Here is a 141,114-nt window from a genome sequence, read left to right on the forward strand (position 1 = left end):
GGGGGGCCGTGCAGGGGGAGGGGGGCCGTGCAGGGGGAGGGGGGCCGTGCAGGCGGAAGGGGGGGCCGTGCAGGCGGAGGGGAGGCCGTGCAGGGGGAAGGGGGGCCGTGCAGGGGGAGGGGGGCCGTGCAGGGGGAGGGGTGGCCGTGCAGGGGGAGGGGAGGGTCCGTGCAGGGGGAAGGGGGGCCGTGCAGGGGGAGGGGGGCCTTGCCGGGGGAGGGGGGCCGCGCAGGGGGAGGGGGGCCTTGCAGGGGGAAGGGGGGCCGTGCAGGGGGAGGGGGGCCGTGCAGGGGGAGGGGTGGCCGTGCAGGGGGAGGGGAGGGTCCGTGCAGGGGGAAGGGGGGCCGTGCAGGGGGAGGGGGGCCTTGCCGGGGGAGGGGGGCCGCGCAGGCGGAAGGGGGGCCGTGCAGGGGCAGGAGGGGCCGTGCAGGGGGAGGGGGGCCGTGCAGGGGGAGGGGGGCCGTGCAGGGGGAGGGGGGCCTTGCAGGGGGAGGGGGGCCGCGCAGGCGGAAGGGGGGGCCGTGCAGTCGGAGGGGAGGCCGTGCAGGGGGAGGGGGGCCGTGCAGGGGGAGGGGGGGCCTTGCAGGGGAAGGGGAGCCGTGCAGGGGGAGGGGGGGCCTTGCAGGGGAAGGGGAGCCGTGCAGGGGGAAGGGGGGCCGTGCAGGGGGAGGGGTGGCCGTGCAGGGGGAGGGGAGGGTCCGTGCAGGGGGAAGGGGGGGTCCGTGCAGGCGGAGGGGGGCCGTGCAGCGGGAGGGGGGGCCGTGCAGGGGGAGAGGGGGCCGTGCAGGCGGAGGGGAGGGTCCGTGCAGGGGGAGAGGGGGCCGTGCAGGGGAAGGGGGACCGTGCAGGGGGAGGGGGGCCGTGCAGGGGGAAGGGGGGGCCGTGCAGGCGGAGGCGGGGGCCGTGCAGGGGGAGGGGGGCCGTGCAGGGGGAAGGGGGGGCCGTGCAGGCGGAGGGGGGGCATAGAGGGGGAGGGGGTTCGTGCAGGGGGAGGGGAAGCCGTCCTGCGCCTTTTCCAGCTGGCTGCAGAGAAGGGGCCAGCTCCCTCCTGGGGACCCGGAGCCGCGGTACAGGTGTGATTGCTTCTCTTGGAGGAGGCTGAGCTGACATCCCCGGGGCTGATAAAGAATGGGCTCCTCCTCCTGGGCCCAGCCGGCTCCTGGGACCCTCCGTCCGTCCCGCCCTCCCAGTCCCGGCAGCAGGGAAGACTTGAGCTCATCTAGCTGGTGTTGGCTTAGGGTCTGGGAGGAAGGGCTTCTGGGAAGATGTAAATAAGAACAAAATCTGCAGCCACCTGGGAAGACTGGCCTCAGTGTGGAAGAGAAGGCAGCAGGGTTATTACAGAACCTCGTGAAACCAACGCGGGCAGCCGCCAGGAGCTGCAGACCCAGAGGATCTCCTCCTTTCTTGCGGCCCAAGGAGACCAGGGCCTTTCATTCTGGGCTCAAGATCAACAATTCGAATTCCGAACTCCCCCTGCGTGTGGGGCTCAAGGTGGGTTTGCAGTTTGGAGTTTGCTGAAGTTTGTCTCCTCTTCTCCAGGAGGCCGGGGCTTCTTCCCTTCCTCTGTGTCCCATTTCTTTTTTTTTTTGAGACAGAGTCTCACTCTGTCACCCAGGCTGGAGTGCGGTGGTGTGATCTTGGCTCACTACAGACCCCGCCTCCCGGGTTCAAGCGATTCTCGTGCCTCAGCCTCCTGAGTAGCTGGGATTACAGGCGTGCGCTACCACGGCTGGCTACTTTTAATACTTATAGTAGAAATGGGGGTTTCACCATGTTGGCCAGGCTGGTCTCGAACCCCTGAGCTCTGGTGATCCACCCGCCTCAGCCTCCCAAAGTGATGGGATTACAGGCGTGAGCCACGGTGCCCGGCCCCTCAGGAAACATTCCTCAGAAGTGAAACTGTCAACAGGCTGATTTCTGGGCTCAAGATCAACAATTCTAATTGATTTGATTAAATCTAATGATTTTAATCTAATCAATTTTAATCTAAATGATTAAAAATCTTAAATACATTGCCGGGCGTGGTGGCGGACGCCTGTAATCGCAGCTACTCTGGAGGCTGAGGCAGGAAAATTGCTTGAACCTGGGAGGCGGAGGTTGCAGTGAGCCGAGATCGCATCATTGCACTCCAGCCTAGGTAACAAGAGTGAAATTCTGTCTTTAAAAAAAAAAAAAAAAGTACATACAGCTGGGCACTGTGGCTCACGCCTGTAATCCCAGCACTTTGGGAGGCCGAGGCGGGCGGATCACCTGAGGTCAGGAGTTCAAGACTAGCCTGACCAACATAGTGAAACCCCGTCTCTACCAAAAATACAAAAATTAGCGAGGTGTGGTGATGGGCACCTGTAATCCCAGCTACTCTGGAGGCTGAGGCAGGAGAATCGCTTGAACCCGGGAGGCGGAGGTTGCAGTGAGCCGAGATCGCGCCATTGCACTCCAGCCTGGGCAACGAGAACGAAACTCTGTCAAAACAAAACAAAACAAAACAACCAACCAAAAAAGTTATATACAGTTCAGAGGCAGAGAAAGAATTTACAAGTTGTCTAAAATGCAGTTATAAAAAGGGTCTCTTCCCTTATTTTCAACAGTATATTATATATATGTATACTGATATATGCATATATACTGTTGTTTATATGTATATGTTATATATGTATATATTATATATGTATATGTTATATATGTATATATTATATATGTATATATTATATGTATATATGTTATATAGGTGTATATTATGTGAGTATATATGTATATATTCTGTTATATATATGTGTGTGTGTGTGTGTGTATATATATATATAAATTTTTTTTTTTTTTGAGGTAGAGTATTGCTCTGTCGCCCAGGCTGTAGTGCAGTGGTGATACGGCTCCGATGAGTGGAGGAACACCAGGTTCTTCCTCTCGAGTCGAATTAAATAAGGCGACACGGACACACGTGGAGTGCTTTTAAGGAGCGGAGAGTTTAATAGGCAAGAAGGGAGGGCGGGGCGGTGGCTCACTCCTGTAATCCCAGCACCGCGGAGGTTGCGGTGAGCCGAGATCGCGCCATTTCACTGCAGCCTAGGCAACAAGAGCGAAACTCTGTCTCAAAACAACAACAACAACAACAAACAAACCGAAAGAAGTGGCTCCCGAGGACTGAGACAGAGGGACGGGGGCTCCAAACCCCAGGTGGGAGACCAGCCAGTGTTACGCGGTGCCTGGAGGAGGCCTGACTGATTTGCATAGCGGTCAGGGGATTGGTCTGACCAGGCCTGTCATTCACGGAGCCCGCGAAAAACCTGGCCCGCCCACCCCAGCTGCGTAATATGCAAATGCAAGGCGCCATGATGTTCCACACGCCCGGGGGTAGTGGGGGCGGCCATGATGTCAGGCCCAGGTGGGGGCGGCCGTGGTGTCAGGCGCAGGTGGGGGCGGCCGTGGTGTCAGGAGCAGGTGGGGGCGGCCGTGATGTCAGGCCCAGGTGGGGGCGGCCGTGATGTCAGGAGCAGGTGGGGGCGGCCGTGGTGTCAGGCCCAGGTGGGGGCGGCCGTGATGTCAGGAGCAGGTGGGGGCGGCCGTGGTGTCAGGCGCAGGTGGGGGCGGCCGTGGTGTCAGGCCCAGGTGGGGGCGGCCGTGGTGTCAGGCGCAGGTGGGGGCGGCCGTGGTGTCAGGCGCAGGTGGGGGCGGCCGTGGTGTCAGGAGCAGGTGGGGGCGGCCGTGATGTCAGGAGCAGGTGGGGGCGGCCGTGGTGTCAGGCCCAGGTGGGGGCGGCCGTGATGTCAGGCGCAGGTGGGGGCGGCCGTGGTGTCAGGCGCAGGTGGGGGCGGCCGTGGTGTCAGGCGCAGGTGGAGGCGAGGGCAAGAAGGCAACGGTGGGAATCGCCATGTAGGCTGGACCCAGCTAAGGGCTCGCATTTGCATATTAAAGGTTGCCAAGCCGGGTCTAAGAGCAAGGGCTTTCACGCTACACAAGAAACAGTTCTTGGAGCTGCAAAAAAAGCTTCCAAGGACCCCTTTTCCTCTCTCTCTCTTTTTTTTTTTTTTTTTTGAGATGGAGTTTCACTCTTGTTGCCCAGGCTGGAGTGCAGTGGCGGGATCTCGGCTCACCACAACCTCCGCCTCCCCGGTGCAAGCGATTCTCCTGCCTCAGCCTCCCGAGTAGCTGGGATTACAGGTGCCCTAACCACCATGCCCAGCTAATTTTTGTATTTTTAGTAGAGATGGGGTTTTGCCAAATTGGCCAGGCTGGCCGAACTCCTGACCCGAAGTCACCATAAAAAACCTCTTTTCCTCTTCTTCCTCAGGTTGCCCAGGGCTCACCTCTGATGGGCGGGCAGGTGAGCGCTTCCAACAGCTTCTCGAGGCTGCGCTGCAGAAATGCCAACGAGGACTGGATGTCGGCACTGTGTCCTCGGCTCTGGGATGTGCCCCTCCACCACCTCTCCATCCCAGGTGAGGGTGGGGTGGGGTGGGACGGGGGCCGTTGCCTCTATCCCAGGTGAGGGCGGGGTGGGGCGGGAGCTGTCGCGTCTGCATTCCCCAGTGGGGACGCTGGCTGTAGGAGCAATCCTGGGTGTAGGGAAATCCTAGAAAGCACACTGATGTGGACACACACAGTGCACACGTGTGTGCATACACATATGTACATAGTCATGGACAGGCACAGACGTGCACACACATGCACACGTGCACACGTACACACAGGCGTATATGCACACATGCACACAGGTACACGTATACACACATGCACACACATGCACATATGCACACGTACGCATGTGCATACTGTGTTGGTCTGTTCTCACGCCGCTAACAAAGACGTACCCGAGACTGCGTAATTTATAAAAGAAAGAGATTTAATGGACTCACAGGTCCACCTGGCTGGGGAGGCCTCACAATCAGGGCAGAAGGGGAATAAGGAGTGAAGTCACGTGTTACATGGTGGCAGGCAAGAGAGCGTGTGCCGGAGAACTGCCCTTTGTAAAACCATCAGCTCTCGTGAGACTTATTCATGATCACGAGAACAGCATGGGAAAGACCTGCCCTGTGATTCGGTGACCTCCCACCAGGTCCCTCACATGACACATGGGAATTATGGGAGCTACAATTCAAGATGAGATTTGGGTGGGGACACAGACGAGCCATATCACATACAGAGGTGCACATAGGTACACATGCAGGCACACACACATACATATACACACATGCACACACACAAATACATGCACACATGTACATCCCCACACATGCACATGGAAGCATACATGCACACACGCACATAGATGTACACACATGCAGGCACACGTATACATGGATGTAGGCACATACTCATGAACACATGTATATATGCACATAGGCTCATACATACACATGGATGCATACATACATGCACATGTGCGGATGTGCACACATATGCACATGCACACACCTGTACACATACACATGCACAAATGTATACATATTTGCACCTATGCACACATATACACATGGAGATATGTGCACGTGTACACATGCACAGACACAAGCACACGTGTACACTTGCACCTATGCACACAGACACGTGTACACACGTACATGCATGCACATACACATGCACCCATGTATACACACATTTGCACCTGTGTACATAGACATACATGCACATATACACACATGTACACATGTACATACGTGTACGCTGGCACACATGCACATGCACACGTGTGTACACACATACGTGCACACGGGAGCACATGCACACGTGCACGGGCACACACCTGCACACATACACACATGTCCATGCACACAGGAACACAGGCACACACGTTTAAACACAGGCATACACACGCACACATATATAGTCATGCTGACACACATACACATGCACACAGATACATATTGTCAACCTAAAGAAAGAAACTTAGACAAAATTAATATGAGTAGGGGCTTTCCTTGAGCCACATTTGAGGACTGCAGCCCAGGAAACCCTCCAACTCGCCTTAGGAAGTGGCTGTGGAGAACAACGTCGAGACAGGAGCTTCTAACGAGAAAACACATCAGGAGAGGGGATGATGATGAAAGCTGTTTTTCAGGAATTCGTGTGGGTTGCAGAAGTGGCATTGAGCACTGATCGCGTTCTTCCTTGAAATGTAGGGAATGAGTTATGGTGCCCCAGTGTGACATCCTGAGGTTAATTTTTTTTTTTTGAGAAAGAGTTTTGCTCTTGTAGCCCAGGCTGGAGTGCAATGGGTCCATCTCGGCTCATTGCAACCTCTGCCTCCCGGGTTCAAGCGATTCTCCTGCCTCAGCCTCCCGAGTAGCTGGGATTACAGGCACGCTCCACTATGCCTGGCTGATTTTTGTATTTTTAGTAGAGATGGGGTTTCTCCATGTTAGTCAGGCTGGTCTCGAACTCCCTACCTCAGGCGATCTGCCCGCCTCGGCCTCCCAAAGTGCTGGCATTGCAGACATGAGCTACTGCACCTGATGTCTTAAGTTAATTTGTAGAGATGCGGGGCATCCGTCAGTCTAGAGCTGACCTAGTAAGTAGCTTCCAGGGGTGATACTGTAACAGGAGCAGCCGCAGACAAAACTCCTCAGACACCAGATTAAAGAAGGAAGAGGTTTCTTTGGCCGGGAGCGTCGGCATACTCGCATCTTAAGAGCCGAGCTCCCTGAAAAAGAAATTCTTGGCCTTTGTAAAGGCTTACAACTCTAAGGGGTCCACGTGAAAGGGTCGTGATAAATCGAGCAAGTGTGGGGAACGTGACTGGGGGCTACATGCATCAGATAACAGAACAAAGTTTTGTAATGCTTTTTCATACAATGTCTGGCATTTACAGATAACATAAGTGGTTTAGGTCAGGGGTTAATGTTATTATTGTTTTAACTCCTAGGGCCGGGTGGTGGTGCCAAGGTTGTCTGGCTATTTATCTTCTGTTTCTTTCCAACTTTTTGCTTTCTCCTGTCTTATAAACTAGGCAGGGTGGGGGCAGGAGGGCAGCAGGAGAAGTACTGGTCTCCTTCCGTAATACCTTAGCTCAAGATTGGGGGAGCAGGTGACTGTGGCTTCATTCCAATGCCTCTCTGGGTCTGGGGACTTAAAGGGGGTCCACGTTCCTCAGAGGATGTAAAGGGGCTTCACGTTCCTCAGAGGATTGAAAGGAGGCCCAGAGTCCTCAGGGGATTTAAAGGAGGAAGGCCGGGCGTGGTGGCTCACGCACGCCTATAATCCCAGCACTTTGGGAAGCCAAGGCAGGAGGATCGCTTGAGTTTAGGAGTTTGAGAGCAGCCTGGGCAACATAGTGAGGCCCCATCTCTGCAAATATACATATGTACATACACACAGACACACACACATTTATATATAAATTATAAATATACATATTTATATTTGAAAATATATAAATGTATAATATAAAAATACATATTTATATAGTATATATTATATATTATATATTATATATAATATATTTATATATTATATATAACATATAAATATATTTATACATTATATATTATATATAATGTATAAATATATTTATATATTATGTATTATAAATATATAATATAAAAATATATATTATACTTATATAAATACATATAATATATACAAATATATTTATATATGTATAAATACATATTTATGCAAATAAGCATTTATGTAAATATATACTATATATTTACATATATTTACATATAAATATATACATATATTTATATGTAAATATATGTCATATATATCTTAAATATATATTTATATATATATAAAACTACATGTCATAGGCAGGAAATGCAAACATCAGCCATCAGTCAGACTCCACAAAGGTCTGTATTTCTTGCAGCTACCGTAACAAGTGACCACACGTCAGGAGGCAGCAAAGAACAGAAATTTACTCTCTCCTAGTTCTAGACACAGAAATCTGAAATCAAGATATAGGCAGGACCACATGTCCTCCTGAGGCTCTAGGGGAGGGTCCTTCCTGCCTCTCCCAGCTCCTGGGGGCTCCAGGCGTCCCTTGGTTTGTGGCCACATCACTCCAGTCTCTGCCTCCGTCTTCACGTGGCCTTCTCCTCTGGGTCTGTGTCTCCTAAGGACACCTGTCATTGCATTTAGGGCCCACCACAAAGCCAAGGTGATTTCATCTTGAGCATTTTGAGAGCATGTGTAAAGACCCTATTTCCAAACAGGATCCCATTCACAGGTTCTGGGTGGGGGGTTAGGACTTGAACAGCTCTTTTGGGGATCACTAGTCAAGTCATTGAAATTGTATTCAGTTCCTTCTAGAGGCTCTAGAGTGGGGGATCCTTCCAGCCTCTCCCAGCTCCTGGGGGCTCCAGGCATCCCTGGGCTTGTGGCCGCATCACTCCAGTCTCTGCCTCCGTCTCCACGAGGCCTTCTCCTCTGTGTCTGTGTCTCCTCCTCTTGTCTCTTAGATGGACCCCCCTGTCACTGGATTTGGGGGCCCGCCCTACTCCAGGATGATCTCATTTCAACTTAATGATATCTGCAGAGACCGTGTTTCAACACGGGTCCTGTTCCCAGGTTCCGGGGACGTGAGTTTTGGGGGTCAGCTTCCACCCCTCCCGCCATGCCTGTGCCTGTGCTGTAGGCGGGCTACGGAGAGACTCACAGCAGGTGGCGGGGACGGACTGATGGTGACATGTGCGCGTGTGCTTTGCTCTCAGGGAGCCACGACACGATGACCTACTGCCTGAACAAGAAGTCCCCCATTTCGCACGAGGAGTCCCGGCTGCTGCAGCTGCTGAACAAGGCCTTCCCCTGCATCACGCGCCCCGTCGTGCTGAAATGGTCCGTCACCCAGGTAGGGTCCGCGCCCCCTGATGGTGACCTGGCCCGTCACCCAGGTGGGGTCTGCGCCTCGTGCTGCTGACGTGGCCCGTCACCCAGGTGGGGTCTGAGTGGTGCCCTGTGGCCTCAGGAGGCAGACGGCGACTTCAGCTTTGCAGCACAACACAGTTCCTATCCCAGCCACGGACACGGGATTAAAAACAAAACCTGCTGCGCACCCAGACCCCCCTCCCCAAAGGCGGAAGAGAGGGGAACAGTGTTTTTATTTATTTATGTTTTATTTTTTGAGACAGAGTCTCACTCTTCTTGCCCAGGCTGGAGTGCAGTGGCGTGATCTCGGCTCACTGCGACCTCCGCTGCCGGGTTCAAGCGATTTTCCTGCCTCATCTTCCTAAGTCCCTGGGTCTACAGCCGCTCACCACCACGCCTGGCTAATTTTTTGTATTTTTAGTAGAGACGGGGTTTCACCATGTTAGTCAGGATGGTCTCGGTCTCCTGACCTCATGATCCGCCCGCCCTGGCCTCTCAAAGTCCTGGGATTACAGGCATGAGCCACCGCACCCAGCCCAGCATTTTATTAAATGGCATAAACTTAATGCCGTGAGCATCGCAGGCCGCCACTGAGAGCTGCAGAGGGAGAGGGTTTTGCCCTGTTGCATCGCACAAGAGACAACCCCTTTCTTTTTCTTTTTTTTTTTTTGAGACGGAGTCTCGCTCTGTCGCCCAGGCTGGAGTGCAGTGGTGCGATCTCGGCTCACTGCAAGCTCCGCCTCCCCGGGTTGACGCCATTCTCCTGCCTCAGCCTCCTGAGTAGCTGGGATTACAGGCACCTGCCACCACGCCCGGCTAATTTTTTGTATTTTTAGTAGAGATGGGGTTTCACCATGTTGGCCAGGATGGTCTCGATCTCCTGACCTCAAATGATCCACCCACCTCGACTTCCCAAAGTGCTGGGATTACAGGTGTGAGCCACCGCACCCGGCCTGCTTTTATTTTTTTTTGAGATAGGGCCTTGTTCTGTTGTCCAGGCTGGAGTGCAGTGGTGCAATCGGACCTCAGTGCAGCCTCCACCTTCCAGGTTCAAGCGATCCTCCTGCCTCAGCCTCCTGAGTAGCTGGGATTACGGGCACGTGCCACCATGCCTGGCTAGGTTTCTTTAATTTTCAATTTTTTTTTTGTAAAGATGGGGTTTTGCTCTGTTACTCAGGCTCATCTGCAACTCCTGACATCAGGTGATCCTCCTATCTCGGCCTCCCAAAGTGCTGGGATTCCAGACGTGAGCCATGGCACCCAGCCAATTTTGGCTTTTTAAATTAATATTTTGTGTAGAGGGTATAGCACCTTCACCTTTTCATGGTAATAATTTTGCCCTTCCTGGCCAGCGGTGGTGGCTCATGTCTCTGATCCCAGCACTTGGGGAGGCCGAGGCAGGCAGATCACCTGAGGTCAGGAGTTGGAGACCATCCTGGCCAACATAGTGAAACCCTGTTTCTACAAAAAATACAAAAATTAGCTGGGCACGGTGGCTCACGTCTGTCATCCCAGCACTTTGGGAGGCCGAGGGGGGTGGATCACGAGGTCAGGAGATCGAGACCATCCTGGCTAACATGGTGAAACCCCATCTCTACTAAAAATACAAAACAAAATTAGCCGGGCATGGTGGTGGGCACCTGTGGTCCCAGCTACTCGTGAGGCTGAGGCAGGAGAATGGTGTGAACCTGGGAGGCAGAGGTTGCAGTGAGCCAAGATTGCATCAGCCTGGGTGACAGAGCGAGACTCCGTCTCAAAAAAAAAAAGAAAGAGGCCAGGTCCCTGGAGATCAGGTTTTCCAAATGCAGGTCCCCGTGGCTGCAGAGCTCCCAGCACATACAACAGCTGTTGTTACGACATCCACGTCCCGGTGTACAGCAGGACGTGTGGCTGGGCTAACCCCGCAGCCTGTTCCTGAGCCCCCCAGACGCGGCGCTCAGCCAGGCAGACAGGACAGCAGCCTCTGTCCACAGGCGCTGGACGTCACGGAGCAGCTGGACGCCGGGGTGCGGTACCTGGACCTGCGGATCGCTCACATGCTGGAGGGCTCGGAGAAGAACCTGCACTTTGTCCATATGGTGTACACAACGGCGCTGGTGGAGGTGCGGCCGGGCTGAGGTGGGATGCAAGGGGGACAGCGGGAGGTGGCCGGGTGCTGGTGCAGGTGTGGCCGGGCTGAGGTGGGACTCAAGGGAGAGAGTGGGAGGTGGCCAAGTTCTCGTGCGGATGAAACGGCCACGTGCGATCTGGACAGGAGACACCCAGCCTTTAATGGGATGGTAACGTCACCCGTACACCAGACAGGAGATGCTGACCCCGGCAATCTGTTACGGGAATTTCTTTTTTGTTTGTTTGTTTGTTTTTTTTTTGGAGATGGAGTCTCGCTCTGTCGCCCAGGCTGGAATGCAATGGTGCAATCTCAGCTCACTGCAACCTCCGCCTCCCGGGTTCAAGCGATTCTCCTGCCTCAGCCTCCCGAATAGCTGGGATTACAGGTGCCCGCCATCACACCCGGCTAATTTTTGTATTTTTAGTAGAGACGGGGTTTCGCCATGTTGGCCAGGCTGGTCTTGAACTCCTGACCTCAGGTGATCCGCCCACCTCGGCCTCCCAAAGTGCTGGGATGACAGGCGTGAGCCGCAACACCCGGCCTTCCCTGTGTTGTTGGAGTTGTGTAGGACTCAGCCCCGCACCCCCCTCCCCAGGACACGCTCACGGAAATCTCGGAGTGGCTGGAGCAGCACCCGCGCGAGGTGGTCATCCTGGCCTGCAGGAACTTCGAGGGGCTGAGCGAGGACCTGCACGAGTACCTGGTCGCCTGTATCAAGAACATCTTCGGGGACATGCTGTGTCCTCGTGGGGTGAGGAGGGGAAGGATATCCCGTCTCTCCCGGGGCAGGGGCATCGTCAGCCTGAGACTCCGTTTGCTGTACCCTGGGTGTGGGTGCTGCCATGATTCCTGTAGCAGGTGAAGCCGTCAAACAGGGGCTGCCTGCTCTCCCGCAGTGTGGGGGGCCCTGGCTGACCTGGCGGGGCGGCTCTTGGTGAGATCTGCTTCCCGTGATGGGTTTAGAAATGTGTGCAGTGTCAGCAGGGTGCGGTAGCTCATGCCTGTCATCCCAGCACTTTGGGAGGTGGAGGCGGGCGGATCACGAGCTCAGGAGATCGAGACCAACCTGGCCAACATGGTGAAACCTGTCTCTACTAAAAATACAACAATTAGGCTGTGTGCGGTGGCTCACGCCTGTAATCCCAGCACTTTGGGAGGCCAAGACGGGCGGATCACGAGGTCAGGAGATCGAGACCATCCTGGCTAACACGGTGAAACCCCATCTCTACTAAAACAAAATACAAAAAATTAGCTGGGCGCGGTGGTGGGCGCCTGTAGTCCCAGCTACTCGGGAGGCTGAGGCAGGAGAATGGTGTGAACCCGGGAGGCGGAGGTTGCAGTGAGCGAGATCGCGCCACTGCACTCCAGCCTGGGAGACAGAGCGAGATCTGTCTTAAAAAAAATAAATAAATATAAATAAATAAAAATAGAGACAGGGTCACCCTATGCAGCCCAGGCTCGAATTCCTGGCCTCAAGCGATCCTCCCACCGTGTCCTTCCAAAGTACTGGGATTACAGGCATGAGCCACTGCACCTGGCCATACTTTATTTATTTATTTATTAGAGAGGGAGTCTCGCTCTGTCTCCCAGGCTGGAGTGCAATAGCGAAACCTCAGCTCACTGCAACCTCCGCCTCCCAGGTTCAAACGATTCTCCTACCTCAGCCTTCCGAGTAGCCAGGATGACAGGTGCGCACCACCACGCCCGGCTAATTTTTGTATTTTCAGTAGAGACGGAGTTTCACCATGTTGGCCAGGCTGGTCTTGAACTCCTGACCTCAGGTGATCCGACCGCCTCTGCCTCCCAAAGTACTGGGAGTACAGGAGTGACCTGCCGTGCCCGGCTAATTTTTGTATTTTTAGTAGAGACGGGGTTTCACCATGTTGCCCAGGCTGGTGTCAAACTCCTGACTTCAGGTGATCCACCTGCCTCAGCCTCCCAGAGTGCTGGGATGACAGGTGTGAGCCACCGCGCCCAGCCAGAATTTCATTTTTGGTTTATACTCATGTGTTGCACCGTGTCCCGAATTCCCGGCCTTCCTCTCTCCCAGGTGCCCCCCGTGTCCCCGGCTCTCCTCTCTCCCCTGCACCCCTTAACTCTGGCCTTTGCAGGAGGTGCCGACGCTGCGGCAGCTGTGGTCCCGGGGCCAGCAGGTCATCGTCTCCTATGAGGACGAGAGCTCCTTGGGCCGGCACCACGAGCTGTGGCCAGGAGTCCCCTACTGGTGGGGAAACAGGGTGAAGACCGAGGCCCTCATCCGATACCTGGAGACCATGAAGAGCTGCGGCCGCCCAGGTACCAGGTCGCCCCTCATGGGGGTGGATCCCACACAGCCTCCCGTGACGCCTGCGGCAGGCCGGGTCCACATGGACTTGCCTTCACTTTTACGTGAAAACAATTTAAAAGGAATGCATGAGCCAGGCGTGGTTAACCCTGCACCTGTCATCCCAGCACTTTGGGAGGCCGAGGCGGGCAGATCACCTGAGGTTGGGAGTTTGAGACCAGCCTGACCAACATAGTGAGACCCCATCTTTACTACAAATAAAATTTAGCAGCCGGGCGCAGTAGTTCATGCCTGTAATCCCAGCACTTTGGGAGGCTGAGGCGGGCCAATCACCTGAGGTCGGGAGTTTGAGACCAGCCTGGGCAACATAGTGAGACCCCATCTTTACTACAAATAAAATTTAGCGGCCAGGCGCAGTGGTTCATGCCTGTCATCCTAGCACTTTGGGAGGCCGAGGTGGGTGGATCACCTGAGGTCAGGAGTTGGACACCAGCCTGGCCAACATGGTGAAACCTCTTCTCTAGTAAAAATACAAAAATTAGCGGGCACAGGCCGGGCGCGGTGGCTCATGCCTGTAATCCCAGCACTTTGGGAGGCCGAGGCGGGCGGATCACTTGAGGTCAGGAGATCGAGACCATCCTGGCTAACACGGTGAAACCCCGTCTCTACTAAAAGTACAAAACAAAATTAGCCGGGCGTGGTGGCGGGCACCTGTAGTCCCAGCTCCTTGGGAGGCTGAGGTAGGAGAATGGTGTGAACCCGGGAGGCGGAGCTTGCAGTGAGCTGAGATTGCACCACTGAACTCCAGCCTGGGCGACAGAGCAGAACTCTGTCTCAAAAAAAAAAAAAATTAGGCACCTGTAATCCCATCTACTCGGGAGGCTGAGGCAGGAGACATGCTGGAATCCAGGAGGTGGAGGTTGCCATGATTGCACCACTGCACTCCAGCCTGGGCAACAAGAGCAAGACTCCATCTCAAAACAAAAGAAAAAAGAGAAAAATTAGCCAGGCATGGTGATGCACGCCTGTAATCCCAGCTACTCGGGAAGCTGAGGCAGGGGAATCGCTTGAACCAGGGAGGTGGAGCCTGCAGTTAGCCGAGAAGCACCAGTGTACTCCAGCCTGGGCGACAGAGCGAGACTGTGTCTCAAAACAAGACAAAATCAAACTTCTGGGGTCAAGCGATCTGCTTGAACCACCATTCCTAGCCGAGTTGTGCAATTTAAAATCGTGAATTTCGGGGCAGTGGCTCACACCTGTAATCCCAGCACTTTGGGAGGCCGAGGCAGATGGATCACTTGAGATCAGGAGTTTGCGACCAGTCTGGCGAAACCCCATCTCTAGTAAAAATACAAAAGAAAAAAATTTAGCTGGGCGTGGTTGTGTGCACCTGTAATCCCAGCTCCTCGGGAGGCTGAGGCAGGAGAATTGCTTGAACCTGGGGGGTGGAGGCTGCAGTGAACCGAGATCGCGCCACTGCACTCCAGCCCGGGCGACAGAGCGAGACTCCATCTTGGAAAAAAAAAAGGTAACTTTATTGTATGTGAATTTCACCACAATTTTTGTAAAAACCCACTGAGTGGCTGTGAGGTGCAGGCAGCATCGGCAGCCACTGCCCCGTGTCCTCCGGAGGCAGGAGCCTGAGGGAGGGAGGGAGGAAGGTCCTCCCCACGGGGATGGTGGCAGGTGGGGCCGTCTCGGTCCTGCAGCCTGGGGCTGGGTTCTCTCAAGGTGATTGTCACGGCCGCGAGGGCTGCATCCCACAGGGGCAGCGTAAAACCCAGTCACAGGCCGGGCAAAGAAGCAGGCTTTCGTCAACTTGTTCTCTCGCCCTCACACAGGAACGAGGTTAGAGACTTCAGAAATGTCTTTTTTTTTTTTTTTTTTTTTTGAGATGGAGTCTCGCTCTGTCACCCAGGCTGGAGTACAATGGCGCAATCTCGGCTCACGGCCACCTCCGCCTCCCGGGTTCAAGCCATTCTCCTGCCTCAGCCACCCGAGTAGCTTGGATTACAGGGATGCGCCACCACGCCTGGCTAATTTTTTTTGTATTTTTAGTAGAGACAGGGTTTCACCATGTTGGTCAGGCTGGTCTTGAACTGCTGACTTTGTGATCCACCCATCTTGGTCTCCCAAAGTGCTGGGATGACAGGCGTGAGCCACGGTGCTAGGCAGAAAATTTTGTTTGTTTGTGTGTTTGTTTTTTGAGACAGAGTTTTGCTCTTGTTGCCCAGGCTGGAGTGCAATGGTGCAATCTCGGCTCACCGCAACCTCCGCCTCCCGGGTTCAAGCGATTCTCCTGCCTCAGTCTCCCACCACGCCTGGCTAATTTTTTTTATTTTTAGTAGAGACGGGGTTTCTCCATGTTGGTCAGGCTGGTCTCGAACTCCCTACCTCAGGTGATCCACCTGCCTCAGCCTCCCAAAGTGCTGGGATTACAGGCGTGAGCCACCACACCCGGCATTTGTTTTTTTTTTTTTTTTTTGAGACAGAGTCTCGCTCTGTCACCCAGGCTGGAGTGCAGTGGCGCGATCTCGGCTCACTGCAACCTCCGCCTCCCGGGTTCAAGCGATTTCCCCTGCCTCAGCCTCCCGAGTAGCTGGGACTACAGGCATGCACTACCACGCTGAGCTAATTTTTGGATGTGTTTTTACTAGAGAAAGGGTTTCAGCGTGTTGGTCAGGCTGGTCTTGAACTCCTGACCTCAGATGACCCACTGGCCTCAACCTGCCAAAGTGCTGGGATGACAGGCATGAGCCACCGTGCCCAGCCTAGAAATACGTGTTAAAAACCACCGAGAGAACTTGGCCATAAACGTCTGTGGACTTTGCCGTCTCTGGCCGCGGAGTCAGTCCAGCTGGTCCACACAGGGGCACTGGAACGTCCCTCTGGGGGAGCTTCTTTGCAGACCGCATCCCTCTGCCCCCACAGAGATTCCAGCTCAGCAGATCTAGGTGGAGCCCCCAAATTTGCATTTGTAATTATTGCAGGGACCCCACTTTGAGAATCGCTGGTCAACGTCAACTCTCTCTATAAGCCTCATAAGAGATGGCACAGACTTAGTGCCTAAGACGACAGCATTCTTCCCTGTTTATCGCGTGGGGGATAAGAATGTAGACATCTTTGGGGCCATTATTCTGTGTCCCACATGGGGATTAGGATGTGGACGTCTTGGGGGTTGTTATTTTGTCTACCACACGGTGTTACGACGTGAGCATCTTTGAGGTTGGCCACCCACCCCATGTTTTTTTTTTTGGAGCGGGGGATGGAGTTTCGCTCTTGTCCCCCAGGCTGGAGTGCAGTGGCGTAATCTCGGCTCACCGCAGCCTCCGCCTCCCGGGTTCAAGTGATTCTCCTGCCTCAGCCTCCGGAGTAGCTGGGATTACAGGTGTGCACCACCACGCCAGGCTAATTTTGTATTTTTAGTAGAGGCAGGGTTTCTCCATGTTGGTCAGGCTGGTCTCCAACTCCCAACCTCAGGTGATCCGCCCGCCTCGACCTCCCGAAGTGCTGGGATTACAGGCGTGAGCCACCCACCACGCGTTATAACCAAAGTTCACCTGATTACCTTGTTGGACATGGTGCTTTCAACTCTTGATTCCTGAGATGTGAACCTCTAACAACGTGACTAGGAGGGATAAACAGACGGGTGAGGCCCGTGACCGTGTAACCTCTCCCCACCCTCACCGTTGCAGGAGGGTTGTTCGTGGCCGGCATCAACCTCACGGAGAACCTGCAGTACGTTCTGGCGCACCCGTCCGAGTCCCTGGAGAAGATGACGCTGCCCAACCTTCCGCGGCTGAGCGCGTGGGTCCGAGAGCAGCGCCCGGGGCCGGGTTCACGGTGCACCAACATCATCGCGGGGGACTTCATCGGCGCAGACAGCTTCGTCAGTGACGTCATCGCGCTCAACCAGAAGCTGCTGTGGTGCTGACGGGACCCTTGTGAAGTTCGGGACGCGGCGGCTGCAGTTTCACCCCCGACTTTCCAAGTATTGTGACTTTGTTTGGGCCAAATATTAGTGATCATAGGACCGATGATAATACGTTTTCTTTTTAATAGAGATGGGGTGGCCGGGCATGGTGACTCACGCCTGTCATCCCAGCACTTTGGGAGGTCGAGGGGGGTGGATCACGACGTCAGGAGTTCCAGACCATCCTGACCAACATGGTGAAACCCCGTCTTTACTAAAAGTACAAAAATTAGCTGGGTGTGTGGCGGGCGCCTGTAGTCCCAGCTACTCCGGAGGCTGAGGCAGAACTGCTTGAACCCAGGAGGTGGAGATTGCACAGAGCTGAGATCGTGCCATTGCACTCCAATCTGAGTGACAGACCGAGACTCCATCTCAAAAAAAAAAAAAAAAGCCAGGCGCAGTGACTCACGCCTGTCATCCCAGCACTTTGGGAGGTCGAGGGGGGTGGATCACGAGGTCAGGAGTTCGAGACCATCCTGACCAACATGGTGAAACCCCGTCTCTACTAAAAATACAAAAATTAGCTGGGTGTGGTGGCGGGCACCTGTAGTCCCAGTTACTCAGGAGGCTGAGGCAGGAGAATCGCTTGAACCCGGGAGGCGGAGGTTGCATTGAGCTGAGATCACGCCATTGTACTCCAGCCTGGATGACAGACAGAGACTCCATCTCAAAAAAAAAAAAAAGGATGAGGTCTATGTTGGCCAGGTTGGTCTTGAACTCCTGGCCTCAAGTGATCCTCCCACCTCAGCCTCCCAAAGTGCTGGGTTTCTCCGTGTTCATCAGGCTGGCCTCAAACTTCCGACCTCAGGTGATCCACCCACCTGGACCTCCCAAAGTGCTGGGATTACAGGCGTGAGCCACTGTGCCTGGCCGCCGATATTTCTTTAAATTATTTTTAGGGACAGGGTCTTGCTCTGTCATCCAGGCCGGAGGGCAGTGGTACCGTCATAGCTCACTGCAGCCTCAACCTCCTGGGCTCAAGTGATCCTCTCAGCTCAGCCTCCCGAGTAGCTGGGACTCCAGGGACACACCCCCACTCCCGGCTAATTTTTGTATTTTTGGTAGAGACGGGGTTTCACCACGTTGCACAGTCTAGTCTCAAATTCCTGGGCTCCAGTGATCCTCCCACTTTAGCATCCAAAGTAGCCAGGATCACAGGCATGCACCACTATGCCCAGGTAATTTTATTTTTTTGTAGAGACATGGTCTGGCTATGTTGTGCAGGGTGGTCTCAAACTCCTGGGCTCAACTGATCCTCCCACCTCAACCTCTGCCATAGCCAGGACCTCAGGTGTCAGCCACCACACCGAGCTAATTATTTTTTTTTGTAGAGATGGGGTCTGGCTCTTTTTCTCAGGCTGGTGTGTAGTAGGGGCACAGTCATAGGTCAGTGTAACCTTCAACGCCTGGGTTGAAGGAATCCTCCCGCCTCAGTTTCCCAAGTAACTGGGACTATAGGTGTACACCACCATGCTCAGCTAATTATTATTATTAGTAGTCGTAGAAGTATTATGTCTGAGATGGAGTCTCGCTCTGTCGCCCAGGCTGGAGTGCAGTGGCGCCATCTCGGCTCACTGCAAGCTCCGCCTCCCGGGTTCAAGCGATTCTCCTGCCTCAGCCTCCCGAGTAGCTGGGATGACAGGCACCCACCACCACGCCCGGCTAATTTTTGTATTTTTAGTAGAGATGGGGTTTCACCATGTTGCCCAGACTGATGTTGAACTCTTGATCTCAGGTGATCCATCCGCATTGGCCTCCCAAGGTGCTGGGATCACAGGTGTGAGCCACCATGCCCGGCCTCAAGCCAGTATTTCCCTGGCCCTAAATCATTCCTGGCTGAGTCCCAGCCCAATAGAGCCTGCCCCACAGCCCAGAGTCCAGCTGAAGTGTTCAAAACTTGTCAACCCTCAGCCGTTCCTCAGTCGTGTTGCCCCGTTCTGCGGAAGCCCCTTGAAGGCTGTGGCCTGGGCTGTTTCCTCGTTCATTCCTGCCTCCCGAGCCAAACCCAGGAATCCCCTTGTACCTCTGCGTGGTGTGGCAGCCTCTTCTCTCCGGAAGGGTCAGGAGTAATTTCTTCTTTCAGTGGCCTCTCTGTGCTAGTCCCAGTCACCTCCGTGAATTAAAGTCCTATAGGTACACGGGAGACCACCCCACGGAAGGTGCCCCTGGTCTGTGTGGGAGATTCACACACAGGTTTTCTGCACAGGTTTCTTTCTGCCTCTGAAGCGTGAACGGTCCTAGTTTCAGACACAGATCCTGCAAATACCTTTTTTTTTTTTTTGAGATGGATTTTCCCTCTTGTTGTTCAGGCTGGAGTGCAATGGCACGATCTCAGCTCACTGCAACCTCTGCCTCCCGGGTTCAAGTGATTCTCCTGCTTCAGCCTCCCGAGGAGCTGAGATTACAGGCACATGCCACCATGCCTGGTTAATTTTGTATTTTTATTTATTTTTGAGACGGAGTTTCGCTCTCGTTGCCGAAGCTGGAGTGTAGTGGTGTGATCTCGGCTCACTGCAACATCCACCTCCCGGGTTCCAGCAATTCTCCTGCCTCAGCCTCCTGAGTAGCTGGGATTACAGGCACCTGCCACCACGCCCGGCTAATTTTTAATATTTTTAGCAGAGACGGGGTTTCACCATGTTGGCCAGGCTGGTCTCAAACTGCTGACCTCAGGTGATCCGCCCACCTCGGCCTCCCAAAGTGCTGGGATGACAGGCATGAGCCATTGCGCCCGGCCTGTACCTCATTTTCTACATTCCACTTGTTGGAGCCGGTGGTTCAAGTTCCCAGCCAGCCAATGGATGCCAGCGCCATTTTTACTCCCCTTTCCCAAGCAAATCCTGCATTTCTTTGTCGAACGAGAGACATCAGTTTCTCAGGATGGTCCTCAAGAGGGTTATCAAGTCCACGTTGGAATAGGTTCTCTTTGGGACCTAATGACTCATTTTCCAAAAATCCGCTTCTACTTTTGGTACCCAGTTGCCACGGTGAAATGAAGGTGCCCCACATCCAGAAAGACGCACTCCTGCCACAACCGCGGCTACCTCAGCCCCACGGTTCTGCCGATCAGGGCCCGGGCAGGCCCCGCGGAGATGAAGGAAGAATTTGCAGGGAGCCTCCCTGACTTCCGTCTGCTGTGAATCCTTGTCTGTCAGGAGCGTATCCACAAAATCACCGAATTCATACAGATCGTTTAAATAAATGAACATCATTAAAGTCAAATATGTGTATGAATTTTACTACCACCAATGCAGCCAAGACACCTCTGGCGGCTTTCAGGATAGCAGGCTGGAGGCATCTTTAGAAAATGTTAATTCAGGAGGCCGGGCACGGTGGCTCACGCCTGTAATCCCAGCACTTTGGGAGGCCGAGGTGGGTGGATCACAAGGTCAAGAGTTCGAGACCAGCCTGGCCAACATGGTGAAAATACAAAAAATTACTAAATATACAAAAATATATAAAATAATATATAAATTATAAATATATAAATATATAAAAAATACTAAAAATATAAAAAATTAGCCAGGTGTGGTGGCGGGGGCCTGTAGTCCCAGCTACTCGGGAGGCTGAGGCAGGAAAATGGCGTGAACCCGGGAGGCGGAGGTTGCAGTGCGTCGAGATCGCGCCACTGCACTCCAGCCTGGCGACAGAGCGAAACTCCATGTCAAAAAAAAAAAAAGATTAATTCAGGCCGGGCACACACAGTGGCTCACACCTGTAATCCCAGCACTTTGGGAGGCCGAGTCGGGTGGATCACCTGAGGTCAGGAGTTCGAGACCAGCCTGACCGACATGGTGAAACCCCATCTCTACTAAAAATACAAAAAATTAGCCAGGCGTGGTGGCGGGCACCTGTAGTCCCAGCTACTCGGGAGGCTGAGGCAGGAGAATGGCGTGAACCCGGGAGGCAGAGCGGGCACTGAGCTGAGATTGCGCCACTGCACTCCAGCCTGGGCGACAGAGCGAGACTCCATCTCAAAAAGAAAAACAAACCAGACCATGATGTGTCACAGACCATCCGCTAAGAGATGCAGAGAGAGAAGTTCACCTGCGTGTGGCCAGGCTGTACAGCTGTTACACGCACATTAGCCGTCTCCATCCACGGGAAAACAAAATGCCTCGTACGTATTTTTTTTTTGAGACAGAATCTCGCTCTGTCGCCCAGGCTGGAGTGCAGTGGTGCGATCTCAGCTCACTGCAACCTCCGCCTCCCGAGTTCAAACAGTTCTCCTGCCTCAACCTCCCGAGTAGCTGGGATTACAGGCGCCTGCCACCACATCCGGTTAATTTTTGTTTTTTTAGTAAAGACGGGGTTTCACTATACTGGTCAGGCTGGTCTCGAACTCCTGACCTCAGGTAGATCCGCCCGCCTCAGCTCCCCAAAGTGCTGGGATTACAGGCGTGAGCCACCGCACCTGGCCTCACAACTTGATTTTTTTAAACCTCCATGACCTCAAAAAGGTACCCAGTGAATTAACTTTTTTTTTTTGACATGGAGTCTTGAACTGTTTCCCATGCTGGAATGCAATGGCAAGATCTCGGCTCACTGCAACCTCCGCCTCCTGGGTTCAAGCGATTTCCCCTGCCTCAGCCTCCTGAGTAGCTGGGATTACAGGCGCCTGCCATCACGCCCGGTTAATTTTTTGTATTTTCACCGTGTTAGCCAGGATGGTCTCGATCTCCTGACCTCGTGATCCACCCACCTCGGCCTCCCAAAGTGCTGGGATGACAAGCATGAGCCACCGCGCCCGGCCTCACGGTCAGGTTTGAAGCTGCTTCTTTAGTAAAACTATTTGCTTTCCCTTCTACTTTTGTGGAAGGGTTCTCTGTGCTGCTGGGAAACCTGATTTTTCGTCATTTCCCCGACACCACCATGGGAAACGAGACCATCTGTGAACACAGACAGCCGGGCGGAGGGGCCGTCGGTGCCCACCAGGGCCACGGCTCACGGCAGGTGCAGGAGGTACTGGAAATGCTGCTCACGGAAGTAAAAACAAAGGTTTAATGTCCTGCTACCGAAACATTCCGAGGGAAAGCAGTTCACAGCAGGCATCGAGGGCCCACTGGAATTGTGTGGACGCTCAGGCTTGGAGTGGACGCTCGGGTGGCCCGCTTTGGGGCAGGTGCGGCCGTGTCACCGGCCTGCACGGTCATCCCAGCAAATGGCTGGGAACGAGACGGGCGCACAACCAGACAAGGAGGACCCTGCTGCACCTGACACCAGGCTGCCCCCAACACAGTGGTAACGCCTCAGCTCCCCAGGCAGCAATGCCCCCACTCCCCAGGCCTCTGTGGGCGTCCGTTCATCCTGGAAAGAGCTTCCGGAATTTGCCGTAGGCTGAGTCGCTGATGATAACCCTCACGTCGGCCGCCCCGTCCTCAGGGATCACGTCCACCTCCTGAACTGTGGCCTCCTTATGCAGCCAGCTGGGCACAGACGCGCGTTGTATGGAGACAAGCAGAACCCGTAAGTATTTGGTTAGTTTCATGATAAATAATTGTGCTAAAAAGAGCTTAGCTCAAACTATTCATTCATCAGACTGTCCTGTTTACTCTTTTTGTTTTTTTTTGAGCCGGAGTCTTCCTCTGTCACCCAGGCTGGAGTGCAGTGTCGCGATCTCAGCTCACTGCAACCTCGGCCTCCTGGGTTCCAGCAACTCTCTGGCCTTAGCCTCCTGAGTAGCTGGGATGAAAGGCATCCACCACCAGGCCTGGCTAATTTTTGTATTTTTAGTGGAGACGGGGTTTCACATTGTTGGCCAGGCTGGTTTTCCGAACTCCTGGCCTCAACTGATCTGCCTGTATCAGCCTCCCAAAGTGTTGGGATTACAGGTGTGAGCCACTGCGCCTGGCGTAATTTTTTATTCTTTTATTCTTTTTTTTTTTTTTTGAGACGGAGCCTCACTGTGTCACCCAGGCTGGAGTGCAGTGGTGCAATTTCGGCTCACTGCAAGCTCCGCCTCCTGGGTTCACGCCATTCTCCTGCCTCAGCCTCCCGAGTAGCTGGGACTACAGGCGCCTGTCACTGCGCCTGGCTAATTTTTTGTATTTTCAGTAGAGACAGGGTTTCACCATGTTAGCCAGGATGGTCTCGATCTCCTGACCTCGTGATCCACCCTCCTCGGCCTCCCAACGTGTCGGGATTACAGGCGTGAGCTACCGCACCTGGGGTAATTTTTTATTCTTTGTAGAGATGGGGTCTCACTATGTTGTCCAGCCTGGCCTCAAACTCCTCTCAGCTCAGGCAATCCTCCTGCCTCGGCCTCCCAAAGTCTTGGGGTTACAGGCCTGTGCCACGGCATCTGGCTGGAGCTTGCTTTCTTATTGGTAGGGAGACCTGTACCCCTTGACTGTCAGCACAGATTAGGCACCTGTTGTATGCACAGTCAGAAATGTACATTTTGACTGTCAGCACAGATTAGGCACCTGTTGTATGCGCAGTCAGAAATGTACATTTGATGCAAACCCATTCATCTCGTCTGTACATCCTAAAGCTCTCAGGGATCCCACAGCTCCTTCTGCACCCACGAAGAGCCCGTTTCAGAGCCAGAGACCGGCATCCAGAGCACCATCCCGTCTCCTGCCCCTGCAGGCCGCTCACCTGAGCTGTGCCCCTGCGAGCCTCACGCGGAGAGTGAGGATCTGTCTCCCGGTCGCCTTCAAAACCGCCGCATCGAGCTCAGCTTTCAGCTCCTGGAGCCCATGGCCCCGCAGGGCAGACACAGGCACGACGTTGGGTTCCGTGGGGCTGTACCTGCGAGGGTGGGGATGCCACAGGCCCCGCTCAGCCTTGGAGTGGCTGGAAGAAATCAGGGTCCCCAGGAGTCCGCTGCCCACGGGGCACAGCCCGGGGCCACTCCCTGCATCCTGGCTGCCACCGCTGCGGTTCACACAAGGAGACACGGCATCTCCCCACCCGGCTGCAGCACGTGCAGGGGAAGGAGACGCTTGCGGGCCCCAGGGCCGGACTCACCCAGGCACGAGGTCCACCTTGTTGTGAATCTCCACCATGGAGTCCAGGAGCGGGGCGGGCAGCTGCAGGCCGCGCAGTGTGGACAGAACGCTGCATTTCTGGAGCTCCGCCTCGGGGTGGCTGATGTCCCTCACGTGCAGGATGAGATCCTGTGGGCCAGGCCGTGCGGTCAGAGCTGCGGAGCCTCTGGTCCCCGACCCCAAGCTTGCAGACAGGCCTAGGAGAGGGGCTCACACGAGCTCCCAACGACAGGCTGGACGTGGGAGGTACGCCTGTGTGCAGGCCCCTCGGACACCCCGGGACGGGGGCTCCTGGACTAACGGTGGACGCGGGGCCACCCAGCTGCACTTACCCAACCTTCCAAGCCACAGGCGGCAGCTCTGCACCCCCAGACCCACGCGCAAGGGGGTGCCGTATATGAGCACCCAACCACCACCTGCTCACCCAGTGGGTCTTCATTCAAAGCTTTGGGCGGCTTCATCCTCCTGTGAAATCTTTTTTAACAGCAGAATTATTTCCTCTTTAAAGGATGTTTTTTCTCGCGTTTTAAAAAAATCTTACAGGCAGGTTCCTTACGTAAAATTTGAAAAACACGGGGAAAAAAAGCCGTGTGTAATTCTCCGACTTATACTACCGGGGTATCCACGTCTACTTTTTGTTTGTTTGGATGTACTTAATACAAATAAAAGAATATTTTTCCTGTAACTGAGGCACTTTGGGAGGTGGCTTGAGCCCAGAAGTTTGAGACCAGCCTGGGCAAGAGAGCGAGACCGTTTCTACAGAAAGAACAAAATTTAGCCATGGCCTGGTTGTGCGTGTTTGGGGCCCCAGCTACTCAGGAGGCTGAGGTAGGAGGATCACTTGAGCCCAGGAGGTCGAGGCTGCAGTGAGCTGAGATCATGCCACTGCACTCCAGGTGACAGAGCGAGACCCTGTCTCTAAAAAAGAAAAATAAAAACACAAAAAATAATTTCATCCCGGGAAAGTTTTAGACTTTTTGTTTGTTTTCTTTTTTTTTTTTTGAGATGAGTCTCACTCTGTTGCCCAGGCTGGAGTGCAGTGGTGCGATCTCGGCTCGCTGCAAGCTCCGCCTCCTGGGTTCAGCCATTCTCCTGCCTCAGCCTCTCCGAGTAGCTGGGACTACAGGCACGTGTCACCATGCCCGGCTAATTTTTTATATTTTTAGTAGAGACGGGATTTCACCGTGGTCTCGATCTCCTGACCTCGTGATCCGCCCGCCTCGGCCTCCCAAAGTGCTGGGATTACAAGCGTGAGCCTGTTTGTTTTCTTAAGACGGAGTCCTACTCTGTCACGCAGGCTGGAGTGCGATGGTGCCATCTCAGCTCACTGCAACCTCCGCCTCCCAGGTTCAAGCGATTCTCCTGCCTCAGCCTCCTGAGTATCTCAGATTACAGGAACCTACCACCATGCTGGGCTAAATTTTTGTATTTTTAGTAGAGACGGGGTTTCACCATGTTGGCCAGGCTGGTCTCGAACTCCTGACCTGAAGTGATCCACCCGCCTCGACCGCCCAAAGTGCTGGCATTACAGGCGTGAGCCACCGCGCCTGGTCCATAATTTATTGTCAGGAGGAGTCAAAAGCGGAGCCCAGGCTCCAGGTGGGATTCAGTTCCATCTCCTCGAGGAGGTGGCAGCTGTGTTCGTTCTTTGGGACATTTGCTGCTTCTCCTTCAGGGCAAAAAACAAAGCTGTAGCCTGAACGTCACAATCTCACACCTCGTTTTCCTGCCTTGTTGCTTGACAATATTTCCCCGTGCTCTTCATGAACTTGGAAAGTCTACGGTACGGACGGAGTGGGCAGCTCACTCAGCTCCCTAGGGCCAGGGGCAGTTCCGGAGCCGAACAGCACCCCGCCCCAAAATCCACATCCACCAGCAGCCTCAGAATGGGACCCTACCCAGAATTAAGATGTCTGCGGATGCAGCTGGTGAAGATGAGGTCGAGGTGGAGCCGAGTGGGCCCTAAATCCAACGACTGACCGGTATGTTTATGCGAGAAAGAGAGAGATGTGGGGCAGACACAGAAGAGAAGGGGACCTTGCTTGGAAATGGAGTTTTTGCAGATGTAGTTAAGATGAGGTGACCTTGGGTTTATCCAGGTGGCCCCTAAATGCAATGACAGGTATCCTAGGAGATGCAGACACAGAGGAGGAGGCCACGTGGAGACGGAGGCAGAGACTGGAGTGATGCGGCCACAAGCCCAGGGATGCCTGGAGCCCCCAGGAGCTGGGAGAGGCAGGAAGGATCCTCTCCTAGAGCCTCCAGAAGGAAGTGGATACAGTTGAAATGGGTTGAACCATAGTCTCCCCGAAAAGCTCTGTCTACATCCTAACTCCCTCAACCCATGAATGGGACCTTATTCGGATATAAGGTCTTTAGAGATGTAACTAAGTCAAGGATTTTGAGATGAGATGATCCTGGATTAGGTGAGTCGTAAATCCAATGATGGGTGTCCCTGTAAAGACAGCAGAGGAGACACAGACGCAGAGGAGGAGGCCACGTGGAGACGGAGGCCGAGACTGGAGTGATGCGGCGACAAGCCCAGGGACACCTGGAGCCCTCAGGAGCTGGGAGAGGCAGGAAGGATCCTCCCCTAGAGCCTCCAGAAGGAACTGGATCCAACTGAAGTGAAATGAACTGTGACACCCCCAAGAGACCTGTCCATGTATTGATCATCTGGAACCTGTGAATGGGACATTATTTGGAAACGGTCTCTGCAGATGTGATTAACTAGAAGATCTGGAGATGAGACCATCCTAGATTAGGATGGACCATAAATCTAATAACTACTGTCCTCCTAAGAGACAGAAGAGGAGACACAGACACAGAGGAGAAGGCCACAGACAGAGGCAGAGACTGGAGTGATGCGGCCACAAGCCCAGGGACGCCGGGAGCCCCCAGGAGCTGGGAGAGGCAGGAAGGACCCTCCCCTAGACTCTGTGGTCAGCTCCCGCTTTCTGGAACTGTGGTGGAGTTGCTTCCTGTGGTTTCCAGCCCCCGTCTGTGGCCCCTTTTGCAGTAACAGCCTCAGGACCCCACAGGTGTTTCCAGGGTCTCAGTGTTCACCGATCGTCAGGCGTCACCGTGCTGTGTCCGCCCCTGCCCGCACGTCTGTGACACGCACGGTCACTCTCACTGTCTGTCGGGTCTGTGACATGGAGCAGGTGCGCCCGGGAACACGCTTACGTGTTCGGGCATTTAAGCCGGGAGAGGACTGACAGCCGACTTCCTGTTTCTACATGGGCTCACGGCGGCAAGAACACGGTCCTGAGTGTTGGTGAGGCTGGGGCAACCGCTCAGCCTCTCGCCCGGGGACATGGGAGGCTTGGGGGACACTAAGTCTGAACCCCAGGAGGCAGCTGTTGTTCCGGCCCTGAGTTGTGTGGGTGTCCAAGGGCCCAGCCTCTGGGCCGACTGGGTGTCCGAGGGGCCAGTCCCTAGGCCGACTGGGTGTCCGAGGGCCCGGCCCCAGGGCATGGGAGGCTCGGGGGACGCTAACTCTGAGTCCCAGGAGGCAGTTGTCCTGACCCCAAGTTGTGTGGGTGTCCGAGAGCCCAGCCACTGCCTGAGTGTGTTTCCGAGCGCCCAGCCCTTCGCTGTGTGTGTGTGTCCGAGCGCCCAGCCCCTGGGCTGAGTGGGTGTCCGAGCACCCGATCCCCGGCCGTCCCACACTCACCGAGTGGGCCACGTCTTCCAGAGTGGCGGAGAAGGACTCGATGAGGCCGTGCGGCAGCTGGGAGAGGAAGCCGATGGTGTCCACGTACAGGACGGTCATGCGTGAGGGCAGCGTGCCCGCGTGGGCCGTGACGTCCAGCGTGGCAAACAGCTGGTCCCGCGGCTGGATGGCAGCATCGCCCGTCAGCGCCTTGATCAGCGTGGTCTTTCCTAGGAGGGCGTGGAGGTCAGGGTGCTGCCGAGACCCTTGTGTCCCAACTCCTAGCGCCACAGCCGGGCCCTCCGAATGGAGACCACGGCACCCTCTGGGGGGCCGCACCCCGGGCTACACGGTCTCCGAGCTCCTCGGACACCCCCGGGCCAGACACGACGCGTGGGACGAAGCCACCGTCGCTGCTCTCAGGCCGATGGAGCGGGGCCGCCGTGTGGACACGGGAGATGGTGGTGTAGACGGGTGTGTGTGTGAAGGTGTGGATGGAAGTGAGGTTGTCTGTGTAGATCTGGCAATGGCGTAGATGGTGGGATGGTGTAGATGGGGTGGTGGTGCTTGTATAGACGGGGTGGTGGTATAGATGGGGCAGTGGGGATGGTCTAGACAGGAGGATGGTGTAGATGGAGGGGAGGCTGTGGTATAGACAGGGTGGTAAAGCTCTGGATGGGAAGATGGGGTTGATGGCATCCTCACCGTGGCTGCTGTACCCCACAGAGACCACGGGAACCCCTCCCCTGGGCAAGTCCTCACCGGTGTACCCCACACGGCGACCACAGGAACCTCTCTCCTGGGCAAGTTCTCACCACAGCTGGTGTATCGCACACAGAGAACACGGGAACCCCTCCCCTGGGTGAGTCCTCACTGGTGTACCCCACACGGAGACTGCGGAAGGCCCCTCCCCTGGGCGTGTGCTCACCGCAGTTGGTGTACCCCACCACGGAGATCACGGGGAACTCCCGCCTCGTCCGCTGCCGGCGGAGCAGGTGCCTCTTCTTGCGAAGCCTGTCCAGGGCCTTCCTGATCTTGGCCTCCTTCTCTCTCAGGAGACGCTGCTGCAGCTGCATGAAGGATTCTCCTGAAAAACACCCGAGCTGGTGAGGCGGTGAGCCACGCCGGGAAAGGCGCAAGAGCGGGCGGTGCCGTGGAGGGTCTGCGGGGTCCCGGGGCCTGCTCCTGCTCCAGCATTTGGGGGCCCGGCTGCTTTCCCCAGCAGCAGCCCCAACACTGTCCTGTTCCATGAGAAAGGGCTCTGCTCAGCGGAACGGGATCTCGCCTCCGGGCGTCCACCCTGTGAGGTCAACGAGGGCTTCCCGTGACTCGGGGAGAAAGTAAAGGCCAGATCACTATGGAGGCCTCCGAGCGGGACACGGCCCGGGACGGCATCGTGAGTGGGCTCAGTGGGGCCCCGTTCACATCCGAAGTCCCAGAACGTGGGAATGGGACCTGATTTGGAAATATGGTCTTTTGTAGGGTCTCAAGATATCATCCTAGGTTAGGGTGGGCCCTAAGGCAACGACTTGTGTCCTTCTAAGAGGCAGACACTGGAGTGACGAGGCCACAAGCCCAGGGATGCCTGGAGCCCCCAGGAGCTGGGAGAGGCAGGAAGGACCCTGCCCTAGAGCCTCCAGAGGGAAGTGGATACAGTTGTAGTGGATTGAACTGTGGTCCTCCTAAAAGATCTGTCCACATCCTAATTCCCGGTGAATGGGACCTTATTTGGAAGTAAGATGTTTGTCATAAGTGAAGGATCTGGAGATGAGATGATCCTGGATTAGGGTGGGCCCTAAATGCAATGGCAGGTGTCCTTCAGAGACAGAAGAGGAGACACAGACACAGAGGAGAAGGCCGCTTGGAGACGGAGGCAGAGACTGGAGTGATGCGGCCACAAGCCCAGGGACGCCTGGAGCCCCCAGGAGCTGGGAGAGGCAGGAAGGATCCTCCCCTAGAGCCTCCAGAGGGAAGTGGATACAGTTGTAGTGGATTGAACTGTGGTTCTCCTAAAAGATCTGTCCACATCCTAAGTCCCAGAACCTGTGAATGGGACCTTATTTGTAAATAAGGTGTTTGTCATAAGTTAAGAATCCTAAGATGAGATCGTCCTGGAGTAGGGTAGGCCCTAAATGCAATGACAGGTGTCTTTCTAAGAGACAGAAGAGGAGACACAGACACAGAGGAGAAGGCCACATGGAGACGGAGGCAGAGACTGGAGTGATGCGGCCACAAGCTCAGGGACGCTTGGAACCCCCAGGAGCTGGGAGAGGCAGAAGGAGCCTCTGGAGGGAGCGCAGCCATGTCTCACCTTGATCTCAGAGTTTTGGTGTCCAGGAGGGGAGAGCATAGATCTCTGCTGCTTAAATCCCCAGTTTGTGGCTACTGATTTAGGCAAAACCTCCAAAAACCACCAGCATCTCCTATCTCCTCAAATGCTACCAGGAGACGGAGCCCCCAGACGGCCCCCACCCTCTTGGAATCTTCCAGGGCTAAGGAGCGTGGTTGCCGCTGACAACCGCGTTGTGAGGACGCCCTGGGACACTGCACCCGGCCCAGTTTACCTGACCCCATGATGTAGCGCGAGCCGACTCCTCGGTACAGGTGGGCGACGTCCTTTATCAAGTTCGACCTGGTGTGGGAACGAGAGTGGCTCGGTCTCTGCAGACGCTTTCTCCCTCCCAGCAGAGGTCGAGGTGAAGGTGAAGGGGGGGCACTGAGCGGGGGCCTCTGGGCAGAAGGGAGGAGCTGGTGTTGCGGCCCCGCTCCGCGTGTAGCTCAGACACTGTGAGTGAGGTGTGTCCCGGGCCAAGGGGACCTAGCTAGCGGGCAGCCGGGGGCGGGCAGTGTGGGCAACAGGACCCGGAGAGAGAGCCCACACGGTGCTTTTCTTTTTTTTTTTTTTGAGATGGAGTCTCGCTCTGTCGCCCAGGCTGGAGTGCAGTGGTCCGATCTCGGCTCACTGCAAGCTCCGCCTCCCGGGTTCACGCCATTCTCCTGCCTCAGCCTCCTGAGTAGCTGGGACTACAGGCACCCGCCACCGCACCCGGCTAATTTTTTGTATTTTTAGTAGAGACGGGGTTTCACCATGTTGGTCAGGATGGTCTTTCTTTTTTTTTTTGAGACGGAGTCTTTGTTGCCCGGCTGGAGTGCAGTGGCGCAATCTCAGCTCGCTGCAAGCCCCACCTCTGGTCTTCACACCATTCTCCTGCTTCAGCCTCCTGAGTAGCTGTGATTACAGGCGCCCGCCACCGCGCCTGGCGAATTTTTTTCTTGTATTTTTAGTAGAGATGGGGTTTCACCGTATTAGCCAGGATGGTCTCGATCTCCGGACCTTGTGATCCGCCCGCCTCGGCCTCCCAAAGTGCTGGGATTACAGGCGTGAGCCACCGTGCCCAGCCCCCATGGAGCTTTTCTTCCTCGCGTACCCCCAGAACGACCTACAGGTGACTACAGAACGGAGGGGTTCCTGGAGTGGGCGTGACGGTTGGCGCAGCCCCGGTGCCCCACGATACCTGTGCAGGGGGATCTCCGCCAGGGCCACCTGAAGCCTGGCCTCCCTCGTGCGGGCGTTGCAGCGGAAAATGTGTAGGACGATTGTGAAGCGGTCAAACACCTCCACGCCCCAGGCGGCTTCTAGTTCTTTCTGCAAAAGGAGAGAGCAACTGAGAAGCCACAGCGGAAGGCCAGGCCCTGGTGGCCAACCTGAGAGGAAGGAGGACGTCTCTAATGCCTTAACCCTACCATGTCCCCATCTGTCCCATCTGTCCCCGCCTGGCGGGACGCTGTGGCGTCCATTCCTTCATCAGGCGGAGTGCAGGGACAAACACCAACCTCAGAGGGAGGGAGGCACCCCTAATGCCTTAACCCCACCGTGTCCCCATCTGTCCCATCTGTCCCCGCCTGGCGGGACGCTGTGGCGTCCACTCCATCACGCGGAGTGCGGGGACAAACACAGCAAGCCACATCCTGTGGTACCTTGGTCGGAGCAGCCATCCTCTCCACGTTCAGGAAGACGCACGTGATGTGTGGGGACCCTCGGATCTTTTCTAACAGAAAGAGGAGTCCCGTCAGAGGCTGGCCATCTGGGCCCGTGGACTGTGGGAGGAGCCCACGATACCCTTTGTGGGATGCACCCGGAGAGCTCAGTTCACAGGCGTCCCCGACTTCCTGAGCACGAGACCCGGGATCCAGGAAGTCAGCGTGGGAGGGGGTGTGTCTCTAGGGGTGTGTGTCTCACAGACAGACATGCACACGGTGAACACATCCCGGCAGGGACACATACACACATATACGCACACACATAGTAAACACATCCTGACAGGGACAGACACGGACAGACACACAGTAAACACATCCCGACGGACAGACACACACACACACATGCAGACACACAGACACACACACAGAGTAAACACATCCTGACAGGGACAGACACACACACACACAGACACACAGGCACACAGTAAACACATCCCAACAGGGACACAGACACACACACACACAAACACACAGTAAATACATCCCGACAGGGACAGACACAGACAGACACACAGAGACACACACACAGAGTAAACACATCCTGATGGACAGACACACACACACGCAGACACACACACAGAGTAAACACATCCTGATGGACAGACACACACACACGCAGACACACAGACACACACACAGAGTAAACACATCCTGACAGGGACAGACACACACACAGACAGACACAGAGACACACAGTAAACACATCCCAACAGGGACACACACAAACACATAGTAAACACGTCCCGACAGGGACACGCAGACACACAGACACAGACATACAGACATACAGTGAACACATCCCGACAGGGACACACAGACACACACACACACACACACACACATGCGCGGAGAACACAGCCGGTGGAACACACACACACACAGACACAAACACAGTGTAACACATCCCGACAGGGACACACACAGACACACATGCACCGTGGACACATCCCAGTGGGGACACACACATTCACACTCACACACGCAGTGAACACATCCCGGCCGGGGTGAGATGCATCTGAGTCAGGCAGGGAAGCCGACCCCGACCTCGGCAAGAGACCCAGGGAAGCTGACCCCCACCTGGGCAAGGGAGTAGCATCTTCCTAACTCTGTACTGTAAGCGGGATGGTCAAAAACCTGGGAAGCACAAGGATCCCATGCTGGACCCCACCCTAAGAGACTGCTGGTGGGGTGGGGGCACCCAGAAGGAGGATTTGGCTGGGGCCTGCAGGGGCAGGTGGGGTTACAGCCGGTCCACTGCCTACCCTGTTTGTTGGACTCTATAAACTGCCCCGACCTAATCTTTACCAGTTGAAGTCTCTCCAGGGCCTGGTGTGAGTCTCGACACAGGTAAAGCCTCACCGTCCTCCGACTCCTACTGGTGTGTGCTCCCAGCTGACCTGGGCAATCCAAGAGGCCGCTTCCCCTCTGGCCCCGCAAGACCCGCGTACTTCAGCGTGTCTCGGTTGAATGTTCTCGGCAGCAGCGGACAGGAAAGGAAGTTTGGGGAAGAAGCAGGTCTGCACGGACCCACCTGTCAGGTGCTCAAAGTTCCCTTTGCCGAAGATGAGCTTCTTGTCCGGCGTTTTGGTGGACACGACCATTGTCTGTACCACGGACCAGCCGTCCAGCGTGTGCACCAGCGCTGTGGCCTCTGCCACCTGCCACTCGGCTGCGGGGACACAAGGGCCGCCGTGAGAGATGCTTCCCTTCCGGGTAGGCCCGGGGTCCCCGTCCACACCTGCCTGGGGATGCCTCCTCCTGCCCTTGAGACAATCTCCCCGGAGAAGGCACCTTGAGCCGCCGTTTGTCCCCCGATATGACTCCGTCCCCCGCAGGGCCTCTAAGTAGGAATCTGACGGGGGAAGGACGCCGGAGCCACAGCGGGACACGAGGGCGATCCTGCGTTACATGGAATTTGGGCTCCAGGCGGGCGCAGCAGGGAACCGGGGAGCTGCGGGTGCTCAGGGATTACTGAGGAACCACGGGCAGGTTTTGGGAGGAGAGAGGCAAGAGGTCTGCGCGCTGTTCTGAGCAGTTTGGGGCTTCAGCTGTTCCAAGAATTGACCACTTTGGAAAACACCCGTAAAGAAAAACCACTCATCGACTACAGAAACTTCCAAGGGAAAAATCAACGTTTTTGAGAGTCTGGCACGTGCAGCGACTTATTCATTTACATTTCCTCCTAAGGGAGTGGCGTGGCGTGGGGTGGGGTGGGGTGGGGGGACTCGACACCGATTGGTCCGCTGGACGCCCTCCCTTCCCTGACCTCAAACACACCGTGCCTACCTCTAACCCAAGGCAAGAGAAACGTGGGTCCCATCGGCGAGAACCGGCCCACCCAATCCCACGGGGCTCCACCCCATAAACTCCGCCCCCGCACTTTTACCCCGTAGGCTCCGCCCCCGCAGCCCCGCCCACGCACCTCCACCTATGACATCCTCCCCTCTTCTCCATAAGCCCCGCCCTTTCACCCATGGGCCCCTCCCCCCGACCCCGCCCATGCACCTCCACCTATGGGATCCTCCCCTCAGAGCCCCGCCCCCGCATCACCACCCATGAGCTCTTCCTCTCAGAGCCCCGCCCCTCAGCTCCACGCCCTGACATCTCCACCCGTCAGATCCTCTCCTTAGAGCCTCGCCCCCTGAAGCCCCGCCCCTACGTCGCCACCTGCGATCTTCCCCTCAGAGCCCCGCCCTGCGTCTCCACCTATGAGATTCTCAGGTCAGAGCCCCGTCCCTGAATCTCTACCTATGAGCCTCCCCAGAGCCCCGCCCTTGCGTCTCCACCTATGAGTCTCCCGAGTCCCGCCCCTGAATCTTCACCTATGAAATCCCTCCTGCAGAGCCCCGCCCTTGCACCTCCACCTATGAGAGTGTCCCCGCAGAACCCCGCTCCTGAATCTCCACCTATGAAATCGTCCCTTCAGAGCCCCGCCCCTGAATCGCCAGCTACGAGCCCCTCCCCTCAGAGCCCCGTCCCCAGGTCTCCAGCTCCTGTTTCTCCCCTGAAAGCCCCGCCGCGGTCACCTCGCGTCATCTGCGGCTTCCCGGGGCCCCACTTGACGTCAGGGTGAACCAGACACACGCGCTGGGTGCCCGCCGGCAGCAGAGGCTCTCCCCGCAGCAGCTCCTCCTCCGCGTTCTCGTCCGCATCTTCCAGCTCCTCCTCGTCTCCCGCGCTGCTTCGGCCGCCGTCCGCCCGCAGGCCCCGCCCTCCGCTCCATGGCCCCTCCAGATTCACGGGGCCCCTGCGGCCGACAGCGGCGAGCGCGCGCGCGGGGCAGAACGGCGCGGTTGCCCTCGGAGCCAGGCGGCTGCGGCCCACGCGGGAGAGCCGCAGCCCCGGGCGTACGGCGGCCCACAAGGCCCACATGGCGCATCGGGCGGCTGAGCGGTGGCGGGGCTGCCCACAGGCCACTCCCCGTCACGTGTTCGTGATTGGCGTGCGGCCAGGGCGGGCTCAGCCCCGCCTCTCCACGGCACAGGGCGTGCTTCTCATTGGTCATCCCGCGTCACGTGCTAGTGATTGGCGTGCAGCCGGTGGGGGGGGCTCAGCAGCGTCTATGCCCGGCACAGGGTATGCTCCTCATTGGTTATTCCGCGTCACGTGCTGGTGATTGGCGTGCAGCCGGGGCGGGTTCACCAGCGCCTCGCGCCTGCAGAGGGCGTGCTCCTTATTGGTCATCCCGTGTCACGTGCTGGTGATTGGCGTGTGGCCTGGGCGGGCTCACCAGTGCCTCTCCCCGCAGGGAGTGCTCCTCATTGGTCGTCCGGCGTCACGGGCTGGTGATTGGCACGCGCTGCGGGCGGGGGAGGCGGGGGCGGTTCCTGGCAGACCCAGCCGCTGGTGCAGCCGCCGGCCGGGTAGGCGCTAGGACCCCTAGCCTCGGCGGCGGCGCTGCCCTCAGTCACCTCGTCCTCCCTCCAGTCCTACCCCGCTCCGCGCTGGGTGGAGTCCAAGTCTAATTGCGAGGGTCCGGAACGCCGCTTCGAGGGCTTGACTCCAGCTCTGGGGATCCAGAACGGCGCCCAGGGGTCCCTACGTCTGCCTTGGGGGCTCGAGTTCCGCCTTGGGGGTTCGAGTTCCGCCTTGGGGGTCTCCACGTCTGCCCTGGAGCCTGGAGAGCCGCCGTGGGGGGGTCCCGGAAGCCGCCCAGGTTTCCCCACGTGTGCCCTGGGGGCTCGAGTCCAGCTCTGGGGGTTCGAGTCCAGCTCTGGGGGTCTCGGACGCCACCCAGGGGGTCTCCACGTCTGCCTTAGGGGCTCGAGTCCCGCCCTGGGGGTCCCTCATGCCGCCCGGGGGTCCTCATGTCTGCCTTTGGGGCCTCGAGTCTCGCCCTGGGGGTCCGCGATGCCGCCTGCGGGTCCTCACGTCTGCTTTGGAGACTGGAGTTCCCCCGTGGGAGTCCCAGACGCCACCCAGGAGTCACCGCGTCTAGCCGTGGGGGCTTGAGTCCAGCCTTGGGGGTCCCGGACGTCGCCGAGGAGTCCCCACGTCTGCCTTTGGGGCTTGAGACCTCTGGGGGTCCCGGTCGCCGCCCAGGTGGGTCCCCACGTCTAGCCTTGGGGGCTTGAGTCCAGACCTGTGGGTCCCGGATGCCGCTCGGGGGTTCTGCTCGTCTGCCTGGGGGGTTGGGTCCAGCCCCAGGCGTCCTGAACACCGCCCAGGGGTCCCTATGTCTGCCTGGGGGCCTCAAATCCAGTCCTGGGGGTCCTGGACGCCTCCCAGGGGACTCCATGTCTGCCTTGGGCCTCAAGTCCAGCCGTGAGGGTCCCGAATGCTGCCTTGGAGGGTGGAGTCCAGCTCCGAGGGTCCTGAAGTCAGCTTTGGGGGTTCGAACCTATCCATCCTAGGGGTCCCTGAGTCTACATTAGGGGCTGGAGTCCAGCCTTGAGGGTCTCTACTGCTGCTTTGGGGGCCTGGATGGGATCCAGCGGGTCTGAGTCCAGCCTCGGGAGCCCCTGCGGTGGAGCTCTGAGTGGGGCAGGGGCCTGGGAGATGCCAGGAGGATGAGAGCGGCGCCCCCTGGTCCAGGGGACAGTAAGAGGCAGCCGGTCTCAGAGAAGCTACCCCACAAACTGTTACCCGTGGTGTGCAGTGCGTGTTGCAACCCCAGCCCTCACCAGGACTTCATGCGTTTTTCAGGAAATCGGTTGTGATTGGCATGTTCCTGGAGTCTGCAGGAAACCGTGGCCTTTTTGGTATTTCAGGAGGGGCTGCTAGTAGGATCGGGGTATCCCAGCTGCTAATTCCCCTCCTAACAGCCCTGCAGTGCCTGGATTGGAGGCGACATAGGTGGCATTTTCGGCCCGAAGTCCCTAGGAAGGACAGGTGGCTGTAGCCTGCGCGTTTGTGTAAATTAACCTCCCTTTTTAGTTCTGTGAAAGGAGAACTCGATTAGTTTAAAATCACCTGCGTGAAAGAGGCTCTTGATTAGTTTAAAATCACCTGTGTGAAAGGGTCACTCGATTAGTTTAAAATCACCCGCGTGAAAGGGGCTCTTGATTAGCTTAAAATCACCTGGGTGTTTCGTTTTATTTCAGTTGGCCTCTGAATCTATCCTACAGCTTTCTGCAAGCTCCAGTCTACCTTCTAAGGGAATAACGGGGCTCGCCTTTCTACGTTACTTTATGTGGGAGTAGTTGTAAAACAGAATGAAGGAGACCACGGGGCTTGTGCAGAAATGTAGCCACTGTTTACATGTCGGGAGGCTGAGGTGGGAGGATCGCTTGAGCCCAGGAGTTTGACACCAGCATGGACAACATGGTAAGAACCCATATCTACCAAAAAAAAAAAAAAAAAAAAAAGCCAGGTGTGGTGGTGGTGCCTGTGGTCCCAGCTACTCGGGAGGCTGAGGTGGATCACCTAAGCCCAGGAGGTGGAGGCTGCAGTGAGCTTAGATTGCAGCACTGCGCTCCAGCCTGGGTGACAGAGTGAGACCCCATCTCAAACAAGAAGCACCAAAAGGTGTCTGAGCTCAGGCACGGTGGCTCACGCCTGTCATTCCAGCACATGGGGAGGCCGAGGTGGGTGGATCACCTGAGGTCAGGAGTTTGAGACCAGCTTGGCTAACTTGGAGAAACACTGACTCTACTAAATATGCAAAAATTAGCTGGGTGTGGTGGCAGGTACCTGTAGTCCCAGCTACTCCAGAAGCTGAGGTAGGAGAATCGCTTGAACCTGGGAGGTGGAGGTTGCAGTGAGCTGAGATTGTACCACTGCACTCCAGCCTGGGCCATAAAGTGAGAGATTGACGGTGGGGCGGGGGTGTGGGATGGACCTTCAGTGGTCCCAGCTACTCAGGAGGCTGAGGTGGGAGGATTGCTTGAGCCCAGGAGTTTGACACCAGCATGGACAACATGGTGAGAACCCATATCTACAAAAAAAAAATTTTAAATTAGCCGGGTGTGGTGTGTGGGTGCCTGTGGTCCCAGCTACACCACGAGTGGAATTGTGAACAGCCTGGGTAAATGGGGTTAGCTATATTTAGCCTTAAGGGGGCACATAGCCTATTAACACCACTGAACTCAGAATCGGGACCCAGATTTGCCAGGGCCTCTCCTGGGCTCCGTCTTCTCTGTTAATAGACTGAGAGACGGAATGAGAGCTTTGAAGATGCTGTGGGAGGAGCGCTGGACGTCTCCAGGTGGTGAGCTCGGGGACGTGTGTGTGTGTGTGTGTGTGTGTGTGTGTCCGTCAATCTCGTAGGCTCCTGGGTTCTGTCTGCCCTGTTCATAGACGGAGACGGAATGAGGGCATCCCCAGGTGGTGAGCTCGGGGACGTGTGTGTGTGTGTGTGTGTGTGTGTCCGTCAATCTTGTAGGCTCCTGGGTTCTGTCTGCCCTGTTCATAGACGGAGACGGAATCCCCAGGTGGTGAGCTCAGGGACGTGTGTGTGTGTGTCCGTCAATCTCGTAGGCTCCTGGGTTCTGTCTGCCTTGTTCATAGACGGAGACGGAATGAGGGCATCCCCAGGTGGTGAGCTCGGGGACGTGTGTGTGTGTGTGTCCGTCAATCTCGTAGGCTCCTGGGTTCTGTCTGCCCTGTTCATAGACAGAGACGGAATGAGGGCATCCCCAGGTGGTGAGCTCGGGGACGTGTGTGTAGCCATCATTATCCTTTAGTACCTGGTCCCCGTGCCCTCCGAGTCATCCAAGGGCTTCAGGAGGCTGAGCAGGAGCGTCAGTAAGCGAGTCCACGGACCACCACGCCGGCCCTGACCCCGCCAGGGGTCCTTTGGAGGGTGAGCCCTGCGGGTGGGGGGATGATGGCTCCGGAGGGTGAGCTCTGGGATGAGAGGGGACGTGCAGGTCGGGGGTGAAGGCTGCATTGCGGACAGAGCTGGCTCGGGACCTGGGCGCCACCTGCTGTCGACAGCTCACTCCTGGGCTATGCCTCTTCCTTGTCTTATATTGGGGATAAAAAGCCACAGATGGCCGGGCACGGTGGCTCAGGCCTGTAATCCCAGCACTGTGGGACGCCAACCCAGGAGGATTGCCTCAGCCCAGGGGTTCGAGACCAGCCTGGCCAACATCGTGAGACCCTCTTCTCTGTAAGATTTTTTTTTTTTTTTTTTTTTTGAGACAGTCTCACTCTGTCACTCAGGCTGGACTGCAGTGGTGGGATCTTGGCTCACCACAACCTCCGCCTCCTGGGTTCAAGTGATTCTCCTGCCTCAGCCTCCCGAGTAGCTGGGATTACAGGTGGGCACCACCATGCCCAGCTAAATTTTGTATTTTTAGTAGAGACGGGGTTTCACCGTGCTGGCCAGGCTGGTTTCCAACTCCTGACCTCAGGTGATCTGCCTGCCTCGGCCTCCCAAAGTGCTGGGATGACAGGCGTGAGTCACCGCGCCCGGCCCTGAGAAACTCTTAAAAGTTAGCTAGACCTGGTGGTGGGGCGCCTGTCCTTCCAGCTACTAGGGAGGCTGAGGCAGGAAAGAGGATCACCTGAGTGTAGGAGGCTAACGCTGCTGTGAGCTGTGATTGCACCCCTGCACTGCAGCTGGGGCAACGGAGTGAGACCCTCTCTCTAAAAACCTCATAGGAGTGGATGTTTCCAGGGTGCGTGGTCTGTGTTGGGAGCTTCTCGCTGGACATAGATCTCTGCTGCTTTCCTATTTTTTTTTTTTTGAGACGAGTTTCGCTCTTGTTGCCCAGGCTGGAGTGCAATGGCGCGATCTCGGCTCACCGCAACCTCCGCCTCCTGCAGTTCAAGTGATTCTCCTGCCTCAGTCTCCCGAGTAGCTGGGATTACAGCCGCCCGCCACCACGCCGGGCTAATTTTTGTATTTTGAGTACACACGGGGTTTCACCATATTGGCCAGGCTGGTCTCAAGCTCCTGACCTCAGGTGATCTGCCCACCTCAGCCTCCCAAAGTTCTGGGATGACAGGTGTGAGCCACCGTGCCCGGCCAAGGGGGTGGCTGTTTTATAACCAGTTTGCGAGTTTGTTTTTCTTGTGTGTGAGGGGAAAGTCTCTTCATGATATGGTGAAGCCGTCGTCTGTTTTGGAAGACAGTGGCCAGGAAAATGGTAAGTTCTCCTGAAAGCAAACGCAGAAGGAAATAAAAATGACTAACAATTAGATCGTACAAAGATGAGCATTGTTTTATTTATTTATTTTTTTGAGACGGGGTCTTGCTGTGTCGCCCAGGCTGGAGTGCAATGACACGATCTTGGCCCACTGCAACCTCTGCCTCCCGGGTTCAAGCGATTCTCCTGCCTCAGCCTCCTGAGAAGCTAGAATTACAGGCATGCGCCACCACTACCCAGCTAATATTTGTAGTTTTAGTAGAGACGGGGTTTCACCATGTTGGCCAGGCTGGTCTCGAACTCCCAACCTCAGGTGATCCACCCGCCTGGGCCTCCCAAAGTGCTGGGATGACAGGCATGAGCCACCGTGCCCGGCCCTGAGATGAGCATTGTTAAGATTTGGTTGGTCGGGTGCCGTGGCTCCAGCTGTAATCCCAGCACTTTGGGAGGCCGAGGCGGGCGGATCACAAGGTCAGGAGATCGAGACCATCCTGGCTAACGCAGTGAAACCCCGTCTCTACTAAAAATACAAAAAATTAGCCGGGTGTGGTGGCCAGTGCCCGTAGTCCCAGCTACTCCGGAGGCTGAGGCAGGAGAATGGCGTGAACCCGGGAGGCGGAGGTTGTGGTGAGCCGAGATTGCACCACTGCACTCCAGCCCGGGTGACAGAGCGAGACTCTATCTCAAAAAAAAAAAAAGATTTGGTTATGTTCCTGCAGTCCTATATAGGGCTAGAAGAATATCACCAAAATGTATAAGTATACACACATGCACACACACATTTGTGTGTGTGCAGGCACGCATGCGTGGATAATATACCTGTGTATGTCTGTATATAGACATTTGTGTTTCTCAAAATTGTATCAAAAATGGATTCATGGCCGGGCGCAATGGCTCACGCCTGTCATCCCAGCACTTTGGGAGGCCCAGGCGGGTGGATCACCTGAGGTTGGGAGTTCGAGACCAGCCTGGCCAACATGGTGAAACCCCGTCACTACTAAAAATACAAAAATTAGCCGGGCGTGGTGGCAGGTGCCTGTAATCCCAGTTCCTCGAGAGGCTGAGGCAGGAGAATCGCTTGATCCCGGGCGGCGGAGATTGCGGTGAGCCAAGATCACACCACTGCACTCCAGCCTGGGCAACAAAGTGAAATTCTGTCTCAGAAAAAAATAAATTCATATCGTGTATATAGTTTTCTAAACTTTTTTTTGTTTTTTAGATGGAGTTTCTCTCTTGTCGCTCAGGCTGGAGTGCAGTGGTGCAATCTCCACTCACTGCAACCTCCGCCTCCCGAGTTTGAGCAATTCTCCTGCCTCAGCCTCCCGAGAAGCTGTGATTACAGGCACCCGCCACCACGCCTGGCTAATTTTTTTGTATCTTTAGTAGAGACGGGGTTTCTCCATGTTGATTAAGCCGGTGTCAAACTTCTGACCGCAGGTGATCCGCCCGCCTTGGCCTCCCAAAGTGCTGGGATGACAGGCGTGAGCCACCGTGCCCGCCTGTAAATGTTTAATTTTCTGAGGCAGGTTTCTGCTGTGTTTCCCAGGCGGGAGTGCAGTGGTGTGATCTCGGCTCACTGCAACCTCTGCCTCCCGGGTTCAACCGATTCTCCTGCCTCAGCCTCCCGAGTAGCTGGGATTACAGGTGTGCACCGCTGTGTCCCTCTGACTGTTAGATTTTTCCTAGAGACGAGGTTTCGCCATGTTGCCCAGGCTGGTCTCAAACTCCTGAGCTCAGGTGATCCCCCTACCTCGGCCTCCGAAGGCGCTGGGGTTTCAGGCGTGCAGAAGGCTCTGTCTACACGCGACACTGGATTTTCTACCCACGGGGACAGGTGTGCCCACAGCGAGGTGCTCGGGGAGGCATCACCGGCCGGCGCTGCAGCCCAGGGATGGTGAAGGCTCTAGGAGTTTGGTTGTGGAGCACAGATGCCGGCGGTGTGGGCACGTGGCCCTGCACCTGCGTTTCTCCTGCACAGGCCGCAGAGCCCTGGGATGGGATCCCTGTGGAGTGACGAAGTCAGTGGGCTCTCGGTGAGGCTGGGGGATGGGAGCCAGCAGCATCCAGGCTGGGCCCCCGAGGCCTGGCTCCCTCACTGCACCCCAGAGGTCCCACAGGCTGGTGACAGTGTGACCGAAGACCACGCTCCAGTCAGGCCAGTCCCACGTGTGACCCCGGGTCTTGGCTCCCACTCCTGACCCAGGGTCCTGGCCTTCCACGTGTGACCCCGGTTCCGGCTCCTGTCTTCGTCCCCTCTGTCCCCTTCCCCGTCTCCCTGACGCCTCCTCCCTCCCTCCCCGTCCCTCCTCCCTCACTCCCCGTCCCTCCTCCCTCACTCCCCGTCCCTCCTCCCCCCTCCCCGTCCCTCCTCCCCCCCTCCCCGTCCCTCCTCCCCCCCTCCCCGTCCCTCCTCCCCCCCTCCCCGTCCCTCCTCCCCCCCTCCCCGTCCCTCCTCCCCCCCTCCCCGTCCCTCCTCCCCCCCTCCCCGTCCCTCCTCCCCCCCTCCCCGTCCCTCCTCCCCCCCTCCCCGTCCCTCCTCCCCCCCTCCCCGTCCCTCCTCCCCCCCTCCCCGTCCCTCCTCCCCCCCTCCCCGTCCCTCCTCCCCCCCTCCCCGTCCCTCCTCCCCCCCTCCCCGTCCCTCCTCCCCCCCTCCCCGTCCCTCCTCCCCCTCTCCCCGTCCCTCCTCCCCCTCTCCCCGTCCCTCCTCCCTCCCTCCCCGTCCCTCCTCCCTCCCTCCCCGTCCCTCCTCCCCCTCTCCCCGTCCCTCCTCCCCCTCTCCCCGTCCCATTTTTCCCTTGAGTCCTTGGGTGATCCTGGCCACATGCCTACCTGGCTGGCCCCATCCTCTCCTTCAGGGCAGGGACAGCCGATGCCCCACACCGTCCCCATCGCTTTTCTGCCTCTGCCCCTCCGCACATAGTCCTGGCGTCCCTTGGACTCCTGTAGGCCCAGCCATAGTCTTAAGAAGTCAGTGTGTCCCACAGCCCTAAAAGGTCGGGGTACCCCCCGGCTGTCATGTTCAGGGCACCCTATAGTCCTAAAGGGTCGGGGTACTCCACATCCCTGATGTTCAGGGCACCCCATAGTCCTAAAGGGTCTGGGTACCCTGGATGACGGGTGGTCAGGTGGGTCAGGGCCCGGGTGGACGTCCTGTCATCCCACCCTGTGGGCCGTGCCCTGTGTCCCTGACTCTGACATTGGGTGAGGTGAGTACGGAGCAGGTTTCCGTGGCACATTTATTTGAGACAGTGTCTCGCTCTGTTGCCCAGGCTGGAGTCCAGTGGTGCGATCTTGGCTCACTGCAACCTCCGCCTCCCGGGCTCAAGGGATTCTCCTGCCTCAGCCTCCCAAAGTGCTGGGATTACAAGCATTGAGCCACCATGCCTGGTGGGACCCCAGTTTTCTATTAAAAAAAAAAGGCCAGGCGCAGTAGCTCACATTTGTAATCCCAGCAGTTTGGGGGGCTGACGCGGGTGGATCACTTGACGTCAGTTGTTCAACACCAGCCTGGCCAACATGGTGAAACCCCGTCTCTACTAAAAATACAAAAATTAGCTGGGTGTGGTGGCGGGCGCCTGTAGTCCCAGCTACTCGGGAGGCTGAGGCAGGAGGATTGCCTGAACCCGGGTGGCAGAGGCTGCAGTGAGCCGAGATTGCGCCACTGCACACCAGCCTGGATGACAAGAGTGAGACTCTCAAAAAAAGAAGAGGCGCAGCATGGAGTCTGCCTTTCTGGAATCGCTGTAGCCAGGCGGCCACCTCCCTAAGCCCCGCTTCCTGCCCTTGGCCTCTGAGTCTCCTGTGAGGTTTGTGTGAGTTCTTGGGGGCCGAGGCCCTGGCGAGGAGGACGGGGGCTCAGGGGCCTCTGTGACCCGGGGGAGGGGCTGCTGTGTCCCCCTGTGGCCGCACCTGTGGGCTGTCGGCCGTAGGTACCGCTCAGGCCCGTCTTGGTTGCAGGGCAAGGGCCTGTGTGCTGGGGGCTGAGGGACCGGGTGTGGAAGCCCTGTTGTGGGGAGGCCTGTGGGGGGCTTGTCCAAGTGGGACCTGCTGTGCCTGCACCGCTGGGGTCTTCCTTCCCGACAGGGCCTCACCCCCTCCTCTGGCTGCTCCGTGAGGTCAGGCAGCGCCACGCTAGGGTAGATGGGGTGGCTCTGTCCCTGCAGAGGGGCTGTTCTCTGGGGCACAGGTGCGCAGGACGCCCCCCTTGTGGTCAGACCCACTCGTGGCGGCCAGGGCTGCTGTGGGAGCTGATACCGGGGTGGACACAGCTACGCCACGGTGAGGACACGGTCCGGGGGAGGCTGCAGCCGACGGCCAGGCCCCCGTGCGGAAGACCTGGGGCAGCCCCCGCCCAGGAGCTGCGCAGACACATCCTGGGGCTGGGGGGTGTGGCAGGGTGCTGTGCCACTGAGACCCGAACAGCTGCTCCCCAGGCTCTGAGTGGCGTGTGTGGCAGCCAAGGCTGAGGGAGCTGTGACTTCTACACACAGTGCCAGGGTGGGGGGCATCCCTGCCTTCCCAGGGTCTGTCCGTGGGTCATGGGGAACGTGGTTCGAGGCCCGTTGTAGCCTCGCGGCAGCGTCTTGCCAAGTGAGTGGCCTTGTCTGCAGGCTTCAGACCCAGCAGGGTCATTTGTGCCATGTGGGGTCTGCCCCGGCCCAGGGGCCGCATCTCTGTCAGCCGCAAGATGTGTGTCTCAGGGCTGCAGCAGACGGGGCTTCTGTGCCATGTGGGGTCTGACCCCTCGGCCTGGGCAAGGCGGCCCGTGGGCACTGTGCGGAGGAAGACCTCCGGCCTCTGCTCCTTCCTCAGCTGTATGAGTCATGAAGGCCTCCCCCTCCCCCGGGAGCCACGTCTCCTCTAGAACTGCTGGGCGCGGCTGGGTCTGGCTCTGCCTCATTCCTGCATCTGATGCCCGTCAGTTCTCCCCCCCAACTCCCCCTTCTCCTCCGTCTCCCCCGACCCCTCCGTCTTGTCCATCTCCATGTCCTCCATCTCCCCTTTCTCCGTCTCCTGTCTCGTGGCTGTCCAGGCCCCGTCCCTCTGCAGGCTGGGTCCCCCCTTGTTCTGGGCAGGGCTCTGGGTGCCGGTGTGGTGCCAGTGCTGGGAGCCTGTGGTGCCCGTCACCCCTGCTGCACCTCGAGCAGCTGTGTCCTATCCCACGAGGAGGTGCCGTGGGACCTCAGGGCTTCAGGCCATGGCTGGGTCTGGCTCTGCCTCATTCCTGTATCTGTTGCCCCCCAGTTCTCTCCCATCTCCCCGTCTCCATCTCCTCTGTCCCATGTCTCATGGCGGTCCAGGCCCCGTCCCCCTAGCAGACTGGGTCCCCTTATTCTGGGGAGCCCGTCTCTGCCGCCCCTCAGGACAGCGCTCTGGATGCCGGTCTGGTGCCAGGGCTGGGAGCCTGTGGTGCCCGTCGTCCCTGCTGCACCTTGAGGAGCTGTGTCCTGTCCCACGAGGCGGCGCCCGGGGACCTCAGGGCCATGGCTGGCGCCTTTCATGGTCCTCCCGGAACAGAGCTCGTGCTGTTGCTTCTGGGTGAACCCGGGGCTGCCCCCGTGAACACTCGGGTGTGACAGCAAGGGACCCTGTGAGGGAGGGGTGGGGTGGGGTGGGGTGGGCTGGGTCCCTGCTCGGGGATCACCAAGGGGTGACGGCCACGAAATGCAGGCGACCCTGGACTGTCATTCAGAGGGTGAGGGGCCGAGCCCTGGAACATCCTGGCTTCCGGCAGGACGCTGGCCCCGGTCAGGGTGACCCGGGTGCTTGTTTTGTGGGGTCCCTGGACCCCCTCACATGTGGGCTCTCGGGGGAATGGGCCCCCAGACCAAGTAGAGGGCACGACTGCTGGGCTCTGGGTCTCCCTGCAGCGCCGCCGTCCACGAGGACCCCCCCCCCCACCTTCTCCAGCAAAGGCGTGGGTGTGCACGCCCGGCCCCGGCACAGCTCAGGGCATCTGGGGCCGTGGCTGGGGAAGGACGGGGCGCTTGGGGAATGCGGTGGATACGGGGATGTCGGAGGATGCTCGGGCTGTGCAGGGGCCTCACCAGGGACGTGGGTGGGGGACGCTGTCTTTCATGGCCCCAGGGAGGCCTCTGACGTCTCAGCCTTGAACCCTAACTGGGGGGCTCCTAGTGTTAGTGTGGGAGGCTGAGGGCACCGGTCAAAGGTGAACCCCCCCACTTCTGGCCCCTCACTCCTATGCCCATGGGCTCCCGCTCATAGGTGTGTGTGATGGGGGGAGGGTGTCGAGGTGGGTGGGGCAGACGTGTTCTCTCAGACGGGCTCCCCGGAGCTCGGGGCAGGCTGTGGCTCCCGGTGTCATTTCCCTGCAGCAGTCACAGACCCTCCTGCCCTGCACCTGTCCTGTGGTTGGGGGTCCTGACCCTTCACAGACCGAGGTGGGGGCATCCGGGAATGCAGGGGAGCACCTGGTGACACTGAGGACACCTTGGGGGCAGTGGCCATTCCCCTGGGAGGTGCTGCCCCGTCTACCCACCACCTGGAGCCCCGCCAGTCTCTCCTCAGGGATCCCAGGACCACCCCGTGAGTCCACCTCCTTTACAGCCACGGCTACCGGTGGATGAACGGGGTGTGTGTGCTGCTCTCGGGGTGGTCCCGGCCCTGCCACCTTTCCTGGGGGAGCATTTTGTCTTGTGTGAGGATGGAGTCGTTCCCATAGTCACCACCTGTGACCCTCTCCTGCCTGCAGAGGGAGCAGAGCTGGGCCTGGGCTCATCCGCGTTGGGAGCCCCTGGGGGGCTCGGGGCTCCTCCTGGGGGGGCCTCTGAACCCCCTCATTTAGGTGTCGCTGCACGTGGCTCCCAGGGGTGGACGTCCAACTCCGGCGCGGGCTCCTTCCTTCTGGGCTCGTTTGTGGAATGCGGCCTGGGTCTGGGGCTCTGGGAGGGAACGGCCCGAGGTGGGGGGCCCCCCGGCTGGGGAGGAGACCCTGCGGAGAGGCCCCCGGCTGCACCCCGATGCGTCTGGCGTGGCCGCGGTCCCCATCCAGTGCCGACGTTTGTAAATCCCGAACGGAGCCCATGCTGAGGCTGAGGGAGCTGAGCCCGTGACTGAACATCCGCCAAACATTCAGAAATACAAGCGTGATCGCCAGAAGCGCTTTTGTACATTTATACACAACATTCACACAGGCTGTGGCAGAGGGTCCAGGACGGACGAGGCGCCCGGGAGGCGCCGGTCACCGTTGCGCCCACACGGACCCTTTCCTGAGAGACGCTGGCCCCGGAACTGAGGCCAAGTCAACTCGGCAACGGCAAGTGCCGGAGGGTGTCCGTGTGGGAACCCGTCCCGCTCACGAGCGGCCCTACGTGTCCCCCGGGCACGGAGCTGTAGGCAGGTCCAGCTGCCAACCCACAGCAGTAATCAAGACGCTTCTGTGAATAAATAAAAATTTATCATTCCATACAAACGCACTCATTTTCCACAAAAGACAACAGTTTTTACAGGAGTCCTGGTGGTGGCCGTGGCATGTGTGGCGTGGCCCCGTGGCAGCGTTCTCACAGGTGGTGTCACAGTGGCTCCAGGTCCTCGTCCCCGCACGCATACCCGTACAGGTCCATGGCGCCCAGGGGCGAGGGCGCCTCGAAGAAGGTCCTCTGGGCCAGTGGGGACCGCAGCGCACTCAGCTTCTGCTCCACAGGGCTGAGCTCGGCCTCGAACCTGCAACAAGAGGACAGTGAAGACGTGGCCAGCAGCGTCTGGGAAGCTGTGGGGAGTGGGGACCCAGAGGTTGGCTGCCAGGTCACAGCCACTGTGCAAACGATGACCACGAGGAGGACGGACACACAGGACAGACGGCCCAGGGTGGGCCGCGGGGGCCCCGTGCTGCTTGGCAGGAATCGGACGGGGCGGCTGAGGGGGGAGCAGGGGTTAAAATGCACGTCCGTGGAACCTGTGGGTTGGGAACCAATGGTAACCAGAAAGTATTTTGAGCTGCAGCAAAACGAGAAGGCCGGGCTGCAGTGTCAGTGGCCCAAGTTGCTGCCTGAAGATACTCAAGAGAAGGGAAACAGCAGAACAAAGGGGAGAAAAACCAGTGGTGGTTGTGGTTCCTTGAGAAGGTGAGGGAACCTCACCGTCCCCTCGCCTCACTGACCACACACAGACACGTCGGTATCAGGAGCGTGAGAGACGCCATCACTGCGGACTCTGCAGACGTTAATGTCACAAGCAGGAAATACCAGCAATAACTCACTGATGTGAATGGGCAAGTTTCTGCAACACACAAACCAGCAAAGCTCACTCAAGGCTAGGCGGGGCTCAGGCCTGTAATTCCAGCACATTGGGGGACCGAGGTGGGGAGAACCCCTGAGCTCAGGCATCCAAGACCAACCTGGGCAACGTGGCAAAACCCCGTCTCCACAAAAAATTAGCTGGGTGTGGTGGCGGGTGCCTGTAATCCCGGCTACTCGGGGGGCTGAGGTGCGAGGATTCCTTAGGCCCAGCAGGTGGAGGCTGCAGCGAGCTCAGATCGCGCCACTGCACTCCAGCCTGCGTGACAGAGCCAGACCCTGTCTCCAAAACTCAAGAACGAAGAGAGATGACTTCAGCCAGTTTCTGATAAGGTCACGGGATTTTAGTGAAAAACCTGTCACAAATGGCTTCCCTGGCCAATTGCAAGTAGGTCCACGAAATTCAAGAAAATGCCGCGTACCTGCAGTTCTGGGGGGGACGCAGGGGGAGACAGACACGTGTTAGGGTGATGGTGGTAACGGCTCTGTGGATACGGATGGACGTCAAAGCTCACCAAGCAGCACGCGCCAAACGTGGGTTCCTGTACATCGGTCGTAGCACGATAAAGGCAAACAATAACCACCCAGGCCCCAGCACTGTGAGACGCCGAGGCGGGCGGATCACCTGAGGTCAGGAGTTCGAGACCAGCCTGGCCAACATGGAGAAACCCCATCTCTACTAAAAACACAAAAATTAGCCGGGCATGGTGGCGGGTGCCTGTCATCCCAGCTACTACGGAGGCTGACGCAGGAGCATCGCTTGAACCCGGGAGGCGGAGGTTGCAGTGAGCCGAGATCACACCATGGCACTCCAGCCTGGGTGACAGAGCAAGACCCTGTCTCAAAAAAAATAATAAAATACTACAGATGATCTCTGCAAAGACAATCCAATAATATGTAAGGATAACATACGACTCAGATCTATCCTGGGAACACAAGGCTGGCTGAAAATGACTCGCTGTAACTCGCTGTATGGGCAGACACAGGAACCACGGAGCAACAGCATCTGAGAAAATGCGGCCCCCACTGTGGAAAACCCTCCGCAGACCAGGCACAGGCCGGAACATCCTCGCCAATGAGCGTGTTTACCGCTGCGTGAGGGGAGACGTCCCCCAGGACTGGGAACGAGGGCGCCACACAAACCTCACTCAAGGCTCACTCAAGGCTGGGCGTGGTCTGCCCTGACGTCCACATCACCCTGCGGGTTCCAGGCCGTGCATCGGGCAAGAGAAAGTGACGTACACAGGGGTGAAAAGGAAGACGAGAAACAAACCCACTGACAGGCATGGGCTGTCCACGCAAAAAACCCCAAAGAACCGACAGAGAGCTTTGAGATCTAGTAAGTGTGTTTCATAAAGTTGCAAAACACAAGGTCAATAAATTCTATATGCTACCAACGAACAACTGGAAACGGGCACCTTAAAAGTAGCGTTGACCACAGCAAAACCTCAGAAACACTCGAATACAAGTCTCACAACATTCACATCAAGTCTACACAGAAAGCTACAAAAATCCTGCCGAGAGACACGGACGGCGCCTGTGGACTGGGCCTCCCGCGGCTATGAAGACGGCAGCCGGGCCCACAGGGATCCATTCGCTCAGCGAGATGTCGTCACAAGTTCAGATTCTGTGTTTTTTTTTTTGAGATGGAGTTTCCCTCTTGTTGCCCAGGCTGGAGTGCGGTGGCACCATCTTGGCTCACTGCAACCTCCACCTCCCGAGTAGCTGGGATCACAGGCATGAGCCACCATCCCGGGCCTTTTTTTTTTTTTTTGAGACGGAGTCTCGCTCTGTCGCCCAGGCTGGAGGGCAGTGGCGCCATCTCGGCTCACTGCAACCTCCGCCTCCCGGGTTCACACCATTCTCCTGCCTCAGCCTCCCGAGTAGCTGGGACTACAGGCGCCCGCCACCACGCCCGGCTAATTTTTCTTTCTTTCTTTTTTTTTTTTTTTGTATTTTAGTAGAGACGGGGTTTCACCGTGTTAGCCAGGAAGGTCTCGATCTCCTGACCTTGTGATCCACCCGCCTCGGCCTCCCAAAGTGCTGGGATGACAGGCGTGAGCCACCGCATCCGGCCAGAAGGAGCTTATTCTTATGTGTTTTCATACAAAGGCAAAGAAACCAGAATAGCCGCCGTAGCGCGGGACAGAAGAGCATCGAGAAGCCCAGCACAGGATGGCAAAAGTGACCACATCGCTCCAGCGTGCACCACGGGAGGCTGGTGAGGGCCGGAGTCTACGTGGTCACAGGACCAGCGCTCACCACGACGTCACAGTCCAACACACGTTCCCACAGGACGGCAGAGCACGGACGGGCTCAGTCTAAGATTCACACAGGCAGCCAAACACCAGAATGGCCCCGACAGTTCCACACGGCACCCAAGTCGGAGGCTTCTCACTGCAGTCAGCTCTGCAGCGGGAACGGACGGACGCGTGCGGCCGTGGAACGGAGGAAGGTTCAGGAACGGAGCCCACACACGGCACAATCACGGTGCCGAGGCGACGCTGCAGCCTTGCAAAGCTGGTGCTGGGACAGTCGGACACACCCACCTACAAGGGGAACCTGAATCCGAGCTTCACACCTCACAGGAAGGTTACTCAAGCACACCCCAGACCAAAATGCAAAACATCGCGGAGGAAAATCTTTGTGGCTTTGGATTCAGGAATGAATTCTTAGACACGACACCAAAAACACAGCTGTAAAAATAACCAGTCAGCGTGTCTTCCTCTAAATTCAGAACATCTCTGAGACACGACGTGAAGAGGGTGAAAACATACGTCACAAACTGGGAAAAGGCGAACACGTCGCAAATAAAGGGCCTGTATCCTGAAGACCCGAAGAACCCTCACACTCCGTGAGAAAGCAACCAGCCCATTGCCTCTTGGGGCCTCCGAGGCTGGAAGGCCGAAGTGGGCCCCGGAATGGCCACGGGCCCTGCAGCCTCCCCAGCAGGTGGCAGCCGTGGGCTAAGGACAGACGTTGCTGGCGAAATGCGTCTTGACTCGGCCTCCCCATGCTTGGCCTGATGTGCGAAGCCTCGGGCCCAGGATCACAAAACCCCACACAGGGGGCGATGGGCGGGGGGCTCCCGGGTCCCGCCACCGAGCTGCGGTAAACAGGTGGTGCCGCAGGGAGGCTGCACCGAGGCCCGCCCCGTCATCGGCTGTCCTTACTCACCGGCCCCGTGTCAGGTCTCACCCCACCCTGCCGTGTCCACGCGCCCCACCTGACTGGCCCCGCAGCCCCCCAGCTGCACACTCACCCGTCCCCGCACTCACCCGTCCCCGCACTCACCCGTCCCCGCACTCACCCGTCCCCCCACTCACCCGTCCCCCCACTCACCCGTCCCCGCACTCACCCGTCCCCGCACTCACCCGTCCCCGCACTCACCCGTCCCCCCACTCACCCGTCCCCCCACTCACCCGTCCCCGCACTCACCCGTCCCCGCACTCACCCGTCCCCGCACTCACCCGTCCCCGCACTCACCCGTCCCCGCACTCACCCGTCCTCCCAGGGCTCTCCCGCAGTCTCCTCAGCCACCAGGATGTCGTACTCCTCGGCCGCGTACTTCTCCCAGTCCGAGAGCTCGGGGCCGCTGCTGTCACCGTCCTGGAGGAAGCACACAGGTTACGTACGCAGCGTGGTGCGGCCCCGCCCGCGTGCCCACCGCACTCACCCTGAGCGGGGAGATCTGCTCTTTCTGCTCGTGGTCGAGGTACTTCTCGATGTTGAAGAAGGTGTCGAAGAAGACGTTGGCCAGCTTGCAGCGCTTCAGGTCCCGCAGCGTGATCTTCCCTGCGGGGAGGGGAGCGCGTCCAAGGCGTGTGAGCCCGGCCTCACCTTCGGGGCCTGGGTGTGAGGTGTGGGGTGGGGGGTGCGTGCGTCCGGTCACACGTGCTTAAGGACGTGGCACGAAGCTCCGGGCTCTCACGCCACGTGTCTGACGTGAAAAGTGGACACACGAGCATCCTGGTTCTGCGTGGGGACTGAGGCATGGGAGGCCGTGTCGCGGAGGCAGTTAGGGGCCACCTGTGCCCCAAGGACGCGTGGACTGGGACGTGGCGCAGGGAGGCGCGGCCAGCAGGGGCACCCCTGGATCTGAAATTACAGAGACCAGAGCTCCCCGTGCAGACAGAGACCAGAGAGTGTCCTGGGGACACTGAGCAGCAGGAGGAGCCCCACGGCCAGGGAGGGGCAGGACTGCAGGGTGCTGCCCGGGCTCCAGAGCCATTTCCAAAGTGAAAGCCCCAGAGCTGGATTCTGAGATGCAGAAGGAAACTAGGCAGCGTGGACGCTGAGGCTCCCCTTTGCCTTAGAGGGCACCAGGGGTGGGTGGGAGGAGCTGGGGCAATGGTGCGGGGGGAACAGGGGTGAGGGGAGGAGACGGGGGTGAGAGGGGAAGAGACGGGGGTGAGAGGGGAGGAGACGGGTGGTGAGAGGGGAGGACCGCCCTGTGCAGCATCAGCACGAACGTGGCAACTGGTCCCTCAGCCCGGTGCCGACATCCCCAGTGAGCCCCGGCCCTGGGTTCCCCAGGTCACCCTCGGGGAGTGTCGACGCCCCGAATAGGAGGTTCTTGCACCGTGAGACTGGGCACCTGTGCTGCTGGCCCTCGTCACAAACTCAGAGTAGGAGTGGCCCTTTCCCAGTGTCCCCTCGCAGCAGGACAGCGCCTCACAAGGGGACGTCACCTCACAGGGGGATGTCACCTCACAGGGGGATGTCCCCTCACCCTGGGCCGTCCTCTCTCCCGTCCGTCCCCTCACCCTGGGCCATTTTTTCTCCTGTCTGTTCCCTCACGTTGGGCCGGCCTCTCGCCCATCCATCCCCTCACCCCGGGCCGTGCCCTCACGGGGCATCACCTTCGGTCCTCGGCTTGACCAGGTCCAGCATCTGGCAGAGGCAGTCCTGGAAGGGCAGGGCCTCGATGGCCATGCTGTCCAGCCTTCGGCACTGCTCCTCATAGAAGTACTCGAGCTCGAACATGGACAGGGCGCCGTCCCCATCTAGGTCCATGCAGCGGAACCAGTACTCGATGCTGTGGCACGGCAAGCTCTGTCAGCCCCTGCCCTGGGTCCTCCCAGCCCGTGACCTGCAGCTCCTGGGGCAGCCCCCCCCCAGGCGTGTGCACGCGTCCCCCTGTGCCCTGCAGCCCCCCACCAGGCGTGCACGCGTCCCCCTATCCCAAACAGCCCCCACCAGGCGTGCACACATCTGCCTGGGGACACACGTCACATGGGTGGCTCCCGGCTCCTCCACCGGAACAAACGCACGCCGCAGCAGGAACCCACCTGGTTGGTGTTTTTTTGTCTTCCTCAGAGATCAAAAACCAGACAAAGTCGGCGTAGCTGATCCTCCCTTCCTTCTGCACTTTTCTGCCTCTAGATCCAAGGCCAGGATGGAGAGGCGAAGATGCACATCAGGGAGAACTTCACAGGAATGGAGCCCCTGCCCACGTGCCTCGGTGAGAGGAGCCCCCCGGGGCCCGGCCCTCCTCCTGCCCCTCCAGGGAGGAGGTGGAGGCCACGTGGCCAGAGGGCTTCCCCCAGATCCAGGCGGGGTCAGGAGCGCACCTTCATTACTGCTCACTCAGGCCCAGCGCCCGACAAGAACCCCTGACCTGGCGCCTGGGTCACCCCCTTCCTCAGACCTCACGTGACACAGAGTCTTGTGCCACCACCCCCCCCATAGGGTTTCACGTCACAGAGACACATGCCCCCCTCCTCGGGGCCTGGGGTGACAGCCACTCGCTGTCGGGACACGACAAGCTCATGTCAGGCAACGATGAGGAGATGGAGCTGGGTCCTCGCGGGGAATGGCTGCCGTCAGGTGCCTGAGCCGTACGTACCGTGTGACTGCTCCTGAGAAGATCCTGTCGATCATCTTGGTAGAAATGGCTGGAAAGGAAGGGGTTGATGGGCAGCCCGCACCATGCCTCGGCCCCGACATCACCACCCCCTCCCTAGAGCCGAGCCTGGATGCAGCGGGGACTGAAATGCTGAGAGGAGGCCTGGCTCTGGGAGAACCCCGGGGCCCCGATGCCCCTGCACAGGCCCCTCCTGGGTGCCCGCCACGCTTTCCCATCGAGCGGAGCCAAGTCCAGTGTGAAATCCACAGAGCGCAAAGCTGACCGCGGTTCCAAGACCCACTTGTAAAGAGCAGAACATTCAGGCCGCAAAGGTTCAGCTTCCAGAGGGAGAGAGAGACCTCGAGCGCGATCACGAAAACAAACACATTTCAACCAAAACTTCACTAACAAGAGGCAAGAGTGAAGGCACCGTCGCCGTCAGCTCAGGTCCTGGGCGGCCATCCCTGCGGTCACGGGTGTCCCTGGGACGCACGGGGCCAAGGTATCCCCCACTTCAGGCCGCAGTGCGTGAGAAACAGCCCAGCCCGGCCGCACACCAGCCTGCCCTGGGACTGAGTGGGCTCCACGGGAACACGGAAAGCTGGGGCCGGGCCGGGGGTTCACAGGGACAGCGAGAGCCTGGTTCTGGGCCGATTCCCAGCTGTGCAGGTGCTGGCTCAGGCTACACGGCCGGCGCTGTGGAGCTGTGCTCTTCTTGTGGCTAGTTAGGGGCCCAGGGCGTAGGTGGCTCCCCGAACTGAGTGCAGGACAAATCCAGGGAATGCCACCTCTGCCCAGGTGCGCGTCCGATGCACGCAAGACGGGAATCTACTGCAGCCACGCGTGCAACCAGGCACGTAAGTCGACCACACGCAACAGATGCCCCCGTAATTCGGAAATCCTCTTGGTCATACGGTTTTCTTGGGGGGAAAAGCACACTTAAAGGGATCCTTTAGAAAACTGAAGCCCCACAGGCCACAGGCGGTTTGAGTTCCCGGAAGTGTCGATGACTCTTAGAGGAGCCGGGAGGCAGTGGCTGCTGTGAGGACACCTGGGCGGCACCAGCTCCCGGGCAGGTATTTGAACGACCTGTAAGCCTGGGGCTCCACCTAGCCCGGGATTGGATGGAAACTGCTCCAGGCCTTGGGGGCTGGAACCTGGAGCCCCTGAGGGAAGGCGTCTGGTCTGCACGCCCTTGCTCGGGTGTTAACAGCGAAGCCCCACAGCGCTGCTGGCCCTGGGGCCGGGTGCAGCTGTGGGAGCTTCAGGACCAGCGGCCCACACTGACCCTGTAGACGCCCGCAGGCAGAGGCCTCAGCAGAGGCGCACTCGGGGACCCAGACACGGGGCAGCGACCGGGGAAGCAGAGGCAGCTGCAGACCCGAGAGGCCCTGAGAGAAGGGTGCGCTCGGTGTCCCCGCGCCCCGCCCGCCCCTCTGCCCTGCGCACCGTGGTCATTGTGCCGCGCCAGGTCGTCCGCGTCGATGAGCAGGTCGTGGTCCGTGTCCAGCTCCCAGAACTTGCAGTAGATGACGTAGAAGTGCTCGTAGGAGAAGAATTCGGTCAGCTGGTTGATGTCGGCCTCCTCCTCCAGCAGCGCCACGTTCTGCCAAAGGACCCAGGCGGCCTGAGCGCGGGGCCTCTGCGGGGACGCCCCAAGTCCGCGTGGCTGCGGGCGGGGGCAGGGAAGGCGGGGCGGGGCCAGGCCGCTCCGTGGGTGGGGGGGACTGGGCAGCTGGGGCCGGGGGCGCTCCGAGTGGGGGCAACTCAGCGGTGGGGGGAGCCCCAGCATGGGGGCGGCTCCCTAGGCGGGCGTGGGGCTGGGGGGCAGCTCTGGGGCAATCAGGGCTCGGCTCCCCCTGAGGGTGGTGCCCAGTACGGCCCACCCGCCTCCTAGATCAACCATAGGGACCCCCAACCGCAGGCGGCGCGGTCCCAGTGCTCGCAGGCCTGAGGGTGGGCTGGGAGCGTGGTGGGGGTGGGGGTGGGAGTGGGGGAGGAGGGCGACGGAGGGGGAAGGAGAGAGGGGGGAGGGGGAAGGAGGGGGAGGGGGGAGGGGGAAGGAGGGGGAGGGGGAAGGAGGGGGAGGGGGAAGGAGGGGGAAGGAGGGGGAAGGAGGGGGAAGGAGGGGGAAGGAGGGGGAGGGGGAAGGAGGGGGAAGGAGGGGGAGGGGGAAGGAGGGGGAGGGGGAAGGAGGGGGAGGGGGAAGGAGGGGGGGAGGGGGAAGGAGGGGGGGAGGGGGAAGGAGGGGGAAGGAGGGGGAAGGAGGGGGAAGGAGGGGGAAGGAGGGGGAGGGGGAAGGAGGGGGAAGGAGGGGGAGGGGGAAGGAGGGGGAGGGGGAGGGGGAAGGAGGGGGAAGGAGGGGGAGGGGGAAGGAGGGGGAGAGGGAAGGAGGGGGAAGGAGGGGGAAGGAGGGGGAGGGGGAAGGAGGGGGGAGGGGGAAGGAGGGGGAAGGAGGGGGAGGGGGAAGGAGGGGGGAGGGGGAAGGAGGGGGGAGGGGGAAGGAGGGGGAGGGGGAAGGAGGGGGAGGGGGAAGGAGGGGGGAAGGGGAAGGAGGGGGGAGGGGGAAGGAGGGGGGAGGGGGGAGGGGGAAGGAGAGGGAGGAGGGAGGGGAAAGGAAGGGAGTGGAGGTGGGAGGGGCGGGGAGGGGCGGGGAGGGGCGGGGCGGGGCCGGGCCGCTGCGCACCTGCAGGAAGGAGCTCCTCCGCAGCTCGGCGCAGGTGATCCTGCCGGACCAGGACCGGTTCACGGCGTAGAAGATCCGCTGGATGACCTGCGGGGGCGCCGTCAGTGCGGTGGGTGCGCGGACCCCCAGGAGCCTCGCGCCGCACGGAGACCCGGGAGCCGGGAGAGGGGCGCGGCCACCCCGGAGAACCAGAGTCCCCCCAACACCGGGCTCCCGGGCGGGTGGAGACCCTCCCACGGCGCGGCCGCCTCCTCCAGAAGCTCAGGACCCCCGGGCCCCGCCCGCCCCGCTCCGCAGAAGCCCCCGCGGCGGCCGCTGCAGAAACACCCCCGCCCCGCGCTGGAACCCACGGCCCCTCCGCTGCGGACCCACCGTGGTGATGTAGCGCGAGTGGAACTCGGACGCCTCCTTCAGGAACGACAGCCCCGGGTGCGTGTTCACCACGTCCTGCGGGTGGGAAGACACGAGGCGCGCCGTGTAGACGCGGGCCCTCCCGTGAGGTGTGCGGTGTAGACGCCGGCCCCCCTGCCCCCCACCGTGAGGGATGAAGCGTGCGGTGTGGACGCCGGCTGTCCCGTGATGTGTGCGGTGTAGACGCTGTAGACGCGGGCCCTCCCGTGAGAGATGAGGCGTGCGGTGTAGACACTGGCCCTCCCGTGATGTGTGCGGTGTGGACGCGGACCCTCCCGTGACGGATGAGGCATGCGGTGTGGATGCCGGCCCTCCCGTGAGGGATAAGGTGTGTGGTGTAGACGCCAGCCCTCCCGTGACGGATGTGTGTGGTGTAGACGCGGGCCCTCCCGTGAGGTGTGCGGTGTGGACGCGGGCCCTCCCGTGACAGATGAGGCGTGCGGTGTAGACACTGGCCCTCCCGTGACGGATGAGGTGTGTGGTGTAGACGCGGGCCCTCCCGTGACGGATGAGGCGTGTGGTGTAGACGTGGGCCCTCCTGTGAGGGATAAGGCGTGCAGTGTAGACGTGAACCCTCCCGTGAGGGATAAGGTGTGCGGTGTAGACGTGGACCCTCCCGTGAGGGATAAGGTGTGCGGTGTAGACGCGGGCCCTCCCGTAAGGGATGAGGCATACAGTGTAGACACTTGCCCTCTCGTAAGGTGTGTGGTATAGACGCGGGCCCTCCCGTGAGGGATAAGGCGTGCGGTGTAGACGCAGGCTCTCACCTGCAAGAAGGGGACAAAGTCCTCCTGCACCAGGTAGTTGCAGCCGGGGCTCATGAGCAGATGGAGGAACTTGGCCGCGTCGTCGTGGCAGTTCTGGAGGATTCTGGAAGGACAGGATGACTGGGCGCCACCCTCACAGAGGGGTGGCTTTCGACCCCGCAGACGCAGGGTGAAACACGTGCGTGGAGTTCCACGTGGTGCGTGGCAGGTGGCCACGGCCAGGCCTGTGCCCATACGCGGGTTTCTCCTCTCACTGCGGCAGCCGCAGGGGGCACCCGTCCTGGCGCCATGGGGACCCGGGGACGCCTCCGTCCTCCCGACACAGCCCCCTGCCCAGCCCAGGACTCACTTTCTCCACATGGCGACGAACTTGTGGACGGACACGGAGCCCGTGCGCTCCCCGCCGGCGCCATAGAAGAGCGGCCCCTTCCAGTAGAAGGGGCAGCCGCAGGCCTGGGGCAGACAGGGCAGGAGTGGGCAGTCAGCGGGGCCTGGACGCCTGCGCTCCTGCTGCGCATCTCGCGCCTGACCGACCAACGCTGCCCAGAGACCCTCTGCTGCAGAAAGACACAGCACGCTCAGCGAGCCCGTCTGGACGTCTGCAAACTCCACGTGGCTTTCGCTCCGGCCTTCGAACTCATGAGAGCTGAGCGCGGGAGTGCCGGGCACGCGGCCTCCCCTGACCAGAGACCACGCATGGGCACCGCAACCAGAGGCGGCTGCAACCCCAACGTCTGGAAATCAAGCAGCGCATACTAAGAACCAGTAGGTACGGGAATAAATGGCCCCTTAAGCCAGGCGATGTGGTGAATCGGACAGTGACAGAAACACCTACAGCAGCGACCCATGGCAGGTTCACAGCCTTAAATACACGCGTGAGGAAGGAAAGTTTAAAATCGATCATCTACACTTCTACCTCAAAGGAACAAATACATGGCAGAAATGGAACATAAATAGTAACAGAAAATCAACAAAATCAAAACTCGATGATTTGAAAGATTTCTTTGGCTCATGCCTGTCATCCCAGCACTTTGGGAGGCCGAGGCAGGTGGATCACGAGGTCAGGAGATCGAGACTATCCTGGTAATATGGTGAAACCCCGTCTCTACTAAAAACACAAAAATTAGCCAGGCGTGGTGGCGGGCGCCTGTAATCCCAACTACTCGGGAGGCTGAGGCAGAGGAATCACTTGATCCTGGGAGGTGGAGGTTGCATTGAGCCACGATCATACCACTGCACTCCAGCCTGGGTGACAGACACTGTCTCAAAAAAAAAAAAGAGCAAACACAGATTAGCCATGTCAGCTGTAACTACAGATCCTGCAAACATCAGATAGTGGATGCTCACGAATCACTTTATGCCTATAAGTCAGATGACTGTTGACACAGACTCCCTGATGAACGAGTCAAAAAATAAACTACAATAGAAAATCTGAAAGAGCTGTTTCTGCAAGAAATTGCATCCATAATTTAAAACTATCTCACCAAGAAAATTCCAGCCCCCAAAGGCTGCTCCCATGAGTCGACCAAACATTTAAGGAAGAAATCACACACGCGTTCCCCCGGAGAAGAAAAACAAGGGGCGTTTCCCAGTGCCTGTTCTGAGGCTGGCACAGCCTGGACAGTCAAGGACACAGGAAGTCACAGGCCAGTTATCACTGGAGAGCAGGGACAGAAATCCCACGCAGAACACACAGTACCAAGTCCAACTCGGCAACAACTGAAAAATCATAATAATAATAGGCCAGGAAACCAGAGTCAGGAGGGACACTCTTATTCTAATAAAGGATGCTATGGCCTGAATGCCTGGGTCCCCAAGATCCACGTGTTGAAATCTTCTCCCCCGAGGCGATGGTGTTGGGAGGTGAGGCCTCATGAATGCGATGAGTCCCCTCCTAAGGGACCCCAGAGAGCTCCCTCACCCCTTCCACCCTGTGAGGACACAGCGGGAAGGCGCCGTCGATGAACCAGGCACCACTTTGCCACACCGTCATCTTCCAGCCCGCAGACCTGTGAACAGTAAATGTCTTGCTGGTGACGAGCTGCCCGGGCTATGGTGTTTCGTGACAGCAGCCTGAATGCTCTGAGACAAAGGGCCTCTACGAAACACCCCAGCTGCTAAGACAGCGATGACACACGAACACTTCCTCCCTGTGCTGGGAACAAGAGGACAGTGTCACCGCCAAGGCCGCCTGGACAGTCGAGCCAGGGCAGCAGGCAAGAGAGAGGCTGAAAGATGCCACGACGGGGAGGAAGAGGCAGAACTGTCATAATTCACAAGCAACACACTGTGTAAGACAATCCAAACGCTTACCAAATATGGGAATTAATACGTATCTTCAGCAAAGTTGCTGGATCCAAGGACAATATGCAAAAATAAATTATTTCAATATACTGGCAACAAACAACTAGAAAATAAAATGTTCAATAATGCCATCTATCAAGAGCATTAAAAAAAAAATCAACCTACGAAGAAATGGAACAAAAATCACACACAGTGTCTACAAAGCAAACTGCAGGGCACGACTGGGTGAAATCAAAGACGACCTAAACGTGGTGAGGTGGACCTCACTGCTGAGTTCACAGACTGCAGTTTCCTCCAGACGACTCTGTTGACCCAGAGTCCACGCGATCCCCACCCACAGAGTCCAGCAATCGCCATCCACGTGCACCGAGGCCTGTTGTTTTGGGGTTTGTAGTATGCACGGACAGGCTCACGTGAAAACTTACCAGGGAACACAAAAGAACTCACAGGGGGACCAAGTTGTGGATGTAAGTCCCACCGCCCGGTTTCAACCGTTCCTGGAAAGTCAGAGTAATGAAGACTGAGTCTCCGTCAGGCACCGGTGGCCTAAGAGAGCGAGGGAAGGAAGTGAGTTGGGACAGAGCCCCGTGGAATATCCACAGGGAAACCCACTTCACACAAACTGAATACATGAAAGGCCAAACAGCAGCCCTCCTGGAAAGACACGAGGGACGCTGCACGGCTCTGCTGAGGCCAAGGTTTCTTTCACGGGACACACGTGCACTCCCTGAAGGAAGAGAGCGGCGCGCTGCACCGCCCCAACACAGGACTCAGGGTCAGCTACCGGCCCCGTGAACACAATGACAGGACAAGACACAGAGGGAGAAATGTCTCTGCAAGGCGAGATTCTGACGAGGAACTCAGAGGCAGAATTTTAAGCATCAGTGGGAAAGAGGCCCGAACACAACCCAGTCTGGACGTGCACTGCCCTCCAGAGAGGGGCGCACGACGGCCGTAGACAAGGGGAAGCACCCAGCACTGGCGCTGGCGAGGGCAGGGTTCACGGGGCACCGAGAGGTGGCAACAAGAACATGACATGCGCGGCTGAGACAAAAAGGACTGAAGACGCCAGGTCCCACAAGGCTGCCAGGCAGCTGGGTGTCCTCTGCGTTGCTGGGGGAACTGGGACGCCGCGCAGCTGCCGGGAAAGCGGCCCACGGGGCGGCTGAGCATAAAGCTCCATGGCCCGGCCAGGACATCCATCCTCCCAGAAGCACACCAGTGGGAAGAGGGCCCCTGCCCATGAGAGCCTGCATGGATGGGGACGTCGGCTGCTTGATTCACGGCGCCCCAGGGGAGAGGAGCCGGACGCCAGAGCAGGGACTGGAGGAAGAAACTGGGGCAGAGTCGTCCTGACAGGTGCAGGGCGGGAGTGACCACGGGGGGCGTGGGGGGACTGTGGAGGGGGCTGCGCGCCACAGCGGGGATTGCCGTGCAGCTATGGGAAAGGATGCTCTCCGGCTGGTACACCTGTGGATGACTCGAAGGCAGCCGTGTGGAGCTGGAGGGACCAGGCCCTGCAGGACGCACGGGCACGTGCCGGCTCCCATGACGAGGATCCTGACGGAGCTCAGTCCTGCCCACCTGGAAGGGTGTCCTGGTGCGGTGGGAGGGAACGAGCTGGGTGCAGCACTGGGCCCTCGCGCTGGTGCTAGTCTCACGCTTTTGACCTCATCAGACCGTTCTGGCTCACGGGCCATGCAGATTTCAGACCCCAAGCACGCAACACCCAGGGATGGGGGGATGTGTGAGCCTTCAACCTGTGCTCCTCACTGTGTGCAAGACACACCATAATGACCCAGTGGCAGGGATGGAGCATCAAATCTATCCAGTCCTACAGGCTAGCGTCAAATCTACCCAGTCCTACAGGCTAGAGTCAAATCTATCCAGTCCCACAGGCTAGCGTCAAATCTACCCAGTTCTACAGGCTAGAGTCAAATCTATCCAGTCCTACAGGCTAGCGCCAAGTCTACCCAGTCCTACAGGTTAGCTACAGGGTGATCCCTTTTTTGTTTTTCAGTCACGGTCTTGCTGTTGCCCAGGCTGGAGTGCAGTGTGTGATCATAGCTCAGTGCAGTCTCAACTTCACGGGCTCAACCAATCCTCCCACCTTAGCCTCCCAAGTAGCTGGGACCACAGGTGCGCGCTATGATGCCTGGGTAATTTTTTAAATTTCTACAGTGAAGTCTCACTATGTTCCCCAGGCTGGTCTGGAACCCTTGGCCTCAAGCCATCCTCTTGCCTTAGCCTCTCAAAGTGCTGGGACTACGGTATGACACGCAACCAGAGACAGCTGCATCCCTAGTGTCTGGGTGATTGCGCAGGCTGGTCTGGAACCCTTACCCTCAAGCCATCCTCCTGCCTTAGCCTCTCAAAGTGCTGGGACTACAGTATGACACGCAACCAGAGACAGCTGCATCCCTAGTGTCTGGGTGACTGCGCAGGCTGGTCTGGAACCCTTACCCTCAAGCGATCCTCCCGCCTTGGCCTCTCAAAGTGCTGGGACTACGGTATGACACGCAACCAGAGACAGCTGCATCCCTAGTGTCTGGGTGACTGCGCAGGCTGGTCTGGAACCCTTACCCTCAAGCCATCCTCTTGCCTTAGCCTCTCAAAGTGCTGGGACTACGGTATGACACGCAACCAGAGACAGCTGCATCCCTAGTGTCTGGGTGATTGCGCAGGCTGGTCTGGAACCCTTACCCTCAAGCCATCCTCTTGCCTTAGCCTCTCAAAGTGCTGGGACTACGGTATGACACGCAACCAGAGACAGCTGCATCCCTAGTGTCTGGGTGACTGCGTAGGCTGGTCTGGAACCCTTACCCTCAAGCGATCCTCCTGCCTTGGCCTCTCAAAGTGCTGGGACTACGGTATGACACGCAACCAGAGACAGCTGCATCCCTAGTGTCTGGGTGACTGCGTAGGCTGGTCTGGAACCCTTACCCTCAAGCGATCCTCCTGCCTTGGCCTCTCAAAGTGCTGGGACTACGGTATGACACGCAACCAGAGACAGCTGCATCCCTAGTGTCTGGGTGACTGCGCAGGCTGGTCTGGAACCCTTACCCTCAAGCCATCCTCTTGCCTTAGCCTCTCAAAGTGCTGGGACTACGGTATGACACGCAACCAGAGACAGCTGCATCCCCGGCGTCTGGGGGATGAGAACTGAGCGTGGGAGTGCTGCGCACACAGTTCCCCCACCACACCAAACCCGAAAATTACCTCAAAATGAATTAGCTCATAATTTTAAAAAATTCTGAAGTAAATGGAAATAATCAACTCTAAAATGCAAAAGATACAAAGGAAAGCAGTTTTACCTGAATGTTACAAAATCCTTATCGGAAAGGGAATAAAACATCAGATAACCTGATTTGATTTTTAAAAGTCTTTTCATGATTGACACACAGAAAGACCGACTCCTCGTGGGGCCCGGCAACGCAGCGGCACGCCCACCCGCACAGCCAGGACAGGGAACGAGGCCGCCAGCCCTGACAGTCCCTTCCGCCTCTCCGCACCCCGCTACAGCGACGGCCCCCAGGCCTCCTCCCCGTAGCTCTGGTTCACCTTTTCCAGGACACGGCAACGGGACCCGGCCATCTGCGGACTTTTAGGCCTGGCTTCCCTCGCTCAGCACACGCGTGTGGGACTCACACACCTTGCTCTGTGTGGACCGTCTGCCCCTGTACTGCTGAACCCTATTCCATTATGGCTCTGCTGGCCTCAAAGTAGCTCCCTAAGCAGGAAACACCACCGGCCCCAAGGCCCACGTGATGGTGCTGCTGCCGGGGGACTCGCGAGGCGGACAAAGGCCCGAGCATCTACATTCGCACAGGGCACGCCGACACCGACCGACGGGTGTGATAGGAGAAAGGAGGACGCCACAACCACAGCTGGCAAGTTCAGCATGAGTTCCTTGGCGGGTGACGGAACAAGAGGACGATCTGCAGAAACGTAAAGATGTGAAAACGCTGCCGAGCTATGTGAGCAAATGACATCGCGGAGCCGGAGGAGTCTTCAGGGTCACGTGAACCAGCGGTGGGCTTTGGCTCGGAGCCCCCACCCAAGTCTCATGGGGAACTGTGATCCTGAGTGTTGGAGCAGGGCTCTGCTGGGGGGTGACTGGGTGATGAGGGTGGACAGCCCCCTTGCTGCTCTCGTAATACTGAGTTCTTGTGAGATCTGATGGTTTAAAAGTGGATGGCAGTGGCCGGGCGCAGTGGCTCACGCCTGTCATCCCAGCAGTTTGAGACGCCGAGGCGGGCAGATCACCTGAGGTCAAGAGTTCGAGACCAGCATGGCCAACATGGTGAAACCCTGTCTCTCCTAAAAATACACAAATTAGCTGGGCGTGGTGGCCCATGCCTGTAATCCCAGCTACTCGGGAGGCTGAGGCAGGAGAATTGCTTGAACCCGGGAGGTGGAGGTTGCAGTGAGCTGAGATGGTGCCACTGCACTCCAGCCTGGGCAACAGAGCAAGACTCTGTCTCAAAAAAAAAAGAAAGAAAAAAGAAGATAGACAGCCTGTGTCTATTGAAACAATTCATGCTGTCTTTAAAAAACCTTCCCACAGAGAAAACTCTGTCCCAAATGGTTTCACTGATGAGTTCTACCAAACATTCAAATAAAAATAACACCCATTCTAAACAAATGGCTCCAGAAAAGTGAATTCTAAAGGACATTTTCCAAGCAACTCCCCAAGGCCAGCATCCCCCTGATGCTAAACCAGACCAAGCTATCACAAGAAAAGGAGACAGCAGGCCAGTCCTTCATGAGCGCAGACGCCAACGCCTGTGAGGCCTGGCCATGTGGACCCAACACATAGGAGAAGTGTGACACCGTGTGGTGGACCAGGGACAGGGGGCTGGGGGCTCACCCAAAGACCAGGGGCTCACCCAGGGACCGCGCTCACCCAGGGACCAGGGGCTCACCCAAAGACCAGGGGCTCACCCAGGGACCAGGGGCTCACCCAGGGACCAGGGGCTCACTCAAAGACCGGGGGCTCACCCAGGGACCGGGGCTCACCCAGGGACCCGGGCTGCCTTCACACTCAGACGTCAGTCACCTAGGTCAAGACCAGTCCTTCATGACTGCAGACGCAACCCCTGCATGGCCGGGCAATGCACAGCTAATGCATAGGAGAAGCGTGACATGCTGCGGTGGACCACGGACCGGGCGCTCACCCAAGGACCAGGGCTGCCTTCACACTCAGACGTCAGTCAGGTCCATTCACCTTTTACAGGACCAAAGGAAAACCTCACTGCCCCCTCAATACAGGTAGAAATACACGTCTAGAATACTGGACAAACTTCAAGGCACATTTATAATTTTAAAAAGTAAAACTGAGGCTAGGCGTGGTGGCTCATGCCTGTCATCATCCCAGCACTTTGAGGCTGAGGCAAGAGGACCCTTCCAGCCCAGGAGTTCCAGACCAGCCTGGGCAACACAGCAGAACCCTGTCTCTACAAAAAAAGAAAAAAAAATCAGCCAGGTGTGGTGGCGGGTGCCAAGTAGTCACGGCTACTTGGGAGGGCTGAGGTGGGTGGATCACTGGAGCCCAGGAGGTCGAGGCTGCAGTGAGCTGAGATCATGCCACTGCACACCAGCCCGGGGGCAGAGTGAGAACCTGTCTCAAAAAAAAGCAAGAGCTCCCAGCAAACAAGGAACCAAAAGGGAAGGGGCCTCCTGAGTCTGATGAAGGACGCCAGCCAGGGGCGCTGTGTCAGGGACGACTTGAGCCCGAGGCGGGAAGGGGCGTGCTCTCCATGGCTCTCCAGCACTCACTGGCGGGCCGAGCTGTGCAGAAAGTCAGGGAAGAGACACAGATGCAGACGAGAAGAGAAAGGCTGAACTGTGCTCACCTGAAGATGACCTGACCGTGCGTCACAGACTCTGCCGACTTAAAGGTTGAGCTGCTAGAGCCGATGACTGAGTTAAACTCGGTCAGAAAATGCAAAGTCCGCATATAAAAACTAATAGTGCTTCTGAACACTCGCCATCGACAATCATATTAAAGTAAAAAATGCCACATACAGTGTCATCAGAAATAGGAAATGCTTGGGTATCATGTGATGAACCGTGAACAAGACCAAACTACCAGGCGTAGAAGTGAAAGGTGCCTGAAATAAGGGAGAGCTGGACCGCGTTCCTGAGACGGAAGCCTCAGTATGGTCAAGATTCTTCCAAGTTACTCTACAGTCAACAGGATGCCGACGCAATCCCAGCAGGCTGTGGTAGCAATGGAGGGGCCGGTTCTAAAATTCACACGGTGGGAACGAACAACGGTGCAGCCACTCGGGAAGACGGCGTGCAGGTTCCCCAGAAAGCCGGAAGTGGAACGGCACATGCACGGAACGCCACGTGATCCGGCCCTGTGCACACACACACGGAACGCCACGCGATCCGGCCCTCTGCACACACGCACGGAACGCCATGCGATCCGGCCCTCTGCACACACGCACGAAACGCCACGCAATCTGGCCCTGTGCACACATACAAGGAATGCCACGCGATCCGGCCCTCCCACCGGGGGTGTGTGTGTGTAGAGGGCCCTGATGCCCGCTACAGCGTGGAGAACCTCGAGCACCACACGCCAAGTGAGAGTGAACAGACACGGAGTCACCCAGCATAGGCCTCCCTTTACAAGCACGAAAAATCCAGAGCAGACCAATTTAGAGACACAAAGCAGGCTGGTGGCTGCCGGGGGCTGGGGAGGGAAACAGGGAGCGACCGTTTCAGGGGGATGCAGCCTCCTCTTAAGGCAATGAGAATGTTCTGGAACTGGATGGTAGTGGTCGCACTGTGCTGTATATGTAACAAACGTCTCCGAGTTCTGTACTCAAAATGGTTACAATGGTGAATTCTGTTATGAGAACTTTACCATAATAAAAAAAGTGCCTGCTGTCTGATTCTGTTTACATAAAATTCTAGAAAATTCCGGCAAATCTATATTGACAGAAAATAGGCCTGAGGTAGCGTGGGATGAGGGCGGGGGGCGCGTCAGAAAGCAGCAGAGAAAAGTCCAGCGTACGTTCCGGCTCAAGCGCAAGGATGCAGGGGCGCCTATCGTCTTGGTGGTGTGGATGGTTTCATGGGTGGGTACGGACATGGAAGCTCACTGAACTGTACCTCAACACGCGCCATGTATCCCACATCAGTTACATCTCAGCAGAGCTGCCCCAAAATGAAAAAAAGACAAACTGATGAGAAAGAAACACACAAGGTGGTCAACACGTCCATCAGGGAAATGAGGAGCGCAGCCAGGACGGGACGCCTGCACATGCGCAGAACGGCTAAAAGCAAAGCGTGTGGCCACGTGCCCACAGGGGTCAATACTGCTGCCTGGAAACGTGTCACTCAGGGCCACCCCGGAAGCAGGGTTTTTTGTTTGTTTTTTTTTTGTTTTTTTTGCCTAGAGACAGAGTCTTGCTTAGTTGCCCAGGCTGCAGTGCACTCTGGTGCGATCTCAGCTCACTGCAACCTCCACCTCCCGGGTTCAAGCGATTCTCCTGTCTCAGCCTCCCGAGCAGCTGGGATTACAGGCGCCTGCCACCACACGCAGCTAATTTTTGTATTTTTAGTAGAGATAGGGTTTCACCATGTTGGCCAGGCTGGCCTCGAACTCCTGACCTCAGGTGATCTGCCGGCCTCGGCCTCCCAAAGTGCTGGGATTAGTGGAGTGAGCCACCGCGCCCGGACCCTGGAAGCAGTTTTACAGCTTCTTACAAAACTAAACATGTGGCCACCAGATGAGGCAGAGCTCACCTCTGCGGTATTAATCACCTCAGGAAAACCCAAGCACGTCTGCGTAAATCAGTGCACAGACACACAGCAGCTTTACTCACAAGAGGCAAAAACCAAAACAACCAGATGTCTATCGACCCCAGAACAGGGTAGAGATGGAGCACACACACAGCAGAAGCTACTCGGTGATAGAAAGAACAAACTGCCCATACGGCCAGGGACAGCCAGCCAGCCCCACAGTATCCACGCCCTGGCCAGTCACACGTGAGTGCAACAGTATCCACACCCTGCCAGCCCCGTGGTAACCACACCCTGCCAGCCACACAGTGAACCCCACAGACACCATGCCCCAGTCAGCCACACGGCGAGCCCCACAGTAACCACGCCCCGGCCAGCCACACGCAAGCTCCACAGTATCCACACCCCGCCAGCCACACGCAAGCTCCACAGTATCCACACCCCGCCAGCCACACGCAAGCTCCACAGTATCCACACCCCGCCAGCCACACGCAAGCTCCACAGTATCCACACCCCGCCAGCCACACGCAAGCTCCACAGTATCCACACCCCGCCAGCCACACGCAAGCTCCACAGTATCCACACCCCGCCAGCCACACAGCGAGCTCCACAGTAATCACACCCCACCAGCCACACGCAAGCTCCACAGTATCCACACCCAAGCTCCACAGTATCCACACCCCGCCAGCCACACGCAAGCTCCACAGTATCCACACCCCGCCAGCCACACAGCGAGCTCCACAGTAATCACACCCCACCAGCCACACGCGAGCTCTACAGTATCCACACTCCGCCAGCCACACGCGAGCTCTACAGTATCCACACCCCGCCAGCCACACAGCGAGCTCCACAGTATCCACACCCCGCCAGCCACACCCGAGCTCCACAGTATCCACACCCCGCCAGCCACACGCAAGCTCCACAGTATCCACACCCCGCCAGCCACACGCAAGCTCCACAGTATCCACACCCCGCCAGCCACACGCAAGCTCCACAGTATCCACACCCCGCCAGCCACACGCAAGCTCCACAGTATCCACACCCCGCCAGCCACACAGCGAGCTCCACAGTAATCACACCCCACCAGCCACACGCAAGCTCCACAGTATCCACACCCCGCCAGCCACACAGCGAGCTCCACAGTAATCACACCCCACCAGCCACACGCGAGCTCTACAGTATCCACACTCCGCCAGCCACACGCGAGCTCTACAGTATCCACACCCCGCCAGCCACACGCGAGCTCTACAGTATCCACACCCCGCCAGCCACACAGCGAGCTCCACAGTAATCACACCCCACCAGCCACACGCGAGCTCTACAGTATCCACACTCCGCCAGCCACACGCGAGCTCTACAGTATCCACACCCCGCCAGCCACACGCGAGCTCTACAGTATCCACACCCCGCCAGCCACACGCGAGCTCTACAGTATCCACACCCCGCCAGCCACACGCGAGCTCTACAGTATCCACACCCCGCCAGCCACACAGCGAGCTCCACAGTATCCACACCCCGCCAGCCACACAGCGAGCTCTACAGTATCCACACCCCGCCAGCCACACAGCGAGCTCCACAGTATCCACACCCCGCCAGCCACACCCGAGCTCCACAGTATCCACACCCCGCCAGCCACACGCAAGCTCCACAGTATCCACACCCCGCCAGCCACACGCAAGCTCCACAGTATCCACACCCCGCCAGCCACACGCAAGCTCCACAGTATCCACACCCCGCCAGCCACACCCGAGCTCCACAGTATCCACACCCCGCCAGCCACACGCAAGCTCCACAGTATCCACACCCCGCCAGCCACACGCAAGCTCCACAGTATCCACACCCCGCCAGCCACACGCAAGCTCCACAGTATCCACACCCCGCCAGCCACACGCAAGCTCCACAGTATCCACACCCCGCCAGCCACACGCAAGCTCCACAGTATCCACACCCAAGCTCCACAGTATCCACACCCCGCCAGCCACACAGCGAGCTCCACAGTATCCACACCCCGCCAGCCACACGCAAGCTCCACAGTATCCACACCCAAGCTCCACAGTATCCACACCCCGCCAGCCACACGCAAGCTCCACAGTATCCACACCCCGCCAGCCACACGCAAGCTCCACAGTATCCACACCCCGCCAGCCACACGCAAGCTCCACAGTATCCACACGCAAGCTCCACAGTATCCACACCCCTCCAGCCACACAGCGAGCTCCACAGTATCCACACCCCGCCAGCCACACCCGAGCTCCACAGTATCCACACCCCGCCAGCCACACGCAAGCTCCACAGTATCCACACCCCGCCAGCCACACGCAAGCTCCACAGTATCCACACCCCGCCAGCCACACGCAAGCTCCACAGTATCCACACCCCGCCAGCCACACGCAAGCTCCACAGTATCCACACGCAAGCTCCACAGTATCCACACCCCTCCAGCCACACAGCGAGCTCCACAGTATCCACACCCCGCCAGCCACACCCGAGCTCCACAGTATCCACACCCCGCCAGCCACACGCAAGCTCCACAGTATCCACACCCCGCCAGCCACACGCAAGCTCCACAGTATCCACACCCCGCCAGCCACACGCAAGCTCCACAGTATCCACACCCCGCCAGCCACACGCAAGCTCCACAGTATCCACACCCAAGCTCCACAGTATCCACACCCCGCCAGCCACACAGCGAGCTCCACAGTATCCACACCCCGCCAGCCACACCCGAGCTCCACAGTATCCACACCCCGCCAGCCACACGCAAGCTCCACAGTATCCACACCCCGCCAGCCACACGCAAGCTCCACAGTATCCACACCCCGCCAGCCACACGCAAGCTCCACAGTATCCACACCCCGCCAGCCACACGCAAGCTCCACAGTATCCACACCCCGCCAGCCACACGCAAGCTCCAGAGTATCCACACCCCGCCAGCCACACGCAAGCTCCACAGTATCCACACCCCGCCAGCCACACAGCGAGCTCCACAGTATCCACACCACAGGATTTAATCAATCCTCAACACACACATAGCAAAACATCTCGCTGTACCCTATATGTACAAATATTACTTGTCCATTCAAAATAAAATTTAAAATAAAAAAAAAGATGCTGCCAGGAAGAAGTCAGAAACCACAGACAAAATACTCCAAGAGTCCTCATGTGAAATTCTGAGAGAGGCACAACTACAGCGAACGGAAGCACATCTGTGGGTGGCCCCCGGGCCAGGAGAAAAGAGGGGGACTGATGACGCACAAAAGGAGGCACGGGGGAAACCCAGGGCAGGCGACAAGTGGCCGGTCCTGCCTGTGGGGGTGGATACCCAGGTGTGTGCTTTACCAAAACGGGTCAAATTGTACACTTAAAATCGGTGAATCTTAGTGTGTGTAATTATATCTGAATACAGCTCACAAAACAACATATTCAACAAACTAGAAAAAAATGACAGAAGGAAGTGTATGTAAAAAAGATGACCGTAGAAATTCATGAGAGAAAGAACTGGAATAATCTGTAACACTGACAGCTGCTTACTGAAAGAGATATACTAATATTAGTCTGCAGCATGACGGATCAAGAAAGGAACCAGAAACAGATAATTCTGTCAAGAAAGTGTCTACATGATGCAGATACGATAAAGATTTTTTAAATCGTACAAGACAAAAGCTTTAGAGCAATAAATTTCTAAGTTATGCAAAAAATTGTTTTAGAAAAAATGTAAATCATCAAAATAGTCTCAATAAATGAAAACCTTGAATTAGCCAACAAAGTTTGAAGGAAATTAACAAAGAGAAAAAAGTGTGTTTTCCTGCGGGGGCAGCTGAGGGGTGGAGTCTGGTGGAGGTGAAGGAGCTGATGATCCTCAAACGGCTTCAGAGAAAACACAGAGGAGTGAAAATGATGAAAGGGAGGAAATAATGTATGAGATCAGCCCTGACTCACACAGACAGGAACAGCCGGGCTAGGAGAAGGCACACACGGACCTCACTGCACAGCCACGGCTAAGATCCACGGGGGGAACCCCCTTCATCAAGTACAAACTCAAAGTCCCCTCAGACGTGAGTTCTCAAGCAGCCGCCGGGCAAACTCCACACGCCTGACAACACGCCGTGGGCTGTGACTCCAGGCCCTCACTCACTCACTCACTCACGCGACGGGGAGAAGTTGAAACGGCGCAGGCCTCACGTGGGGAAGCCTGATGATGCCAGCGACACCCCTACTTGTTCGTCCCCTGGGCCGGGGGCCCGGCTCACAGAAAACCGTCCCAAAGGCACACGATGGAGACACAGATGGACACCTGCACCTGGCAGCGAGCTGGGCGCCACCGAGACAGGCTCAGCAGCCTTTCGGGGGAGCTGAAGTTTGCCTGCGGCCCCCACACATGCTGGACGCTCACAGGGTTCTGCCGCCACAGCGCGGGTGCATTAAGTCACGAAAGCGCACACCCTGCTGGCCTCTGCCCACAGTCACCGTGGGCGCCTGAGCACCATGCTCTCCACCTGCAGGGCCGGGTCGGTGCGTGCACGGACAGTGGGGCCTGTGGAGGTGTCCCTCGGACTCTTAGCGGTGCAGACACTGCAAGCAACACAACTTCAGTCTCAGAGTTCTCTCCTGCCCCGCTAGGTCTCACCCAGGTCACCCTGCTTCTCTGGGGCATCAAAGACAACGAGAAAACTTGCTTTTTACCACCAAAAGTGACATCCAGCCAACGGACCAAGTTCTTTCAAGTCTTAAAGCCCTTACTACCTTAGACGGCCACGAAGGCCACCGCCACTGCACGTGGAAGCAAGGTCACGCCAAGAACTGAGTCCTGGAAGGAAAACGACATGAAGCGCGCACGTGAGAACCAGGTGCCATGGTGGGGAAGCACTGCGGGGGGTGTGGGGGGGTGCCAGGGCAAGGAAGCACCGCGTGGTGGGGTGACGTGGCAGGAAAGCACCGCGGGGTGGCACCGTGGCGGGGAAGCACCACGGGGGGGGGGGGTACAAACAGCACAAACAGGGACAGACAGAACCTGGACTTATCTGAATGTGTCTGGTTTGTTAGTGTTCACTTTGTAACCATGGAGGTTTTTACATATTTATAAAACAAAACTGTTTAAAATACTTTGAAAACACAATCCCTAATAGAAAAAGGGCGGGGACACTTCTTAATGTGTTCTTTCAGACCCCTATTGCCCTAAAACCAAAACCAGACAAAGGACTCACAAGAAAACTACCAAGCAGTGTCTTCTCTGTAAATCCAGTTGCAAAAATTATTGGAATCCAGCAACATATAAAAAAGATGAGACACAGCGACCATGTGGAATTTATGCCAGGAATGCAAGGTTGGTTTAACATCCAAAACTCAACTCATTTAATAGACTGTATTAATAAGTTAAAAAAACAAAAACTGGCCAGGCGCAGTGGCTCACGCCTGTAATCCCAGCACTTTGGGAGGCCGAGGCAGGCGGATCACTTGAAGTCAGGAGTTCAAGACCAGCCTGGCCAATATGGTGAAACCCCATCTCTACTAAAAATATAAAAATTAGCCGGGCATGGTGGTGCATGCCTATAGTTCCAGCTATTTGGGAGGCTGTGGCAGGAGAATCACTTGAACCCAGAAGGTGGAGGTTGCAGTGAGCCGAGATTACACCACTGCACTCCAGCCTGGGCGACAGAGCAAGACTTCGTCTCAAAACAAACAAGCAAACCCCAAAAACAAAAACCTGCCCACTCCCGAGGATCCCCTTCACAGCTGCAGAGCTGGAGAGGGCTGGGGGGCAGGGGTCTCACCCTGAGGGGCTCACCTGTACCGTGCACCAAGGCTCTGGGGCTCTGACCTGGAGGGGTGGGAGCATCCGCTGCCCAGCAACTCCACCTGGAGGGTAGGAGGCTGGAGACGAGGGCACAGGTCCCTGGAAACACAACCGCCCACCGGGGGTCCAGACACACATCCCTGGTGTAGGTCTTGCCCCGGTAACGCACAGACAACTAAACTGAGCATGCTCGATCTGCGGGCATCCACGCGGTCAGCCTGGAAAGCATGCAGCTGAGAAGGAAAGCAGGCGACGAATGACACACATGGCACCGCAGCACTCAGGGTGAGTCTAGAAATGGGCCCATAGGGCTGCTGCTGGGGGACAGGGATCTACAGCCGCCCAGCCTGGGATGGCTGCTCCTCGGGCAGAAAGGGACACGGCCAGGAAGGTGCAGAACAGCCTCCGAGAGCCCCAAGAGCCAGTGCCACTGGCCCCGGAGGGGAGAGGAGGGGAGGGTGGCACATGACCTCAGGATGAGAATGCAGATGGAATTCCCACTCGCGTTTCAGATGCTTAAGAATTCACACAGCAGCAACCAGACAGCAAACCTCAGACAACTATAACCTCAGAGGAAACCTGGGCCACTCCCGCACACGTGTGACACGTACCCGCCTCGGCCGCTCTGCCTCACTCATGCTCGTGTGACACGCACCCGCCTCGGCCGCTCGGCCTCACCCTCACGTGCCCGCAGTACCACCTCGGCTGCTCCACGTCACACGCGTGACACGCACCTTGGCCACCAGGCCCATGTCGTCCATGGTGGCCCTCTCGTGGGGGAACTGGGCGAAGGTGCTCTCGATCTTGCTGATGACGGCATCCACATTGACGGAGTCCTGCGGGCGTCCTCTGGGGAAGTAGAAGGTCGGAATGCTTTGGCTCGTGGCTGGGGGCAGAGGCTCTTCTTTCCGCGTCTGAACCTGAAGAGTCGACAGACAGCGCTCAGTTAGAACCTGGGAGCATCGAACGCCTTCTTCACCTGGACAACACAAGGGGCTCTCTAGGGCCGACGGTGCTGAGGCCACCTGACCCCAGCCGGGAGAGGACACACTGCAGTCCCTGCGGGGGACCACACACGTACGCCACTGCAGGATCCACCTCCACCCAGGAGGCCACAGGATGCTGCCACGGACCCCACTCTGGGAGGCTGCTCTGTGCCACTGAGCCCCCACCACACTGAGCAGGGCCCTGGGGACAAGGGCAACTATGTGCCCCAGACGCCTGAGAGCCCAGCCAGGACCCACTCCCGATTCCCATGGGCCACACCACTGACCCCACCACACCTGGCAGGGCCCCGGGGAAAAGGGCAGCCATGCACCCCAGACGCCTGAGAGCTCAGACATGGAGAGGCACAAGCGCCGTCCACAGGCAGCCCTGTCCCTGGAGCCCGGAAGACTCACATTCTGAGAGGCAGAGGCAGGGCAGGCAACCACACAGCCAGGCGAAGGGGTCGACCAGCCAGGCGAAGGTACTGCTGCGGACACGTCTCAGCCCCTCACCCAGTGCACAGCCCACGCGAACGGGCTCTTGGCCCCACTCAGCACCAGCACTCCCCTCACCCAGTATATCCACAGGCCCCAGAACACCACTCACTCAAGAGTCTCCTGCTTGCATCTCTACACAACCTGCGAGGTGGACATTTGATCTCATCCCGTGATGTTAAAACACCGCCTGAAACGGTTAACGGCATCTGCAACCGTACTGCATCCTCCTCCATCAACTGCCCAAGGGACGGTGCTGCGTCCTCCGCCACCATCAACTACTGAAGGGACGGGGCTGCATCCTCCTCCATCAGCTGCATCCTCCTCCTCCTCAACTACCGAGGGGATGGGGCCACGTCCTCCTCCATCAACTACCCAGGGGACGGGCTGCGTCCTCCTCCATCAACTACCCAGGGGACGGGCTGCGTCCTCCTCCATCAACTACCCAGGGGATGGGGCTGCATCCTCCCCCATCAACTACCCAGGGGACGGGCTGCGTCCTCCTCCATCAACTACCCAGGGGACGGACTGTGTCCTCCTCCGTCAACTACCCAGGGGATGGGGCTGCATCCTTCCCCATCAACTACCCAGGGGACGGGCTGTGTCCTCCTCCGTCAACTACCCAGGGGATGGGGCTGCATCCTCCCCCATCAACTACCCAGGGGACGGGGCTGCGTCCTCCCCCATCAACTACCCAGGGGACGGGGCTGCGTCCTCCCCCATCAACTACCCAGGGGACGGGGCTGCGTCCTCCCCCATCAACTACCCAGGGGACGGGGCTGCGTCCTCCTCCATCAACTACCCAGGGGATGGGGCTGCGTCCTCCCCCATCAACTACCCAGGGGATGGGGCTGCATCCTCCCCCATCAACTACCCAGGGGACGGGCTGTGTCCTCCTCCATCACCTACCCAGGGGACAGGGCTGTGTCCTCCTCCATCAACTACCCAGGGGACGGGCTGTGTCCTCCTCCATCACCTACCCAGGGGACGGGCTGTGTCCTCCTCTGTCAACTACCCAGGGGACGGACTGTGTCCTCCCCCGTCAACTACCCAGGGGATGGGGCTGCGTCCTCTCCCATCAACTACCCAGGGGACGGGCTGTGTCCTCCTCCGTCAACTACCCAGGGGATGGGGCTGCGTCCTCCCCCATCAACTACCCAGGGGACGGGCTGTGTCCTCCTCCATCACCTACCCAGGGGACAGGGCTGTGTCCTCCTCCACCAACTACCCAGGGGACGGGCTGTGTCCTCCCCCGTCAACTACCCAGGGGACAGGGCTGTGTCCTCCTCCACCAACTACCCAGGGGACGGGCTGTGTCCTCCCCTGTCAACTACCCAGGGGACGGGGCCGCGTCCTCCCCCGTCAACTACCCAGGGGACGGGCTGTGTCCTCCCCCGTCAACTACCCAGGGGATGGGGCTGTGTCCCCCTCCATCAAGTACCCATGGGACGAGGCTGCGTCCTCCTCCACCAACTGCCATGGAGGAGGGGTCTGGGGAGAAAGTCCCCATACCAATGGACCGCAGCTCAGGGCCTTTGCACCCACAATCCTGACTGCCTGGATCAATCCAGGACTGGGTCCAAGCTCCAGTGTCCTCACAGAGAAAACAGCCCACCCTGCTACTCCCACAGGACCCTCACCCCAGGTCACAAGGGTCCCAAAGACAGCGCCCCAACTGTCCCCACCCTGCTGTCCTTACAGGACCCTCACCCAAGGTGAGACTCAGTTGTTTTTCTCTGATCCCCATCTAGGGGAACAGAGGCCGCATCTGTGACCTGCTGCAGAGCAGACTCCCCGCAGTAGGTGCCGACTGAGTGCTCCTTCAGCACAGCTTTACCTGAAGGGCACACCCCTTCCCTGTGAATCAGAACGTAACCTCTGTGTCCTGGGGCAGTAGGTCCCTGCATCTCCCCGAGCCCACGATCCCACAACGCATCTCCCCGAGCCCACGATCCCACAACGCATCTCCCCGAGCCCACGATCCCACAGTGCATCTCCCTGACTCCAAATGCATCTCCCCGAGCCCACAACGCGTTCCCGCAGCAGTGCCTTCCCGTCTCTTGCTGTGGGGGTCCCACTGTGGAGCCTGTGGCTCTCCCCCCTTCATCACGCTGGGTTCACACAGCTCTGCTATTTGGGGTACGGAACTGACCCCGCGAATATTCTGCAGTGAGCTCTCGGGCTCGTGTGTTTGGCAATGTTACAATGACCTGGGCACAAAACCAACCTTCCTGCTGAAAACTGCCAAGAACCCTGGACAGAATAGTTCACACACATCTTCTAGACGGCACCCACAGGCTGGCAGGAAAGAAGGACACCTCAGGCCACAGCTGCCTGGAAGGAGGAACCCGGGGAAGCCCGTGGAGCCTGAACAGGCTCTGCCTTCAGAAGCGTGGGCCGAGCGGGCTCACCTGAAATCTCTCACAGCCTTGCAGAGCTCTGGGGAAGAGGAGGCAAAATGCAGGGTCCTCTGGGGAAGCTCCCAGAACACGTCCCCTTCAGTGGGAAGAATGAGCTCCAAGTAAATCCCCAGCGCGCCTCCGGCCCCAGGAATGAAAGGAAAGTTGCAGCCTTCACCTGGAGCTGCTCGTAGAGCTGGGCAGGGGGAAGTTCTCCCCCGAGAACTGACGGCTACAGGTGACTCTCCTGCAGGTTTGCAAACCAAACTTACGTCACCAGGATGATGCGAAAACCCTCACACTGGCCGGGCACAGTGGCTCATGCCTGCAATCCTGGCGCTTTGGGAGGCTGAAGGGGGCAGGCTGCCTGAGCTGACGAGTTCGAGACCAGCCTGGGCAACGTGGCAAAACTTAATCTCCACTATAAAAAAAAAGAAAATTGAAAAAATTAGCTGGGTGTGGTGGCGCATGCCTGTAATCCCAGCTACTCAGGAGGCTGAGGCAGGAGAATCGCTTCAACCCAGGAGGCAGAGGCTGAGGTGAGCTGAGATCGTGCCACTGTAGCACTTCAGGCTGGGCAACAGAGTGAGACTGTCTCAAAACAAAACAAAAAATTAACCAGATGTGGTGGCAGGCACCTGTAATCCCAGCTACTTGAGAGGCTGAGGCAGGAGAATCGCTTAAACCCGGGAGGCAGAGGCTGCAGTGAGCCGAGACAGCACCACTGAACTACAACCTGAACAACAGAGCAAGAGTCCGTCTCCAAAAAAAAAACCCCTCCAGCCAAAAATGCAAAGTTATTCCCATGCGGGCAGCACCTGGAAGCAGCAAGTTCTTGAGGAAACCCACGACTCAAGAAACCTCCCAAACTCCCAAGAAAAAATGAGCAGTTGACAGTCAAAAAAATCACCAAAATGCCCACAGAAATAAGGCACAATGAATAACAGTCACCAGAAACGGTCCGCAGGGGCTTCCGACTCTGACACTGTTGGGATAGAAAACAAGTGTGCCTCGTGCATTTTAAGAAATGAAAGAGAAGGTTGAAACTACGAGCTAAAAACAAGTAAATTCTAGAGGTTTAACATACGTGAACAGAACCCACACTGGGAGGGGTTACAGAGCAGACGTCATGCAACTTCAGAGAGATGTGCCGAAGTGGGAGAGAGAAGTTAACTGAGTGTTTACTCTGCAGCCCTAAGACCTGGAGAGACGCCAAGGCCTGAGGACCCCCATGAACCCCAGCAAAAGAGGAAAAGAAACCCACTCCTTCACACACAGCAATGAGATTGGAGACCAAAAACAGACCAAATACAACCAACCAACCAAAAAGAAGGGCGACCAGCCAGGTGTGAAGCCTCACGCCTGTCATCCTAGCACTTTGGGAGGCTGAGGTGGGAGGATCACTTGAGGTCAGGAGTTCAAGACCAGCCTGGCCAAACCCAGTCTCTACTAAAAATATAAAAATTAGCCGGGCGTGGTGGTGGGTGCCTGTCATCCCAGCTACTTGAGAGGCTGAGGCAGGAGAATGGCTTAAACCCGGGAGGCGGAGGGTGCGGTGAGCTGAGGTCGCACTACTGTACTCCAGCCTGGGCAACACAGTTAGACTGTCTCAGAACAAAACAATAAAAAAAATTAACCAGGCATGGTGGCGGGCGCCTGTCATCCCAGCTACTTGAGAGGCTGAGGCAGGAGAATGGCTTAAACCCGGGAGGCGGAGGGTGCGGTGAGCTGAGGTCGCACTACTGTACTCCAGCCTGGGTGACAGAGTGAGACTCTGTCTCAAAAAATAAAAAAAGAGTGAGATGAATACTTGGACATTTTTAGCCCCAAATTTACAGAGAGCATGCACCCCATTAACAGACACTCTATGGGGCAAAAGCTGAGGAAACGCAGCAGGGAGAAGCCAAGAGCTCCCAAAGGGAAGGTTGGAATTGAACGAAGGGATGAAGAGCAGGTCAGCGGTAATGAGTGGGAGAACCTCGGTAGCTGAACACATAAATCAGTGATAACAACGTATGTTCAATTTAAAAAAAAAAACTCAATACAACAACAGCCTGTCAGTGACACGGTGACTGGACGAGTGTGAGACGGTTTGTGAGTTGGCGGAAAAGATACTGATTAATATTGGGCTTTGAAAAATTTGGTTGCTGTTCCTTTTTTTTTTTTCTTTAAAGAGACGGGGTCTCGCTATGTTGCTCCGGCTGGTCTTGAACTCCTGGCCTCCAGCGATTCTCCTGCCTCAGCCTCCCAAGGCGCTGGGATCACAGGTGTGAGGCCCCGTGCCCGGCCAGCCGTTGACATTTGTAGGATAAACAGTGAGCTAGTAGAAAGCGTGTACTCCAAATGAGAGAAAAGGTGACCGAGCTGAAACAGCAGGAGACAGACAGTCGAGTCCATCACACGGATGAGCAGGCAACATCGACCTCAATGCACCGAGTGTTCTAGTTACAAGACAAAGGTCTGACTGCAGAAAGAAAACAGCATTCACGTACACGGGAGACACAGAGAACAGAAAGACATGGGCGATATATGTGACTTAAGGACACAGAGGCTACACATTTTTTTGTTTTTTTGAGATGGAAAAAGATAGAGGAGGCAGACAGTAGAGAAAGCTGGTGTCGCTGTATTAACATCCATGAAGTGACACAGGTGATGGATAGACCTGGAGACAGACAGGCCACCAAGGAACGCCGAAGAGGTCAGTCAGGGGAGGACAGGATGACGCTAACTTTATCCGTGCCTGACAACACAGCCTCAGCACTGATCACGTAAACACCACTGGACACAAACTCAGCCCACCAGGAAAGGCAGAGCCCACCCACCTCGGGCACAGATACGGGGAAGGCCGGTACCAGCCACCAACACTGGGAAGGCCAGGACCACCCACCCCGGGCACCGACATGGGGACGGCTGAGCCCACCCACCCCGGGCACTGACGAGGGGAAGGCCGGGACCACCCACCCCGGGCACCGACGGGGGGAAGGCTGGGACCACCCACCCCAGGCACTGACGAGGGGAAGGCCGGGACCACCCACCCGGGCACCGACACAGGACGGCCAGGACCACCCACCCGGGCACCGACACAGGACGGCCAGGACCACCCACCCCGGACACCGACGGGGGGAAGGCTGGGACCACCCACCCCAGGCACTGACACAAGACGGCCGAGCCCACCCACCCTGGGCACCGACGGGGGGAAGGCTGGGACCACCCACCCCGGGCACCGACGGGGGGAAGGCCGGGACCACCCACCCTGGGCACCGACACAGGACGGCCGAGCCCACCCACCCTGGGCACCGACGGGGGGAAGGCTGGGACCACCCACCCTGGGCACCGACACAGGACGGCCGAGCCCACCCACCCTGGGCACCGACGGGGGGAAGGCTGGGACCACCCACCCCGGGCACCGACGGGGGGAAGGCCGGGACCACCCACCCCGGGCACCGACAGGAGGAAGGCCAGGACCACCCACCCCGGGCACCGATGGGGGGAAGCTGGGCCCACCCACCCCGGGCACTAATAGACGAGAGACGGAACAAACAACACAACCACCCCATGCGGGCACAGGAGATTTACAAGTTTAATCTCACGGACAGAAATAGACTCGGCCCCAGCACAGCTGCAGAGCACACATTCTTTTCAACACACACAGCTCACTTGGGAACTGGCCACCTCTCGGGCCGAGCAGCAGGTCGCAGGGGATTCTGAAGGAATCACAGGGACTGCTGCCCTGCCCCGAACGTAGCCGGTGAGGCCAGGCATCAACAGTAAACACAGAAGGAGCAAAAACAGCTGCGTGTGTGTGGAAGAAGAATTCTAAAGCCAGCCGCCTGTTCATTAAAAAGTTCAGACAAACCAGAGAGGCCTGTGGCGGCCAGGTCATCCACTTTAAATCCTCCTCAGTACGTGTACTTTAAAAAGTACTTCGTAAAGCGCCCGTCACCCAAAGCACACTGATAAAGGCGACACCTTGCCTCCCAACAAGCTATTTCTGTTGAGGGCACTGAGAAGGCAGCTCCCTGACTCATCACAATTCCAGAAGTCACAGATACATGTGTCGCCCTTCCAGAGTACACCCACACTTTTGCAAAACACGTCCATATACGACCAAAAACAAAGGCTGAGCCTAACACTGAGGCTGCCCGTTTTTGCGTAGAAGTGCGTGTGCTTGATGGGTGCAGGTGAGTGTACCCCGAGAACACAGGCCACGTGCACCGTGACACATCCTGTCGCGACACCAGCCTCGGGCAGACCCCCGCATGTGCAGCGGGTGCGCACAGCAGGCAGGGCGCGGTGATCAGCAGAAATGACCCTCGCTCCAACGGACACCACGATGAAAGCCACAGAGGAGGTGCCGGAGTAGCAGGGAGCCGGCGGCAGGCACGCTCAGTACAGGCGGCAACGCACAGCCGTGTCTCCAGGAGCCCCCACTCTGCCGCGGGAGGGGGAAACACGGGAGGCTGTCGTATGGGATCAGGGACAGGGGGTTCGGCCAGGACCCACACTCATGGATTCCAGCTGAGCCCCTCGCCCACCCAGATGACAGCCACCCCCTGGAAGGCAGGGCCTGCTGCAAGCTCTGAGCATTCTTCTCGGCCCAGCACTCGACTCCCAGGGACCCTCCGTGAAGGCTGGTAGAGGGCTGTCCGCTATACCTGCAAACCACACGCTGGACGGCTAAACACAGGAGTCAAAAAGGTCAGTGTTTACACAGAGGAGCCGAACATGGACATGAGAGGCCCCGCGTGTGGGTTTAAAAATCCCCTCTCCAGCAAAGAGGGAGAACTGGTGTGGAGGGCTCAACACGGAAACGCAGCAGGTCCAGGTGTCTGAGTTGGCCAGAGCTCACGTGGGCTAACATTCACTCAGACACATGACTGCAGCCGAGCAAGGGGGCCTCGACGGACGCTGAGAGACGTCGGCTGCCCTGGCGCCTGCACCCACGGCTGCAGCGAGGTGTGAGTCTCCACAGAGCTCGGAAGGCTGGGCTGGGGGACGTGGGGATCATTCTGTCCACCAGTCAAGGGGTGACGGTGGATGCCGGGCAACACAGCGAGGGGAGGATCCGGCACCCTCCCTGCGTCCATAAGCCCCTGGCGGATGCTCTTGAGCTTGGTCTTCTGTGTGGACATTCCCACCCGGGCTTCTGTTTCCCGTTAACCCCCCTTGCTGCAGCTCCCTGCCAGGTGGGGAACCCAAGCCCTAACCTTCTCCCTGCCACTGCCCAGGGAGTGGCATCCTGGGCAGCGTCCTGGCCAAACCAAAGGCTGCAAGGGTTTTGGTGACCACTGGCCTTGGAAGGGGAACGGCACATGCCCTGGCGGTGAGAGCAGGAGGTGCGTCAGGGACGCCCAGAGCCCAGGCTGTCACCACGCCGCGGTCAGTTCCAAGTACAGCGGGGCTGCCGCGTAGGGGACGGCGCTTTCAGTCATGCGTGGTGCTGTGCAGGGTCTGTGCGTCCACCCAAAGGACCCCGTGGGGACGCTGGACAGTGTCTGTGTGACCAGGACAGGTGAAGAGGAGCCTGTGTGTGCTGAGTCAGTGTGTGGGGAGCGGGAGAGTCACTCTCCAGGCGGGGAGGGCCAGGCTAGGGCAGCACAGCTGTCCTGGGCTGGGAACAAGGTCTGAGCTGTCCTGCTGTTGCCCGGGGATAGAAGGCCCAAGAATCCCTGGGCAGGAGGCGCAGGCAGTGGCTCCAGCAAGAAAAGCTGGGCCAAGCAGCTGCACGGCTCCGCTCCAGGTACATGCTGGGTCCTACAGTGAGAGCATGAGCCGCGTAACACGCCATCGTCACACGGGAGCCTCCCCGGACCCACGGCGAGAGTACGTGTAACACATTATTGTCACACAGGAGCCTCCCAGGACCCACGGCGTGAATGTGTGCTGTTCCGTTCCCAAGGCCAGCGGTCGCTGAACACCCCCCACCCCCCGAGTTTGGTTTGTCAAGGGAAGTGAGCAGTGGCAGGGAGGAGGGGGAGCTTGGGTTCACCACTTGGGCAGGCAGCACCCACCAGGGGGTTAGTGGGAACAGAAGCCCAGGCGGGACGTTGCACAGTGAGAAGACCAAGCTCAGGAGCACCCGCCAGGGGCTCGTGGGCGTGGCCAACGTTAGTCGCGGAAGGCTGTGCCCGTCAGAGGACCCCTGAAAACAGCACCGTGCTGCCCGGCCGGGAGCGTCCGAGGGCGGAGGCGCGGCACCCCGACACGTCCAGTGGCTCCAACACGGGTGCTCCCTGACAACCCTCCTGAGGGTGTGTCCAAGTGGGGTGGACTCAACAGACAGAGCCCACACTCATGCACGGAGTGAAAGCAGCCAGGAAACGTCCGCTTCTCCCCCAACACCACCCCCACAAATACCCCAAAATACACCTGTGATTCCTCCACCACCCCTCAGACAACATGCATTTCACACATCTGTCCTCACTCCCTAAAAACGTGGAAACCCATTTTCTGTAAAATGAAGCAAACTTCTGTAAACAGAATTCATGATTTCCCAAAAAGTGACTTTTAAAAAATAAACAGTCCTGTTAAAACAATGCAGACTTTGGTGAATGGGCTCAGCCTCCCGGAGGTGCACACACAGGTGCATCGTCACCACAGCCCCCCCCCCCCCCCCCCCCCCCCCAAGAGCCAGGGCCCCGCTGCAGGGCTGAAGGGCTTCCTCATCCAGCCACGTGAGGGCTAATCACCTAATTGAGTCTGCAACCAGCGAGCACGCATCTCCCAGCACCTCCCACCATCTAGAGCAAATCCCGCACAAGGCTGATCTCACTCTTCGCAGGTTAAGAGGATTTTAAAGAAACCAGCCTCGCCCTTACCCACTTACAGGCAAAATGTCAAAACCTGGAAGACAGAGATCAAAAACTCCGAAGGAGTGCAAAAGTTGACATGATCTTACAGAAAAAATTTCAATTAAAATATTAACAGAAAGAAGTGGGTCTTCCTCCCCCTTCAAGCAGGATGCCTTGGTTCAGCTCGATGTTTAGGCCACTAGTTCCAGACTTCTGGAACTGAGTTTGAAAAGTGTGTCTGATGTGCCACGTGGGTGTAAGGCGCCTGCCATGCACACCCTGCCTGGATGAGATTCGGATCAGATTCGGGCGCAGCCAAACCCTAAATTCTCAAATTATACCTGGATTGTCACAGGAAGAGTCTTACACGTTTAAATCACATGGTACTCGTAAAACTAACTTATACAATATACACGGGGTACAGACACACATTTTACTTCCCTGAGCACTTATGAGAACTGAGATTAAATTTCAAAGCCAGCTGGGGTGGAGGCTCACGCCCCTACTCCCAGCACTTTGGAAGGCCCAGGTGGGCGATCACCTGAGGTCAGGAGTTCAAGCCCAGCCTGGCCAACATGGTGAAACCCCGTCTCTACTAAAAATGCAAAAATTAGCTGGTCATGGTGGTGCACGCCTGTAATCCCAGCTACACGGGAGGCTGAGGCAGGAGAATCACTTGAACCCAGGAGGTGGAGGTTGCAGTAAGCCGAGATAGTGCCGCTGCACTCCAGCCTGGGCAACAGAGAGGCTCCGTCTCAAATAAATAAATATAAATAAATTTCAAAGCCAGTGAGTTACTGAATAAAACCACGCTGCATAAATAGTCCGGTATGTGAGTGATATCTCAACCGACTCTTAAGTTAGCCAGTGGGAAGGAATGCTGGGTATTGCAATAACGCTGGAGAAGTTTCACCCACCCGACGCCTTTACGAAGGGTGAAGGAGTTTCCCGATGTTTATTACCAGCAATGCAAGATATTATTTAAATTAAAAATCTGTCTGCAGCGAACCCTCCCAGGCGCTGACGGCTCTCACCCCCCTTGGTTGATCACAGCAAGGCGCGCACTCACAGCCAAAACTCCCGGGAAAGGAGCGGGTGCTGTTTTCAAAGCCCGGTTTTCCTAACAAGCTTGGCACCGCTTCCCACAGAGCAGCACCCGGTTTTCGGCGGCGTGCGGCCCGAGCGGGTCCCCTGCGCCCACAACTGGCCCTGAAAATCTGGCGTTTGGGCCCCGCCACGCGACAACGGGTGCACGGCCAGCAGCGGCGAGCGGGAGCCCGCGCGGGGCCGGGAGGGCAGGGCTCGCCGGGCCGGGAGGCCTCGCCCGGTGTCGGGCAGCCGCGGGGCGCGCGGGGCTGACCTGCTGGAAGGCCTTCAGCCGCTTCTTGAACCGAGAGGGCAGCACGAAGTCGCAGCCGCGGGCCAGCGAGGCCAGCTCCTGGCGCAGGTCGGGGTCCTGGCGCAGCGAGCGCTCGCGGAGCCGCATGCCGTCGGCGCGCAGGGCTCTCCGCGGGCCAGGCCGGGCGCCGCGCTCTCGAGGCAGGGCCGGGCCGGGGCCGGCGGGGCGCTGCAGGCGTGGCCCGGGCTCAGCGCGCTCCATGCGTCGCCCGCCAGGCGCTCTGGGGCCGGGGCCCGCGCCGCGCGCATTCCTCAAGCTGAGGAGGGCGCATGGCGCCGGGGGTGGGGGCGGCCGCCCCTCCCGACCCGCGACTGTGCAGACCCGGCTGCTCTCCTCTCCTCCTTCTCCGCTCCCCGCACTGCCCTCCGCTCCCTCTGGTCCTCTTCTCTCCTCTCCTCTCCCTGTTCGCTCCGGGCTGGGCCGTCCGGCCGGGCAAGGGGGCGCTTTCTGCACGGCGGCAGCCGTCACGTGGCTCGCCCTGGAGCGCGCATCAACAGGTCCCCGAGAGGAGAGCCTGGGCGGAGCGCGCATCAACAGGTCCCGGAGAGGAGAGCCTGGGGACGGCCTCGGGGACCCAGGCGAAGGCGCTCCCCGCGAGAAGTGAGGTCCCCCCCACGACAACACCAGAGCTGGCTGCAGGCTCGGTGCCGGCTCCGGCTCGCCCCTCCAGAGCACAGGGCACGCCAGGTGCAGCTGCGCCTCCACAAACACACGCACTGCAGCCCCAGCATCCTGGCAGCCCGGCATCAAAGCGCGCCGGCATCTCCGCCCCTCCCCAAACTTCAGGAGTTTCTAGAATACAGCTAAGCTGCAGTGGGCATCCAGGATCTCGTCTTCTCTGCCACTGCTCACTGTGATAACTGCGCGTGTTTGCAATCGTATTTAGAACAAGAAAAGAGGGGCGGTGGAAAAGGGGGACGGGCAACTTTAAATGAGGATGAGCTGACAGTCCGGGGGCCTGCACCTTCATCCCACCGGGAAGGAGACAGGATACCTTCGGGCTGAGGGTCAGAAACTGGCCACATCCCTGCCAGGCTGGACGCTGTCAGCAGAAGGCCTCCCGGGTCCCCGATCAGGAAGGTCCTGCGTGACCGCCTGCGTCTGTTACAGTCAATGAACCTCCTCGGACGGGTCACTATCACCCCGAGTCAACAGCGTGCACTGGGCTCTCCCACTGCTGCACGCTCTGTTGAGTCTGGAAAAACGCAGGATGACACGGATCTACCACTGTGGGGTCACGCAGAGGAGTTGCCCTGCCTCGAAAAACGTCTGTGTGGCACCGACGCACCCCTCCCTCCCTCCTAACCCCAGCAAGCCCCGATCTGTTTCCTGTCTCCATCGTTTTCCTTTTTCCGAGTGTCCTAGACTTGGAACCAGCAGTCTGCAGCCATCTCAGAATGGCCCTTTCTTCTCCTGCAACCTTCCACACCACCTCTGCTGCCCACCAGAGCCCCCCACCCGCAAGGCCCCTTCCAACTCTTCTTAGGGGTACGCCCCTCTCCACTTCCTTCTCTTCCACCTCCTTCCCTTCTCCAGCCATCCCCTGATCCCTCCATCCTTCTCACTTCCTTACTGTCCTTGAGGATTCAGAGGTCGGCCTCTGACCCCCTGTAAGTCTCCAAACGGAAGCTTAAAGACAGCACCAGAGACAATGTGCTCAAACCACCAGGAGACGATTTAAACAAGTGCACCCAGTAACCCACGACGCGGGGCGCAAACTCACAGGGCAGAGGTGCCGCCCAGTCACCCACGATGCGGGGCGCAAACTCACAGGGCAGAGGTGCCGCCCCTTCAGTTCAGATCAGCACTACACACGGACGGCCTCCCAAACGCAGCTAGGGGAACCAGATTGGGAGCCAACCTCCTGTGATCTCCCTCCGAAAGTCAAAGATCAAACCCAAAACGCGGGGAAGCGAGCCAAGGGAGGCGCGATCCTCACACTCAGGCAACACGCCCTGTCCTGCCACGCCGGGTGACACACACCCCTGCAGACTTTACTGCCAGGTTTCCTCTTTCCGTACAAGACTTTTGGAACACAGCCAGGCACAGTGGCTCATGCCTGTAATCCCAGCACTTTGGGAGGCTGAGGCGGGCAGATCATGAGGTCAAGAGTTCGAGACCAGCCAGGCCAACATAGTGAAACCCTGTCTCTACTAAAAATACAAAATTAGCTGGGTGTGGTGGCAGGCGCCTGTAATCCCAGCTACTTGGGAGGCTGAGGGAGGAGAGTTGCTTGAACTCGGAAGGCGGAGCTTGCAGTGAGCCAAGATAGCGCCATTGCACTGCAGCCTGGGGGACAAGAGTGAGACTTCGTCTCAAAAAGAAAAAAAAAAAAAAAAGGAAGAAAAAAAGACTTTTGGAACACAGCCTCAAAATCCTGAAGTGCACACACACAGAGATGTAAAGACTCTGACCTAGAGCCCTCAAACCACCTCTGGACGCAGCCCCACTGCCTCCCTGGAGCCCCTATGTCCTGTACCGATGCAGAACCCGCACCACCCACCCCCAATGCAGCCACAGGGCTGTCTACACGGGATGGGGGAGGGACAGGGCCGTCCACACTCGACAGAGCCCCCACGGGGCTGTCCATCCACTACCGTGTACAGGGACGGGGCTGTCCACACCCGGTGGGGCCGCCTCGGGGCTGTCTATCCATTACCGTGTATAGGGATGGGCCGTCCACACCCGGTGGGGCCGCCACGGGGCTGTCTATCCACTACCGTGTACAGGGACAGGCCGTCCACACACCCCAAATTCCTACTCTGATGAGACAACATTGCCATCTGGGCCGATGAAGGCCCTCACGGCACCCGAATCTCCACTGTCCTTCTCCCGTCGGGACACAATCATACCATCAACCTCTAAAGCTCCTAAAATGCCCAGAAGACCTTTATGCAAATTTTCATAAAAATCTCTTCACTTTTCATTCTCACTAAACATACATTTGTTCAGACGGCTTGTTTTAGGGTAAAAATGTGTCTTCCATGAGCAAACACAATGGCTTTTGTGAAATCCTAGATTTGAAAGGCTTAGGAAGGCGACCTGCCCTTTGTGAGAAAACGTTTTTCTGAACATCCAAAGCTAAAAGCATAGCTAGTAACAGGCAAACCCATGAGACATGAAGATGGCCCAGAATCCTGTCCTCACCCTGCAGGTGCTGTCTGCAGAGCACGGCTTCCTCCCTGTTTCGAAGGCCCTGAGAGGACAGGCTCCAGCGGATTCAAAACCCGTCCACCTCACCTCAGGAAAACGGCATGGTTCTCTCTGTCAACAGAAGGGGAGGGAGGGAGGAGGCTCTTTACACAGTTTCCATGGTTGCAGATTCTCGGAGGTTCCAAGAAGGGTTCTGGACACCTTCCTTCCTCCTCACAACGAGACTCTCATCGGTGCCCACTATGAAAACGTGAATAGGTTGTTGTTACGAAGGCAGTGAAAACTGAACGCGGACAGGCACGGACCTGATACAAAAGCTACTGTCCCTGGGCAAGCTCACGGCTCCCGCACAAAACCTTCAGAAACCCTGAGCTCCTGCCCTGAGGGTTCTGGGTGCTTTTCTGTCTTACAACATGCTTGTTAAGAAATTCTAATGAAACGTTAAGATAAGCACACCTGTATGTATATGCACCTGTGTGTATGCACCTGTGTGTGTGTATGCACCTATGTGTGTATGTGTGTGTATGCACCTATGTACCCACCTGTGTGTGTATGCACCTATGTATGTGTGTGTGTGGACCTATGTATGTGTATGCACCTATGTGTGTATGTGTGTATGCACCTGTGCGTGTGTATGGACCTAAGTATGTGTGTATGTGTGTGTATGCACCTGTGTATGCACCTGTGTGCATGCACCTATGTGTGTGTGTGCATGCACCTATGTATGTGTGTGTATGCACCTATGTATGTGTGTGTATGCACCTATGTGTGTGTGTGTATGCACCTGTGTGTGTGTGTTTGCACCTATGTGTGTGTGTGTTTGCACCTATGTGTGTGTGTGCACCTATGTATGTGTGTGTGTGCACCTATGTATGTGTGTGTGTGCACCTATGTATGTGTGTGTATGCACCTATGTATGTGTGTGTTTGCACCTATGTGTGTGTGTGTTTGCACCTATGTGTGTGTGTGCACCTATGTATGTGTGTGTGTGCACCTATGTATGTGTGTGTGTGTACCTATGTACGTGTGTGTATGCACCTATGTACGTGTGTGTATGCACCTATGTGTGTGTGTGTATGCACCTATGTGTGTGTGTGTATGCACCTGTGTGCATGCACCTATGTATGTGTGTGTATGCACCTATGTATGTGTGTGTATGCACCTATGTATGTGTGTATGCACCTATGTGTGTGTGTATGCACCTATGTATGTGTGTGTATGCACCTATGTATGTGTGTGTATGCACCTATATGTGTGTGTATGCACCTGTGTGTGTGTGTATGCACCTGTGTGTGTGTATGCACCTATGTGTGTGTATGCACCTATGTATGTGTGTGTATGCACCTATGTATGTGTGTGTATGCACCTATGTATGTGTGTGTATGCACCTATGTGTGTGTGTGTATGCACCTGTGCGTGTGTATGGACCTAAGTATGTGTGTGTGTGTATGCACCTATGTATGTGTGTATGCACCTATGTATGTGTGTGTATGCACCTATGTGTGTATGTGTGTATGCACCTGTGCGTGTGTATGGACCTAAGTATGTGTGTATGTGTGTGTATGCACCTGTGTATGCACCTGTGTGCATGCACCTATGTATGTGTGTGTATGCACCTATGTGTGTGTGTATGCACCTATGTATGTGTGTGTATGCACCTATGTGTGTATGTGTGTATGCACCTGTGCGTGTGTATGGACCTAAGTATGTGTGTATGTGTGTGTATGCACCTGTGTGCATGCACCTATGTATGTGTGTGTATGCACCTATGTGTGTGTGTATGCACCTATGTGTGTGTGATGCACATGCACGCGTTTACCTCCAAACACCCTGTTCTAATGCTCTAGAATGCTGGCACCCAGTCTGATAAAAATCACAGGTTAGGTGGATACCAAAACTACCGAGTAGCTTCCAGTAATTAGAGAAGAACTAAATAAACAGATAGAAATTTAATCAAGGAGGTGCAAGACGTGTACCCGGGGAAGTACACAACGTTGCTGAACGAAACCCAAATGAATGGAAAGTCCTTTGTTTGTGGATTGGAAAATACTGTTAAGGTATCAATTATCCTAAATTGATCCACAGATTCAAAGCAATCCCAGTCAAAATTCCAACAGACTTTTCTTGCTGGAAAGCAATTTTTAAAGAACAGGCTTGGACTCACAGTATCTACTTTCAAAATCTGCTAGAAAGTTACACTAATCTGGAAAGTGCCATGAAGGTGAGGGGATGCACATACAGCAATGGGATGGAAATAATAATAAACCAGACGTACGTACTCAACTGAATTTCAACAACACAATTCCATGGGGGGAGAAAAGACTGTTCAATATATGGTGCTGGGGTTATCCAGATACCTCACCTCATACCACACAGAAAAACTGACCTGAACTGGATCACAGGCCAAAACGCAATCTAAAACCACACAGCTTTCTCAAGATAAATAGTAGAAAATCTTTGACACCTTGCGGTATGCAAACATTTTGTAATAAGACACAAAAAATAAGAGTCATAAAAGAAAAAAGTTGAAAAACTAAACACTTTTGCTCTTTGAAAGACACTGAAGAAAACAAAAAGCAAGCCGGACTCGAGAGAAATAGGCGCACACCACATTGTCTTACCAAGGACTTGCCAACAGTTGTACGTAAAGAGCTCTCGCAACTCAGTGAAAACATAAGGCAATTTAAAATGCAAACACACAACCTGAACAGACGCTTCACAGTGGAAACCACATAAATGGAAAATAAGCACCTGAAGATCCCTCGGCGTTACCAGGCCGCAAGGAAATGCAATCAAAATCATGCAGTACTGGCCGGGTGTGGTTGCCCTCGTCTATCATCCCAGCACTCTGGGAGGCTGGGGCAGGTGGATCACCTGAGGTCAGGAGTTCGAGACCAGCCTGTCCAACATAGTGAAACCCCATCTCTACTAAAAATACAAAATTAGCTGGGCATGGTGGCAGGCGTCTGTCATCCCAGCTACTCAGGAGGCTGAGAGGGGTGGATCACCTGAGGTCAGGAGTTCAAGACTAGCCTGACCAACATAGTGAAACCCCATCTCTACTAAAAATACAAAATTAGCTGGGCGTGGTGGCGGGCGCCTATAATCCCAGCTACTCGGGAGGCTGAGGCAGGAAAATCACTTGAACTGCAGGAGGTGGAGGTTGTAGTGAGCCGAGATCGCACCATTGCACTGTAGCCTGGGCGACAAGAGCGAAACTCCATCTCAAAAAAAAAAAAAAAAAAAAAAAAGCAGCTCATCCACATGAGGTTGTTACTTCCCCTTGTAAGAACTTACTTTAAAGATGAATTTAGGGTACCCCTTAGCAGAAGCACCCTGGCTTGCAGCATCAGCCCATCAATACTGGCATTTTCTTTCTTTTTTTTTTTTTAGAGACAGGGTTTCACTTTGTTGCCCTGGCAGGAGTGCAGTGGCACAAACACAGCTCACTGCAGCCTCGAACTCCTGGGATCCTCCTGCCTCAGCCTCACAAGCAGGTGGGACTTCAGGTAGTAACCACTATGCCTGGCTGATTTTACTATTTCATATAGATGGGGGAGTCTCGCTATGTTGCCCAGGCTGGGCTCAAACTCCTGGCCTCAAGTGATCCTCCCTCCTCGGCCTCCCGAAGTGCTGAGATTGAGCCACTGCAGCCAGCCAATGCTCACATTTTCTAATTTGTACCAGTTTCTCTTCCCCAAAGACAGGAGGGAGCCACTGCAAGCACCCCTTTCAAACACAGAATGCAATGTCTCTGCTCAGTAACGATGAAGGCATAGGTAACGTAAAACAGCCACAGCAGCGCTGGTTACGTCTGCTTTGGATGCACTACGTGATGTTTTCACAATGGGCATGCCGTTCCTTTCACCCTTGGCTGGGGAGTTCAATGGACCTAGCGTGAACCCTCCTGACAGCTCATACTCCATTCTGTACATGTGTGGGTGAGAAAAAGCTGCTTTATTTGTGAAAATGTCTTCCTCTGACCCCAGCATCGCCCCTCCCCAGCCAGAGTTTGTAGCGTGGAACTGCATCCTTCACTGTTAACGTGGTCTCGCGTATTCTGTATACTGAATGGACAGGAACAAGCTCGTCTTTTTTTTTTTTTTTTTTGAGACGGAGTCTCGCTCTGTCGCCCAGGCTGGAGTGCAGTGGTACCATCTCGGCTCACTGCAAGCTCCGCTACCCGGGTTCACACCATTCTCCTGCCTCAGCCTCCGGAGTAGCTGGGACTGCAGGCGCCCAACACCGCGCCCAGCTAATTTTTTGTATCTTTAGTAGAGACGGGGTTTCACTGTGTTAGCCAGGATGGTCTCGATCTCCTGACCTTGTGATCCGCCCGCCTCGGCCTCCCAAAGTGCTGGGATTACAGCGTGAGCCAACGCGCCTGGCCCAAGCTCATCTTTTTTGTCCCAATGAACAGACATATCCTTCTAAGTTATTCACTTCTTGAGACTCAGCTGAAGTAAGCCATAGGTTCCAAACACGTAGACATGTTTAAGGCAAACTTTCAGTCCCAAACAAGGTCAGTCACTGCTTTTTGAAAACTCTTGGCATCTCCTAAGTGCAGAATCCTGCACCCTGCACACCCCAGCCGCCACGCCATGGTCCACAAGCGTCCTTCCTTCTGCTTCTCCCGTCAGACCACTCCAGTCGCTCAACGTGACCTGAACATCTTATCCTTTTTCTTTTCTTTTTTTTTTTTTTTGAGACACAGTCTCACTCTGTTGTCCAGGCTGGAGTGCAGTGGCACAATCTCGGCTCACTGCGACCTCCGCCTCCCAGGTTCAAGTGACTCTCCTGCCTCAGCCTCCCGAGTGGTGGGGATTACAGGCATGTACCACCACATCAGCTAATTTTTGTATTTTTAGTAGAGACGGGGTTTCACCATGTTGGCCAGGTTGATCTCCAACTCCTGACCTCAGGTGATCCACCTGTCTTGGCCTCCCAAAGTGCTAGGATTACAGGTGTGAGCGACTGAGCCTGGTCTCATTTTCACACTCTGCCTGTCATCCCTCCCGGAATGGCCTCCCTTGGTCCTGCCCCCCATACTCAATAAACTCAGTGCATTTCCCAAGTTGCACTACTCACTTCCTCCTCAAAACTTTCTCCAGGAGAGAAATGACGTCTCTCTGCTTTCAACACCTTTGGAACTTAATTTCCACTTGTTAGAGGCTTATTGCCTGATTTACAGAATATATCATCCTCTCACGCGCACCCAAATGGCCTTGTCTGCACAGACCTGACCTTCCATCAATATTCCCAACCCTAGGAGAATTCATGCAAAGTCACACAATTCAAGCATTTACCTTAGTGTCTGGCTGTCATTCAACACGTTTAAGGACAAAATGGCAGGTCATTAGCGATCCCACTGAGAAAGCAAGCCATGGAGGGAAACCATCATTACTAGCGCACGCTTCTTAAGTCCTGGCCCTCCTCTCACATACAATCTCCTCAGTAAATGAGGCATTTGGGCAAGAGTTCCTAAGGTGCTTCAGGTTTTGCAGCTCACTGGGAAAGTGCATTGGGCCGGAGCTCAAGAGATGCGTCCTGGGGCCCTGAGTCCCCTCCTGGATCGGGGTCTGGAGGGCCTGAGCCAGACGGTCTCCAAGCTGCCTCCAGCTCTAGTTCACATTTTCATCAACACGTACTTTTGGAAAACGTTCTAGATCCATCAGAACACGTCGGACAACCACCGGTAATTTAGAACGCAAGGAGCTCACCTCAGATTGCCACCCACCTCTCACTCAGCAAGTAGAGAGGCTGGTCCATTTTGGCTGGAAAACTGTGGTGCTACATAAATATCACTTCGTGACATGCTTATTAGTGCTGCTGATGGAAGGCCGGTGTTCAGCTGAAAAATTTCAAATGGTATAAACAAGTTCCAAGGGAACATTCTGAATATTTCAGGCTTCTTGGGACACCAGACGCACCCGCCATACGTGTTTCTATAACATCTGGAAGCAATGTTTTATCGCTTTAAACTGCACAGTATAAAACTACAGAAAGCATTTTTAAAAATACATAGCTGTCGGCGGGCGCGGTGGCTCACGCCTGTAATCTCAAAACTTTGGGAGGCCGAGACAGGCGGATCACGAGGTCAGGAGATTGACACCATCCTGGCTAACACGGTGAAACACTGTCTCCATTAAAAATACAAAAAAATTAGCCGCGCATGGTGGCGGGCGCCTGTAGTCCCAGCTACTCAGGAGGCTGAGGCAGGAGAATGGCGTCAACCCGGGAGGCAGAGCTTGCAGTGAGCCGAGATGGCGCCACTGTACTACTCCAGCCTGGCGACAGAGCGAGACTCGGTCTCAAAAAAAAAAAAAAAAAAAAAAAAATACACTGTTGTCCACTTGTAATTACTGGAGATTTACTACCAGATAAAGCAAGAATAAAACCCTTAGGCTCATTAACTAAGCTGAGCAGAAGAGATTGCCAACAAGTGGGTAACAGAAACCAACCTAGAGAACTCGAAACAAACTCTAACAGTGAGACCAACTCAGGACTATAACTGTGTAAATGAAAAGTAAAATCTGAAGGCCCACAACCGACTGAACAGACTCCCCATTCTTGGCCAAGAGAAACCTTTTTTTTTTTTTTTTTTTTGAGACAGAGTCTCACTCTATCGCCCCAGCTGGAGTGCAGTGACGAGATCCTGGCTCACTGCAACCTCTGCCTCCCCGGTTCAAGCAGTTCTCGTGCCTCAGCCTCCCGAGTAGCTGGGACTACAGGCACCCGCCACCACGCCCGGCTAGTTTTTGTATTTTCAGTAGAAATGGGGTTTCACCATGATGGCCAGGCTGGCCTTGAACTTCTAACCTGAAGTGATCCGCCCACTTCAGGCTCCCAAAGTGCTTGGATTACAGGTGTCAGCTACTGGGCCCAGCCCCAAGAGAAACCTTAAAAACTAAGTTCAGGCTGGCGCACTGGCTCACACCTGTAATCTTATTTTTTTGGGAGGCCAAGGCAGGCGGATCACCTGAGGTCGGGAATTCGAGACCAGCTTGGCCAACATGGAGAAACCCCGTCTCTACTAAAAAAATACAAAATTACCAAGGTGTGGTGGTGGGTGCCTGTAATCTCAGCTACTCAGGAGGCTGAGGCAGGAGAATCACTTGAACCTGGGAGGTGGAGGTTGCAGTTACCCGAGATCGCAACGTTGCACTCCAGCCTGGGCAACAAGAGCAAAAGTCGGTCTCAAAAAAAAAAAAAAAACAAAAAAACAACTAAGTTCCTAGCCATGACTAGATGGGAGTTTGGACACACCTCCTTATACCCCTCCTCCTTTGGCAGTTTAAACACAACTAACCAGCAAAAAGGTTAAAATCGACATCGTAAGACTGACAGAACAGACACTGTGGCAAAGAAGACCAAGGGCCACCTGAGGTGAGGGTCAAGTCACACACCGCCTACACTTACAGAATAAACTACAGTTCCAACTGCCAAAGCATTTCTTTTTCTCCAGCAGCTAAATGTCCTTTTAGCTTATTCACTAGAGACAAAGGTCTCTTTGCAGAGACCTCTGCAGAAACTCGTTTTTGAGTTTCAAGAATAAGGGATGTTTTTCTTTCTCTCTATTGCTTATCTTGGCCTCAAGCTCACACGCCCAAGACTCTCTCTCTCTCTGTCTAGATATATATAATTTTTTTTTTTTTTTTTAGACAGGGTCTTCCTCTGTTGCTCAGGCTGGAGGGCAGTGGTGCAATCTCAGCTCACAGTAATCTCGGACTCCCAGCTTCAAGCATTTCTCCTGCCTCAGCCTCCTGAGTAGCTGAGACTGCAGGTGCGCCATCACGCCTGGCTAATTTGTGTATTTTTAGCAGAGACGGGGTTTCGCCATGTTGCCCAGGCTGGTCTCGAACTCCTGAACTCAAGTGATCTGCTTGCCTCCAACTCGCAAAGTGCTGGGATCACAGGCATGAGCCACCATGCCTGACCAATATAAACAATATTAAAACATCTGCAGCTTCCTGTCAGATCCTGATGAACAGACCCCTCTGTTCCACCAGCCGTAACTACAGCTTTGACTGGGAAAAGACTGATTCCAGACCAGGTGTGGTGGCTCACGCCTGTCATCCCAGCACTTTCAGAGGCTGAGGCAGGTGGATCACCTGAGGTCAGGAGTTTGAGACCAGTCTAGCTAAGAGGTCTAGACCAGTCTAGCTAAGAGGTGAAAGTCCGCCTCTACTAAAAATACAAAAATTAGCCGGGCGTGGTGGTGTACACCTGTAATCCCAGCTACTCGGGGGGCTGAGGCAGGAGAATCGCTTGAACCCGGGGGGCGGGGGTTGCAGTGAGCTGAGATTGCACCACTGCACTGCAGCCTGGGTGACAGAGTGAGAATCTGTCTCAAAAAAAAAAAAAAAAAAAGACTGATTCCAATCACTTTATCCTGATAACTAGTCACCACGGACTGGTTCTGGCCGGTTGACAAAGGCTGCAAACTTGCTTAACCTTTTGACCTAGGGGGCCTAACCGTAATGCATTTAAATGTTAAGTCTCAGCTCCAAGGTGAACTTGGGAGTAGGTAACATGCATGTTTGTTCAATACCCATGGGTCAGGACACCCTTGGTGAATATCCATAGCTCTTCCTATAACTTCTTGAATATATACACTTGGCCAACCCACTCAGCATAAATTCCTCTCATCTTTTTTCCCCTAAGTGCTTGTTTTTAGTTTTTTTTTTTTGTTTTTTTTTTTGAGATAGAGTCTTGCTTTGCTGCCCAGGCTGGAGTGCAGCCTCTGCCTCCCGGGTTCCAGTGATCCTCCTGCCTCAGCCTCCCGGGTAGCTGAGATTACAGGTACATTAGCCAGAGGGTGCGCTTCTCACCTGCACTGAATAATCACCTTCTATGAAATAAATGGCGCTTCTTCTTCTAAGAAATACAGTGGGATTTTGGGAGGCTGAGATGGGAGGATTGCTTGGACCCGGGAATTCCAGAACACTCTGGGTAACACAGCAAGACCTCATCTCTGCAGAACAAACAAACAAACAAAAACAAAAATTAGCCTGGCGTCATGGTGCACGCCTGTAATCGCAGCTACTGGGGAGGCTGAGGCAGGAAGTCCAGCTGTGTTTGCGCCACTGCACTCCAGCCTAGGAGACAGAGCAAGACCCTGTCTCCAAAGAATTTTAAAATAAATAAAAAAGGGGACCGGGCACAGTGACTTGCGTCTGTAATCCCAGCACTTTGGGAGGCCGAGGCAGGTGGATCACTTGAGGTCAGGAGTTCGAGACCAGCCCGGCCAATATGGGGAAACCCAGTCTCTACTAAAAATACAAAATTAGCCGGGCGTGGTGGCGCGTGCCTGTTGTAGTCCCAGCTCCTTGGGAGGCTGACGCAGGAGAATCGCTTGAACCTGGGAGGCAGAGGTTGCAGTGAGCCAAGATCGCACCATTGCACTACAGCCTGGGCAACAGAGCAAAACTCCGTCTCAAAATAAAATAAAATAATATAAAATAACATAAAATAAAATAAAATAGGAAGAAAGCCTTTCTACCTTTATAAATTGTGTGATTTTTAGGTTAATAACTGTCAATGACGGAATGTTCAATTCGTGGGACTTTCTTGTCTGTGTGTGTGTGTGTGTGTTGGGGGAGGGGGTCGGGGCGGGGAACAGACTCAATATGAAACCGTTTTGGGGTCTGACGCTCTCCCACCAGCCTCCACCATGCAGCCACACGTCCGCTATGCGACCAGAGCCACCTGCGCAGGTGTTAGCAGAAGGAAGAGTAACTTACTACTCTCGTCCCTGCGGATCTACGGGTGCCTCGAGCGTGGGGCGCGTTCCTGGGGCTGGAGGCGGCGCCCAGGGGCAGCGCAGGGCCCGGACCGGGGGTTCCCGGGGGTTCGAGCCCGCTGGGCCTGGGGGCGGCGAGCGTGGCTGCTCGCCAGGCCCCGGGCAGCTCCCCGTCCCCCGCGGTCGGCTGGTCCCGCCCGGGCGCCTTGATCCGGCGCAGGCAGTCCTGCAGCATCCGCTGCGTGCTGGCCTCGCTGAGCCAGTACAGGAACAGCTCATCCACCTTCATCTTCAGGACCGGCTGCAGTACCTTGCCGGGAGGCATGGCGGGGGCTGAGCCCGGGGCGCCTCCGGACGCCCGCGCCCCGCCCCGCCCCGCCCCGGGGGCTTCGGTCCGGCGCGGACCGACCTCGGTGATGCGAGCACGGCCCGCTGAGGGGGCGAGGCGCAGGGAGCAGGGCCCGCGCCTTGGGAACTGCGCGGACTCGCGGGGCGCGGGGACCAAGCAGGGGGCGCGGTCCGGCCCGCGCTGCTCAGGACAGCTTCAAAACGGGCGCGCCGGCCGCGCTCCCAAACAAGAGCGCCCGCGTTCACGTCACTGAGCCGCGTCGTAGCGATGATGTCATCACGAGGCGACGCCGCCGCTGGCCACGCGCACCCCGCGGCCCTCGGAGCCTTTGCAGGAGGCTTTGGTGGGGCCAAGTGGCTGCGCTGAGGACGGGGGAGAGGCTGTGGCGGCCCTCCCGCCCGAGATTTTTCTGCGTTTAGGATTTTTAGAGGCCCGGCCCATGGTGGCGAGGCGGCCTTAGAGCTGCGGAGACGCGAGCATGCGCACTGCCTGCCTGCCAGAGCGAGGGGAGGGGGAAACCTCCGCATAGAGCATGCGCCTTGCCTACCGGTGGAGGAGCGGAGTGCGGGAGGCCGGTCGGTTGAGCATGCGCGGTGCCTGCCCGTGGGGCGCGAGCCAGCGGCGGGGAGGTGTGTGAGCGGGTGGGGCTGGGGGACGGGAGTGCGCCTGCGCAAAGGGAGGCACTGGGAACGAGCGAGTATGAGGGGTGCGCGCCCGCCGAGCTCGGGAGCGAGCGTGCGTCCTGCGGGAGCGCGCGAGGAAAAGATCAAACTTCTCAATAACAGAGGGCTACGTGGGACCCAAAGGGCCCCGTTTACTTTAGCTTTGCTTATCAAACAGTAGAGACAGGTTGGAGGAGTTGGACCCCTTTAAACGTTGGTGTTCTGGGATGAGCGTGAAGTGCTTTGAAAATTGCAAAAATCATCCACGTCCAGGGAGGTGACATTAGTTAAATAACTTTACCCAATGGTTGTTTTTGTTTCTGCTTTTAACAGTATCCATAAAAACACTGCATTATCATCTGTCTGGCACACATGCACCTGTTTCCTTTACATCTTGCCCCGCTTTTTATTCATTTTTTATCAAAATAGGGTTTCACCTGGTGTTGCACCCGGTTAGAGAGTAATTTCAAGGTCTTTTATGAGCCAGGTTCTCCTACTTCTGAGCTGCATAAATCGAGCTAGAGTCAATAAGTAACTCTTGGCCGGGCGCGGTGGCTCACGTCTGTAATCCCAGCACTTTGGGAGGCTGAGGTGGGAAGATCACGAGGTCAGGAGTTCGAGACCAGCCTGGCCAGCATAGTGAAACCCCATCTCTACTAAAAATACAAAAATTAGCCGGGCATGGTGGCGTGTGGCTGTAGTCCCAGCTACTCAGGAGGCTGAGGCAGGAGAATTGCTTGAACCCAGGAGGTGGAGGTTGCAGTGAGCCGAGATCACACCACTGCACTCCAGCCTGGGCGACAGAGCCACACTCTGTCTCAAAAAAAAAAAAAAAAGTAACTCTTTTTTTAGTTTTATTTTTTTTTTTGAGTTGGAGTCTCGCTCTGTCGCCCAGGCTGGAGTGCAATGGCAAGATCTCAGCTCACTGCAACCTCTGCCTCCCGGGTTCAAGGGATCCTCCTGCCTCAGCCTCCCGAGTAGATGGGATTACAGTCGCCCGCCACCATGCCTGGCTAATTTTTGTATTTTTGGTAGAGACAGGGTTTCACCGTGTTAGCCAGGATGGTCTCGAACTCCTGACCTCAAATGATCCACCCGCCTTGGCCTCCCAAAGTTCTGGGATTACAGGCGTGAGCTACCACGCCCGGCCTAAATAACTCTTTTTGTTCGTTTGAGACAGGGTTTTGCTCTGTCAGCCAGGCTGCGATCTTAGCTCAGTGCAGCTTTGATCTCCTGGCTCAAGGTATCCTCCCACCTCAGCCTTCCAAGCAGCTGGGACAACAGGCACGTGCCAACATGCCTGGCTAATTTTTAATTTTATTGTTTATAGAGATGAGGTCTTGCTGGTCTCACACTCCTGGCCTCAAGCAATCTTCTTGCCTTTGCCTCTGTCTCTGCCTCCCAAAGTGTTGGGATTACAGGCATGAGCCACCGCACCCAGTTTAAATAGCTCATAAACGATAGTTTTGTGTTGTGTACATAATGATTTGAATTTCAGTTTGTGTTCCATGATTGGATATAAAAATCCGAGTGTACTTGGTCACAAGAGCGCCATCACACAGGAATTCTGTGAAGTTATTTTTCCTAATTGGGAAGCAAACGTTTGTGTGTGTGTGCTCGATGCTGTGATTTCTGGAGGGAAGTGAATATATTAATACAGTTCTCTGTTTGAGTGTTTATCGGACACAGACGTCTTTTCAAGGAACAAACGTGCTTTTCATTCTGGGTGTTTCGATGAGCTGCGAGTCACTGTTTGAAGCATCGCTGTGGTTTTGAGGGGAAAGGGCTTCCTTTGAATGCCTGCACAAGAGGGCTTTCTCTGCCAGGTTAGTGGGGCACAGTGGTGAGGCCCAGGGCCAACAGGACAGAAACCAACTCAGGGCAGAAACAGAATGCACCTTCAGTCTGCGCTGGGGCCCGGGGGCCCACTCGGTGCAGGCTCTGCTGTGGGAGAACAAAGAGGTGCTGTCGGGTCCCCAAGGCTGGCAGGGCCTGAGGTGTTGCAGAGTTTGCTGGGATGTGGCCAGGTGCAATTAGCCAAGCTGCTCCACAGCCGGATGGACGCCCTGCCTGTTCGGGTCTGTCCGTCTTGCAGGGATGGTGGGTGGCCACCAGAATTGTCCTGGGGAGAGAAAGGTGAGGGCAGGCCGGGTGCAATGGCTCATGCCTGTCATCCCAGCACTTTGGGAGGCTGAGGCGGTGGATCACCTGAGGTCAGGAGTTCAAGACCAGCCTGGCCAACATGGTGAAACCCCGTCTCTACAAAAATACAAAAATTAGCCAGACATGGTGGCTCACACCTGTCATCCCAGCACTTTGGGAGGCCGAGGCAGGAGGATTGTTTGAGCCCAGGAGTTCAAGACCAGCCTAGGCAACATGGCGAGACCCCATCTCTAGAGAATATTTAAAAATTAGCTGGGCATCCTGGCGTGTGCCTGTGGTCTCAGCTACTCGGGAGGGTGAGGTGGGAGGACCATTTGAGCCTGGAACGTTGAGGCGTCAGTGAGCCAAGATCTCACCACCACACTCCAGCCTAGGCAGGAATGAAAGACTCTGTCCCTAAAAACATTAAATTTTAAAAAGCAGCCAGATATCGTGGCTCACATTTGTCATCCCAGCACTCTGGGAAGCCGAGATGGTGGATCACCTGAGGTCAGGAGTTCGAGACCAGCCTGGCCAACATGGTGAAACCCTGTCTCTACAAAAATACAAAATTAGCCAGACGTGGTGGCTCACACCTGTTATCCCAGCACTTTGGGAGGCCGAGGCGAGCGGATCACCTGAGCTCAGGAGTTCGAGACCAGCCTGGCCAACAAGGTGAAAGCCTGTCTCTACAAAAATACAAAAATTAGTTGGGCATTGATGGCAGGTGCCTGTAATCCCAGCTACTTGGGAGACTGAGGCAGGAGAATTGCTTGAACCCGGGAGGCAGACATTGCAGTAAGCCGAGCTCACAGCATTGCACTCCAGCTTGGGCAGCAGAGCGAGACTCCCTCTCAAAAAAAATAAATAAAAATAAAAATAAAATAAAAAGCGAGAATGGGGAGGCAAGAGTAGTGAGGAAGATTCCGGAAGACTCTGCTCCTCTGTGGGATGTAGGTCCAGGAACAAAGAGCTGGGTCAGCGCTTCCCGGGGAGGTGAGGAAGGAGGGAGCCAGGATGGTTGTAGAGGGAGAGCAGCTCCTTCCTTCATCCACCTGAGTCCAGGTCTCCTGTGTGGCCACAGCCTCTGCAGCCCAAAGGGCCCGACTTTGTGAGGTTCACACACCGGCAGCCTCTGCCCCACCTGCAGCTGCTCAGAAATGCAAACTCACCCACTGTATGACATACTCTGGATCTCAGTCGGCCTTCACACCGCAGACCTGGGTGGTTGATTGAACGCTAAAGCTCCAGACCTGGAGATGCCTCAGAGGAAGCACCTGGCAAGTAGGATCTCCCTGGTCCTGCGCCGACCCAAAGCTCCCAGCTAGGTGCGTGCAATGAGATGTCAAAGAGGGATCAAGTTTATTATCTGCCGCTTGCATTCCCATGATGACATAAAACAAAACAAAAAACAAAACAAAACAAAAAAACCCAGCGAGGCGCGATGGCTCACGCCTGTCATCCCAGCACTTTGGGAGGCCGACGCGGGTGGATCACGAGGTCAAGAGATTGAGACTAGCCTGGCCAACGTGGTGAAACCCCGTCTCTACTAAAAATACAAATATTAGCTGGGCGTGGTGGCGGGCACCTGTAATCCCAGCAACTCGGGAGGCTGAGGCAGGAGAATCGCTTGAACCCGGGAGGTGGAGATTACAGTCAGCAGAGATCACACCCCTGCACTCCAGCCTGGCGACAGAGCGAGACTCTGTCTCAAAATGAATAAATCAATAGGAAAGTAGTGTGGGTCTGCATTCTGCAGGTTTTGGAAACACATTTCTGATGCATATTTCAGGTGAGGAGAGGTGGGGACTCCAGGCAGTGAGCATAGTTAAGACCCTAACTGTGGGCCAGGCGCGGTGCCTCACTCCTACAATCCCAGCACTTTGGGAGGCCGAGGTGGGTGGATCACAAGGTCAGGAGTTCGAGACCAGCCTGGCCAACATGGTGAAACCACGTCTGTACTAAAAATCCAAAAATTAGCTGGATATGGTGGCGGGCACCTGTCATCCCAGTTACTCGGGAAGCTGAGGCAGGAGAATGGCTTGAACCCGGTGGGGGCGGAGGTTGCAGTGAGCTGAGATCGTGCCGCCGTACTCCAGCCTGGGCGACAGAGCGACACTCCCTCCAAAAAACAAACAAACAAAAAAACCGCCACCATAACTGTGGCAAGAAAAGGCCAGGAACTCTCACGGATACCTCCTCCAAAACCGGCAAAGGAGAGGATGGAACATTTGCTCTGTATCACGGGGTTTTCCGGGTAAGTCTGCAAGGGGTTGGCGGGGGGGGCTTTTATGAGCTCCCTGGAGACACAGCCCCGGTGGAGGTTTTCCTGCCTCTTCATAACTCCTTGAGGCTGTGTCCTCATCCGTCTTCCAGAAACCAAAAACCCTTCACACATCGCCCCTTTTGTCCCGAGCGGCGCCCGCTGCCACCTGCTTGGCAAAATAAAACATAAGTGGAAAAATGCTCCCTTTTCCATTTTCATCTCTAATTGAATTTTCTCCTGACCTCTTGGTTCCCCACGGCTGTGTTTCAGGTTTTGATGATAAGGAAAAGAACTCTGTATTTGGATAATACAATTTTCAGCAACCTTCAACTCAATTTCCTCTCCCCAGGGACAGTGTATCTTATAGGACAGAATGAAATCCCTTATTCATAGGGAAAAAGTTCCAATTTAATCTGAATATTCAGCGTGCCGCCGTGGCCGGGGTGATGGATGGCGTATGGAAATAGCACGGTTCAAGCAATCAGATGTCGGAATGCACTCTGCTACTGGAAGAAATAATGACGCCTATTCAATATTCTATAAGGCGCAGAAATGCATGTTGCATTGTGAGGACCCCGGCTTTCCCCTATTACCTTACTAATCACATCTCCATTTAAAAGCAGAACAAAAAAGGAACGGTGGTCACAAATTAGGAATTCATGGAAGTGAGACTCTGCAATGGATTCGGGGCCGAGGGCCAAAGGCGGCCGCCACGTGCTGCTATTTACATGAAGTCACACAGATTACGGGGACGAGCGGGGTCCCCTTGTCAGAAGCTGCTGGGCCAGATGAACCTGACAACTATCTCCTAAGAAGGATTTAGAAAAGGGGAAGATTAAATCTTTGGAGGTAATGGAGAATTAGAAGCACATCGTTACCTATAAATCCTGCAGCTCTGCACGCACTGTTGACAGCCCGGAAGATGAGGCTTCTGACTTCGAGGGCGCAGGCAGGACTTAGAACCTGCGGCCAAAAGGAAACAGATTCTGAGCCTGGGACAAGCGGACCCAGATTCTAGGTGGCCAGGCTGTGTGGTTGCTTTTATCATTCTAGGAGACTTTCGGGAGGAAATGTTTGCAAAGAGCACGCAGACGGCATTTTCTTTTCTCTCTCTCTGTCTTTTTTTTTTTTTTTTTTGAGATGTAGTTTTTGCTTTTGTCGCCCAGGCTGGAGTGCAGTGGTGCCATCTTGGCTCACCGCAAGCGCCACCTCCCGGGTTCAAGTGATTCTCCTGCCTCAGCCTCCCAAGTAGCTGGGATTACAGGCACCTGCCACCACGCCCGGCTACCTTCTATATTTGTAGTAGAGACGGGGTTTTGTCGTGTTGGCCAGTCTGGTCTCGAACTCCTGACCTCAGGAGATCTGCCCACCTCAGCCTCCAAAAGTGCTGGGATTACAGATGTGAGCCACCGCGCCTGGCTAGCATTTTCTATCACCCACTAACTGCATCTATTTTGGTGTCGTTCATGATAATAATAAATGTCATGCATATCTCTGATTGAACTTGGCCTGTTCTTGAGCTCATTAGAAACAAGTTTTCCTATGCGCCATCTCTTACTTTTCTTGGTAATGCTTGGAGCTGAGGTTTCTTTCTCTCTCTTTCTGTCTTCCTTCCGAGACAGGGTCTCACTCTGTTACCCAGGCTGGAGTGCAGTTGTACGATTCACAGCTGCAGCCTCGACCTCCCGAGTAGCTGAGACTGCAGGTGTGCACCACTATGCCTACCTAATTTTTTATTTTTTTCTAGAGACTGGGTCTGACTGTGTTGCCCAGGCTGGTCTCAAACTGTTGGCCTCAAGCAATCCTCCTGCCTCGACCTCCCAAAGTGCTGGGATTACAGGCATGAGCCACCGCACGCAGCCTTGAATCCTTTTAATAAGTACTTTCCTCTTATCCACGACCCAGAACGTCATCACACTGTAAGCAGTCATTTAGGGTTTTGAAAGATTTATATTTTTAATTTTTTTTTTTTTTTTTGGAGACGGAGTCTCGCTGTGTCGCCCAGGCTGGAGTGCAGTGGCGCGATCTGGGCTCACTGCAAGCTCTGCCTCCCAGGTTCACGCCATTCTCCTGCCTCAGCCTCCCGAGTAGCTGGGACTACAGGTGCGTGCCACCACCGTGCCCAGCTAATTTTTTGTATTTTTAGTAGAGACGGGGTTTCACCATGTTAGTCAGGATGGTCTCGATCTCCTGGCCTTGTGAGCTGCCTGCCTCAGCCTCCAAAGTGCTGGGGATTACAGGCGTGAGCCACCGTGTCCAGCCAGTTTTATTTTGAGATAGGATCTCACTCTGTCACCAGGTTGGAGTGCAGTGGTGCGATCTCAGCTCACTGCAACGTCTGCCTACCAGGCTCAAGCGATCCTCCCACTTCAGCCTTCCAATTAGCTGAGACCACAGGCACGTGCCACCACACCTGGCTAATTTTTTTGTAGAGATGGGGTTTTGACATGTTGTCCAGGCTGGTCTCGAACTCCTGAGCTCAAGCGATCTACTGGTCTCGGCCTCCCAAAGTGCTGAGATGACCACCATGAGTGACCGTGCCAGGCCTCTGTTTTTAATTTTGTAATTGAGATACATTTCACATAACATAAAATGAACCATTTTAAAGTGAACAGGGGCATTTAAAACATCCACAATGTCATACCACCACCTCTGTCTAGTTCCGGAACACTTGGGCCAGGCATGGTGGCTCACGCCTGTAATCCCAGCACTTTGGGAGGCCGAGGCGGGCGGATCACCTGAGGTCAGGAGTTCAAGACCAGCCTGGCCAACATGGCAAAACCCTGTCTCTACTAAAAATACAAAAATTAGCCAGGTTTGGTGGTACGTGCCTGTAATCCCAGATACTCGGGAGGCTGAGGCAGGAGAATCGCTTGAGCCTGGGAGGCGGAGGTTGCAGTGAGCTGAGATCGTGCCACTGTGCTCTAGGCTGGGCCACAGAGCTGACCTGGTCTCAAAAACAAACAAACCAACAACAACAAAAGTTCTGGAACATTTTCTTCACCCCAAAAGGACACCCCGTCCCTGTTAACAGTCACTTGTCCCACTCCCCAACCCCTGGCAACCACCCATCCTTTCTGCCTCTGTGGATTTGCCTGTTCTGGACCTTTCCTAGAAATGGAATCTTACTCTATGTGGCCTTTTGTCTCTGGCTTCTCTCACTGAGTGTGATGTCCTCAAGGCTCATCTACATTGCAGCCTGTGTCAGAGCCTCGTTCCTTTTCATGGCTGCGTGCTATTCCACCATGTGGGTCAACCACATTGTGCTGATCCACCCATCCACTGGTGAACCCTGGGTGGTTTCTGCTTACTCTATGTGGCGTTTTGTGTCTGGCTTTTCTCACTGAGTGTCACGTCCTCAAGGCTCATCCTCATTGCAGTCTGTGTCAGAGACTCATTCCTTTTCATGGCTGCGTACTATTCCACCATGTGGATGGACCACATTGTGCTCATCCACCCATCCACTGGTGGACCCTTGAGTGGTTTCTGCCTACTCTATGTGGCCTTTTGTGTCTGGCTTGTCTCACTGAGTGTCATGTCCTCAAGGCTCATCCTCATTGCAGCCTGTGTCAGAGACTCGTTCCTTTTCATGGCTGCGTACTATTCCACCATGTGGGTGGACTACATTGTGCTGATCCACCCATGCACTGGTGGACCCTCTGGTGGTTTCTGCTTACTCTATGTGGCCTTCTATCTCGGGCTTCTCTCACTGAGTGTGGTGTCCTCAAGGCTCATCCACATTGCAGCCTGTGTCAGAGCCTCGTTCCTTTTCATGGCTGCGTACTATTCCACCATGTGGGTCAACCACATTGTGCTCATCTACCCATCCACTGGTGGACCCTTGAGTGGTTTCTGCTTACTCTCTGTGGCCTTTTTTGTCTGGCTTCTCTCATTGAGTGTCACGTCCTCAAGGCTCATCCTCATTGCAGTCTGTGTCAGAGACTCATTCCTTTTCATGGCTGCGTACTATTCCACCATGTGGATGGACCACATTGTGCTCATCCACCCATCCACTGGTGGACCCTTGAGTGGTTTCTGCCTACTCTATGTGGCCTTTTGTGTCTGGCTTGTCTCACTGAGTGTCATGTCCTCAAGGCTCATCCTCATTGCAGCCTGTGTCAGAGACTCGTTCCTTTTCATGGCTGCGTACTATTCCACCATGTGGGTGGACTACATTGTGCTGATCCACCCATGCACTGGTGGACCCTCTGGTGGTTTCTGCTTACTCTATGTGGCCTTCTATCTCGGGCTTCTCTCACTGAGTGTGGTGTCCTCAAGGCTCATCCACATTGCAGCCTGTGTCAGAGCCTCGTTCCTTTTCATGGCTGCGTACTATTCCACCATGTGGGTCAACCACATTGTGCTCATCTACCCATCCACTGGTGGACCCTTGAGTGGTTTCTGCTTACTCTCTGTGGCCTTTTTTGTCTGGCTTCTCTCATTGAGTGTCACGTCCTCAAGGCTCATCCTCATTGCAGTCTGTGTCACAGACTCATTCCTTTTCATGGCTGCATACTATTCCACCATGTAGATGGACCACATTGTGCTCATCCACCCATCCACTGGTGGACCCTTGAGTGGTTTCTGCTTATTCTCTGTGGCCTTTTGTGTCTGGCTTGTCTCACTGAGTGTCATGTCCTCAAGGCTCATCCTCATTGCAGCCTGTGTCAGAGACTCGTTCCTTTTCATGGCTGCGTACTATTCCACCTTGTGGGTCAACCACATTGTGCTCATCCACCCATCCACTGGTGGACACCTGGGTGGTTTCTGCCTACTCTATGTGGCCTTTTGTGTCTGGCTTCTCTCACTGAGTGTCATGTCCTCAAGGCTCATCCACATTGCAGCCTGTGTCAGAACCTCATTCCTTTTTATGGCTGCATACTATTCCACCATGTGGGTCAACCACATTGTGCTCATCCACCCATCCACTGGTGGACACTTGAGTGGTTTCTGCTTTTGGGCCGTTACAAAATCGAGCTGCTGTGAAACAGTTCACTTTTATTTTATTTGATTTATTTATTTTTTTGAGACAGAGTCTCGCTCTCTCGCCTGTGCTAGAATATAGTGGAACAATCTCGGCTCACTTCAAGCTCCGTCTCCCAGGTTCAAGCAACTCTCCTGCCTCAGCCTCCCGAGTAGCTGGGATTACAGTCGCCCACCACCACGCCCGGCTAATTTTTGTATTTTTATTAGAGACAGGGTTTCACCATGTTGGCCAGGCTGGTCTCGAACTCCTGACCTCAGGTGATCCACCCGTCTCGGTCTCCCAAAGTGCTGGGATGTTACAGGCATGAGCCACCACACCCGGCCTCTAGGTGATTCTTTAACTAGAACGTTAGATATAGGACTTTTGCTATGGGGTGACTTTTCCTCCTAACCTGAAATGAGGCAAAGAGTCTTAGCATGTCAGATATGATGCCTTCTTTTATTTCACTCAGCACAATTTTAAGCAAATTGAGAATGGAGCCTGGGTACCCATTTCGGTAAAAGGTGGTTTTTTTTGTTTGTTTTTTTTGTTTGTTTTTTTTTTTCTGTGTAAAACCTACATTTGACTCAGAGTGTAGTTGGTGAAATGCACATTTTTCTTAATGGCAGAAGGACGTATTTCTTTTTTTTTTTTTTTGAGATGGAGTCTCGCTCTGTCGCCCAGGCTGGAGTGCAGTGGTGTGATCTCGGCTCACTGCAAGCTCCGCCTCCTGGGTTCACGCCATTCTCCTGCCTCAGCCTCCTGAGTAGCTGGGACTACAGGCACCCGCCACCACGCCCGGCTAATTTTTTGTATTTTTAGTAGAGATGGGGTTTCACCGTGTTAGCCAGGATGGTCTCAGTCTCCTGACCTTGTGATCCACCTGCCTCGGCCTCCCAAAGTGCTGGGATTACAGGCGTGAGCCACCACGCCAATCCAGAAGGACGTATTTCTGGTAGACAGGGGTAGTGATTTACAGCACTGTAGTACAAAAAACTGTTTTTTTTCTTTTGTAAGAGGAATAGTTGCTGACTGGAGAAAACTTGGGAAGTAGAGAGAGAGTATTCAAAAATCAGGGCTGGACTTTGGGAGGCCGAGGCAGGCGGATCACGAGGTCAGGACTTCGAGACCAGCCTGACCAACATGGTGAAACCCCGTCTCTACTAAAAATACAAAAATAGCCGGGTGTGGTGGCGGGCACCTGTAATCCCAGCTACTCAGGAGGCTGAGGCAGGAGAATCACTTGAACCCAGGGGGCGGAGGTTGCAATGAGCCGAGATCGCACCACTGCACTCCAGCCTGGGCGACAGAGCAAGATGCCATCTGAAAAAAAAAAAAAAGCAGGGCCAGATGGCTCATGCCTGCAATCCCAGTACTTTGGGAGGCTGAGGTGAGAGGATCACTGGAGCCTAGGAGTTTGAGATGAGCCTGGGCAGCATAGCAAGACCCTGTCTCTACCAAAAAGCAAAATTAGCAGGGCATGGTGGCGCGTGCTATAGTCCCAGCTACTTGGGAGGCTGAGGTGGGCAGATTGCTTGATCCCAGGAGTTTGAAACCAGTCTGGGCAACGTAGTGAGACGCCATCTCTACCCTCCAAAAAAAAAAAAAAAAAATAGCCCAGCATGGTGGTGTGCACCTGTAGTCCTAGCTACTCGGGAGGCTGAGGTGGGAGGATCACGTGAGCCCAGGAGGTCAAGGCTGCAGTGAGCCGAGATCACACTATTGCATTCCAGCCTGGGCAACAGAGCAAGACCCTGTCTCACATAAAATAAAATAAATAGGCCGGGCGCAGTGGGTCGCGTCTGTCATCCCAGCACTTTGGGAGGCCGAGGCGGGCGGATCACCCGAGGTCAGGAGTTTGAGACCATCCTGGCCAACATGGTGAAACCCCGTCTCTACTAAAAATACAAAAAAAAAAAAAAAAAAAAAAAAAAAAGCCAGGCGCGGTGGCAGGTGCATGTAGTCCCAGCTACTTGGGAGGCTGAGGCAGGAGAATGGCATGAACCTGGGAGGCGGAGCTTGCAGTGAGCTGAGATTGAGCCACTGCACTCCAGTCTGGGCGACAGCGCAGGACCCCGTCTCAAAAAGAAAAAGAAAAAAAAGAAAAAGAGGCCGGGTGTGGTGGCTCACGCCTGTAATCCCAGCACTTTGGGAGGCCGAGGTGGGCAGATCACAAGGTCAAGAGATTGAGACCATCCTGGCCAACACGGTGAAACCCCGTCTCTACTAAAAATACAAAAAAAAAAAAAAATAGCCGGGCGTGGTGGCGGGCGCCCGTAGTCCCAGCTACTCGGGAGGTTGAGGCAGGAGAATGGTGTGAACCCGGGAGGCCGAGCTTGCAGTGAGTGGAGATTGCACCACTGCACTCCAGCCTGGGCGACAGAGCGAGACTCCGTCTCAAAAAAAAAAAAAAAAGTCCAGACGTTGTTGTTCAATAGCACAGAGGGACGTCTTGCTGAGAAGTGGCCGGACGAGGCTGCCGCAGACACCACAGCCCTCTCCTCCTGCCCGCCACACCCTCCGAAGGAACCTGTTTGGAAGGAATGCCTCCGGGGAGAACAGCTGACGTCCGGGTGCCGTTGTGGCAGCACGGAACCCGAGTTATTTTCAGATGTCTTGTTCGTGCCCCAGAGGTCAGGGACCAGCAGCTTTCAGGAAGCCTCGTCCACGCACTGCATTAACTCAGCGATGAGTTTCTGGCTGCGGAATCCCAAGTATGCAATTCCCTCTTAATCCCCAGCTTCAAAGCACTGTCAGGCGTTTCCGTGACAAAAACTCTCTCTCTTTTTTTTTTCTTTACTTCTTTTTTTTTTTTGAGATGGAGTCTCGCTCTGTCACCCAGGCTGGAGGGCAGTGGTGTGATCTCTGCTCACTGCAACCTCTGCCTCCCGGGTTCAAGCGATTCTCCTGCCTCAGCCTCCCGAGTAGCTGGGATTACAGGCGCCCGCCACCACGCCCAGCTAATTTTTTGTATTCTTTGTAGAGATGGGGTTTCACCATCTCTACGCTATTTCCAAATAAGGTCCCAGGCCGGGGGCGGTGGCTCACACCTATAATGTTGGCCGGGCTGGTCTCGAACTCCTGACCTTAAGTGATCCACCTGCCTCTGCCTCCCAAAATGCCGGGATGACAGGTGTGAGCCACTGCGCCCGGCCAGAAATGCACTATTTTCTGCACTGTTTTTCCAGGTCCAGGCAGACGCGGGTCCCTATGGTTTCAGAGCACAAGTGGTGTTTATGGAATCATCTTCTCTGTGGCAACACACTATGGTAGATGGGATAGGCTGGGTGTTGGTGGTGAGGAAGAGGTCGTGCCCATCCGTAGATGAGATGGCAAGCTGTGTGTGTGAGGGTAGGTGTGAGTGCGTGTGTGATCGTATGAGCACGTGGCTGTGTGTGTGTGAGGGTATGTATGAGTACGTGTGTGATTGAGCACGTGGCTGTTTGTGTGTATGTGTGTGCATGTGTGTGAGGGTACGTGTGAGTGCCTGTGTGATTGTATGAGCATGTAGCTGTGTGTGTGGGTACATGGGAGTGTGTGTGATTGAGCACGTGGCTGTGTGTGAGCATACAAGTGAGTGCGTGTGTGATCGTATGAGCTGAGTGCATGTATGATCCTATGAGCACGTGGCTGTGTGTGTGTGACAGTACATGTGAGTGAGCATGTGACTGAGCACGTGGCTATTTGTGTGTGAGGGTATGTGTGTGCGTGTGTGATCACATGAGCACGTCGCTGTGTGTGCGTAAGGGTACATGTGAGTGTGCGTGTGATCGTATGAGCTGAGTGCATGTATGATCCTATGAGCATGTCGTTGTGTGTGTGTAAGGGTATGTGTGAGTGTGTGTGTGATCGTATGAGCTGAGTGCATGTATGATCCTATGAGCACGTGGCTGTGTGTGTGTGTGTAAGGGTACGTGGGAGTGTGTGTGTGATCGTATGAGCTGAGTGCATGTATGATCCTATGAGCACGTGGCTGTGTGTGTGTAAGGGTACGTGTGAGTGTGTGTGATCGTATGAGCTGAGTGCATGTATGATCCTGTGAGCACGTGGCTGTGTGTGTGTGTGTGTGTGTGTGTGTGAGGGTACGTGGGAGTGCGTGTGTGATCGTATGAGCAGGTGGCTGTGGCTGTGTGTGTGTGAGGGTACATGTGAGTGCGTGTGTGATCGTATGAGCTGAGTGCATGTATGATCCTATGAGCACGTGGCTGTGTGTGTGTACGTGGGAGTGTGTGTGTGATCGTATGAGCTGAGTGCATGTATGATCCTGTGAGCACGTGGCTGTGTGTGTGTGGGGGGGGGGGTACGTGTGACTGCATGAGCCTGTGACTGTATGAGCACGTGGTTGTGTGTGTGCGTGTGTGTCCTTGCAGCCGGCAGGAGGGGGTTGCCCAGGGAAGAACTGGGGGAAGCAGCTTTCTCCCCACTCAGGAGAGGGCCCGCACAGGTGAGCGCCCACCCAGGCGGCGCAGGAGCTTGGCCTCCTGACTTGGAATCCCTGGCAGGAACCTGATGCTGGAGTGAAGAATATGCCTTGTTTAGGGGGGCACCCTGGTTCCCACTTCCCAGCTGAGGAAGCCCCTTGGAGAAGGTGGGGCTTTGTCCCCCACATGGGGTGGGGCTGAGATTCAGAGCCCGCCCTGGGACCCACAGTCAGATCGCTGCCCTCCTTATGAGACCTGCTGAGCTCCCATTTTCCCTTCTCTGCCACAGTTGCCACCTGCGTGCTGGGGCGGCAAAGCGTAAAGGCTGGCAGGTCTTTCCTGAAGTTGGGAACCACAGCACGGTCATTGCCGGCGTAAAACCCCAGGGCCGTCAGGTGCTGTGTGCAGATCGAACAGCTTCATGCTTCTACCCTCATCTGCAAAGGAATAGGTTGGCGCCTGGGACCACATTGTGAAATGCGATCTGAGCATTCTCTGGGGAATTAACGTGCAACCTGGACAGGCTCGGGGGGTCCCCAGCGTAGACATTGCACCTCCTCTTTGTCATTTTCCTAAAGGTTGGAAGCACAAATCGTCCTAAATCATAGCCATGCAATTTCTTTCCGGAAAGGACAATGTTTGGGTAATGTAGGGTTCCCGTCTGCAAACTCTGAACTTCTTTTTTTGTTTTTTCCTTTTCTTTCTTTTTTTTTCTTTTTTTTGAGATGGAGTCTTGTGCTGTTGCCCAGGCTGGAGTGCAGTGGCACCATCTCGGCTCACCGCAACCTCCGCCTCCCAGTTCAAGCGATTCTCCTGCCTCAGCCTCCCGAGTAGCTGGGATTACAGGCGTGCACCATCACGCCTGGCTAATTTTTGTATTTTTAGTAGAGACGGGGTTTCACCGTGTTGGCCAGGCTGGTCTCGAACTCCTGACCTCAGGTGATCCACCCACCTCGGCCTCCCAAAGTGCTGGGATTACAGGCATGAGCCACCGTGTCCGGCCACTTCTGCACTTCTGTGTGTCCTTTCTTTCAAGGAAAGGACACAATGCTGGAATTATAGGAAAGGACACAATGTTGGAGTTATTGAATAAGTCCTCTTTGAGATAAACGGGAATCATTCGTGTCTTGACAGTCAGCACTTGCAGTAGAAATCACGCACACTCAGCAGAGGGCTGCACAACGCCAGGTGTGCTCCACCTGCCCCCCCAAAAAAATCAGCCTCCACACCTGCCGTGGCCATTTCATTACATCTCAAAACAACGTCAACTTATTTAATAAATAGAAGAATTTTTAAATCAAGTCCTGAGGCAAGATGTATAAACTTTAGTATTGATTATGCGTCCCTAAAAGCGCTCTCAGTAAAGGGACCTTGCTTCCTTTTCCTCAGGTTCCCATGAGGTCGTTTAATCTGTCCAACTCTTATTTTATGTTGTTTTCGCCGTTTTTATTACTTTCTATGACAGTACATCTTTGTGGCCACAAACTGAATAGCATAATTGTGCTTTTTTTTTTTTTTTTTCCTGAGACAACAATGTGCTTTTTGTTCGAGGAGGTAATAATTCTTGACAAAATCTGTTTTAATGTCATACCAGAAAAAAAAAAAAGAAAAAAACCCACAAAACCCTTAATGGACATTTGTAGTCCCCATTTGATCTAAAACACTGTGATATTGTTTGTGTAATCTGCTTTTAAAGTCACCAAAAGTGCTTTGTTGTAAATACTCTGTGATAACATTTGCTTTGTTACGTATTTTAAATGAAATATAGTTATAATTTCCCTCATGACATTTTCATTTAAATATATATAATTTAAATGTCATGAGGGAAATTATAATTTAATTTAAAAAATGATTTAAATTTATTTAATAAATTTAATAAATAATAATATATAATAATAAATAATCACATTTATTTAAATTTATTTAAATTTATTTATTATTTATATATTTATTTAGATATTATTTATTTAAATTTATTATTATTTATTTTTATTTTATTTCATTGTATTTATTTTATTTTATTTTATTTTAGAGACAGGGTCTCCTTCTGTTGCCCAGCTTGGAGCGCACCTGTGTGATCTCAGCTCACTGAAACCTCCGCCTCCCAAGTAGCTGGGAACACAGGTGCACGCACCACCACGCCTGGCTCATATTTTTTAGACATTTTAATTTTATTCAGAGTCACAAAGTTACTTTTTTTTTTTTTTTTTGAGACCAAGTCTCGTTCTGTCGCCCAGGCTGGAGTGCAGTGGTGCAATCTCGGCTCACTGCAAGCTCCGCCTCCCAGGTTCAGGCAATTCTCCTGTGTTAGCCACCCGAGTAGCTGGGATTACAGGCACCTGCCACCACGTCCGGCTAATTTTTGTATTTTTAGTGGAGACGCGGTTTCACCATGTTGACCAGGCTGGTCTCGAACTCCCGACCTCGAGTGATCCGCCCGCCTCGGCCTCCCAAAGTGCTGAGCTGACAGGCGTGAGCCATCGCGCCCGGCTACACAGTTACCTTTTTATGTGACGCGCATCATGTAGATGGAAGAGAAATCAAACGGCGCCGTCTGCCGGGGTGGGATTGCAGCCTGTTCCAATGTCTCATTTATTCCCTGGGTCCTGGGAGTCTCTGGGATGACAAGACTGATGGTTCCTAACCCAGGCCGGGGCAATGCATGACTTTTGACGCCTCGGAGAAGCCCTTCCTTCCTGGACTGTATTCTGACACGGAGTGCGTGTCACATTTTACCCGACGGCGCCCAGAGCAACCTTTATTGCGGCCACAGGCCAGGGCCGTCTTCTGGATCTTCATCAGCTTGAGGAACTTTCTGTCCCCTTCTGGGTTGATTGAATTTTTATTGTGAAAAGGCACTGCCTTTGCTCAAATGCTTTTCCTGCATTTCTGGAAATGATTATGTGAGTTTGGCCCCTTAGCCATGAATACAGTTCGTCACTCTCACTGGTTTTCCAGAAAAGAGCTGTATAGAGAGATAATTTACACAGCCGACAATGTATCCATTTAAACTCTTCCAACCCGTGGCTTTCTGTATGCAGAGACTTGTGCCACCATCACTACAGTCTATTTTATTTCTTTATTTATATTTGTATTTTTTTTTTAGAGACAGGGTCTCACTCCTGTAGCCTTGGACTCTCAGGCTCAAGGGATCCTCCCTCCTCAGCTCCCCAAGTAGCCGGGCGACGCGGTTCCTCCCGAGTAGGTGGGTGATGCTGTTTCTCCCGAGTAGCTCGGTTGAGTAGCTGGGTGACACTGTTTCTCCAGAGTAGCTGAGTGATGCGGTTTCTCCTGAGTAGCTGTGGGTGACGCGGTTTCTCCCGAGTAGCTGGGTGACACGGTTTCTCCCGAGTACCTGGGTGACACTGTTTCTCCAGAGTAGCTGGGTGACACGATTTCTCCAGAGTAGCTGAGTGACGCGGTTTCTCCACAGTAGCTGGGTGACACGATTTCTCCAAAGTACCTGGGTGACACGATTTCTCCCGAGTACCTGGGTGACACGATTTCTCCAGAGTACCTGGGTGACATGATTTCTCCAGAGTACCTGGGTGACGCGGTTTCTCCCGAGTACCTGGGTGACACGATTTCTCCCGAGTAGCTGGGTGACACGATTTCTCCAGAGTACCTGGGTGACATGGTTTCTCCAGAGTACCTGGGTGACGCGGTTTCTCCCGAGTAGCTGGGTGACACGATTTCTCCAGAGTACCTGGGTGACGCGGTTTCTCCCGAGTAGCTGGGTGACGCGGTTTCTCCAGAGTACCTGGGTGACATGGTTTCTCCAGAGTACCTGGGTGACACGATTTCTCCCGAGTAGCTGGGTGACACGATTTCTCCAGAGTACCTGGGTGACATGGTTTCTCCAGAGTACCTGGGTGACGCGGTTTCTCCCGAGTAGCTGGGTGACACGATTTCTCCAGAGTACCTGGGTGACACGATTTCTCCAGAGTACCTGGGTGACGCGGTTTCTCCCGAGTAGCTGGGTGACACGGTTTCTCCAGAGTACCTGGGTGACACGGTTTCTCCAGAGTACCTGGGTGACACGATTTCTCCCGAGTAGCTGGGTGACACGGTTTCTCCAGAGTACCTGGGTGACATGGTTTCTCCAGAGTACCTGGGTGACACGATTTCTCCCGAGTAGCTGGGTGACACGATTTCTCCCGAGTACCTGGGTGACACGGTTTCTCCAGAGTACCTGGGTGACACGGTTTCTCCCGAGTAGCTGGGTGACACGGTTTCTCCAGAGTACCTGGGTGACACGATTTCTCCCGAGTACCTGGGTGACATGGTTTGGCTGTGTCCCCTCCCAAAGTTTACCGTGAACGGTGATCATCCCCACATGTCAAGGGCTGGGCCAGGTGGAGAGAGTTGAATCATAGGGTCAGTTTCCCCCAGACTTTTCTCGTGGTAGTGAATAGGTGTCATGAGATCTGATGGTTTTTTTTTTTTTTTTTGAGACAGAGTCTCACTCTTGTCACCCAGGCTGGAGTGCAATGGCATGATCTTGGCTCACTGCAACCTCAGCCTCCCAAGTAGCTGGGATTACAGGCGTCCGCCACCACACCTGGATAATTTTTTGTACTTTTAATAGAAACGAGGTTTCACCATGTTAGCCACGTTGGTCTCGAACTCCTCACCTCAGGTGATCCACCCGCCTCGGCCTCCCAAAGTGCTGGGATGACAGGCGTGAGCCACCGCGCCCGGCTGCCTTCGGACATCTCGGCGAGAGGAACGTGTGGGTCCTATCCAAGCATCAGCTCTGTCTCCCACCTGCTCCCACCTCCGTGGGCACGCCTGGTTCTCAGCGCCCGTGGCAGCTGGGCTGTTGAGCCTCGGCTGGGGTTTGCAGAGGTTTTCTGGGAAGAGCTACTCCAATTCAGGCGAGATTGGCAGATCTGGAGAATTCCACGGCCCCGGGGACCCAGGGCAGCTGTCGTGACTGTGGGGTTCAAGGACCTGGTGGCCAGGTGGATCCCAGGCATTGCGATAGTCTCCACGGTGAGCTCTGGAAAAGAGCCTGGGTCCTGGATTTTATATCTGGGAATCTGCTGACCACACTTGCCCACTGCTTTACTCATAGTGTTAAAAGCAGCTACTTTTAGGCCGGGTGCAGTGGCTCACGCCTGGAATCCTAGCAGTTTGGGAGGTCAAGCTGGGTGGATCACCAGAGGTCAAGAGTTTGAGACCAGCCTGGCCAACATGGCGAAACCCCGTCTCTACTAAAAATACAAAAATGAGCTGGGTGTGGTGGCGGGTGCCTGTCATCCCAGCACTTTGGGAGGCCGAGGTGGGTGGATCACCCGAGGTCAGGTGTTCGAGACCAGCCTGACCAACATAGAGAATCCCCGTCTCTACTAAAAATACAAAAATCACCTGGGCATGGTGGCGGGTGCCTGTAATCCCAGCTACTCAGGAGGCTGAGGCAGGAGAATCGCTTGAACCTGGGAGGCGGAGGGTGCAGTGAGCTGAGATAGCACCACTGCACTCCAGCCTGGGTGACAAAGACTGAAACTCCGACTCAAAAAAAAAAAAAAAGAATGTTGCTGATGTCTGCCCCAAAGCAGCTTGCTTTAGTTATAGTGTTAAAAGCAGCTACTTTTAGGTCGGGCATGTTGGCTCACGCCTGTAATCCCAGCACTTTGGGAGGCCGAGGCAGGCGGATCACCTGAGATCAGGAGTTCGAGACCAGCCTGGCCAACATGGTGAAACCCCGTCTCCAGTAAAAATACAAAAATTACCTGGTCATGGTGGCGGGCGCCTGTAGTCCCAGCTACTTGGGAGGCTGAAGCAGGAGAATCGCTTGAACCCGGGAGATGGAGGTTGCAGTGAGCCAAGATCGCGCCACTGCACTCCAGCCTGGGTGACAGAGCGAGACTCCATTTTTAGAGTCCAGGACCAAATAACTGAGACCAGCCTGGGCAACATAGTAAGAGCTAGGTCTCTACAAAAAACTTAAAAATGGCCGGGCGCGGTGGCTCATGCCTGTAATCCCAGCACTTTGGGAGGCCGAGGCAGGTGGATCACAAGGTCAGGAGATCAAGACCATCCTCGCTAACATAGTGAAACCCCATCTCTACTAAAAATACAAAAAAAATTAGCCGGGCGTGGTGGCGGGCGCCTGTAGTCCCAGCTACTCAGGAGGCTGAGGCAGGAGAATGGCGTGAACCCGGGAGGCGGAGCTTGCAGTGAGCTGAGTTCGCACCACTGCACTCCAGCCTGGGCGACAGAGTGAGACTCCGTCTCAAAAAAAAAAAAAAAAAAATTAAAAATTAGCCAGGTGTGGCGGTGCACACCTATAGTCCCAGCTACTCAGGAGGCTGAGGTAGGAGGATTGCTTGAGCCTAGGAGGTCAAGGCTGCAGTTAGCTGTGATTGCACCACTGCACTCCAGCCTGGGCAACAGGCCAAGACCTCGTCTCCAAAAAAAAAAGTTGCAATGGCTCCCATTGCCGATTCAAAGAGCTTTTATGAATGTCTCAATATACTTGTCTAGCGTATGTACATGTTTTTGGATTCAAACGCAAAGTTTTGTTCACCGTAGGTGGGAGATGAAGTTGGTGACAATACTGTTCCAAGGTAATATACCCTGTATCTCAGAGAAATTGAAATATAACCATCTCAGAGGTTTTTTGTTTCTTTGTTTTTTTTCGAGACTGTCTCAAAGAAAAAAATTGAAACCCTGCTCCAGGGCTAGGAACCCACAAATTTGAGGACAGCTGTCACTGTCAGTATCAAACTTGTCTTTATTTTTTCAGCTGGGGTCTTGCTCTGTTGCCCAGGCTAGAGTGCAGTGTTGGGATCTCGGCTCCCTGCAGCCTCAACCCTCTGGGCTCCACCAATCCTCCTGCATCAGCCTTGCATCAGCCGTCCATCATCCATCGATCCATCAGCTACCCCTCTGCCATCTGTCTATCCTACTATTGTCTCTCTATCCATTCATCATCCATCTATCCATCTGTTCATCCATCCATCATCTATGCATCCATCCGTCAGCTACCCCTCTGCCATCTGTCTATCCTACTATCGTCTCTCTATCCATTCATCATCCATCTATCCATCTGTTCATCCATCATCTATCCATCTGTTCATCTGTCCATCATCCATCCATTCATCCATCCATCATGTATTCATCCATCCGTCAGCCACCCCTCTACCATCTATCTATCCTACTACCATCTATCTGTTCATCCATCCACGTGTTCACCTGTCCATCATCCATCCATCCATCAGCCACGCCTCTCCCATCTGTCTATCCTACTATTACCTATCCATCCATCCATTTATCCATCTATCAATTATTTACCTATTATCTGTCATCTATCTATTATCTACCTACCTATTATCTATCATCTATCTATTATCTACCTACCTATTATCTATCATCTATCTATTATCTACCTACCTATTATCTATCATCTATCTATTGTCTACCTACCTATTATCTGTCATCTATCTATTGTCTACCTACCTATTATCTATCATCTATCTATTATCTACCTACCTATTATCTGTCATCTATCTATTATCTACCTACCTATTATCTATCATCTATTATCTCTCCTACTACCATCTTCTCTCTCTCTCTCTTTCTCTCGTGTCCATCCCACCGTTCCTCTCTCATGGAGATTCATGCTCTGAAGAAAAACCAGGAAACAGCCGTAGCAACAATGGTGTGTACGCTGGTGTATGTCTTGTGTGTGTATGTGGTATTGTGTGTGTCTATGGTGCGTGTGTGGTCTGTGCCTGTATCTGTGGTGTCTGTGTGGCACGTGTCAGGTGTGTGTGTGTCTGACTCATGGCCAGGTGTCCCGTGAGCAGAGACCGAGGGCTGTGGGCTGGGAGCTGAGCCAGAACAGTGTCCCAGGCACAGGGACCTGCAGGAACAGAGACCCTGAGGCTGAGGTGGGTGGCGGGTGGGGATGGTGGCTGAGCGTACCGGCCTTCCAGGGCCACTGAGGACTTGGGCTTTTTCTCTGAGTGAGATGGGGGCTGGAGGGATATTTTTGTAGGGGAGGCAATTACTTATTTACTAGTATTGAGGTGAAACACAACATAAAATTAGTCCTTTTAGGCTGGGCGTGGTGGCTCACACCTGTCATCCTAGCACTCTGGGAGGCCAAGGCAGGCGGATCACCTGAGGTCAGGAGTTCGAGACCAGCCTGGCCAACATGGTGAAACCCCGTCTCTACTAAAAATACAAAAATTAGGCGGGTGTGGTGGAGCATGCCTGTAATCCCAGCTACTCGGGAGGCTGAGGCAGGAGAATCGCTTGAACCCAGGAGGTGGAGGTTGCAGTGAGCTGAGATTGTGGGTGACAGTGAAAGTCTGTCTCAAAAAGAAAAAAAAATCAATGCTTTGTGAAAATAGAGCCGGTGACCATGGACCCCCCTAGGCACAGCCTCAAGCCACCCAGAGGAAGATGGAAAAGGATTTTCTTTGAAATCAGTGAGATTTAAATAAGCATGAAGAGCACTCAGGGAGACACAGCTGTGGCTCTGCCTCTCTGCAAAGCCAGCTGGGCGGCCAGGAATTCCGAAGGTTGAAACGGGCCGTGTCCGCTCCCCCACCCTGGAAATAGTCTCCACAGAGATGCCGAGTCTGGGCGGGCGCCGGGGACAAGCTTTCAACAGCTCACCTGGCCCCAACATTCCATGCACACATTCCAGAACCAAGACAGCCGTCCCCTGCGAGGGATTCACCGAGGGTCATGCTTAGCGGCAGGAATGCACACACCCGATTTAGACATCCCGCTTGGCATCAGAGGTCAGGGTGGCTTGCAAAGGCCCGGGGCTGGTGGATGCCGGAGACGCTGGAGCTCTGAGGTCTACAGGAGGATCTGCTTTTCCGCGGGGCTGTTCAGGGAGGAAGGAAGGTGGGGAGAAGCCGGGAGCCCCAACCTCCACAATGCTGCCCTTCCAAACCGAGCCAGGCCCCCCGGACAGGATGGCAGCCGCCCTCCCGGCCAGCATGACTTCAGGCCTGGGGAATGTGCCACCTTCCGAATTAGAAGGGCACTGCTTCCCACCCGCGGGGAACCACAACACAGCATCTCCCTCCTTCCTGCAGGACCCACGGCTGAGCTCGCAGCTGCCCGAGAGCTGGGTATGTGGGGTGCACAGCAGAGGAGAACCCCCCCGCCCAGTCCTTGGGGCATAGGGGTGTCTCTCGGGCCATCTGCGGAAAGAGGACCCGTGTGTTTACCACCCGGGGGCCCTTGTCTTTGCGTCTCAGCTGTGTTTAGGTCCCCGTTGCTGGGTGATACTGGGGAGACATAAACAGACCTCAGTCAGCCGGGGCCGGGGCAGGAGCAGGTGCAGCTGGACTCCAGGGCAAGGGCCGGCTGCTGCACACGGTCATGCTGAAAAGCATGTCAAAAATAAAAGGAGCAGCGGAAACGGCACCTTTTATTTTTCATTTATTTTATTATTATTATCATCATTTTTGAGACGGAGTTTCGCTCTTGTCACCAGGCTGGAGGGCAGTGGTGCGATCTCGGCTCGCTGCAACCTCTGCCTCCCAGGTTCAAGGGATTCTCCTGTTTCAGCCTCCCGAGCAGCTGGGATGACAGGTGCCAACACCAACCCTGGCTAGTTTTCATATTTTTAGTGGAGATGGGGTCTCACTGTGTTGGCCAGGCTGCTCTTAAACTCCTGACCTCAGGTGCTCCACCGGCCTCGGCCTCCCAAAGTGCTGGGATGACAGGTGTGAGCCACCTCACCTGGCCCTATTTTATTTTTATTTTTTGCAAAGAAGGAATGAAGGGATTTATTGAACATGGAAGTGCCCTCCACAGCGTGGGGGCAGACTGAGAAGAGGAGCTCAAAGACTAAAGGGATGGGCTTTTAAAGACGTTTAATTAAAAGGAATTAAATTTCCCTTATGACATTTAGAAATAAAATAAAATAAAATCCAAATGGTACAAAACGGTCAGCTTGCTTTGTGCCTCGGCGGCCGTGTATGGAACATCATTAGAATGGAACCGGAAGCGTCTAGATTTTAACTTTTCATCCTCCAAGCTGCAGAATTCTCATTAGCTGCAGATGAAAGATGAAACAGAGATGAAAGCAGTCACCAATTTTCTCTAATTATTTTGCAATTAAGCGTCGGAGCACCCCAGGTAGCGTGGACTCACACAGCTCTTAAATAAAATACCTGACTGTCTGAAATTAATTATAAAAATGGATGGAGACCTGGTTTTCACGTGGTGGCTGATGAATGCTTTCCGAGTCTTGTTTTCCTGTTCGTTTACCGTGGTACGTAAGACGTACAGAACATAAAATTCACCATGTGAGCCATTTTTCGTTTGTTTGTTTTTGAGACAGAGTCTTGCTCTGTCGCCCAGGCTGGAGTGCAGTGGCGCGATCTCGGCCCACGGCAAGCTCCACCTCCCGGGTTCACGCCATTCTCCTGCCTCAGTCTCCCGAGTGGCTGGGATGACAGGCGCCCGCCACCACGCCCGGCTAATTTTTGTGTTTTTAGTAGACACAGGGTTTCATCATGTTGGCCAGGCTGGTCTGGAACTCCTGACCTCGTGATCCTCCCGCCTCGGCCTCCCAAAGTGCTGGGATGACAGGTGTGAGCCACTGTGCCCGGCCAATCTTCCCTTTTTAAAGCTGAATAATACCTGCTGGTGTGTGCAGATCCCATTCTGTTTATCTACTTATCTCTCTGTTGAACCCTTCGGTGCCTCGCACATCGTAGATGTCGTGAAGAATGCTGCCAGGAACGTGGGTGTGAAAATATTCACGGAAGAAACTCTCTCGCTGGAATTCCCAGAGATTGTTGGGCTGGGTTCTGCGCTAATTCAAAATGCCGTATTTTGGGTTTGGAGTTAGCTCAAGGGGTCACCTCCTCAGGCAGGACTGTCCATCTCAAAACGCAAGACGGTGTCAATGTCTCCACACCTTTGCCAACACTGGTTATTTTCTGTCTTTTTTTTTTTTTTCACACAGAATAGATGTGAGGTGGTATCTTATTGTGCTGTTTAATTAATTAATTAATAATTACTTCTTTTATTTTGAGACAGAGTCTCGCTCTGTCGCCCAGGCTGGAGGGCAGTGGCGCGATCTCGGCTCACGGCAAGCTCCACCTCCTGGGTTCAAGCCATTCTCCTGCCTCAGTCTCCCAAGTAGGTGGGATAACAGGCACCCACCACCAAGCCTGGCTAATTTTTTATTTTTAGTAGAGATGGGGTTTCAACATGTTGGTCACGCTGGTCTCGAACTCCTGACTTTGTGATCCGCCCGTCTCGGCCTCCCAAAGTGCTGGGATGACAGGCATGAGCCACCGCGCCCAGCCCGGTGTTTAATATTATTATTTTTTAATGCAACAGAAAATATTTAGATGAAAAATAGCTTATCCAAAAGATGCAGACATTGGCACTTACATTTCTAGATGATATACATGGAAGGAGTGTTTAGGTCTGTCCTTGTCCTCCTGAGCTTGTCCCCGGCATCCACATCCTTCAATGTCCTCCTTTTTCTCTTCCTTGTTTTTAGAGATGGGATCTTGCTCTGTTGCCCAGGCTGGAGTGCGGTGATGCAATCTCAGCTCACTGCATCCTCAACCTCCTGAGCTCAAGTGATCCTCCCAGCTCAGCTTCCTGAGGAGCTGGGACTACAGACATGCACCACCATGCCCGACTAATTTTTAAGTTTTTTGTAGGGACAGGGTCTTGCTCTGTTGCCCAGGCTGGAGTGCAGTGGTGCAATCTCAGCTCACTGCAGCCTCAACCTCCTGGGCTCAGGTGATCCTCCCACCTCAGCCTCCGGAGGAGCTGGGACTACAGACAGGTGCCATCACTCCCAGCTAATTTTTAAATTTTTTTGTAGGGACAGGCTCTTGCTCTGTTGCCCAGGGTGATCTTGAACACCTGGGCTCGAGGTAGCTGCCCGCCCAAAGTGCTGGGATGACCGGCGTGAGCCATCGCACCTGGCCAAGATCCACCTTTCATTTACGCCGCCCCGCCCCCGCCCGCCCCAGGGAAGGTCTTTATTCTTAGATCTGCCTTTCTGCCCTCTCTTCCCAAATGTGTGTATTTCCAACAGATCTCCTAGTCGACAGGCACACGCACACCGTTTTCCATAATCCAGGGATTTGGAGCTGCCGGAGGGGTGAGTAGGGGAGGCGGCCGGTCACTGCTAAGTGGGGGTGGGCTCGTAAATGTCATTTTACCGGCAGGTGGAAACCTTCATAAGCCCACAAATACTTCAAGCCCGTTCCTGCCCCTGGGGCCCTGGAGACTTCTCAGAGGAACTAGCAGGTCCTGAGGAAAAGGCCTTCATCAGCAACCCACTGGGCTGCATCTGGCACGGAGATGAACCCTGAAGCCGTCCCCCTGGCGCCTTCAAGGATGTGGTTTTTCTTTTCTTTTTTTTCGAGGCAGGGTCTCGGTCTGTTGCCCAGGCTGGGGTGCTGTGGCACGATCTTGGCTCACTGCAGCCTCCAGTTTTTGGGCTCAAGCGATCCTCCTGCCTCATCCTCCCAAGTACTGGGACCACAGGCGTGCACCACTGTGCCAGCCTCATTTTGTATTTTCTGTAGAGATAGGGTCTCCCTATGTTGCCCAGGCTGGGGTGCAGTGGCATGATCTTGGCTCACCGCAGCCTCTAATTCTTGGGCTCCAGTGATCCTCGCACCTCGGCCTCCCATAGTGCTGGGATTACAGGTGTGCACTACGGCTCCCAGCCCTGACGACGGGTTTGGAGAACAAAGGGGTGATACGTTGCCAAATTCAAACTCACTTTTTCCTACATCTGAGCATGTTCAGAGCTGGTGGGCAGGGAGGTGAGTGTGGAGCTGCGGCTCTGGCCTCCCCAGGTGTCCACGCTGAACTGTCCAGGAGGCTGACAGTGAGGACATCCCTTCGGTATCTCCCTTTTACCTTCAGAAGAGCCCGTGCGGACCCCTGAGTCCCTGACCACCAGGCAGCCGAGGCCATCTTGGGGTCTCCGGATTGAGACCCCAAGAGAGGTTTCCTGGATCCTGTGCAAGAAAGAATTCACGGCAAGTCTGCAGTGCAAAATAAAAGCTAGTTTATTTAGAAAGTAAAACCGGGCCGGGCACGGTGGCTCACGCCTGTCCTCCCAGCACTTTGGGAGGCCGAGGCGGGCGGATCACGAGGTCAGGAGATCGAGACCAGCCTGACCAACACGATGAAACTCCGTCTCTACTAAAAATACAAAAATTAGCCAGGCGTAGTGTGCTGCACACCTGTAATCCCAGCTACTCAGGAGGCTGAGGCAGGAGAATCGCCTGAACCCGGGAGGCGGAGCTTGCAGTGAGCCGAGATCGCGCCGTTGCACTCCAGCCTGGGTGACAGAGCGAGACTCCATCTCAAAAAAAAGAGAATTGTCTAGATGGGTAGATGTGCTCTGCTACAAGGGTTTGTGATAAAGGATTAATGTTCTTAATTACTATACTTTGCAAGAATCAGTATTATTGTTATTATTTTTTGAGATGGAGTCTCAATCTGTCGCCCAGGCTGGAGTGCAGCGGTGCAATCTCAGCTCACTGCAACCTCCGCCTCCCGGGTTCAAGCGATTCTCCTGCCTCAGCCTCCTGAGTAGCTGGGATTACAGACATCCACCACCACACCTGGCTAATTTTTGTGTTTTTAGTAGAGACGGGGTTTTACCATGTTGGTCAGGCTGGTCTTGAACCCCTGACCTCAAGCAATCCAGCCGCCTCGGCTTCCCAAAGCGCTGGGATTCCAGGCATAAGCCACTGCACCCGGCGTAATTTGTTCCCTTAACCGTAAACGTCTCCAGCAAGTTCCAGCCTCATTTTTCAGCCGTCAGTCAAGATGGAGTCACTCTGGTTCATTCGCCTCTGACAAGGGTCCTCCCGGACACCACGTGGCTTGATCTGAAGCGGGGCTGGAGACACCGTTTGGACCCCACACTGCTCCCCAGGGCCGCCTCCAAAAGGATCCCACCCCAGGGAGCCGTGCAAACACCATAAATCCTGCTAATTGCCACGTTCCCGGCAGCCAGAATCCGTGGTCTCTCTATAGTGGCCTCACTGTCTCCAGCCAAGATCTCAGTCTTGCTTCTGGACAAATATTACCGAGAGACGTCTGCAAACCCCGGGCGCCCGGCTCCCACATCACAGGGGCTGCGTCTCAGAAAACAACTTGTTTCTGCCGGGAGCCGACGTCAGGCCACATCTGCAGACGCCTGGACACGCTAATCCACCCCCTACCGCCGCCTCCCAGGGCACCTCGCCACACAGGACGCTCTGGGCTTCCCGTAAGAACACCAGTGTCTGGGACCTGCGGGTGGGGTCAGCTCCCCAGCATACATGGAAGGTGAGGCCGGGTGGCTCACCTGGGGCTCACCTGCCTGAGGGGGTCCTGCCCAAGGCTCTGCGACGGAATAGAATAATCAGGGCCTTGTGTGGCAGCCGCCCCTTCTCCCTGCCCCAGCCTGAGGCGCCGTGCCCACTGCAGGAGGGAGGGCACCTGTTCCCCTCCTATCTCAGCCACTCGGCCCACGTGTGTCCCCACAAAATGGGGTCCGTGCAGCCCTGGGGCCTGTCACCGTACCGCATCCTCCTGACAGACAGAAAGAAACCAGCTCTTCGATTTTAACAGTAAAAAAAAAAGGGCTCCCTTCTGCTTGCAAAAGAAATGCACACAGGCTGCTGGCAGAAAATTCTGGAAGATGATAAAGGAAAGAAATAACTTAATTGGAGAAAGGTTTGAGACACATAACAGCACAAATACCCTCAGTCTTTAGAGAACAGTTGGGGATACACATTCTAGCTCATTTCCCCACGGAACTTTTATTTTATTTTTATTTTTTGAGATGGAGTCTCTCTCTGTAGCCCAGGCTGGAGTGCAATGGCACGATCTCAGGTCACTGTGCAACCTCTGCCTCCTGGGTTCAAGCGATTCTCCTGCCTCAGCCTCCCGAGTAGCTGGGATGACAGGCACCTGCCACCATGCCTAGCTCACTGCAACCTCCGCCTCCCGGGTTCAAGCGATTCTCCTGCTTCAGCCGCCCAAGTATCTGGGATTACCGGCACCCGCCACCACGCCCGGCTAATTTTTGTATATTTACTAGAGACGGGGTTTCACCATGTTGGCCAGGCTGGTCTCGAACTCCTGACTTCAGGTGATCCACCTGCCTCGGCCTCCCAAAGTGCTGGGATTATGGGTGTGAGCCGCTGTCCCCGGCCCCTGTGTTCTTTTTATACGCCGCTATGACCGGCCCTAAGAAGAGAGACCCCAGTCACAGGTTTTATAAATTGGGAATCCCAACTTATTCACACGATGTGCTTCTCTAGCCAGAATTTTGTCCACTTAAATTGTGGCACGGGCATTTCTCTTGCCATGAAAACTCTTTGGAAACAGCCTTCCTTCTTTCCCTTCCTTCCTTCCTTCTTTCTTTTTCCTTTTCTTTTTCTTTTTGAGAGGGAGTCTCACTCTGTCGCCCAGGCTGGAGTGCAGTGGCGCGATCTCGGCTCACTGCAACCTCCACCTCCCAGGTTCAAGCCATTCTCCTGCCTCAGCCTCCTGAGTAGCTGGGACTACAGGCGCCCACCACCACACCTGGATAATTTTTGTATTTTTTAAGTAGACATGAGGTTTCACCACATCGGCCAGGCTGGTCTCAAGCTCCTGACCTCGAGTGATCCGCCCGCCTCAGCCTCCCAAAGTGCTGGGATGACAGGCGTGAGACACCGCGCATGTCCTGCTCTGTAAATTTTGTTTTGGGCCGGGCGTGGTGGCTGACACCGGCAATCCCAGCACTATGGGAGGCTGAGGTACGAGGGTCGCTGGATGCCAGGAGTTTAAGTCCCCCAGCCTGAGTAACATAACAAGACCATGTCTCTAAAAATAATAAAAGACAAATTAGCCGGGCGTCGTGACACGGGTGCCTGTCGCCTCGGCTCCTGAAGAGGCTGAGGTGGGAGGATCGCTTTAGCCCAAGAGTTGGAGGCTGTAGCGAGCTGTGACCTCACCACCGCACTCCAGCCTGGGTGACAGAGCAAGATGCCGTCTCAAAAATAATAAAATCAGGCCGGACGCAGTGGCTCAGGCCTGTCATCCCGCCACTTTGGGAGGCCAAGGCAGGCGGATCACCTGAGGTGAGGAGTTCGAGACCAGCCTGACCAACATGGAGAAACCCCGTCTCTACTAAAAATATAAAAATGAGCCTGGCATGGTGACGGGTGCCTGTCATCCCAGCTACTTGGGAGGCTGAGGCAGGAGAATGGCTTGAACCCGGGAGGCGGAGCTTGCCGTGAGTCGAGATCGTGCCTTTGCACTCCAGCCTGGGCGACAAGAGCAAAAACTCTGTCTCAAAAATAATAATATAATAATAATAATAAAAACAACTGTTTTCATGCTGCAGACACAGCACACAGGCCAGGACATCAGGGCCTCGTGAGGAGCGGCCGTCGGAGAACGTCTAAGGGACGTCTCTGCATCCCTGGCTGGGGGTCCTGCACCGGCAGCCTCCGTGTGCGAAAACCTTCGCTCTGCAAACTCTCAGAGCCCCCACCTGCTCCCGCCTCCCGTCTGTCCTGGTTCTTGGGACCCCGGAGCCTTCTCTGTCCAGACCTCCCAGGTCCTGACGGGAATCCGGATAAACTCATTGGGGAGAAGGTGTTAACGGCAGGCCCCTGTCTAATGTATTTCGCCACCCAGATAAAATGAGTGTTTTGACAGCTGCCGTTCATTTTTTACCCTGAGGAAGAAAGCAAGGACTTTGAGGCACCTGCGGCCGGGTTGGGGTGGGGTAGGGGGATTTCTGCACGAGGACGGCGGGTAGTTCCTGGGGTCCCTACAGCCACACCACGTAGGTGGCAGCCGGCTCCGTCCTGCAAAGCGCCGGCTTTGCTGAAAGATTTATCACCTGCTCGGCCTCGGAGACGAGGAAGAAAAACACAGCCTGGAAGTGGTTCTGGCTGACGGACGGGCCCCTGGGGAGCTGTCCCCAAATACGCGTTTTCTTTCTCCTTTCTGTCACAGCCTCCCGGCCCTGCCCTGGCTGAGCTGGGCTTAGTGAACGCTTGTTGGGTGTCCACGGGGCTCTGGATGCTGTTCCGGGTGCTGCGTACGTGCTGGGGTGTGTGTGTGTGAGGTTCCCTCCTCTCTAGTGGAGGCATCAGGACTGAGTAGACACAGAAAATAGTATCTAACTGCTGCTTGTGATGATTTTTTTTTTTTTTTTTTTGAGACAGAGTCTCGCTCTCGTTACCCAGGCCGGAGGGCAGCGGCGCGATCTCAGCTCACGGCAACCTCTGCTCCCGGGTTCAAGCGATTCTCCCGCCTCAGTCTCCCGAGTTGCTGGGATTACAGGCGTGCGTCATCACGCCCGGATAATTTTGTATTTTTAGTAGAGACGGGGTTTCACTATGTTGGTCAGGCTGGTCTCGAACCCCTGACCTCAGGGGATCCATCCGTCTCAGCCTCTCAAAGTGCTGGGATGACAGACAAGAGCCACCAGGTCCAGCCCCAGCGCTTTTTTTTTCTTCTGGAGACAGGGTCTTGCTCTGTCTCCCAGGCTGCAGTGCAGTGACGCAATCATAGCTCACTGCAACCTCCAACTCCTGGGCTCAAGTCATCCTCCTGCCTCAGCCTCCGCAGGTGCCTTCTGCGAGAGCGATTTGGCATTGACTATAAAAGACTTGAGAAGGTTTATCTGGTGCCTTCCTTCTGGGAACTGATCTCAGAGTCGTCAGTCAGAGCTGTGCTCAAAAACTCATTCCCGGGCACCTTCCTCACCCAGTAATTGATGGTGTCGCATTTGGAAATAATTTCTAATTTTTGTAGAGATGGGGTCTCACTACGTTGCCCAGGTTTGTCTTGAGCTCCTGGGCTCAAGAGATTCTCCCCGTGGGCCGGGCGTGGTGGTTTACGTCTGCAATCCCAGCACTTTGGGAGGCCGAGGCGGGCGAATCACGAGGTCAGGAGATCGAGACCGTCCTGGCTAACACGGTGAAACCCCGTCTCTACTAAAAATACAAAAAAATAATTAGCCAGGCGTGGTGGCAGGCGCCTGTAATCCCAGCTACTCGGGAGGCTGAGGCAGGAGAATGGCGTGAACCCGGGAGGCGGAGCTTGCAGTGAGCCGAGATCGTGCCACTGCACTCCAGCCTGGGGGACAGAGCGAGACTCCGTCTCAAAAACAAACAAACAAACAAAAAAAGATTCTCCCAGTTCAGCTTGCAGAGTAGCCGGGACCACAGACACACAAAACCCCATCGGGCTAATTTTTATGGTTGGTAGAGATGGGATCTTGCTACGTTGCCCAGGCTGATCTTAAACACTGAGGCTCAAGTGATCTTCCTCCCTCAGCCTCCTGAGTAGCTGGAACAGCAGGTGCACGTCACCACGCTTGGCTATTTTTTTTTTTTTCATAAAGACAGAGTCTTTCTAGGTTCCCCAGGCTGGTCTCAAACTCCTGGCCTCAAGCCATCCTCGCACCTCAGCCTCTCAAAGCGCTGGGATTCCAGGCGTGAGCCACCGTACCCGGCCCCTTCGGCATTTTTAAAATATCATTATCCCTTCAAAGACACCTCCAGGAGCAGCCTAAGTTGGTACCCTTTTTATTCCCCATGTCAACACCCTGTGAATTCATTTCTGCAAAAGAACTCATCACAAGCAGGCCGGGCGCGGCGGCTCACATCAGTCATCCCAGCACTTTGGGAGGCCGAGGCAGGTGGATCACCTGAGGTCAAGAGTTCGAGACCAGCCTGGCCAACATGGTGCAACCCCCCGTCTCTGCTAAAAATACAAAAAATTAGCCGGGCGTGGTGGCGGGTGCCCGTAATCCCAGCTACTCGAGAGGCTGAGGCGGGAGAATCGCTTGAACCTGGGAGGCGGAGGTTGCAGTGAGCCCAGATCGCGCCCCTGCACGCCAGCCTGGGCGAGAGAAAGAAACTGTCTAAAAAAATGAATGAATGAATGAATGAATAAATAAATAAATGAAAGAAAATAAAAGAAAAAAGATTAAAAAATAGAAGACATTCTAGGATCAAACCCCCTAAATTCTAGATCTTGTCACCAAATGATCATGAGCTACAGAAAACAGGGAAAACACCTCTGGGGCTTGTGTGTTTCCCGCCCGCATCCCATGAGCCTTAGGTGACCTCTGGGGATGGTACTGCGGGTTCCAGGCAGATGGAAGCCACATCTGCAACGCAGAGAAAACTCCAGCGGGGACAGAGGCGGTGCCGCTAGCAGGTGCCCCCTCTCAGAGGCTGCAGAATCGTGTTTAGAAGCCACGCGGGGGGGCAGGTGTGTGTCGTCGCACACGTGTGAACGGAGCGTGTCGTACTCACCATGCCGGGGCCTCCTGTTCTCCTGAGCCCCCAAAGGCACGAGCCGGTGGGTCTCGGGAGTTGTGGGGCGATTCCTGGAGGGGGCTCTGTGCAAAGTGTTCCCATATCAGCCAGGAAAACACCCCCTTGCCACATCCTCAAGTCAACCCAATCTCGTCTGAAAGGCTTGGATGGAGGTGGGGGTCCCCGGCTTCCCTCGCTGGAGCGGTGGCCGCAGGGCTGGTCTTCACTGTCATCCTGACGTCACCGTCGTCCTCATGTTGGGTGTCCCCCTGGATTCTCAGCTCTCCAGGCAGGCGGTGACAGCCCATCCCACGGGCTGCCCACGGAGGCGGGGTCCCTGGGATGCAGGCCTGACCTCAGAGGAAAACCCACCTGAGCCACTCTAGGGCGAGGGGACGCCAGGACCCCCCAAAGGCCTGGACGGCTGAGGTCATGCTTTACGCTGGGGTTGGGGCAGGGGACACCGGACTCCCCAAAGGCCTGGACGGCTGAGGTCACGGTTTATCCCGGGGTTGGCGGAGGGGACACTGGGACCCCTGAAAGGCCTGGACGGCTGAGGTCACGGTTTATCCTGGGGTTGGGGGAGGGGACACTGGGACTCCCCAAAGGCCTGGACGGCTGAGGTCACGGTTTATCCCGGGGTTGGCGGAGGGGACACTGGGACCCCCGAAAGGCCTGGACGGCTGAGGTCACGGTTTATCCCGGGGTTGGCGGAGGGGACGCCAGGACCCCCGAAAGGCCTGGACGGCTGAGGTCACGGTTTATCCCGGGGTTGGGGCAGAACGGGCCGTGGAGGATGGGCTCAGGGAATGTTTGTTCGCTGCGTGAACTCACACGGAATCTTCCTCCTTCCCTCCTTCCCTCCCTTCCTTCCTTTCTCCTGGACAGCCTGGCATCTGCACTGTGTCCTGGCTGAGCCTCCTGCCAGCTCTGTGGCCTCGCTGGGGTGGGGGCAGCTTCCCCATCTGTGAGGCAGGGACCGCAACAGGCACCCCTCGAGGTCACCCCTCCAGCATTTGTTTACAGCTTTCTCACATCACCTTAGATCCATGGAAAAGCGTCACCCTGACTCGTCAACCTGCAAAAACAGCCCAGGACCGGGGAGGGGGCGGGGGGCACTTGGGACGGTGGCAGTCGGGACCTGAGGCTGTTGTCCGGTCGTAGAGCCTTAGAGGCTGTCGGCGGTGTAGACGCGGGTCCCGGGCTGCAAGCTGCCTCTCTCCTCTGCCTGATGCTCTTCTTTTCTATCTATTTATTTTTAAGACAGGGACTCGCTCTGTCACCCAGGCTGGAGTGCAGTGGTGCGATCTTGGCTCACTGCAGCCTCCAACTCCTGGGCTCATGATCGTCCCTCCTCAGCCTCCCGAGCAGCTGAGACCACACGCACGTATCCCCACACCCGGCTCATTTTCTAATGTTTTCTACAGATGACGTCTGTGCTACGTTGCCCAGGCTGGTGTTGAACTCCTGGGCTCAAGGCCTCCTCTCGCTCTGGTCTCCCAAAGGGCTGGGATTACAGGTGGGAGCCACCGTGTCTGGCCAATATGTCTTTTGGGGGAGACGTTAATTCTCAACCAATCAAGTTGTGTCTGTCTCTCCTTCTCACTCTCTCTCTCTCTCTCCACACACACACTCACACCTTGTGTGCATTATGCATTTATATAGGTGTAGAGGTATTTGTGCATAGATAGATATATATGATAAATAGGTATATTTAAACCATTAGAAGATGACACTCCAGAGACAGGACGGACACTCCAGAGACAGGACAGACACTCCAGAGACAGGACGGACACTCCAGAGACAGGACGGAGACTCCAGAGACAGGACAGACACTCTACAGACAGGACGGACACTCCAGAGACAGGACGGACACTCCAGAGACAGGACGGAGACTCCAGAGACAGGACGGAGACTCCAGAGACAGGACGGACACTCCAGAGACAGGACGGACACTCCAGAGACAGGACGGACACTCCAGAGACAGGACGGACACTCCAGAGACAGGACGGAGACTCCAGAGACAGGACGGAGACTCCAGAGACAGGACGGACACTCCAGAGACAGGACGGAGACTCCAGAGACAGGACGGAGACTCCAGAGACAGGACGGAGACTCCAGAGACAGGACGGAGACTCCAGAGACAGGACGGAGACTCCAGAGACAGGACGGACACTCCAGAGACAGGACGGAGACTCCAGAGACAGGACGGAGACTCCAGAGACAGGACGGAGACTCCAGAGACAGGACGGACACTCCAGAGACAGGACGGAGACTCCAGAGACAGGACGGAGACTCCAGAGACAGGACGGACACTCCAGAGACAGGACGGACACTCCAGAGACAGGACGGAGACTCCAGAGACAGGACGGACACTCCAGAGACAGGACGGAGACTCCAGAGACAGGACGGAGACTCCAGAGACAGGACGGACACTCCAGAGACAGGACGGAGACTCCAGAGACAGGACGGAGACTCCAGAGACAGGACGGACACTCCAGAGACAGGACGGAGACTCCAGAGACAGGACGGAGACTCCAGAGACAGGACGGAGACTCCAGAGACAGGACGGAGACTCCAGAGACAGGACGCAGACTCCAGAGACAGGACGGAGACTCCAGAGACAGGACGGAGACTCCAGAGACAGGACAGACACTCCAGAGACAGGACGGAGACTCCAGAGACAGGACGGACACTCCAGAGACAGGACGGACACTCCAGAGACAGGACAGACACTCCAGAGACAGGACGGAGACTCCAGAGACAGGACGGAGACTCCAGAGACAGGACGGAGACTCCAGAGACAGGACAGACACTCTACAGACAGGACGGAGACTCCAGAGACAGGACGGAGACTCCAGAGACAGGACGGACACTCCAGAGACAGGACGGACACTCCAGAGACAGGACGGACACTCCAGAGACAGGACGGAGACTCCAGAGACAGGACAGACACTCTACAGACAGGACGGAGACTCCAGAGACAGGACGGACACTCCAGAGACAGGACAGACACTCCAGAGACAGGACGGAGACTCCAGAGACAGGACGGAGACTCCAGAGACAGGACGGAGACTCCAGAGACAGGACGGACACTCCAGAGACAGGACGGACACTCCAGAGACAGGACGGACACTCCAGAGACAGGACGGAGACTCCAGAGACAGGACGGAGACTCCAGAGACAGGACAGACACTCCAGAGACAGGACGGAGACTCCAGAGACAGGACAGACACTCTACAGACAGGACGGAGACTCCAGAGACAGGACGGAGTCTCCAGAGACAGGACAGACACTCCAGAGACAGGACGGAGACTCCAGAGACAGGACGGACACTCCAGAGACAGGACAGACACTCCAGAGACAGGACAGACACTCCAGAGACAGGACGGAGACTCCAGAGACAGGACAGACACTCCAGAGACAGGACGGAGACTCCAGAGACAGGACGGACACTCCAGAGACAGAACGGAGACTCCAGAGACAGGACAGACACTCCAGAGACAGGACGGAGACTCCAGAGACAGGACAGACACTCCAGAGACAGGACAGACACTCCAGAGACAGGACGGAGACTCCAGAGACAGGACAGACACTCCAGAGACAGGACGGACACTCCAGAGACAGAACGGAGACTCCAGAGACAGGACGGACACTCCAGAGACAGAACGGAGACTCCAGAGACAGGACAGACACTCCAGAGACAGAACGGAGACTCCAGAGACAGGACGGAGACTCCAGAGACAGGACGGAGACTCCAGAGACAGGACGGAGACTCCAGAGACAGGACAGACACTCTACAGACAGGACGGACACTCCAGAGACAGGACGGAGTCTCCAGAGACAGGACAGACACTCCAGAGACAGGACAGACACTCCAGAGACAGGACGGAGACTCCAGAGACAGGACAGACACTCCAGAGACAGGACGGAGACTCCAGAGACAGGACGGACACTCCAGAGACAGGACAGACACTCCAGAGACAGGACAGACACTCCAGAGACAGGACGGAGACTCCAGAGACAGGACGGAGACTCCAGAGACAGGACGGACACTCCAGAGACAGGACGGAGACTCCAGAGACAGGACGGAGACTCCAGAGACAGGACAGACACTCCAGAGACAGGACGGAGACTCCAGAGACAGGACGGACACTCCAGAGACAGGACGGAGACTCCAGAGACAGGACAGACACTCTACAGACAGGACGGAGACTCCAGAGACAGGACGGACACTCCAGAGACAGGACGGAGACTCCAGAGACAGGACGGAGACTCCAGAGACAGGACAGACACTCCAGAGACAGGACAGACACTCCAGAGACAGGACGGACACTCCAGAGACAGGACGATAACTCCAGAGACAGGACGGAGACTCCAGAGGCAGGACAGACACTCCAGAGACAGGACGGAGACTCCAGAGACAGGACGGAGACTCCAGAGACAGGACAGACACTCTACAGACAGGACGGAGACTCCAGAGACAGGACGGAGTCTCCAGAGACAGGACGGACACTCCAGAGACAGGACAGAGACTCCAGAGACAGGACAGACACTCCAGAGACAGGACGGAGACTCCAGAGACAGGACAGACACTCCAGAGACAGGACGGAGGCTCCAGAGACAGGACAGACACTCTACAGACAGGACGGAGACTCCAGAGACAGGACGGACACTCCAGAGATAGGACGGAGACTCCAGAGACAGGACAGACACTCCAGAGACAGGACGGAGACTCCAGAGACAGGACAGACACTCCAGAGACAGGACGGAGACTCCAGAGACAGGACGGACACTCCAGAGACAGGACGGACACTGCAGAGACAGGACGGACACTCCAGAGACAGGACGGAGACTCCAGAGACAGGACGGAGACTCCAGAGACAGGACAGAGACTCCAGAGACAGGACGGACACTCCAGAGACAGGACGGACACTGCAGAGACAGGACGGACACTCCAGAGACAGGACGGAGACTCCAGAGACAGGACGGAGACTCCAGAGACAGGACAGAGACTCCAGAGACAGGACGGACACTCCAGAGACAGGACGGACACTCCAGAGACAGGACAGAGACTCCAGAGACAGGACAGACACTCCAGAGACAGGACGGAGACTCCAGAGACAGGACAGACACTCCAGAGACAGGACGGCCACCCCGGCCCCGCGTTTTTCATTGTGTATTTTCGTTTGGGCCACACGATGGCGATGTCACCTACGGAAACGGTGGACCCTTGTCGGACCCTTTGCTGAGTTTTGAAACACGTCACCCCTTCACCCCTGTGGGTCCCCGGCTGCGAACCCCGGGACCCCCTTCCCGCCTCCTGGGCCGGCGTTCAGGTCTTTAAATTCATCCCAAACCCGGATCAAGCCCCTTCCCTCCCCCAGCTCCCAACCCCGTGCCGTTCAGACCCGTAACCAGCTAATTCGGAACCGATGTCGTCGTGAAACCTTTGCTTGACTATGTTTCTGACGCTCCCCTCACAAAACAAAAGCTCTCGGGAGTGAGCGATCATCCAGGCGAGGAGATGAAAATCAGCCACGTTTCAGTTTTTGCACCGTCTCCTCGGCCCCCCCATTGTCTCCCACATTTCCAAGATTCCGAGGAAGGAAGCTGCTTCTCGGACCCGGGTCTCAAGCGGTGCAGAAAAGGCCAAGCCACGGCCGCTTTGGCAAAAGACTCCCATTCCTGGCTTTGCCTGCAGACACCACTGCTCACACGGGCTCTGGCTGTCTGCTGCGGTTTTCTGTCATCCAGGCTGGAGCCCAGGGGGAAGGATCTCGGCTCAGGGCAGCCTCCAGCTCCTGGCCTCAAGTGATCCTCCTGCCTCAGCCTCCCGAGTAGCCGGGAACACAGGCACCTGCCACCACACCCAGCTCATTGTTTTTTGGTATTTTTTGTAGAGACGGGGTCACCACGTTGCCTGGGCTGGTCTTGAACTCTTAACCTCAGGTGATCCACCCACCTCAGCCTCCCGAGTAGCCGGGAACACAGGCACCTGCCACCACACCCAGCTCATTGTTTTTTGTATTTTTTGTAGAGACGGGCTTTCACCACGTTGCCTGGGCTGGTCTTGAACTCCTGGGATCAAGCCGTCCACCACCTCAGCCTCCCAGCGTACTGGGACGACAGGTGTGAGCCACTGCACAGGGCCTATTTTATTTTATTTTTATTTTTTGTAGAAATTGTTTAAGTGGCTACAAAAGACCACAAAAATCCTCCCTGTAATTCTCCCTTAGAATAATCGTCTCTGTGGGCACAGAGCATGTGCTGCTGCTGACCCGAGGGGCCTCCACTCTACATCTATAGATGGTTCAGTGTTTGGACAGTTTCAAATCAGGGTCTCGCTCTGTCACCCACAGGCTGGAGTCTGGGTATGATCTCGGCTCACTGCAGCCTCTTCCCTCCCTCCCTCCCTCCTTTCCTCCCTCCCTCCCTTCCTTCCTTTCTCCTGGACAGCCTGGCATCTGCGCTGTGTCCTAGCTGAGCCTCCTGCCAGCTCTGTGGCCTCGGTGGGGGGGGGTATATCACCATCTTTGCACCCCAGCTTCCCCATCTGTGAGGCAGGGACAGCAACAGGCACCCCTCGAGGTCACCCCTCCAGCATTTGTTTACAGTTTGCTCACATCACCTTAGATCCATGGAAAAATGTCACCCTGACATGTCAAGCTGCAAAAACGGTCCAGGACAGAGAGGGGGGCCCTTGGGACGGTGGCAGCCGGGACCCGAGGCTGTCGTCCAGTCATAGAGCCTTAGAGGCTGTTCAAATCAGGGCCTTGCTCTGTCACCCAGGCTGGAGTCTGGGTATGATCTCGACTCACTGCAGCCTCCACTTCCCGGGCTCAAGCGATTCACCTGCCTCAGCCTCCCGAGGAGCTGGGACCACAGGTGCTCACCACCACGCCGGGCTGATTTTTAAAGTGTTTGTAGACATGGGGCCTCACTGTGTTGTCCAGGCTGGTCTTGAACTGTTAACCTCAAGTAGTCCTCCTGCCTCAGCCTTCCAGAGTCCTGCAATAATGGGCATGAGCCACTGTGCCTGGCCTGTTTTTTATTGTTGTTGTTTTTGTAGAAATCATTTAAGAAGTGGCCGGGTGCAATGAAAAAGGAAGAAGGAGGCAATGAAGAAGGAAGAAAGGGGCAATGAAAAAGGAAGAAAGAGGCAATGAAGAAGGAAGAAGGAGGCAATGAGGAAGGAAGAAGGAGGCAATGAAGAAGGAAGAAGGAGGCAATGAACGAAGGAAGAAGGAGGCAATGAAGAAGGAAGAAGGAGGCAATGAAGAAGGAAGAAGGAGGCAATGAAGAAGGAAGAAGGAGGCAATGAAGAAGGAAGAAGGAGGCAATGAAGAAGGAAGAAGGAGGCAATGAAGAAGGAAGAAGGAGGCAATGAAGAAGGAAGAAGGAGGCAATGAAGAAGGAAGATGGACGCAATGAAGAAGGAAGAAGGAGGCAATGAAAGAAGGAAGAAGGAGGCAATGAAGAAGGAAGAAGGAGGCAATGAAGAAGGAAGAAGGAGGCAATGAAGAAGGAAGAAGGAGGCAATGAAGAAGGAAGAAGGAGGCAATGAAGAAGGAAGAAGGAGGCAATGAAGAAGGAAGAAGGAGGCAATGAAGAAGGAAGAAGGAGGCAATGCAGAAGGAAGAAGGAGGCAATGAAGAAGGAAGAAGGAGGCAATGAAGAAGGAAGAAGGAGGCAATGCAGAAGGAAGAAGGAGGCAATGAAGAAGGAAGAAGGAGGCAATGAAGAAGGAAGAAGGAGGCAATGAAGAAGGAAGAAGGAGGCAATGAAGAAGGAAGAAGGAGGCAATGAAGAAGGAAGAAGGAGGCAATGAAGA

General features: G+C 55.7%; 3 protein-coding genes across 11 annotated transcripts; 1 reads left to right on the forward strand and 2 right to left on the reverse strand.

Annotated features, from left to right (window-relative positions):
* Window positions 1-1,206: 1,206 nt before the first annotated feature.
* Window positions 1,207-22,088, forward strand: LOC112131480 (PI-PLC X domain-containing protein 1). Of its 7 annotated transcripts, XM_054545317.2 has the most exons (8): window positions 3,392-3,413; window positions 4,292-4,439; window positions 8,655-8,791; window positions 10,782-10,910; window positions 11,514-11,669; window positions 13,030-13,213; window positions 16,898-17,193; window positions 21,995-22,088. In XM_054545317.2, exons 2-7 carry the CDS (start codon window positions 4,313-4,315, stop codon window positions 17,134-17,136), a joined length of 972 nt encoding a protein of 323 aa, XP_054401292.1. In that variant the 5' UTR covers window positions 3,392-3,413; window positions 4,292-4,312; the 3' UTR covers window positions 17,137-17,193; window positions 21,995-22,088. The 7 variants fall into 7 exon arrangements, with proteins under 7 accessions (XP_054401293.1, XP_054401294.1, XP_054401291.1 ...); XM_054545318.2 differs by lacking the exons at window positions 3,392-3,413; window positions 21,995-22,088 and adding an exon at window positions 1,207-1,494 and having other exon boundaries at window positions 16,898-20,397; XM_054545319.1 differs by lacking the exons at window positions 3,392-3,413; window positions 21,995-22,088 and adding an exon at window positions 3,319-3,385 and having other exon boundaries at window positions 16,898-20,397.
* Window positions 22,089-22,153: 65 nt separating this feature from the next.
* On the reverse strand, window positions 22,154-35,293 carry LOC100449733 (putative GTP-binding protein 6). The gene is made up of 10 exons (XM_054545315.2): window positions 34,890-35,293; window positions 33,395-33,532; window positions 31,801-31,871; window positions 31,338-31,468; window positions 30,387-30,454; window positions 28,751-28,909; window positions 27,844-28,052; window positions 24,148-24,296; window positions 23,776-23,928; window positions 22,154-22,601 (listed from the first exon to the last, which is right to left on the reverse strand). The coding sequence occupies exons 1-10, from the start codon at window positions 35,233-35,235 to the stop codon at window positions 22,478-22,480; spliced, it is 1,548 nt and encodes a 515-aa protein (XP_054401290.1). The 5' UTR covers window positions 35,236-35,293; the 3' UTR covers window positions 22,154-22,477.
* A 12,499-nt stretch (window positions 35,294-47,792) lies between these two features.
* Window positions 47,793-99,774, reverse strand: LOC129053148 (serine/threonine-protein phosphatase 2A regulatory subunit B'' subunit beta). Of its 3 annotated transcripts, none has more exons than XM_054545311.2 (13): window positions 99,184-99,774; window positions 74,952-75,137; window positions 58,714-58,817; window positions 58,365-58,467; window positions 57,559-57,633; window positions 57,187-57,273; window positions 55,950-56,106; window positions 54,501-54,549; window positions 53,944-54,033; window positions 53,515-53,690; window positions 52,329-52,447; window positions 52,155-52,261; window positions 47,793-48,080 (listed from the first exon to the last, which is right to left on the reverse strand). In XM_054545311.2, exons 1-13 carry the CDS (start codon window positions 99,505-99,507, stop codon window positions 47,930-47,932), a joined length of 1,728 nt encoding a protein of 575 aa, XP_054401286.1. In that variant the 5' UTR covers window positions 99,508-99,774; the 3' UTR covers window positions 47,793-47,929. The 3 variants fall into 3 exon arrangements, with proteins under 3 accessions (XP_054401286.1, XP_054401288.1, XP_054401289.2); XM_054545313.2 differs by lacking the exon at window positions 99,184-99,774 and adding an exon at window positions 98,272-98,414; XM_054545314.2 differs by lacking the exon at window positions 99,184-99,774 and adding an exon at window positions 86,249-87,303.
* Between the last annotated feature and the right edge of the window lie 41,340 nt (window positions 99,775-141,114).

The sequence above is a fragment of the Pongo abelii genome, chromosome Y (genome assembly GCF_028885655.2).
Source record: "Pongo abelii isolate AG06213 chromosome Y, NHGRI_mPonAbe1-v2.0_pri, whole genome shotgun sequence".
NCBI lineage: Eukaryota > Metazoa > Chordata > Mammalia > Primates > Hominidae > Pongo > Pongo abelii.

What these genes read in the sequence shown, in the direction of transcription:
- LOC100449733 (XM_054545315.2), bottom strand. Translation starts at nt 35,235, where the DNA reads ATGTGGGCCTTGTGGGCCGCCGTACGCCCGGGGCTGCGGCTCTCCCGC. An exon ending in GAAGCCGCAGATGACGCGAG is followed by an intron (nt 33,533 to 34,889) that starts GTGACCGCGGCG and finishes GTGTCCCCGCAG; the next exon opens with CCGAGTGGCAGGTGGCAGAG. An exon ending in AAGGTGGACCTCGTGCCTGG is followed by an intron (nt 23,929 to 24,147) that starts GTGAGTCCGGCC and finishes CCACCCTCGCAG; the next exon opens with GTACAGCCCCACGGAACCCA.
- LOC129053148 (XM_054545314.2), bottom strand. Translation starts at nt 87,034, where the DNA reads ATGCCGGGCTGCCAGGATGCTGGGGCTGCAGTGCGTGTGTTTGTGGAG. An exon ending in GGCGCGGCACAATGACCACG is followed by an intron (nt 54,550 to 55,949) that starts GTGCGCAGGGCA and finishes CTTCCTTTCCAG; the next exon opens with CCATTTCTACCAAGATGATC. An exon ending in GGTCAAGCCGAGGACCGAAG is followed by an intron (nt 52,448 to 53,514) that starts GTGATGCCCCGT and finishes CCCTCCCCGCAG; the next exon opens with GGAAGATCACGCTGCGGGAC.
- LOC112131480 (XM_054545318.2), top strand. Translation starts at nt 4,313, where the DNA reads ATGGGCGGGCAGGTGAGCGCTTCCAACAGCTTCTCGAGGCTGCGCTGC. An exon ending in CCACCACCTCTCCATCCCAG is followed by an intron (nt 4,440 to 8,654) that starts GTGAGGGTGGGG and finishes CTTTGCTCTCAG; the next exon opens with GGAGCCACGACACGATGACC. An exon ending in GAAGAGCTGCGGCCGCCCAG is followed by an intron (nt 13,214 to 16,897) that starts GTACCAGGTCGC and finishes TCACCGTTGCAG; the next exon opens with GAGGGTTGTTCGTGGCCGGC.